This window comes from Bufo gargarizans, chromosome 1 (genome assembly GCF_014858855.1).
Source record: "Bufo gargarizans isolate SCDJY-AF-19 chromosome 1, ASM1485885v1, whole genome shotgun sequence".
Classification (NCBI taxonomy): Eukaryota; Metazoa; Chordata; class Amphibia; order Anura; family Bufonidae; genus Bufo; species Bufo gargarizans.
The window spans coordinates 584,963,879-585,108,057 of NC_058080.1; the positions used below are offsets into that span (position 1 = coordinate 584,963,879).

General features: G+C 43.5%; 2 protein-coding genes across 2 annotated transcripts; one reads left to right on the forward strand and one right to left on the reverse strand.

Moving 5' to 3' along the window:
• Window positions 1-9,150: 9,150 nt before the first annotated feature.
• SPRING1 (SREBF pathway regulator in golgi 1) lies at window positions 9,151-19,321 on the reverse strand. The gene is made up of 5 exons (XM_044290728.1): window positions 18,876-19,321; window positions 16,207-16,363; window positions 14,053-14,204; window positions 13,437-13,550; window positions 9,151-10,735 (listed from the first exon to the last, which is right to left on the reverse strand). The coding sequence occupies exons 1-5, from the start codon at window positions 18,984-18,986 to the stop codon at window positions 10,652-10,654; spliced, it is 618 nt and encodes a 205-aa protein (XP_044146663.1). The 5' UTR covers window positions 18,987-19,321; the 3' UTR covers window positions 9,151-10,651.
• Window positions 19,322-19,508: 187 nt separating this feature from the next.
• Window positions 19,509-115,481, forward strand: RNFT2 (ring finger protein, transmembrane 2). Its single transcript, XM_044275814.1, has 10 exons — window positions 19,509-19,670; window positions 20,937-21,137; window positions 29,432-29,934; window positions 36,629-36,705; window positions 37,834-37,934; window positions 53,191-53,344; window positions 86,608-86,757; window positions 88,710-88,775; window positions 111,999-112,100; window positions 114,862-115,481. The coding sequence occupies exons 2-10, from the start codon at window positions 21,064-21,066 to the stop codon at window positions 114,994-114,996; spliced, it is 1,362 nt and encodes a 453-aa protein (XP_044131749.1). The 5' UTR covers window positions 19,509-19,670; window positions 20,937-21,063; the 3' UTR covers window positions 114,997-115,481.
• The last annotated feature ends 28,698 nt before the right edge of the window (window positions 115,482-144,179 follow it).

Here is a 144,179-nt window from a genome sequence, read left to right on the forward strand (position 1 = left end):
CATGATCAAGGGAACGTGGTCTTAAAGGGGTTGTCTCTCTTAGTCGGATTTATCATGTAGAGAAAGTAAATACAAGCCACTTACTAATATATTGTTATTATCCATATTGCTTCCACTGCTAGTTTCCATGGTTACGACCACCCTGCAATCCATCAGTGGTGGTCGTGCGTGCTCACTATAGGATAAAGCACTAGCCTATGTGTGCTCCCATGGTCCCGGCCACCAGAGAGGCTGATGCTTTTGCCTATAGTGTGCAAGCCTGACCACCACTGCTGGATTGCAGGGTGGTCTGTAACCATGGAAATGAGCAGTGTATAATGTGATGGAAAAATGAATCCAGCCAGCAAAGGAAGCAATATGAATAAATACAGTATATTAGTAAGTTGCTCATATTAACTTTCTCTACATGATAAATGCCACTTACTGAAGTGAGACAACCCCTTTAAGACCCTTGTTTACATAGATTGGCGAAAATGTAATTGAATGTCTCAGGACCCCTTTTTTTTATTTTTATTTTTTTATGATCAGTGGGTGTGCCAGCAGTCAGACCCCCAGCAATCTGATATTTATCACCTATCCTGTAGATAGGCAATAGGTCATTATGGTAGGACAACCCTTTTAAATTTACTGTAGATTTTGTGCAATCTGAGGAGGAAAAATGTTAATGATTTGACAGTGATCATTTTTCTAAATACATTTTATTACCTAATTCTCACCCTTTTTTTTAGAAAATAAGTCCCCTCTTACCTGATGTTGTCTTTGGTCTCCCCTGGTTACGGCCACCTCTCCTGTCGGATCCCGCCGGGCCGAGCAGAAGACTGAAGATTCTCTCCCGTCCGGGCCGCTCAATGTCCTGAACGCGCACGCCGGCTGATGACTTCTTCCTGGCCAGTATAGTACAGAGCCGCGAACGCGCACGCCGGCTCTGTACTATACAGGCCAGGAAAAGGTCACCATGACACATGCGCGGCGGTGTGTGCGTTCAGGACATTGCGCAGCCCGGCCGAGAGAAAATCTTCAGTCTTCTGCGCAAGCGCGGCCCGGCCGGGAGAAGAATCCAGGAAGTGAACGTTGCGCTCAAGGAAGGTGAGTATAAAAAGGGAAGATAAGAATACCCCTTTAAGATTTGATAAATTTCATGCCAGACATTTATGCTTAAAGGGGTGGTCTCACTTCAGTAAATGGCATTTATCATGTAGAGAAAGTTAATACAAGGCACTTACTAATGTATTGTTATTATCCATATTGCTTCCTTTCCATCACATTATACACAGCACGTATCCGTGGTTACAGTCACTCTGCAATCCAGCAGCAGGGGTGGCCGTGCTAACACACTATAGGGAAATGCTGGAAGTGTACTTAGGCCGACACCTTTACCTATAGTCTGCAAGCACGGCCACCAATGCTGGATTGCAGAGTGGTCAAAACCAAGAATACGAGCAGTGTATAATGTGATGGAAAAGAGCCAATATGGAGAATCAGAATACATTAGTAAGTGCCTTGTATTAACTTTCTCTACATGATAAATGCCATTTGTTGAAGTGAGGCAGCCCCTTTAAGTGTGCCATACTTAATAGGGCTGGGCAAAAAATGTCTTGGTGCATGCATTGCATGTTTCCTATGTGTGATAGGAACTGCATCTGTCTTGTTTCTGACTGACTTAGGCCTCTTGCATCCGTTCTGTGCATTGGGGCCGGGACGGATCGAGACCCATTCAACTTGAATGGGTCCGTGATCCGTCCGCACCACAAAAAAAATAGAACAAGTTCTATTTTTTTGCAGTGCGGAGGCACGGACGGAAACACTTCGGAAGCACTCCGTAGTGCTTCCATGGAGTTCAGATCCGTGCTTCTGTTCCACATCTCAGTGATTGCGGACCCATTCAAGTGAATAGGTCCATATCCGTCATGCGGAGTGCACACGGGCCGGTGCCTGTGTATTGCAGACCCGCCGTATGCAGGCCGCAATACGGCCATGGGCACACAACATTTGTGTGCAAGAGGCCTTAAGAGCAGGATATCCATATTGTGTAAGGCTACTTTCACTCTTGCAGTAGCAGGGTCCGGCAGGCTATTCCAGTGGGGGAACAGCCTGCCAGATCCGTGCTTACACTAGTCCATCGTGCCGCCAGAGGTCCGCTCCAGCTCCATTCACTATAATAAGGGCGGTCCTGAGTTCCGGCCGCAGCACGGCAAACATGCAGAGAGGCGGTCGGACAAAAACTACAGCGGACTTCGGCGGCACGGTGGGCTAGCGTTAGCACGAAGGCGGCAGGCTGTTACCCCGCCGGAATAGCCTGCCGGACCACTAACTGCAAGTGTGAAAGTAGCCTAAATTCTGCCACATGTATGTTTGTGCACTTTGCTGTGTGTCTACCATCATACTTCATCTTTAATGTTTCTGTTATCACTGTAAGGGCTCAGGAACACGATTGTCGGATGTTTTGCAGTCTGCAAATTGCGGATCTGCAAAACATGGATACTGGGTGTGCGCATTCCACATTATGCGGAACAGAACCGCCAGCCTCTAATAGAACAGTCCTATCCTTGTCTGCAATGCAGACAATAATAGGACATGTTCTATAATTTTGCGTAAAGGCCATGCGGACATACAGACATGGAGTCATTTCAGTTGTTTGCAGCCCCATTGAAGTGAATGGTTTCACATACAGGCCACAAAAAATAAAAATTGGTACGGACACGAAAAAAAATAAGTCTGTGTGCAGGAGCTCTAAGGTGGGCCCCCAGAATCAGTTACACTGGTGGGCCCTAGGTACCCCAGTCCGACACTGTGCCTGGCTGCATTGTGCTATCTGTAAAGTCTGGTGAAAGAGGGATGAAGGTGTAGGGGGTTGTTTTCCAGAGGTTGGCCTAGGTCCCTTAGTTCCACTGAATGGAAAGCTTAGGCTAGGTCTACACAATGACAAGTGTCGCGCGACACATAGGGCACAACTACACTGCAACGTATGCCGCGCAACAATTTTTATCATGATAGTCTATAGTGTTGCAGTGCGACATGCTGCGACTGCGACAGTCGCACAAAAATCCATTTCAAATTTTTTGCGACTGTCGCGTTGCAGTATGTCGCAGTGCGACACCATAGACCAGTGATGGCGAACCTATGGCACGGGTGCCAAAGGCGGCACTCAGAGCCCTCTCTGTGGGCACCCGCGCCTTGGAAAAAGTCTATGGCGTACCAATATGCCTTAGACCAGGCATGCTCAACCTGCGGCCCTCCAGCTGTTGTAAAACTACAACTCCCATAATGCTTTGCCGTAGGCTGATAGCTGTAGGCTGTTTGGGAATGCTGGGAGTTGTAGTTTTGCAACAGCTGGAGGGCCGCAGGTTGAGCATGCCGGCCTTAGACTTTTCCTGCCATTCATCAGCACAGGACGCACTATGAACAGCACAGGCAGCACACTGAATGTAGGCTATTAAGCTATTATAGCTAAATGATAAAGTACATGGAAGATATACTATATTGGTATTTAGGTTAAATTGCTGTGTCGGCACTTTGCGATAAATAAGTGGGTATTTTGTTGCAGTTTGGGCACTTGGTCTCTAAAAGGTTCACCATCACTGCCATAGACTATCATTATAAAAAAAGTGATATTGGTCGAGTAGATCTAGCCTTAATGTTTCAGCACACCAAGACATTTTGGACAATTCTTTTTTTTTTTTTTTCCAGCTTACTGGGGACAGGTTGGTGGAGCCCCTTTTCTGCCCCAGTGCACAAAGCAAGGTTTATAAAGGCTTGATGGGGTGAGTTTGGTGTGGAAGAAGTTGACTGGCCCTCTAAGAGGTCTGACCTCAATACCTTTAGGATGCAGTAAAACAGATTGAGAGCAAGGTCCTTTCTTCCAACATCAGTGTCTGACCTCACAAATGCTATTCTGGATGCATGGGCAAAAATCCCCTAAGGCCTCGTTCACACTTCAGTGTCAGTGATTTCCATCAGTGATTTGTGAGCCAAAACCAGGTGCAGCTCTAAACATAGAACAGGAGCAGATCTTTCCCTTCTACCTAATGTCTATGGAGGTTCCACTTCTGGTTTTGGCTCACAAATCACTGATGGAAATCACTGACCAAACACTGAAGTGTGAACTAGGCCTAAGGGTCCATTCACACGTCCGCAACAGCGGCAATGTTCGTTCCGCATTTTGCGGACCGCACATTGCCGGCACTAATAGAATATGCCTATTCTTGTCCGCAATTGCGGACAAGAATAGGACATGTTCTATTTTTTTCGGGAACGGAATTGCGGACCCGGAAGTGCGGGTCCGCAATTCCTTTGCCCGGGAAGCACATCGTGCTGCCCCATAGAAATGAATGGGTCCGCAATTCCGTTCCACAAAATGCGGAACGAAATTGCGGACGTGTGAATGGATCCTTAGATTCACTCCAAAATCCTGTAGAAAGGCTTCCCAGAATAGCTGTTTTAGCTGCAAAAGAGGACCAAATCAATATTAATGCCTATGTATTTAGAAGAGGTTGTCATAAAAGCGTCTGTCGGTGTAATGTGTAGGTGTACCGGTACTCTTGTCCATATAGCGTAGTTCTGTTCCGTCGGCAGACCATGTCCGCCACTGACCCAGTTCTCTGAGCGGCAAAGGAGCCACGTCACTTACCGAATATCATCTGTACCCACTTGTCCTTCCCTGCCCACCAGCAGTAGGCCTGACTGCCAGCATCCCACATAGTCTCCTCTGATGTAGGCCATGGCCCCTCACTTCTTGCCTAGGCATTCCAGCTCTGCCTCTAGGGTGCGCACATGCTCTCTGGCTCTTACAGGACCAGTGCACGAGCACCCAGGTCTTTCCCACCCAATGGCTCATCATATCTGGGTATATAAGGCACCTTCCCCTAGGGGAGGGTGCCTGAGCTTTAGTTTGTTTAACATGCTAGTACCAACTGAAGATGTGCCCTTCCGTTTGTCCATGTACTGACCTCTGCCTGTCTACCAATTCTGACCCTCCATTGCCTGACCTGACTTTAGCCTGCATACCATATTGACCCTTGCTGCCTGCCCTGACTTCGGACTAGTTTCACGGATTCACACATACTCTGACTGCCTGACCTTGGACTGTTTTCTGACTACGAGTATTGCCTGACCCTTCGGTGCTTTGCACTGGTGACTCTAACCCGATTGGTCAGCTGCCAACCACACAAGGACTTTTCCAAGAGGTAGCGTCCTGGTAGCTCCCCTGCAACGGTCCAGATCCCTGTATACGGGTTGAAAACCAGGGGACTGCCAGGATAACATCCTTAGCTCTAGCCTAAATTCAAATCTAATGTAATATCTGTCAACTTTGTATGTATTGGTCTAATTTTATGTATCCCATCCTGTACCATGTGACTATTTGGTTTGAGGACAGGATTAAGGCATTATGCTCATCAGGGCCTATACTCCATTGTATAATGTGATACAGTTTCTGTGCTTCTGTGCTAAATGAATTTCTTCTTTGAATGTCCTTACAACATCTTAGATATTTCTTGATAAACTTATGAAGACTTTACTCATTCTGTTGTGTTTATACAGTGCATCACACTATCTGTTCATATTTCTGCAATTATCAACAGGATATGCCATAAATGTCTGATAGATGCAGGTCTCACATCACCATACATGTCCCAATGGGCAGCCACTGTGGAGAGGTGGCCAAGCATGGGCAGCCAGCTTTCTATTCACCTTGGCCGTGGGAGTGGGGGTCAGGGTTTACACCATCAATGTCTAAATTGGGAGGACCGCTTCAGGAGAACCCGAGGAGGAGTATGAAAGTTGCAGTAATTCAAATACATAATGCATAGGCTTAAACTTCATTCGGGGCCTCTGGTGCATATTCTGTCAAAAAGACCAGACAAAAAAGCCTTGCATGCAGCACTTTTTTGGCTGGTAAAAAGACAGGTTTGTGAATGGAAACTGAACAGATCCCATCGTGGTCAGCGGAGTCTGTTCAGCGCCTTCCCTGTCAAGCTGGGTTGACATCACATTTTTGTCATACATTTAATGTACACAAACAAAAAAAATGTAGATAGGAGTAAAGATGCCTCAGACAGATGACATACTGTGGCATCTGTCACCATGTAAAAAAAATATAAATGTTGGCCTCTACATTTTTTTTGCTGCACTTTGCAGGATAGAAAAACGTGGTACACTACGCTTTCCCATCCTGCAGTGTCCTGCAAGGTATGAGAAAAACCCACCATCTAATGGAGCAGAACAACAGAAATAAATAGTGGTGATGAACGTGGCCTAAGAGGTGGGAACTATTACTGGTCTAAATAACATCAGGCAACTATACCCAAGAGATAAACTCCAGTCCAATATAGTGGATCTTCCCCGTACTGCATCACTTGGCTATAATAGCCTGCTGTGCATTCACTACACGCTGTACTATATACACATCAGTGTCAAGGAGAAATCCACGGCACACCAAAGGTCCTTTTCAGAAGATGCTTTCAATACATAATGTTTAGTTTTACATCATTTTGTTCCATCCAGAGAAAGTGTCAATGTAACAGGCCACAAAAGAAACCCCAACGTGTCTCTGGATGGAACAAAATGATGTAAAACTAAACGTTATGTATTAAAAGCATCTTCTGAAAAGGACCTTTGGTGTGCTGTGGATTTCTCCTTGAAATAGTTTGGCGTACGTCCTCTACGAGCACCCACCGCCAAGGGTGTGCAGATCTCATCCTTCTCCAGTACACAGTGTGTGATATATGATGTATGTGGTAAAGTGTGTGATGATCATACATTACACATAGATACATTACACTCTGCTGCTGTCCCTTGTTCTGAGGGTCCATCTTGACGTCCAGGCTTTAGTCTTCAGTTCCAATACTTCGATATTTGCCAGGGTCCTCGGGCAGAGCACCCGGCATTCCTTGTTCTAGTAACCCACGGAAGCTAGTCCCTCCTTCTTAAGGCTCCCGCCAGCTTCCCCTGCTGCAGGGGCCTGTATCGCTCCGGGGCCCGCCAAACCTAACCAATAACAAAGCTCCTAGATGTAAAGAGCTTTGTTATTGGTTATGCCGACACAGGTAGCAAGCATCGCTGCGCTGTCTGGGCCGTTCACAGTGCTCACTGCACTGGTGAATTTCAGGGAAAAGTCTAAGGCGTATTGGCATGCCTTAAGACTTTTTCCAGGGAGTGAAATGGCCTGAACAGGCGTCTATGACGCTTGTACAGGCGTCTATGACTTCTGGGCACAGAATGTCATCATAGCATCAACACTTTGAAGGTCCTTGCTTTACAAAGGCATCCACAAAACAACATCATGAATTAGGTTGTCTGGACTGAAGAAAGTGATTTTCCTTTGAAAAGGTAAATCATGTAATGATTCCAGTATTTCACATTTTAAATTTTAACTGGAAACTATTTAGCCTAAAAAATTGCCCATTAAAAAATCTAAAAGTGTTGGCTGAAGCTTCAAGAACAGCTTAGGAGCACAACAGAAATGTAAGCTGCTGAACCAAATAATCATTAGCATGCTATTTTACCATTTTCCAAAATCATCAAGGGCATCCATTTGCAGTAATTAAAAATATGCAAAAACGGCAAACACATCTTATTCAGAACATTATGGTAATCTGATTTTAATGGAGGCCAACATGTTACGTTTTCGTAGAGACTGTATGATGGATTGCAGGTGGACATTCTTGAAGATGACATGTACATCGACTCCCATCTGTCTGATGGCCCAAGAATTCCAAAGGCATTGCCAAGTTAGTGTAACAGAACATTATCATTTTCCAGGAAATATTACATTATAAACAATGACAAGCAGACGTGGGAGAATGCAGGAAGGATGAACCTGAAAATCTGTCCCTGTCATTAATCAACTGCGTGGAACTTGGCAGGAATAGGAGGACAGGAAGAATGAAGCCATTGTGCTTTGAAGCAAATTAATCAGTCTTCTATGAGAGGAAAATTTCAGGCACCGCACCATGTGTGCCCATGTGATAGATAAATATAATGATGGCAGCCCTAAAGATGCCGTTAGTTCAGGAAGTCTCTAAAAACAAGAGGTGTAAAACTTGCCTCCCCTAGTGTCACAGCTTATAGGAATTTATCATCTCCCCAATCTGGTGGTCATACAGAATATACTGAAAAGGGATATTCCATTTTTACTAAATAATCGTTATCACAATTAGAATGACAAATAATGCCACCAGCCAAAATATGTTACTTAATGGCTATGGGCACCTTTGGGGCAATTGTTTTATGATTGCATTTGATTCAATTTACACTAAAATCCTTTTTGTTTTCAGCAGTTTTTGTGATACGTGGGGTTAAAAATCATTCTATTTGACCCTCCTGAGAGCTCTCAGCTGACGGCTCCTGTAAAGCCTCATCTCTAAACTTCTGACCTCATAAACACTCATTTTAGCCATATTCTTATCCGTTTGATAAGAGTTTAGTTATTATGAATGTTTATGAGATCAGGTAACCAGAGAGAAGGCTTCACATGAGCAGTCAGCTGAGGGAACTCAGGAGTGGCAGTCTGCAAATACATGGAGTTAAAAAAATCAGTCTGCTTAATTTTTTTTATAAAGACCAATTAAAAAAATGATTAAGATGCAATTATAAAAATATTGCCCTGAAGGGGTCAATGGCCTTTAAATTCTGTGTGGTTTTCAAGATCTCTGCTTGCCCTCATGCTGCAGGAACTGTCCTGGCCTTGTGATAAAGGGCCAATTACAGTTACAGTAAATGTAGGAAGCTATGCATCTGTGCGGCCTCAAAAGGTGTCATGCATATCAAGAAAAATGTGCCAATGTTGCCTACAGCTGATAATCATATCTCTTACTTTTCTAAGGTTACTTTCACATTAGCGTTTTCAATTCCGCTATTGAGATCCGTCATAGGATCTCGATAGTGGAAGAAAACGCTTCAGTTTTGTCCCCATTCATTGTCAATGGGGACAAAACTGAAGTGAACGAAACGGAAGGCTCCAAAATGCATTCCGTTCTGTTTGGTTGCGCTCCCAGCACAATGTAAGTCAATGGGGACGGATCCATTTTCTCTGACACAATAGAAAACAGATCCGTCCCCCATTGACCCCTCAAATCTGGTCGTAAATGAGCCCCTATATCTTTTCAGCAGAGAGCTGCACGCTACACTACGGGTATGTCAGAAGCCGACAGACTAGTTTCACTTACTTTTATTAATAATATAGCACAATGAAATATTTACATGAATCAATTCTACAAATATTAAATACACAGAAATTCAGTTACGCCATTAACGGAATAAAAAAAAGAGATAAAAATATGTCCTAAGAAAATAATATTGGGACATGTTGAGGCAGAATGATCACGGTGTCCCAGAGGCTGGGAAGCTTATATATTTAGTACTTTTTTTTTTTTTTAAAGGATGAATTCACATGTGGCAGATTTGCGCTTGCAGCAGAAACAATCCCATTCACATGTATGGAAGTGATTAGCAACCACAGAAACTTCTGCAACTAAATCTGCTGCGTGTGAATATACCCTTAAGTAATTTGTTTTTAAAGGGGGCGTTGCAGGAGTGCATGGGGATTTGATCGTGTCATTAGGTATCGAGTTTAAGGGTAAAACGTGCCACCCTTGCATTGTGCTGGGCATCATCACTGTATGGCTGTATGACTTCTTTTTTTTCCCCAACACAAAAGGAAGGATGGCCTAGCAGGAGGGACAATGGGGGACAGTTTTACAAATGGTGCACACACACGCAAGTTCCTCCCTGCTGCGTCCCCTCTTCTGCGTTTCGGCTTTGACGGAGAGCCTTTTGGCGTTATACAGTTGTTTGCCCGCTCTGCCAGCTGTCTCTCCTGCAGTAAGATTGGATGGGAGATGTGGCCAAAAGTAACTCCGAAGGTACAATTTAGATCATTGCATATTTTCATCAAGGCTCACAAGTTTTCATTCTGAAGTGCTAATTTCCACTCAAAAAACCAACATTGTCCATTATGAGGTCTCATGCACACGACCGTGCCGGTATTCCGGCCTGCAAACAACGCATGCACAAAATATGGATACCTTGCGTGTCTTTTTTCTCACTCCTATCAATAGAAAGGGCTGTGCTTGTCTGCAAAAACAGATCAGCATAGGACATGTTCTATAATTTGCAGAACAGAAAAACAGGTCTGTGTGTATGGCCCCGCAGAAATAAACGAGTCAGTGTGCCATCTGCAAAAAAACGGTATTAAGCGTAGAAAATGGTATCGATGTAAGACGGTTCAGAAGCGGCCTTACATTTAGAACTGGCACTGGAGGAACCGAAGTCATCTAGAGGCCTAACTTCATCGATCCACCACCAGTGCAGGGGCTTTATTAAGTTTTAAATGATCCCCTAAATTCTGACACGGTACTGGTCTCAAATTCCCAAACCACTGAGCGCATTGAGCACTATGTTGTCACCATTTGTATAAAAGTGCCCGATAGTCTCCCTACTAGAGGTTTTCTGCTGACCCAATGCTGCACTCCATGCACACCAACTAGAACGTGAAAATATTATTTCAAGATTTAGTTCTTAAATTACAACTGACGTCACTGTAGATACTACATGTGGTACCCGTAAGTCTTCAGTAAAGGTCCAGAACACCAGACCCATGGTATTGCATGGTCATATGATATATTTGTCCCCCAGGTAGTGATCACAGACTGGTTCACATGGGTAGAAGTTCTGGAGGGTTTTCTCCATAGCAGAACTTGGCCACTGGATTCCGGTAGGTGTTTTCATGCTGTACACTCTGAGGGGGAAGAGAAAAAGGGAGAAAATGGTACAGTATTACGGTATATTGTTAAAATCAACAGTGTAATTCATACAATGGAAATTCCCACATGTATTCTATGCCTAAGTCCGCATCCCCCAAGCTGCCTTAAATGGAAACGCCACAGAAAACGGTCACAGATTTTTTAGAAGCAGACTTGAAATCCACATCTCAGGGAAAAAAATAAGTGGCACATGGCTTCTTGATTTTAAAGATTCCCACTGAAGGGGGCTAATCCGCGGCCTACGAAACTGCAAATCCACAGCAAAAATCAGAAGGCCAGCCTAGGATTTCTGCTGCGGATTTTGCTTGAAATCAGCTTTGGATTTTTCAAGTTGAAAATACCCTGTGCATTAAGATTGGAGACGGAACATTCCTGACACGGATACACAGGTCACACGGCAATGACCGGGAGCACGCAATAAATCATGCGATCAAGTGAACCATTATACAGACTAAATGGGACCTCACAGCACATCGTTGAATAAAAACACCAAGTGAACCATTAGCTCTTATTTAAAAGTCCCTAATTACAGGCATTTGGCAAGAAATGTATGAACAACATCTACTATGTCCGGGCATGGAAGGTGTCACCTGTGTGCGTCACACACTGGACAGTCACATACATGATCCTACGGACTGGTACTAGAATGCCGTTTCACAATGATTTCTCTTTAGGAAACATTTTGCATGGAGAAAAAAAATAATAAAAAAAGTCTCCATTTTGCATTAAAAGAGTTTTCTGAGATTTTAATAATGATGACCTATCCTTGGATGGAGGTCCGCCACCCAGGAACCCCCGCCAATGAGCTGTTTGAGAAGGCACCAGTGCTGCTGTGAGTGCCCCTGCCCTCTCTCTGCTCACCAAGCACAGCGCCGTACATTGTATAGCGGCTGTGCTTGGTATCGTGCTCAGCGCCACTCACTTCATGGGGCTGAGCTGCGCCTAGGCCATGTGACTGATGAACATGTCGTCATTGGCCTTGAAAAAAGTGTGAGAAGGCCGCGGCAGTGAGAGCTGCGAGCGCTGGTGCCCTCTCAAACAGCTGATCGGCGGGAGTCGGACCCCCACCGATCAGATGCTGATGACCTATCCAGGGGATAGATCATAAGTAATACAATCTCAGAAAATCTTTTAAAGATTCTTTTTTTACTTTTGTAATAGCTTGGTATGGAAAGAAAATGTTACTATAACTGCATTTTGATGCAATAGAGTCAATTCCCCCGAGCAATGCAGGGATCTAACAGAAGGAGCAGCTCTGTCTCTACAGCAGGGACCAGCAACCTCCGGCACTCCGGGTGTTCTGAAACTACAACTCCCAGAATCCTCCTTTCACTTCTCTGAGAGTTTTTTACTTATTGCCGATTTCTGCTGTACAGTAGCTTTGTGCAGACTCTCGGCCCGGCGATCACATGGCTGCTGGGACCGGAGCAGGAAGCAGTACTGCAGCTTCCTGATCTCTGTTCACAGGACTCCTTCAGCGCCGTGTATAGTGATGAGGAAGGCAAGGAGGCCCCAGCCTCCTCTATGGGGAGCCCTGCTGTCAGTGCTCCCACAGCTGCATGATCAGCGCTCCGCTTCAGTCTCTGCATGGATGTTTTAAAACGTCTGCGCAGAGATATATGCTGACTGCCCCGGACGTATATAGTCGACAGGCATTCAGCAAGCCGTTAACCTATATTTATATAATGCCTGCTGGAAACACATTCAAATGTAAAGGCGAGGTTTACTCAGGGTTGTCCGATGCAGCCATTTTAAACATGTTCAAGTCATTTAACTATTCAGATGCTGTGATCAATAGTGACCGCGGCATCTGAGCTGTCCGGAGGAGAATGCTCCCTCAAAGTGAAATAAAAGTTCTGGGTGTCAGAGAATATAGTCACACAAAAAAAAAAATGTTCTCATTTTCCAATGCATGCTATGGTAAATTCAATAACACCATTAAAAGATACAACTTGTTCTGCATAAAACAAGTCCAAATTGTTTTACGAGGCTAAAGGGTTAAAAAAGGACAGGCTGAGAAGCGATGTTAATTATGCTGAGAAGCAGTTATTAGATAAAAGCATAATATTAAGGATGTGCAATCCAGTTTCACTCTTATATTTTACAGAATTTGGAGGGGATTCTGCGGAATCTGCCCCGGCCCCCCCCCCCCCCGCACTTTTAGTGGGAGGCTGCAGTTTATGGCTGCAACCACCCCAAGAGAGGAAATGCCCTTTCTTGGTAAGATTGCGGCGACAAACTGTGGCAGCATCAATGACAGCCACCCAATTGCTTTTTGGACGAAATCTGCCAACTTCTTCCTGCATAAAACACTGTGTGAGCAGACCCCCTAATCGGCTGGACAACTCCTTACCTACTAAAACTCGGATTGAATCATAGAAGGAGAACTATAAAAGGAAAATATAAGGAAAGTATGTCAACAGTTTTGGCCCAAATTTGGCCTTGCTTGAAGGAACCTCCATACGGTAAGAAATGGAGTGAACAGAGGTCCATAATGCAGACCTCAGAGTGACGCCATACAGGATCCATGCACATAGTTTGTTCAGATACAGTTAATAAAGGTATTGGCAACACGTGTAACACATGGCGAACGAGTGCAGATCGGGTTGTGTCCGGGTTCAGGTCTTCCCCAGGGGCTTTTTGTTCAGCCCCACCATTTTGGATTAGATCCTTTACCTGTGAAGATGTCCGACACTTGGCCAAGCACAGCTCGAAGTGGTCTTCTACTGCCATGAATAAATTCTGAAACCCCATCGCAGCTCTTTTTAAAAAACGTTCCAATATATGTTGCTGAGTAATGGAGAAAACAAAGGGATATTACTTTTACAATCAGAAACGATTCCAAGCACTTACATTAATAGTCAGATTACAGCCAGGTCCATAAATATCGGGACATGGACACAATTGTAACATTTTTGGCTCTATACACCACCACAATGGATTTGAAATGAAACAAACAAGATGTGCTTTAACTGCAGACTGTCAGCTTTAATTTGAGGGTATTTACATCCAAATCAGGTGAACGGTGTAGGAATTACAACAGTTTGCATATGTGCCTCCCACTTGTTAAGGGACCAAAAGTAATGGGACAATTGGCAGATAAAAGGTCCATAAATCTATAGCAGGTGCTGGTCCCACCTTTGGGCCCCGCACCTATCTCAAGACCAGGTGCAATTGTGTGCGGCCGGGAATGGAGAGGTGGCCACGCATGTGCGGCTCTCGCCATTCACTTCTATGGGAGTACCGAATACAGACGTCATAATAGATAATAAAAAGTGAGATTTGAACAGACCTTGTTGGGCTGTAAGCAGCAAGACACGCAGTACTCGTAGACACTGCAGCATCCATTAGGTAGACAGCTCTCACAGTTATATTGTCTGGTACTGGCCACATTGATATTGCAGCATCCATTTGCAAGCAGTTCTTTACGTTCACATACATAACCTGTAAAAACAGATGGGCATAAATGAGACAAATGTTATATAAAAAGGTACAGAATCTGAGACTCAGCTATTCTAGAGAGCTGCATATGCGAGTCGAGATCATAGGGGCCCTGCATTCCAACCTACAGCAATCACATATTCTTTCTAGCATATGTTTTGGATATGTGACAGGATAAAGGAACAGTGTTTGAGGTAGTCTACAGGTCCTGTCCTATTCATGGTAAGAGCAGCGAGGGAGTAGGAAAGCTATGTGCGCCTCCGCTCCATTTAGGCAGTAATGGTCCGTTTGAAAAGGCGAACTGAGCAGCCAATTATCAGGACTGGACCATTCATCCCTAATAACTGCCTGCTGGTCTGAGGAGGAGACAGCGGCATTTACCTGCAGAAATCACCTCCACTGTATGGGGACATACTGATCCATTGTTTCTGGGCAGCAGATGCCTCTTTACACAGGGCAATCTGCTGCCCAAAAACAATGGTCTTTGGGTGACCACATCAGCCCCACGAAAAAGCGTTTTTCATTGACTGGCAGCACCATTACACAGGGCAATTATTAGGAAAGCCCAGGCCTTATAATGGCTCTGATTTAAGACCCCTTTACATGGGGTCTGACAAGGTATGTGGAATGATTCTGGCTTTGAGCAGCAAAGTGGAGATATGCTTGAAGACATTAGAGAGGACGATGGCTGTCTGCTCCTTGGGCAAACTGCTGCGAGTAAATACAACCATTGTGGGTTCTGTTCTGGATCCTGTGCAGCAGGCTCAGTTCTCACTAATTCAGGGAGGACCAACAACTCCCAGCATGCCCACACTGCCTAGAGCAGGGCATGGTGGGAGCTGTAGAGCCGCAGGATGCCCATCCCTGCACTAGTTATTATATACAAGTCTAGGTGGCCAGATAGTTCATTCCTTACCTTTTACAGGAAGTGCCTGAAAAAGCAAAGCAAAGAAATTAAAAATAAATGTTTGCTACATTTGACCGGAGTGCAGAGTGTTGTTGGTCTGCCAATAAGTGCTCCTCTATGCCAGGAGACAGCAGATGATACAGCCCCTAGCCCGCATCTTTGCACATATATTCCAGGCTGCTTCTCCTCCTTCACAATGAAATATGTCACTGCAGTCTGATAGTGTGTCCTGTAGTCCTGAGAGCCCTTAAAGGGTTTGTCTCACCTCAGCCATTGGTGGCATATTGCTAGGATAGTTGCCGAGCCCCCACAGTGAACGAGAGTGCACCGCGCATGCGCAGCCACCCTCCCTTCATTTCTATGGGAGTTCTGAAAATGTCCTGAGCCCGCTCGCTTCGCTGTTTTCTGGACTCCCATCGAAAGAATGGGAGAGCAGCCCAAGTATGCGCGGTGAACTCTCATTCACTTGGAGCGCCAAGTTCTAGCGATAAGAGCAGGTCCCAGAGGTGGCATTGATGGCTTATCCTATGTGTGAGGTGACACAACCCCTTTAAACACTCAGTTAAAGAGAACCCAACACCACAAAGTGCAGTGCAATCTATCAATCAGCTATGTAACATGCAGCTTGTATATAGTTTGGTGGGAAAAGAATCAACAAAACTTGGAATTTATGCATTTCAAGCACTGCTCTTTCTGAGCTCAGCTGCCATGTGGGCAGTGGCAAACACACATATACAGAATAGGCGTAACTCGCGGATAAGACGCCAGCGCCTTGGGCAACTGAGCTCAGAAAAAACAGACATATAAATGTATAAAATACCTATTTTGCAGATGTTTTTCCCCCCACAAAAATACATATTAATCTGCTCAGCTCCTTCTGCTCTACAACAGGCTGCCTGCAGATTGCTTGGCATTTCATGGCGATAGGTTCTCTTTAACTTGAATTCTTACCATGATTCTTTGGGGAAGTTGCTCCTGATGTGCAGTGTTTAGTACCTACCTGCTCCATGAAAATACAACCCGTGACCTTGGGGTAGATACCACAGGACATAGTCAGAGGTGCTGTTGTGGAGGCACAATACGCTGTCATGTACTTACCTAGATCATCTGTAATGAGGAGTTTGCCCTGCACAGAGTTGCGGCACTGGTTACTGAGCCGGCTGCTGTTCCCAAGGTTAAACTGAATTTTCCACTGAACGTTTTGCCCTTGATCTCTGGTCTGAAGAAGAGTTCTGTCTCTGATGGTCTTCTCTTCCTGATGAAGGCATAAAGGATTGAAGATATCACAATCAGTAAGGTATGGATGACACCTCTGTTTCTCATTCAAACCCAGCCCTTATAACAAGACCCTACTCTATTACATAACGCCTATTTATCTGCATGGGAGCCAAACCATTCCACAGCTCACAGGTGGACACCAGAAGTCAACTGGCTGCCAGCAGGTGCCCATTTAGAAAAGTCTTTTACAGATGGGGCAGCTTATTTAAAGACACAGATTTTAGATATCTGTTGCTTGGGATGTTAATGGCACTCTGCAGCAAATCAGCAGGTACTGAACAGGGACTGACCTTAGACAGGTTTGGGCTTTTTAACCTCTTCTGGCAACGGTGCGGAGCAAGGTGAGGATGGCAAGCCTTTTGGCTGATGCTATTTCACAGGAGGTTTCTGGGACTTAGATACTGATGACATATCCTCAGCACAGGTTATCAATATCAGATCAGTGGGTGTCCGACACCCCCACCAATCAGCTGTTTCGCGCAGCCTACGGCACCAGGAACTATACAATGAACAGAATCAGAAGCACAAGGTTTTGAACTCTCTCCAGAAAGGGCCCCCGAAAGTGAAGGAGAGTGCACCACGCATGCACGCCATTCGTTTCTATAGGACTGCCGAAAACAGCTGCCTCCAGCAGAAGTTAATGGAACGGTGGCTGCGCTTGCCATATATTTCGCTCTCAGCTATTTTCGCCAATCCCATAGAAATGAATGGAGGGTGGCAGCGCATATGCAGCCGTTCTCCGCTCACTTTTGGGATCCTGTTCTGGAGATAGGAGGTGTAGATCCCTATCCACAATACAACTTTTTTACACAGCAGTTTTCAAAATTAAGTAACTTATTACTCAGGTTGTATGCTGCTGAAGCCAGTGATTGCTGCAGCAGTATATGGGACATCATATAACATATAATAATATGTCACAGCTGTAGCCCGGGGAAGAAGACAAAGTGGCATCGCTGAAGCGGAGGAGGCTCGGGGAAGTAAGGGACGTTTTTTGTTATTTAATCTTCACATGGGCATTGGTACCCTTGGTATCCCAGGCTCTAGTCACTGGAATGCTGGAACCCTTTATATTGTATGTCAGAAGGACTGCAAAGTCCTTGCATCCAACCTGACTGGGTATCATTCAGCATCCAGTGGTCTAGATAATGATTCATCTCATCAGGACTATTCTCTGGTGCCAAAATAAGTATTGATATAAATGTCGCTAGATCTTTTACATCTAATTTATTCTAGACGCGTTTCTCCAGCCGCTGCTAGATCATCAGGAGTACAAAACATGCTCAGCGACCATACCAGTGCCAGACGCGCGACCACTCAGTATCAGTAGTGGTTACGCTCCTGCTCTATTAGTTAAGAACACGATAGTACATGCGGCCTCTCACCATCAGAGGGGACCATGCTTATCTCGTATAGGCTCATGTCAGCAGAGCGATCGTGACCTCACACCACTAGAGGGGGCCACAGTTGAGGTTCATGTTAGCAGAGCGATCGTGACCTCACACCACCAGAGGGGGCCACATTTGTCTCTTGTTAGGTGCTTTTGTAACGCTCTTAATTTGATTCAATGTGTCCAGGAGATGGTTACAAATTACAACATATCTAATGAACATCAGCGGACACAGTTAGTTGATTCTATACAAACAGAAATTGGTCGCTGAGCCTGTCTTGTACTCCTAGCAGCGGCTGGAGAAACGCGTCTAGAGTGAAGATGTAAAAGATCTAGCAACATTTATATCAATACTTATTAGGACTATTCTCTGGTGCCTACATAAGATGAATCATTATCTGGACCACTGGATGCTGAATGATACCCAGTCAGGTTGGATGCAAGGACTTTGCAGTCCTTCTGACATACAATATAATATTATAATATAAACTATAATAAGACAACGTGGACAACGCTAGGGCTACATGGCGCTGAAAAGTCACCCACAATTTTTATAATGATCATCAATAGTGATGCAATGTGACTGCAACAGTTGCAAAAAATGCATCCATTTTGTGTGACTGTCACGTCATAGTTGCAGCATGTGATGCTGCGAAACCACTGACCATTATTTAAAAAAAAATGTTGCACAACTTTTCAGCAGTAAGTGTAGTCCTAGCTTTGCTGAAAACACTAAAAACAACTGTCCTCACTATAAGGTCCTTATAGTGAGAATGAAATACAGATAAGGCTATGTTCACGGTAGTGTTGAGAATCCGGTAGCCTGATCCGGTGGGCTGTTCCAGCAGAAATGACGGCTTTTGGCTGGACGAAAACCACTGCAGGAAAAGTGGTCAGATCACCACTGTATCTCATTATAGTCAATAGAGATCTGGCAGTACGTGGTCGTATCTGGCAATACCAGGTACGGTAAGCTCTGGTAGCCTGATCATACCACTGGAATTAATATGCAACTGTGAACAGGGCCTAAAATGGGTGTTCGGACAAACCCCACTCCGCCCTCCAAAAGATTTTCAAGTGTTGGCAATTATGAAGTACTCACCTGCTTGAAGGTGCTGGTGAGAAAATAGATCAGAGAGAGGCCAAATACTATGCCCAGCACCCATCTCTTGCGCAGGATCTTCCTCCACACCATAGACAGCACCTGGACCATCCCTAATCACCTGAGCTATGGCGGATCTGCCTATAGAAACTATACTGTACCCTACCGGTATACAGGCGGGTCAGTCTACAGACACGTCACACTGCCAAGAAATGTGCAAGCTCCCCGCACAATCCATACCACCGAGCACACACATAATGATGTGTCCGTCACTCTCATGCTGTAGGGGGCGCCATTGTACAGCTTCCAGCACTCAGCCTCCCTTCACTACCATCTATGACTATGCACTAAGGCTCTCTGACCCGCGATGTGTATTTACGGTCAGCTTCCCCAATCTACGCTACAGGAACCATGTTATTGTCAGTCTGTACTATGCCCCGGAAGTGTTCCACGCGGCGGCTCCACTTCCTGTGCAAGCGTCTTGTTCCCACGGCGACAAGCCAGGAACCCCTCGGCACTGTCACGTGACCTGCCTCAATGACCCGGAAACCAATAACAGGGCGCAGCCGGCTTTCTCCCACTGTGATGACGTCACCCGCTGTGCACTGCCCTGGACCAGGTGAGAGGCTGCAAGATGCGGTGTGGCTGGCCTGTGAGAGGCTGACCGCTAGGCGGGTGCATGGTTACTGTTATGGCTGTTATTAGAGGGATGCACAGGTGGCTGATCTCTCACTGTGTCCTGTGGGTTCTTCTGACCCTTCCAATTCAAGGGATGCACAGGCACCCTGACACCAGGTGAGGAGGGATGCTACTCCAGGCTGGAGGGGACTGTTGCCGTGGCAACCATCAGACTGGGCTTGTAAAGTGATAGTCACCTCAGCAGCTGTCCCATCGGCTCCGCTCCCCAATGTGAGACCCCCTAGGAGAGTATGCCTGCACATCCCCTGTAAACCTCTCTGCAAGGAAGGGGGCACGAGTGGCATGTCACTGCTGGGTCACATGGGTGCCAGTGAATTCCAATAGGGCCTGATGAGTTTCCTTGGGGTTCTGGTAGTTTTCATGGCTAAAAGTTCTACTAAAAAGCAGTGGAAAAGGAAATGCAGCAGTGTGAACAGGGCCTGAATATTCCATGCAGGCATATAGGTGTGCCGGAGATGGCTGCACTGTATACATGGGAGTCATTAGGGCATGATTATCACCATCCACAGGGTAAGACCCCCCCACTTGTGTACTGAGGAGAGATGGAGTTGAAAGGGGTTCTCCGGCATTTTGTCCAATGAGTGTGTGGATGGAAGATGTTTTACACAGTACTTGGCCCCCTCGCTGCTCCTCTGCGGTCTCTCCCGCCTGGGTCCTGACGCTTCTTTTCCTGTTCAGCTGCATTGGCTATATTTGACTATAATGCAGCTGAACAGGAAAAGAAGTGGCAGCACCCCGAGCGATAGAGCCCAGCATCGGGGGAGTAGTATGGAAAACTACTTCCCTCCACAGGTTAGCACTGTCAAAATGCCCACGGAGCGCCTTTAAATGGCGATATGGTCACACAATGTCTTGTGCGACTGGATGCCATAACAAAGTAGTAAACCAAGAAGACAGCCCATAATACAATATTAAAATATCAAAATCCAGCATACATGTCTGTGGGGGTTTGGGAGATCGCAGGTGGCTGCATGGACATCTATCTTATGTATATGACCTTTACACTGAGAGCATTTTTTTTTTTTTTTTTTTTTTTTTTTTTTTTTTTATTATATTAAAGGGATTGTCCAGATTTACAAAATCATGGCTGAGTTCTTCTGAAAACAGTGGCACAGCTGTCTGCAGGTTGTGTGTGGCATCACAACTCGGACCCTTTCACTTTAATGGAGAAAAGCTGCAGTACCAACCGCACCCATGAACAGGTGTAGTGCAGTTTCTGGAACAAGGCGGCCATGTTTTTCTAATCCTGGAGAGCCCCTTTAACTCCCCTGCACTGATTTGCTATACCTGCTGTAATCGTGTGTTCTCTGGTTCTTAGAGACCGGGCACTTACTGTTTTCTATTGTCATTTCATCTTTACAGAGGCCCAGTCTTGGGTTCTCTAACATCAGCCTCCAAAGTCCACTATATGAAGACTACCGATGTTCTCAAGACCTTCCAGCAAAAAGAGTGCTGCTCGATCGCTGTCCCCATAGACGATACACTTTAAATGTATTGTTTGAAGGTCCTGAGGACAATGCAGAGACGACACAGCAGCCTGACGGATAACCCTCCTCCAGAAAGGTAAAATAAAGTCACGCCAGACAACGGCCCAGAGTTACAAGCGTGTCAGCGCCTAGAATCCAAAAATTGGTGCAAGTAGGGTTTCTTCCGATTATCATCCAGCTTGAGCCCCTGTGATAGATCTGGTGCAGGTCCGAGCTTAAACCATCTACAGGGTTAGTAAATCTGCCCCAGCCTGTTTTACTATAGCAAGAACATGGATCCAGTATGATGTCTGCCTGCTTAATATTTGTGGTTGTGCAACAAAGCATATTCTACATTTTTCAAACCAGCACCTGTATCTGAACACTTTTGTAATGGAAAATGTAGTATAGCCACTGAGATATTCAATAAAATATATCTGTATAGCGCCACCTGCTGTTTGTTCTTTTCCTTATTTTTTTGTCCACCTCATGGAGGTGGCCGCATGTGCTCAGTTTAAGGCCTCTTGCACACAAACGTGTGCGCCCCGTGGTCGTGCTGCGGGCCACAATGCACGAACACAGTCCGTGGGGCATTCGCAACGGATCGCGGACCCATTCACTGTAATGGGTCCGCGATCCGGCCGTTCCTCAAAAAGATAGGACATGTTCTATCTTTGTGCGGAACGGAAGTACGGGACGAAACCCCACGGAAGCACTCCGTAGTGCTTCTGTAGGGTTCCATTCCGCATCTCCGGATTTGCGGACCCATTCAAGTGAATGGGTACGCATCCGTGATACGGAATGGTACCAGTGTATTGTGGATCCGCAATACGGCAACGGGGCGCACACGTTCGTGTGCAAGAGGCCTAAATCTTTGACTGCCACCAGCGCCAGCCCTATCTTCTGTTTGAAGCAGTCAATTACAGGGAAAGAGATATAGCAGAACGGACATAACTATCACCACCCCAGTCCCTGACTAGGTACATGTGCCCTAACTATCACTACCCCAGTCCCTGACTAGGTACATGTGCCCTAACTATCACTACCCCAGTCCCTGACTAGGTACATGTGCCCTAACTATCACTACCCCAGTCCCTGACTAGGTACATGTGCCCTAACTATCACTACCCCAGTCCCTGACTAGGTACATGTGCCCTAACTATCACTACCCCAGTCCCTGACTAGGTACATGTGCCCTAACTATCACTACCCCAGTCCCTGACTAGGTACATGTGCCCTAACTATCACTACCCCAGTCCCTGACTAGGTACATGTGCCCTAACTATCACTACCCCAGTCCCTGACTAGGTACATGTGCCCTAACTATCACTACCCCAGTCCCTGACTAGGTACATGTGCCCTAACTATCACTACCCCAGTCCCTGACTAGGTACATGTGCCCTAACTATCACTACCCCAGTCCCTGACTAGGTACATGTGCCCTAACTATCACTACCCCAGTCCCTGACTAGGTACATGTGCCCTAACTATCACTACCCCAGTCCCTGACTAGGTACATGTGCCCTAACTATCACTACCCCAGTCCCTGACTAGGTACATGTGCCCTAACTATCACTACCCCAGTCCCTGACTAGGTACATGTGCCCTAACTATCACTACCCCAGTCCCTGACTAGGTACATGTGCCCTAACTATCACTACCCCAGTCCCTGACTAGGTACATGTGCCCTAACTATCACTACCCCAGTCCCTGACTAGGTACATGTGCCCTAACTATCACTACCCCAGTCCCTGACTAGGTACATGTGCCCTAACTATCACTACCCCAGTCCCTGACTAGGTACATGTGCCCTAACTATCACTACCCCAGTCCCTGACTAGGTACATGTGCCCTAACTATCACTACCCCAGTCCCTGACTAGGTACATGTGCCCTAACTATCACTACCCCAGTCCCTGACTAGGTACATGTGCCCTTACTATCACTACCCCAGTCCCTGACTAGGTACATGTGCCCTAACTATCACTACCCCAGTCCCTGACTATGTACATGTGTCCTAACTATCACTACCCCAGTCCCTGACTATGTACATGTGCCCTTACTATTACTACCCCAGTCCCTGACTAGGTACATGTGCCCTAACTATCACCACCCCAGTCCCTGACTAGGTACATGTGCCCTAACTATCACTACCCCAGTCCCTGACTAGGTACATGTGCCCTAACTATCACTACCCCAGTCCCTGACTAGGTACATGTGCCCTAACTATCACTACCCCAGTCCCTGACTAGGTACATGTGCCCTAACTATCACTACCCCAGTCCCTGACTAGGTACATGTGCCCTAACTATCACTGCCCTTCTGCTTATCTGATTTGTTGCCCACACTAACCATATTCTACAAAGAGACCTCTTTCCCCAATTAAGTATATTACAAAAATGTCTATCCTCCCCATCCCTTCACTATATTAAAAATAAACTGCAATGATAGTTACATTTTAAATGGGGTATTCCAGCTTTTAGATATTGATGGCCAATCCTCTAGATAGGTTATCATTATGAGATTGTTGGGGGTCTGACACCCACATCCCCAGCGATCATCTGTTTTTACAGCACGAGAAACTAAACAGTGGACAGATCTGGAAGCAGAAGACTTTGTCCACTGTGTAGTGGCCATGTTGGCATACCGCAGCAGGGCAGGGCCCTCACTCCTCGATTTTTAACTATTCATTAGTTTGACACTGACTGTGACGTCTGATTTTGTTTGTACATGAACCCTGCTCGGTTGAATAGGAGCTGAGCTGCTGTACACTGGTACGGCCACTACACGATGTACAGAACCTTCTGCCTCTGGCTCCTGAAAATGGCTGATTTGTGGAGGTGCTGGTTGTCATTACCCTTACAACCTGATATTGATGCCCTATCTGTAGGATAGGTCATAAATATCATATAGTTTGAATACTCCTTTAAATATTAATTAGCTGTCCTCAGTATAGGTCATCAGTAGTCAATTGGTAGGGGTGGTGTTTGGGCAAGAAGGGATGTCCCGATACTATTTTTTTTTAGACCGAGTATGAGTACCGATACTCACCGATACCAGTTACCGATACCAATTATAACAATTAAATTAACACATTTATTTTGTGACCACTGACCAACCAAAAATCCAAAAAACAGCCCCCAGCCTCTGGTCAGCACCCCAGCCTCTGGTCAGCACCCCAGCCTCTCCCTCTTATCAGCCCCCTCTGGTAACTCAACCCCCCCTAGTGTTAGTGGCCACAGGGTCCCCCTCCTCCCCCCCATCATTGGTGGCAGTGGGCAGTGCGCCCCCTCCCTCCCCAGTATTAATCATTGGTGGCAGTGGCCGCAGGGTCCCCCTCCTCCCCCCCCCCCCCATCATTGGTGGCAGTGGGCAGTTCCGATCGGAGTCCCAGCAGTGTAATGCTGGGGCTCCGATCGGTTACCATGGCAGCCAGGACGCTACACAAGTCCTAGCTGCCATGGTATGTCAGTGAGCAGCATTATACTCACGTGCGCGGTGGCCGCCGGGCGCTCCTTCTTCTGTCTGTGCGTCGAAGAAAGAAGGAGCGCCCGGCGTCCACGGCGCACGTGAGTATAATGCTGCTCACTAACATACAATGATTAATACTGGGGAGGGGAGCGCACTGCCTACTGCCACCAATGCAGAGACTGAAGAACATTACTGGCACCCGACCTCTGAGAGAACGCTGTGATCCGCGCAATTAACCCCTCAGGTGCCACACCTGAGGGGTTAATTGCGCGGATCACAGCGTCCTCTCAGAGGTCAGGTGCCGGTAATGCGAGTTACAGAATTCCTTCCCGCACGCCGAACTGCTGAGAGCGCCGCCGCAAGCGGCCAGCAGGTATCGGCAGTGGTATCGGGGACATTTGCCCGAGTACAAGTACTCTGCAAATGTCCAGTATCGTTCCCGATACCGATACTCGTATCGGTATCGGGACATCCCTAATGCCAAGCATAGTGTTGTACGTTGCATAGTGGCTGTGCTTCACGTTGCAGCTCAATCCAATTGACCTGAATTGGAATGATCTGCAGAAAGGTCATGTGAGTGATGGATGTGACATCAAAGGCTGATGAAGTAGCACTGCGGCCTTCTCTCAGCTTTCCCTAGGTTGAGTGACAACACGTTCATCGGTTACATGGCGTAGGTGCAGCTCAGCCGCATAGAAGTGAATGTGGCTGAGCGTGATACCGAGCACAGCCGCTATACAATGTAGGGTGCTGTCCTTGGTAGGCAGCGAGAAGGCTGCAGAGCTCACAGGAGCGCTGGTGCCTTCTCAAACAATTGATTGGCGGGGGTCCCGGGTGTCGGACCCTCAGTGATCAGATACTGATGACCTAACCAGAGGATAGGTCATCAGTATTAAAATCTCGGAAAACCCATTTAAGCTACTGTATAGCAAGCACCTGCACTGGCATTCTGTGTGCTGTGGGGACTCGCTCTGGTAGACAGTATTAGCGGACGAAGTATAGAGGCAACAACAAGTTCTTTGGATCAAACAGTTCAGTGTTTTATTCACACTTTAGGCAAGTGACAAAACAAGCAAAAAGTCACCTTGCGGTGTTGGTGGTAATTCACACCATGCGGCAATTCTGCCTCAAAGAGTCCTTGACCATAGCAGCACCAACCTGTTTCTTTTTTTTTTTTTTTGTTTCAATCGTTTTTATTGGCATTTCAGTGTAATACACAATACAATAAAGACGCAGTACAGTTCTTTCAATGTCAGTTGGGTTGTACATAAACAACATAATACAATGACATAACTTTTGTCAAAGGTAACTACAAAAATCCAATAGACGACATCCATGTTTGAAGCCTGCTTAGCCCATAAACAGAAAACCACGTGCCTTTCAAGCCGTAGGCCCCTACTGTAGAAGCATGCGAAAAGAGAATCCACCACCTCTCCTTCATATCTGACAGACTTTATAATCTAAGTTTATCTCTTATTGGTTGTCCAACGCTTCATAGATCTATGATTGTTAATTAAATTCCCAGGTAGGTTTCAAGGAATGTTTCCCTTCTTCCCTTCCTAACACTTTTTGCAATATGGAGATGTCATCCAAGCTTGCCACACTTTCAGAAATTTTTGAAATGTGCCATTTCCCAAAGCTATAATTCTTTCATAGGCAAAAGTAGTATTAATTGCTGACACTAGGTCTCCCAATTTTGGGATATCTCGAGATTTCCATCTCTGCAAAAGCAGCAGTTTAGCCTGGACACAGAAAACACAAACCAATTTCCTGTTTTCTACATGGAGATCCGCCACTCCAATCAGTAGTAGGACGAGTTGTGGCGTCCACACCAACTTCTGCGGGAGTATTAGGCCCAGCATCTTTCCACATGCTTCCCAGTACTTTGATATCAATGGGCATTGCCAGAGGATGTGAAGAAGTGTCCCTCTTCCTCCACATCCCCTCCAACACTCACCAGACGCCCCGTCATACATGTGTTGCAATCTTTCGGGAGTATAATACCAGTGCAGAATTGTTTTTAGAGCTGATTCCACGTGAGAGGAGCATTGTAGATGAGAATGGATCACTCTGATTGATCTCTGCCAATCGTTCTCAGCTATATTAATATTCAATGACCTCTCCCACTTGTGCATGGGGTGAGACTTTTTAAATTGGATTGGCTGAAGTAATGCCTCATACAATGTCTTAATCCCTTTAAAATTACCAGAGACATAGAGCATGCCTATTCGATTGCATTTCAAGTCGGCAGGGCGCAGCGATTGTAGCAAATGCCTAATTTGTAAGTATTTAAAAAAAATCAGACTTAGGAATCAATAGTTGTTCCTGCAAGGATTGGAAGGTTTTCAGTGTTCCATTCTCATACAATGGTTCAATTGTACCCTTAGTCCCCAAATCCCACCCTGAAAAATCTGCATGTGGCAGTAAGGCTCTTATGAGAGAAAATGACAGTGAGACCACTGTAGGCCGGTGTCCTTCATTATCTTTACTATGGAATTGTTGCCAAGCTGAAACAGAGGCCGCAATTATCGGGTTCATATCCTTAGGGACCTGAATGCTCCAAAAAGGTAAGTGGAATAAATCTGGCAAACTAAACGGAGCCGCCTGTGCTTGTTCTATTTGCACCCAAGGAATCTCCAGTAATTCTCGTTTCCAGCTTCTAAGCATGGAAACCAAAGTGGCTAAATAATATGCTTTCATGTCTGGAACCGCGAGGCCTCCCTTATCTCAGGGTCTCTGAATGATATTTCTAGCCACCCTCGGTTTCTTATTTTTCCATATGTATTTGGATATTATATGTTGCACTTTGCTGAAAAATCTTTTTGGCAGCAGAATGGGAACCGTACGAAATAAGTATAGAAAGCGGGGGAGGATAAACATTTTGAAAGCTGCAATCCTTCCTAACCATGAAGTTTCATGCTTGTGGAAATTATCCAGGTCTTTACCTACCTCTGTTAGTAGGGAATCATAATTAAGATTATACAATTTGGACATCGAGGGAGTCATATTGGTACCCAGATATTTAATACTGTCTGTACACCAGTCAAAGTCCCATTTCTCTTTAAAGGACCTAGTTAAAGTATCCGGAATATGAATCGGCAATGCCTGTGTCTTGGAGGAATTTAGATGATAATAAGATATGTTACCATATATTTCAATTTGGCTCATAACCGCCGCTAAGGACGTTTCTGGATTTGATGGCGTCAATAAAACGTCATCTGCGTAGAGTGAGATTACATGCTCCTGGCCTCCAATACTAACCCCCGGGGTGAGGGGGTCCCTTCTAATAGCTTGAGCTAATGGTTCCATGGCTATAATAAAAATCAAAGGGGACAGTGGACATCCTTGTCTTGTGCCGTTTGTTAAACTAAAAGTTCCTGACAAAGCCCCATTGACATACACCCTAGCCGTGGGGTTACTATATAAGGCCTCTATTGCGGACATGATTGGGCCACTAAATCCCATGGTTGAGATCACCGAGAATGCGAATGACCATCTAATCCTGTCAAACGCCTTCTCGGCGTCTAAAGCCAGAACCAGCATAGGGCTTTTCTGCTGTTTGACTTGATGGAAGATGCCCAACATTCTCCTGGTGTTATAATAGGACTGGCGGGTTGAGACAAAACCAGTTTGGTCGGTGTGTATTATGGAAGGGAGTATTGCGGCTAACCTAAGAGCCAGAAGTTTAGCATAAATTTTGATGTCTTGGTTTAATAAAGATATGGGCCTAAAATTTTGGGGTTTATCAGCTGGTTTACCCGGTTTTAGGTAATGTGATGATAGTGGCTTGTAAATTTTCTTCAGGGAAATTTCCAGAGGTCAAGGCTGATTGACAAAAATCCCGTAAAAAGGGGCTTAAGATGTGTACGAACTTTTTATAGTAATGACTTGCAAACCCGTCTGGGCCAGGGGCTTTATCTTGGGGCAAGGATGTTATCACTTTTTCAACCTCCTCAATTGTTATGTGGCTATTGAGGGTGCTGAGTTGCTCAATGGTTAGAGTGGGTAGGTTAAGAGTGTTAAGGTATCTCCCTATCTCGGTGGTCAAGTCTGGGGGAGATGAGATTGAGTCTTTCAGATTATGAAGATCATGGTAATAAGTCTGAAACCCTTTTGCTATATCTAACGGGGAATACATTTTTGCTTGCGTATTAGGATGTAAGAGATACGGTATTCTACTTTTTGTCCGTTTTGCCTTAAGGCTGGCCGCTAGAAGCTTCCCTGCTTTATTCCCCTGGGAGTAATAGCGCGCTTTAGATTTTCGGAGCCCCTTTTCAAAGGATTCTAACATATGATTCCTCAGGTCCTGTCTAATCTGTTTTAAGGCCTCCATGTTGGAGGGTGAGGGATTGTTCTTATTTCTATCCTCCAGTTATTTCAAGTTATTAAGCAGCACCAACCTGTTTCAAGCCAAACAGGTAGCAAGCCTTCATCCAGACACAAGGCTCCCAGATCCCAACACAGAGACCTGGCTTCTGAGCCCAGCTGCCTATTTAAGGACAGCCAGGTGCTGCCAAAACCCGGACCAGCATTTAAAATCTGGTCCGGTATTTGACCTCACCTGGCTGTAAATCAGCCCAGCAGCAGATGCTGGGAGGAAAATACCTGTTTTCCCAGACCAAACCTCTCACTGTGTCACAGTGCATATAATGTGATATTACTGTCCAAACAAATCCATAGGAACCATTATATCATTTGCATGGACATTAATTTCAGTACATGCAAGCCAAGTGTATTTGTGTAGTTGGTAGAGAAGCAGCAACGGCAGGAGTTTTAAGGTATTTAAAGGGAGTTTTCACATAAGTAGTGCTTTTCTGTAAGAAGTCTGTAAGGGCACAAGTGACTGCTATGTTAGGACAGACCAGTGACAACAGACGGAAGTTGGATTTCACTGTTTCTTATGTTTCTCCCACCACTTTAGGAGTCGAGGTCAGAACCTTAGTGCTGATACAAGTTTGGAGGATGGAGTATTCAATGGATTAAAACAAGACCCTCCTTCCTCTCAGCATTTGTTCTCCAGTTTAGCTGGTCTCCAGCCTGGTCCCATCACTGTGCAGTCTGGTTTAGTTCTGGGCTCTACAGCAGGAGGAGCTGATGTTTTCATCCAGATGCCACCTCCAATTAGAGAAGAAGCCAGTGGGCGCTCAGAGACCAGCACCTTTTCTCACCATCACCATCATCCCCACCACAGGCAGCAGCCACAGCCACCAGTCCACCATCAGCAGCATAATTTCCAGCACTCACATTCCAGGCCTTCACTGCTGCATGCAGCTACAACTGAACGTCACCGGGAGGAGAACAATGAAGAAGCTGGCACTCCAGCACCAGCATTGTCTGAGCTCCGGGCCATAGTTTCCTGGTTACAGAAGGGACTGCCATTCATTCTTATTTTACTTGCTAAAGTCTGCTTCCAGCATAAACTTGGTGAGTTACCTCTGTTAACATATTATCATTTCCTTTATAGGTTCTTTTATAGTGTACCACCAGTAATAATACCCAAGGAGTCTGTCAGCAGTTTATAGAATGCTAGACTACTGCCAGCAGTGCAAAGAGGGTGGGGACAGCAGGACGAGATTCGTTTTGTGGAACTTTCATCAGGTGTAGGGTGAATATAAAGTTTTATTCTTGCAGATTCTGCTCTTGCTAATGCCTGGGAGGTGGAGCTTCACTGTGAAGTGCTCTCTGCATTGGGCTGCTTAACAGCCCGTTCCCTGTACTCTGAGTGAGGGCTGTAGTATGTAACCAGGAGGCCACTACAGCTGTCACTCAGAGCAGAGGGGTAGTGCTGTGAAGCAGCTCAATGCAGAGAGCACTTCACTGTGAACCCCCGCCTCCCGATCGCTTGATGGAGCAAAATCTGGCAGAATAAAACTTCATATTCACACTACTTCTGATGATAAAAACTCCACAAAAGGTATGTTTGTACTGCTCTCCCCATAGCTCTACCTAGTGCTGTCAGCAGTTTAGCATAGTTGTATTTGCTCAAAACACTACCTTTAAAATACTGTTCCACAGAACTTCCCTAGATAGCTTAAATTCATAATGATTGAAATTCTGATATTGCATCTCAGACCCTGTCTATGCTCAGTGAGAAATAGGAGGCTGTCATATTCAGTACTGGACGTCTGCACTGTGGTTCCTGTTATATTCAATAGGTTTGCAACAGAGACATCCATACTAAATACATATGACTAAAGGCACATTTAGACTTTCAGATGAGCAGCAGATTGTCGGAAAGGAAGCGTTCCTTCACGCCAGTCGCCTGCTTGTTAAGTGGAGGAGAACGCTAGTGTCTTCTTGCAGCAATCTCCTCCACAGTGTGAGGACAAGCAATTGGTGCTGCTATCGCTCGTCCCCATACAAAATCATTGCTCCTGGGCAGCAGAGTGCAGTTTAGACAGCATGATCTGCTGCCCGGGAACGGTGATTGAGGTGCCTGCACCTCCTATCATTTCACCCGATGAACGAGCGTTGGATAGGCAGATTATCAGGAAGAGTGTTTGTAGAAAAGTGTATTCCTGATAATTAGTCCCAATATTGGGCCGTCTAAATCCAGCTTTAGTGGGAAGAGCCCTCCCTCCGTCTCCTTTTTCTCAATTTTCTACAGTGTCGTCATGAGCAGGTATGTGCTGTAATATTAAAGGAGAAGGGACCGGCTACAGAGATTAGGTTCCTGGTCTCAACATACTACTTTATTATTGTGACTGGAAAATGTCCTAATTATGTAAATTATGGGGCACATTTATTAAGACCCAGAAGCTGGTTGTAATAAAGGCCCATAGCTGGGCTGCTTGCAGCGTTCAGCTGTCCGCCTGGCCGTGCGGAGGCGTGCGGATCCGTCCAGACTTACAATGTAAGTCAATGGGAACGGATCCGCTTGAAGATGACACCATATGGCTCAATCTTCAAGCGGATCCGTCCCCCATTGACTTTACATTGAAAGTCTGAACGGATCCGCTCAGGCTACTTTCGCACTTAGAAATTTTTCTAAGTTATTAATGCAGACGGATCTGTACTGAACGGAGCTTCCGTCTGCATTAATATGATCGGATCCGTTCAGAACGGATCCGATCAAGCGCAAGTGTGAAAGTAGCCTTAATCGTATCCAGCACCAGTTCTAAATATCTTTCTGTCTCACATTTAGACCTTTTTCTACACCTAAAAGAGGCGTAGAAAATGGTAAATCAGACCGGCCGGCAACCACGCCCACTTATTTAGACCTGGCATAGGCGGGGTAAAATTGCAGATAGTGGCGAAGGCTAACCGTTGTGCCGCCATCAGTGGCGTACCGCCAATAGAGGCAGGGTACGCCACTGCTATGGGGCCCGCGGCACCGGGGGGCCCGGAGCGCTCGGAAGGCCCCGCCCCCTGCAACTGCGCTCACTGCAGGGCCGGTTTGCACACTTATAATTGTCTCCCAGCGCCGCCGATAATAATACACGCCCCCCCGTCTGACTTCTCATTGACTCACTGTGCGCTCCCTAGGACCCAGCCGCGCTCCCTCGCTCCTGCACTGCTTCACATACTGGGCCAATCAGCATTAGCAGTGTGTTAAGATCCTGCTCAGTGGCGTACCGCCAATAGAGGCAGGGTACGCCACTGCTATGGGGCCCGCGGCACCGGGGGGCCCGGAGCGCTCGGAAGGCCCCGCCCCCTGCAACTGCGCTCACTGCAGGGCCGGTTTGCACACTTATAATTGTCTCCCAGCGCCGCCGATAATAATACACGCCCCCCCGTCTGACTTCTCATTGACTCACTGTGCGCTCCCTAGGACCCAGCCGCGCTCCCTCGCTCCTGCACTGCTTCACATACTGGGCCAATCAGCATTAGCAGTGTGTTAAGATCCTGCTGCTGATTGGCCCAGCCAGTGCAGGCAGCAGGCGCGCACCCAGCATGGAAGAACTTTAGAGTGAGTTGTGCTGCCCGGCCGCGACAGACGCCAGTGCCACCGAAAAGCCAAAACCATCATCTCACAGCCAGTCCGGACCTGTGCCACTGCCAGCTGTCGTCCACACAGTAGGACTATCTTTACAACCGGGATCATTAATGAAAAAAATGTCTGTAGTGTACTAATAACAGTCTGTACTAATAACAGTCTCCTAGCACTGGCGTAACTAGAAATGACTGGGCAGTGGGCCCCACAGAAAATTTTTGAAGGGCCCCCCCCAGCTGTTTGACACCTCTGACCGGCAGAGACACTTGACTTCTTCCCTAATACAGTCCAAATTCTAATTATCGTCCAAAAGACAAGTCATGGAAATATATGTATACTGTAGTAGGATATTTTGACAGTAAAGGTAAGAATAAAGGTCTTCTGGTTAGTACAGTATACTTTCTATATTTCCATGACTTGTCTATTGGACGATAATTGGACTGTATTAGGGAAGTCAAGTGTCTCTGCTGGTCAGAGGTGCCGGACAGCTGGGAGGGGAGCAATTCAAAAATTTCCTGTGGGGCCCAGTCATTTCTAATTACGCTAGTGCTAATAGAGACTGTATAAAACGTTCCAGTTCCAGAACTTCATGTATAGGACTTTCTGAGGGCAGCAGCAAGCAGAGTTCCTGTGGGGGTGGGCGGTACTGTAGGCTCATAGAGGACTCAGAAATGTGCCCCCCCCCCTCGCCCCCCCATGAACTCTGCTTGCTGTTAAAGGGAACCTGTCACCTCAAAAACACAAATAAAACCGCCAGCATTAGTCGTCCCCAGTCTGTTCATAATTAGAGATGAGCAAATTTCATATTTTAAAATTCGTTCACGCTTCGTTTGGTGGTAAATAGTGAATTGCATTATGGATTCCGTTACCACGGACCATAATGCAATTCCATGACGGAATGCATAACTGAATGCCTTTATAGGCAGCTTTATAGGCATTCCATTATTCATTCTGTCATAATAGAAGTCTAGGGCCTGCATAACGGATCCGTCCGGTTTGCGTTATGCTGGAGTCCTCAGTAGGTCATGTATACATTTCTTTATTGGCAAATGGGGGTGTGGCAGGGGAGGAGCCAGGGCAGGAGGTGGGATGGGCCAAGGTAGTGGGCGGGGTTAAGGGGCCCAATTCAGATTCTTGCTATGGGGCCCAATGATTTCTATGTACGCCCCTGATCCTGCTGCTGATTGGCCCAGCCAGTGCAGGCAGCAGGCGCGCACCCAGCATGGAAGAACTTTAGAGTGAGTTGTGCTGCCCGGCCGCGACAGACGCCAGTGCCACCGAAAAGCCAAAACCATCATCTCACAGCCAGTCCGGACCTGTGCCACTGCCAGCTGTCGTCCACACAGTAGGACTATCTTTACAACCGGGATCATTAATGAAAAAAATGTCTGTAGTGTACTAATAACAGTCTGTACTAATAACAGTCTCCTAGCACTGGCGTAACTAGAAATGACTGGGCAGTGGGCCCCACAGAAAATTTTTGAAGGGCCCCCCCCAGCTGTTTGACACCTCTGACCGGCAGAGACACTTGACTTCTTCCCTAATACAGTCCAAATTCTAATTATCGTCCAAAAGACAAGTCATGGAAATATATGTATACTGTAGTAGGATATTTTGACAGTAAAGGTAAGAATAAAGGTCTTCTGGTTAGTACAGTATACTTTCTATATTTCCATGACTTGTCTATTGGACGATAATTGGACTGTATTAGGGAAGTCAAGTGTCTCTGCTGGTCAGAGGTGCCGGACAGCTGGGAGGGGAGCAATTCAAAAATTTCCTGTGGGGCCCAGTCATTTCTAATTACGCTAGTGCTAATAGAGACTGTATAAAACGTTCCAGTTCCAGAACTTCATGTATAGGACTTTCTGAGGGCAGCAGCAAGCAGAGTTCCTGTGGGGGTGGGCGGTACTGTAGGCTCATAGAGGACTCAGAAATGTGCCCCCCCCCCTCGCCCCCCCATGAACTCTGCTTGCTGTTAAAGGGAACCTGTCACCTCAAAAACACAAATAAAACCGCCAGCATTAGTCGTCCCCAGTCTGTTCATAATTAGAGATGAGCAAATTTCATATTTTAAAATTCGTTCACGCTTCGTTTGGTGGTAAATAGTGAATTGCATTATGGATTCCGTTACCACGGACCATAATGCAATTCCATGACGGAATGCATAACTGAATGCCTTTATAGGCAGCTTTATAGGCATTCCATTATTCATTCTGTCATAATAGAAGTCTAGGGCCTGCATAACGGATCCGTCCGGTTTGCGTTATGCTGGAGTCCTCAGTAGGTCATGTATACATTTCTTTATTGGCAAATGGGGGTGTGGCAGGGGAGGAGCCAGGGCAGGAGGTGGGATGGGCCAAGGTAGTGGGCGGGGTTAAGGGGCCCAATTCAGATTCTTGCTATGGGGCCCAATGATTTCTATGTACGCCCCTGGCCGCCATCTACAACTAAGGGTACTGTCACACTTGCGTTTTTCTTTTCCGGCATAGAGTTCCGTCACAGGGGCTCTATACCGGAAAAGAACTGATCAGTTTTATCCCCATGCATTCTGAATGGAGAGCAATCCGTTCAGGATGCATCAGGATGTCTTCAGTTCGGTCTTTTTGACTGATCAGGCAAAAGATAAAAACCACAGTTGGCATACAGGCAGTTCCGGCGAAGTGTGAAAGTAGCCTAATTTAAGTGTATTTCAGATTAATAAATGACACCCTATGTTGAAAAAAAAAAAAAAGACGAATGTAAAATACTGAGTTAGACCAGCAACTTCAAACAATACGAAAAACGGGATTCAGGTGCAATCTACCATGGCTGCAATGTTGAAGCAAACACACCGCCATGCGCAAAGACACATCCAAACACTGGGAACATGAATAAATGTAAACTGCAGCACTGCTATACTATAAAATTAGATCTTTGTGCATATTTTTTTTTATTAAAATTGTGTTGGTCCCATCTCCCAGCAATAAGGTGGCTTCCAGCAGGTGGAATCTACACTGTCGGACTGACCTCTCCTGGGCTATTGGCCTACAACATCTCACAATGCAAAAAAGAAAGACCAGCCCCTCCAAACAATGTGAAAAAAGGGGTTCAGGTGCACGCTACCATGGCTGCAATGTAAAGGCAAACAAGGAGCAGTCTTTGCACATGGCAGTGTGCTGCTACTTGTAGTCCTTGCTGTAAAATACCCTTTACACACAGTAATACTTTCTGCTCTCGGACACGGGCACCCCCCATATGTCGTACACTGCTTTGGTAATAATCTGGCAGAAATCTGATAATATTGTAAAAGAGAAACCTCCATCTCCATGGATTGTTGGTCATGATAAAATCCAACGTGTACGCATCCAACATGTCCTATTCTTGTCCATTTTGCGGACAAGATAATTCTAGTGAAGGGAGTGAAAACCCTTTTTTTTTTTTTTTTTTTTTTTTTCAGATTCCTGTTTTGCGCACCACAAAATAGATATGGTCGTGGGCATGAGACCTTACGGTGACAATACTCATTAGATTACCATCTAATGTGTTTGGGGGCCTCCAAACTGTCCCTGATGGCAGATTTAGGAGAAAAGAATGATCAGGCTGTTGGATTTCAACATGCCTTATCCTTTAGTTTTTAGGGGAGATGTGTGGCATTGGCTCACTCCACGTGCTCAGTGTGTACATTGGGAGGTTCGGCCAGCAGGTATCTGAAATGTATGGCTAGCTTTAGAGCAAGTATATTACTTCTCAGTCTTGTACATTTTATATTAATTTGTGCTTTTGGGCCTCATGCACATGACCGTTGTTTTGGTCCGCATCCGAGCCGCAGTTTTTGCGGCTCTGATATGGGGCCGCAAAAGTTGCGGACAGCCCTCCGTGTGCTGTCCAAATCCGCTGCTCCGTTCTGTAGCCCCTCAAAAATAATATAACATGTCCTATTCTTGTCCGTTTTGCGGACAAGAATAGGTATTTCTACAATGGGCCGTCCGTTCCATCCCGCAAATTGCGGAAGGCACACGAGTGGCTTCCGTCTTTTGCGGATCCGCGGTTTGCGGACTGCAAAAAAGGGAACGGTCGTGTGTATGAGGCCTTAAGCAAATGATAAACTGCTTGGAGGACAATTCCCCTATATTTTATTCTGTGCTTTCCATTTCTTTGTGTATAAGAGATGCCTATGTACTAACACTGTGATTATGTACCTTCCAGGCATTGCTGTGTGCATTGGGATGGCCACTACTTTTGCTTACGCTAATTCCTCTGTCAAACACCAGGTGTCTCTAAAGGTAAGGACATCTGCCGGGACCAAGTTGTGGTAAAGCCAGAGAACATTCCCTTCTGATGCTGATATAATACATTCATATGAGCGTTTGGTTAAATTAAAGCGAGGTTCATTTCCTTTCGTTTGCTATTGTTCTCGTTTTAGACGTCGGTCTTAATAAGCCCCTGCACTGGCGGTGGATCTGCCGCAGTTATGTAGAGCCGCCAGTCTCTACATAACTTTTTTTCGTATCCACCGCTGATTCTAAATGTAAGACAACTTCCGAGCTGTCTTACATTTAGATCATTTTCTACTCCTACAACAGGCGTAGAAAACAGTAAGTGATACGGGCCTACCGGCGCCCACCCACTTGTTTAGACCTGGCGTGAGTGGGGAAATGTCGCAGATTGCGGTGCAAAGGACCTTTGTGCCACAATCTGCACCAGAAATCTGCCTAATTTAGGTGTATTTCAGTTTAATAAATGACCCCCACAGTGTGAAAAATAGACATTCGGGTTCTCTTTGTCAAATACTGATCTGTCTTTAAAGGGTCACTGAGTGTTCACAAAATGTTTCATATATCTACAAACCCTCAATGGCCTAGTAGATCGATCTCTGTTGTTTAAGGCTACTTTCACACTGGCGTTTCTGGATCAGCCCAAAACAGATCAGTTCAGCCTCATTGCATTCTGAATGGATAAGGATCCGTTCAGAATGCATCAGTTTGGCTCAGTTTGGTCTCCGTTGCGCTTTTGAGGCGGACACTAAAACGCAGCTTCCAGCGTTTTGTTGTCCTCTTGACAATGCAGAGCCAAACGGATCCGTCCTGACTTGCAGTGTAAGTCAATGGGGACAGATCCGTTTTCACTGACACAATAAGGTGCAATTGAAAACTGATCCGTCCCTTATTGACTTTTAATGTAAGTCAAGACAGATTTGACTTTGCATTATTCTTGAAAAAAAAAGTCTAACAGATCTGTTCTGAACGGATACAAGCGTTTGCATTATCGGTGCGGATCCGTCTGTGCAGATACAAGACGGATCCGCACCGAACGCAGGTGTGAAAGTAGCCTAATAGTAATTCTGCTTCCTGATTTCAGCCATGCTGACGCGTCTATGAGAACTAATGGTTATCCTTTCTGTCATCCGCCAGGAGAAGCGATCTGTTTTTACCGTATTTTGGATCGTGGCGTTTTTAATGGGGAACACTGTTTACCTGCTTTATAGTTTCCGCTCTCAGCAGCTGTACTACAGGTGAGTTTATCCATATCTATGATGGCGTGGTAGTCAATGTATAATAAAGCGCAGTGCTTATGCACGCTACCATTTGAGCTCAGCACATCGGTCAGCCATAGCATTAAAACCAGGTGAAGTGAATAACGCTGATTATCTTGAGACAGTGGCACCAGTCCAAGGGTGGGATATATTGGGCAGCAGGTGAATGTTCATGAAGTTGATGTGTTGGACAAAATGGTCAGACGTTAGGATGTGGGCGATGTTGATGAGGACAAACTTGGGGAGCTTTGTGGAGTGTTTCCAGGATGCAGAGGTTAGTACCTACTAAAAGTGGTCCAAAGAAGGATTCAATGACGTGGTCACAGGTGACCAAGGTTCATTTCTGTGCAGAAAAACTACAAATAAATTGCTGAAAAAGTTAAAAACCTGTGATACGGTATGTCATAGAGACATTTCAGAACGTTTGATTGGTGGGGATCTGAGTACTGAGACCTCCACCGATCACCAGAATGAGGAGAGAGAAGCCCTCACATAGAACGCTCTCTCCTCACTGCAGGAGATGGGTTCACTAGAAAGTCTATGGGCCCATCTCGATTCCTCTCAAGGAGAGAGAGCGCGATATGCGAGTTTCTCTCGCCTCGTTCTAGAGATCTGTGAGGGTCTCAGCACTCCAACCTCCACTGTTTAAAACTGTCTCTTTGACATATCAAAAGTGTTAGTGTTCTGAAAATTGCTGTACAAAAGTTGCATGGGGCCATTTTATGACTTTTTGCACTTTTGTGCCCCTAAATTTAGGCGCTTGTGACGTTTTTACGCTATCCTCTCCACTTGGGAGTGGTAGAGGCCAGGCCAATTCACTAACATTCACAACATTTGACCATTTACATTAAACAGGGACTGGAGTAGATTTCAATCTAGGCGCATGGATTGCTGAAGGATGCGCCTAATTCATGAATTGGGCGCAGCCTCCGGTGGCACAGGGGATATCAAGGTCTGGCATAAAACGCTGCTCTTTAAAGGGGTATTCCGGTTACATTAGGTTATCCCAGCGGTAGGACGCCCTTCGATCTAATAGTTATCCCCTATCCTCTGGATAGGAGATATCTTAATGTAACCAGAATACCCCTTTAATAAAGAGTTTAATGTGTTGACTTGGCCTCCTTCTCCAGATCTCTATCAGTCGAGCTTCTGTGGGTGTGCTGGAAAAAAAGTTCAATCCATGGAGGCCTTACTGCACAACTTATAGGACTTAACAGAACTGCTGCCAACATCTTTGTGCCAGATACTAAAGCCCTCTAAAGGTATATTATAGTAAGTCATGCGTTGATAGGTCAGAGCCTTTTTTGGGCACTCAAGGAACCTACACAATATAGTGCTATGTTTAATGTTATGGCTGACGGATGTGTATATGGATATATATACCCGCTGAGTGAACTTTTGGTGTAAATCGTGCCAATATGTGGCACAATTTGGCGTTTCTAGGCTTAGAGAAGTGACCGTCATAGGAAAGAGGTGTGGTCTGAGGTGCAATGTTTCGCACAAAAATTGCGCCACAAAATTGTATAAAATTCTGTTGCCGACTAAGCCAACCAATAGTTGGCATAGCGTCCTAGAAAAGTGTCTATCCCTGCTTCCAGTCTAAGCCCATTTGATAGATCTGCTGCAGGTCTAGATATCCTGTCTGAGCATACACCATCTATAGGATTAGTAAACCCGCCCCAGTGTATATGTGTGTACTGCATGTGCGCACAATAGGGAGCTTTGATTTAAACAGTTCCATTTAGTTTTGCCAGCTAAAGAAAAATTGGTAGAAAGTGTGTAAAGAAATATTAATGCATCAGCATGATGAAATACAGTAACTCTTAAAGGGATTCTGTCACCAGATTTCACCCTATTAAGCTGACATTAGCGATGTCCTAATGTCAGCTAAACCTAACTAGCCTATTCCTACTTTTATCTTTGCCCCCGTTACGCTAGAAATCTAACTTTTATAATATGCTAATTAGCCTCTAGGAGCGGGGGTGGGGGGGGGGCGCGTTGTTCCTGCTCCTAGAGGCTCCGTTCTCCCACCTTTGTCCCCCCCTCCAAGTCCTGATTGACAGGGCCAGGCAGCGCTCGCATCTGTCTGCCAGCCCTGTGCTCTGGTGAAATCTCGCGCCATTCAGTAATACTGAACGGCGCAGGCGCGGTGAGGGAAAGACGCTCACAGGCTGCCAGCTTCCTCACCGCACCTGCGCCGAATACTGAACGGTGCGAGATTTCACCAGAGCACAGGGCTGGCAGACAGATGCGAGCGCTGCCTGGCCCTGTCAATCAGGACTTGGTGGGAGAACGGAGCCTCTAGGAGCAGGAACGCCTGCAAGCAAGTGAGCTTGGCTATTTTTGGAAGTACCAAAGAAATGAATGGAGAGATCAGTGTGCAAGCGTGGCCACCGATCCATTCACCTCAATGGGACTGCAGGAGATAACAGAGCCAGCGGAGGGTGGCTGTGCATGTGCGGCTGCTCTCCGCTCACTTTGGGGGTTCTGTTCTGGAGATAGAGTAGGTGAGGGTCTCAGAGGTGGAATCGGTGGCATGTCCTAGCGATATGCCACCAATGTCTCAGTTAAGGCAACCCCTTTAAACTTCTGAATGGATGGGATCACATACAGCTTTGCAGCCCATTACTGGCCTCAGTGATGACGTGTTCCCAAGTGGCACATGATCCATCTGTGATGTTCCACCACAGTGCATATGACCACCGTCCATCCCGAGGTTTACAGGATGGGGACTGGTAGACCGCTGAAGGGAGTATGAACGGATCATCAGGGAGTAAGAGTTTATTCACAGGTACAACACAGTGCAGGGGTCTGTTAAACAAGTCGACAACCCCTCTGAAACTTGGAAATTCTGCTGTCAATTTCGGGTCATTCATGCAGCAGGAAATATCTGCAATGTCTGAGCGTGACCGTGTTACCTTACTGATCTATGCTAAGGTGCAAAATGTATTTTTCTGTATTTTATGTTTAATGTTTTTATTTAATTTCTCACTTTTATGTTTTAGGTTATCACTTAGCCATGTGTGGCGTGTGAGTATTTTCTGTTTTGTTTTTCTGTTTTTGTATTTTTTTTTATTATTTATCTTCTTTTTTTCAGTTCTGTTTTATTTCTGTTTTACAGACTTCTCAAGCATGTCCTAGATAGGGTAACTATAGTATGGTGAAGAATGAGCTGGGAGTCAGAGATTATTGAAGTACGATTAAGGACATGCCTGTCGCGTCACGTTGGACTGATTGTTCAGTGCTCAGTGAAGGTCATTTCTCTACCAGTGCTATCTTGTAATTGGGACAAGGTGTCAGGATGCTCGCTAGGGGAGCGAGCAAAGCAAAGTCAGTGACAGCAAGGCGATTATTCTTTGTCTGCATCGGCTTTATAATGTAAACTGTATGTAACCTTAAAGTTGACACAGAGAACTTGCATCTACAGAACAAATACTGACCAGTAATACTCGCCTTACTCGTCCCCTGTCACCCCTCCTGAGTGTCCTGCTGGTCTCTGGGTACCCAGCATTCGTGTTGGTGCATTGACACGACATGTGACTACTGCAGCCAATCATCTATGTGGAGAAAGACTGGGGTCTGTAAGGTGTCGGCACAGGAGTAGAAGGGGATTGGTAAGTTATTACTCCTTTTGTTGTTTTATTCCATTGGGATGGACAATGCCTTCCACCTCTATAACCTATATTTTTGATATCTAAAAAGAAATGATTTGTTTCCCTGTGATCACAGAAATAATCCAAATCGCTGAGCTACGTCAGTGTAAATGGGAAACCAATACAAAGAAATAGTGTTAATAAACGCAATATTCTCTAGTTATGAAAGGATAGAACTTTGTGGCTTTTGACTCATGACTTTGTGTCATTAAAGGGATTCGGTCACCTGGATTTTGTCTATAGAGCTGCGAACATGTGCTGCTAGCACGTCCACAATATACATTCTCCATAACACTGAGTGCTTTTATTTAGGCAAAAAAACACTATTTTAGATATATGTAAATGAGGCAAGTAAGGAGCCCAAGGGGCTGTTACTAACTTTTCCGGAGCCCAGCCATGCCCACTGTAAAAGGAGCCCAGCACCGCCCCGCATTCTCCGTATCTCCTCCTTGCTCCCCGAGGTCACCAAGTTAGAGCGCCGTAATCTCGCACATGCGCAAGTACGCGTCATGTCAGTGCCGGCATAGTGTTCCTTCCCTGTGCTGTAGTGTTCCTTCCCCTTGGGCTCCTTACTAGCCTCATTTACATATATCTAAAATCGTTTTTTCTTTCCTAAATAAAAGCACTCAGAGCTATGGGGAATGTATATTGCGGACGTGCTACCAGCGATCTAGCAGCGCATGTTCGCAGCTCTATAGGCAAAATCCAGGTGACAGGTTCCCTTTAACTCCTGTGACTATAAAGGAGGTCATATACCTTAGAAAGCTGTTGGCCAAATGGTATACAACTTCCCCCACACACCCCTCTCCATACACACTGGCAATGTGTTCTCAATGGGAGAGGGAAGTGATGGGGAGGGCTGTATTACACCTAGAGATGTAGCAGACTGTCTGAAGGGAAGCGTTCCCTCTCAGCAATCGCCTGCTCATCAGTAGAAGGAACCGCTGCTATTACATGCAGTGATCTCCTCCTCCCTAATGTCATTGCTCGTTCAGTGGAGGTGAAGCGATGCATTTACATGCTGCGATCTCCTTCACAGTATGAGAACGAGGGATGGCTATTGCGATCTGTTATCCCCAAACAGCTGCATTGTTTCTGGCCAGCAGATCGCTGTTTAGACCGCGCGATCTGCTGCCCAGAAATGATGACTGATGTGCCTGCGCGAAACAACAGGATCACCCGATGAACAAGCATTTAGCTCATTCATCGTGTGATCGGGAGCACCATTACATGGACAGGTTGTTGTGAACGAGAGTTCGCAGGAACTTTCATTCCCAATAATCCTATAAAAGAATATCCCAATAATCTTATCAATAATCTGACCGTCGACATCCACCTTTTAAGCTACTGCCACACACCTCCAGTGTCCACTTATCTCGCCTGACCCTTCCTCCCTCCCCCCGACAGTCTACCACAAGGGGAGAGTCAAGATACTCCCATACGCAAAAGATGGTGTGCTGAAATTGGTAGATTTGACTGACATTCAGGCAATTGTGTAGGTCCACTTTCAAGCCACCTGCACACGTTGCGGAATACATGCAGTTTTTCAAAGTGGATTCCCGTGCCAAAAAAAACCACAGCGTATTACAATACCTGCAAAGTATATGGGATTACACAAATCAAATGTATATTGTGCGGATTTTTTGTGTGCAGAAATTGACCTGCCGTGTGGATTTCAGAATAAATGGCATGTCAATTATGTTTGCGGTTTTAGCTGCAGGTCGCACCCTTTTCAGTGGAAGGGTGAGATCTGCTGCAAAACCACATCAATTCCGCAACAAAATCTGCAATTAGACCTTGTGGATTGTGGTGCCGATATGCTGCAGAGACGCACATAAATCCACGCGGATCTTCTGTATGTCCACCCATACCCGTGTGCAGGTGGCCTAAGGGTGTCCGTAATTGTCCGATTTCTGTGCATCTGAATTGGGTTGTTTCTGTGCCTGGATTTTTGCAAAGCCCTATTCAGATGAATGGAAGAGACGTAGAAATGTCTGCCAAAATTCTGCTTTGTATGAATATACTCTAAGGCCCCTTTGACATGGACTGCACGCATATACCCACATCAGTAGTTTTACGTGGATCAGGTTTGACACCACGAAAGAATGCGCTATTTTGTCTGTGATTATGGATCTCTCACGCTGCATTATAGTCTGAGTCCGTGAAAACCACAGACACAACAGGATGTCATCCGTGTTTAGTCCACGGTTTCCACGGATCGTTGCTAGAACATTCTCTAGAAATTAATTTTCAGCCTAGCAGAGAGGAAAAGAAAACAGACGCACGGATCCTTCACGAATGCTGACCATGTCACTGGTGTGATCACTGACATTGACTAATGCAGGTGGGCTGAATTTTCCAGCAGTGTCATGGTCCTTATTCGCTTGTCACAGGTCCAATGCTGCAGCAATACTAATTAGGGACGTGAGACGGCGATGATGTGTCGCTCTAAGTAATACACTGCCTGTCCAAAAAAAAAAGTCGCCACCTGGATTTAACTAAGCAAATAGTTATGAGCCTCCTATTCGATAATTACTGCATGGGCGATTATCTGTCAGCGGGCAATAAGTTATTTAACCCCAACTGGTGCAATGAGTTGCTTCTCATTTCTTAAACAACCATGTCGAAAGACACATCTCGTGGTCGTGGAAAAGATGTTAGTCTGTTTGAGAAGGGTCAAATCATTGGCATGCATCAAGCAGAGAAAACATCTAAGGAGATTGCAGAAACTACTAAAATTGGGTTAAGAACTGTCCAACGCATTATTAATAACTGGAAGGATAGTGGGGACCCATCGTATTCGAGGAAGAAATGTGGCCGGAAAAAAGTCCTGAATGATTGTGATCGGCGTTTGGTGAAATCAAATCTAAGAAAAACACCACAGCGCTCAGGGCTATGTTTGATCGTGAAAGTAAGAGCATTTCCACCCGCATGATGAATGGACGGTGACATCTGGGAAGCTTTTACCATTCACTGTTATGAGAGTTATCAGTTGGCTGTCTCCTTGACTCCCAAAGTGTGGCCACCTCTCCATTCATTCTCCGCCTGGATGTGGCAGCCAGCAGCTACTTCACCAGATAAGTTGGGTGACCTCTCTTCTAGAGATTGGTTCTTTTATCACGCGCACACACCAGATTTGTTCCACAATTTGCAACTTTTCAGTTTTCTTACTACTTTTAAAAAGTGAGCTGAGCTTAGTAGGATAGGGCTGGGCCTCTCACATAGATTTGAATTTCTGCTGCGTGGACTAGTGGAAAATGTGGCAAATTTATTAAGAGACCTAAGGCTACTTTCACACTAGCATTCGGGGCTCCACTTGTGAGTTCCGTTTGAAGGGGCTCACAAGCGGACCCGAACGCTTCCGTCCAGCCCCAATGCATTCTGAGTGGACGCGGATCCGCTCAGAATGCATCAGTCTGGCGGCGTTCAGCCTCCGCTCCGCTCAGCAGGCGGACACCTGAACGCTGCTTGCAGCGTTCGGGTGTCCGCCTGGCCGCGCGGAGGCATGCGGATCCGTCCAGACTTACAATGTAAGTCAATGGGGACTGATCTGTTTGAAGATGACACATTGTGGCTCAATCTTCAAACGGATCCGTCCCCCATTGACTTTCAATGTAAAAGTCTGGACGGATCCGTTCAGGCTAATTTCACACTTAGACATTTGACAATATAATGCAGACGGATCCGTTCTGAACGGAGCCACCGTCTGCATTAATATGAGCGGATCCGTTCAGAACGGATCCGCTCGAACGCTAGTGTGAAAGTAGCCTAAGACTCTTAATAAATTTGGCGTCTTTTACACCGACTGACTTTTCGCTAAGACTTGCATAAGTGCAGCAATTGTCATCATTATGGAGCAATGTAAGAAGCCAGTTATTACACTGTATGCAAGAGATCTATAAAGCTGTCTAATAGAAAAGTGTGTTCTCCACAGCATCCAATCACAAAGGAGCTTCCATTTTTCTAAAGCACTTTAGGAATTGAAAGCTGTGCTGTGATTGGTTGTTGTGGGCAATATACACTTAAAAAAAAAAAAGTCAGGAATTTCCATGCCTGTCGCTAATTTTCTAAGACAGTCCCAACAAATTCAAGCTTTCCCAGGCACCCATAAGTGAGCATTCCTGGAGCGCGGTTTACATGTTGCCAATTGCCAACAACAGCATAGGTAAATCTCTGTGTGTATGTTACTTTACTGAAAAAAAGGTGCACAGTGTGACCGTATAATTGCCAATATATGAAACAAGATACATGTCTCATAAAGGGTTTTATATAAAGCCAACAGGGGGTTATTTATCAAAATTAATCCAAGGGAAAAGTGCCGTAGTTGTCCATCAGATTATCTCTATCTTTTACTAATTCCAAGCGGCAATTTATTTTCATCCACAGTGGTGCTTGAAAGTTTGTGAACGCTTCCGAATTTTTATATTTCTGCATAAATTTGACCTAAAACTAACATCAGATTTTTACACAACTCCCAAACGTAGATAAAGATAACCAAAGCCACCTTTTGAAAAGAATGGGCGGTAGAAAATACGTGGAAACCGGTGGAACGTTGGCTTTGGAGTCCACAATAAAATTCAGTGGGAAAGCAATGCCATGTGAACAGGCCCTAAATATATTTGGATGATGCTATGTATACTCTCCAACATTGGTTACTTTTTAGCAATGTTGGTGGATTGAGGTGCACTTACCAGTGCATGTGGTTTTCAATATTGCAGTGGTTTTTACTGGTGAATAAAAAGAACAACGCAGCAGCACTCTGCAAACAAAAATAAAGTACAGTAATGCCATAATAATAGAAAACATTCTGGTGTAAATGCTACTCTTATTTTGCAAAGTAGAGACTCTCGGCAAATACATTTTGTACAAAATTATTTGAGCCCATCTGCCAAACGTCAAGGCAATCTCTTATCAGACGGAAACCTAACACTAAAATCCTACCTGTTGTGTGCCATAATGGCCACCATAAAATTCAGGGAGTGCAGGTTCCACATGCTTGCTGGGTCCACTCTGCTTTATACCATTTTTGGTGCCATAACAGCCTCCATTAAATCGAGGGATGCAGGTACCACCATGCATGCCGAGCCCACTCTATACCTATCCTGGTGGCAAATGGCTTCCAATACATACAATGAGAGCAGGCTACAGCTTTATACTTACGCTAATTAAAATCAGTCTATGGGGTGAAATATATTAACCGCCTCTGGACCGCCTAACGCAGGATTGTGTTCTGGAGGCGGTCTATTCATTCCTCCTTGACGTGCTGGCGCGTCATCTCGCGAGACTTCCTGGGAACGCGCGCACGTTCACAGGAACTGGAGGTAAACGAGCTGATCTACAACCTGCCAGCGGCGATCGTTTGCTGGCAGGCTGTAGGTGCGTTTTTTTATTTTTTTTCCAACCCCTGAAAGGCATATTAGACGCTGTTTTGTTAACAGCGTCTAATATACCTGGTCCTCTGGTGGTCCCTTTTGCTTGGATCGACCACCAGAGGACACAGGCAGCTCTGTAAAGTAGCACCACTACACTTCACCCCCCCCCCCCCCCCCCACCCTGTCACTTAATAACCCCTGATCACCCCATATTAGACTCCCTGTGATTGATCACCCCCCTGTAAGGCTCCATTCAGACGTCCGTATGTGTTTTGCGGATCCGCAAAACACATACGGACGTCTGAATGGAGCCTTACAGGGGGGTGATCAATGACAGAGGGGGGAGTTCACCCCATATAGACTCCTTGATCACCCCCCCCCCCATCATTGATCACCCCCGTGTAAGGCTCCATTCAGACGTCCGTATGTGTTTTGCGGATCCGCAAAACACTGACACCGCGGATCCGCAAAACACAAACACCGGCAATGTACTTTCCGCATTTTGCGGATCTGCACATTGCCAGAACTATATAGAAAATGCCTTTTCTTGTCCACAATTGCTGACAAGAATAGGACATGTTCTATAGGCTCTACAAAAAACGCAGTGTTCGCCCCCGATCAAGCCTGATCTTGTGCGCACACTTGCGTTCAGTCCGCCCCACCGCAGTGACAGAAATTATCTGATTTCTGATAACTGCAAAAACACCGTAAAATCGCTGCGGCGCTATAAATAGATTTTTATAAATTCTTTATTTTCATTTTTCTTTGTATAGTCATGTAACAAAGAAGCATTAGGATGGTACATAAATGAGAGAAGATAACAAAACATAATAATGCTAGCATACAGATTCAGATACACTAGTCATTACAAGATAATCATGTACATAGGTTTATAACCTTTGTCTTATCAATATAGCTTCTTTTATGTAGCTAGGGAGATGTAGAAGAACACGAGAGAATGTTCCTTAGGATCGTCTACAACTCTCTCTAGACTGATCTCGTACATTTCGCAATACTATGAATGCATATAATAGAAGAAAGTAAAAAAGATCACTTTTGAGGGGCATGGCGAGTTCATAAATCTTATATTTTTTGGCACAAGTTAGCGGAAATTTATTTTTTTTGCTTTTTCTTACAAAGTCTCATATTCAACTAACTTGTGACAAAAAAATAAAATCTCACATGAACTCACCATACCCCTCACGGAATCCAAATGCGTAAACATTTTTAGACATTTATATTCCAGACTTCTTCTCATGCTTTAGGGCCCCTAAAATGCCAGGGCAGTATAAATACCCCACATGTGACCCCATTTTGAAAAGTAGACGCCCCAAGGTATTCGCTGAGGGGGATATTGAGTCCATGAAAGATTGAACTTTTTGTGACAAGTTAGCGGAAAGGGAGACTTTTTGTGAGAAAAATAAAATAAAAAAATCAATTTCCGCTAACTGGTGCCAAAAAAATAAAAAAAAAGTTCTATGAACTCGCCATGCCCCTCACGGAATACCTTGGGGTGTCTTCTTTCCAAAATGGGGTCACTTGTGGGTTATTTATACTGCCCTGGCATTTTAGGGGCCCGAAAGCGTGAGAAGAAGTCTGGAATCCAAATGCCTAAAAATGCCCTCCTAAAAGGTACTCTTTGGAATTTGGGCCCCTTTGCACACCTAGGCTGCAAAAAAGTGTCACACATGTGGTATCGCCGTACTCGGGAAAAGTTGGGCAATGTGTTTTGGGGTGTCTTTTTTAACATATACCCATGCTGGGTGAGAGAAATATCTCTCTAAAATGACAACTTTGTATAAAAAAAATGGGAAAAGTTGACTTTCAGAGAGCTATTTCTCTCACCCAGCATGGGTATATGTAAAAATACACCCCAAAACACATTGCCCTACTTCTCCTGAGTACGGCAATACCACATGTGTGACACTTTTTTGCAGCCTAGGTGCGCAAAGGGGGCCAAATTTCAAAGAGTATCTTTACGATTTCACAGGGCATTTTTTACGGATTTGGATTCCAGACTTCTTCTCACGCTTTAGGTCCCCTAAAATGCCAGGGCAGTATAAATACCCCACAAGTGACCCCATTTTGGAAAGAAGACACCCCAAGGTATTTCGTGATGGGCATAGTGAGTTTATGGAAGTTTTTATTTTTTGTCACAATAATGAGACTTTGTAAGGAAAAAAATAAAAATAAATCATAATTTTCCGCTAACTTGTGACAAAAAATAAAAAGTTCTATTAACTCGCTATGCCCATCAGCGAATACCTTAGGGTGTCTACTTTCCGAAATGGGGTCATTTGTGGGGTGTTTCTACTGTCTGGGCATTGTAGAACCTCAGGAAACATGACAGGTGCTCAGAAAGTCAGAGCTGCTTCAAGATGCGGAAATTCACATTTTTGTACCATAGTTTGTAAATGCTATAACTTTTGCGCAAACCAATAAATATACACTTATTGCATTTTTTTTATCAAAGACATGTAGAACAATAAATTTTGAGAAAAATTTATATAGAAATGTAGTTTTATTTGAACAATTTTACAACTGAAAATGAAAAGTCATTTTTTTGCAAACAAATTCAGTAAATTTCGATTAATAACAAAAAAAGTAAAAATGTCAGCAGCAATGAAATACCACCAAATGAAAGCTCTATTAGTGAGAAAAAAAGGAGGTAAAATTCATTTGGGTGGTAAGTTGTATGACCGTGCAATAAACCGTGAAAGTAGTGTAGTGCAGAATTGTAAAAAGTGGTCTGGTCATTAAGGGGATTTAAGCTAGGGGGGGCTGAGGTGGTTAAAGAGCCTCTGTCTACATGATCAACCCTTTTAAGCCAGGCATACTGCCGAATAGGGTTTACAATGTTGATTAAAAAGATACCTTTCTTTTGTCTGTATGTTAAACAGAGATATCTGCATTTTTATCCAGGTGCAAATGAGCATGTTGGAGCACCAGGGAGCAGGGTTGAATCCTTGGAACACTGTAAAACCACTGTGCTCTGCTCACTCCCCCTCCCCTTGTTTGACACGGCTAGACATCAGCATGCTGAGGGTAGAGCCGTGTCTTTGCATGTACATATCATATACACTACTTACTATAGCCTTACTATACTAGTTTATTCACAGACCCAATATATGATTATAAAGAAACAAGTAATATGTATTAGATTTCTAAGAGTAAAAACCACTCTCCTCAATATGATAAGGCTGTAGCCTGGAGGTAAGTGGTCAGCCTTGCATGTAGATGTCCCAGGTTCAAATCCTAGGAGAGACGTCTAGATTTTTTCTTCTATTTTTTTCTCTCCCATAATTAAAGGCTATAAGTTTGCTATATTGAGAATAGAGGTTTTCTATACTTGGCAAAAACATATTGCTGATGGCTGTATAATTATATATTGTTTCTGTGAATAAACCCCCAAAAAAATTATAAGCTTTCTAAGCATAGAAAACCTCTATTCTAAATATAATAAGGTTATAGCATTTTATTATGGGTTAAAGGGGTTGTCCGGGTTCACAGCTGAACCCGGACATACCTCCATTATCACCCTGGCAGCCCCCCTGACTTGAACATCGGAGCAGTTCATGCTCCGATGCTCTCCTTTGCCCTGCGCTAAATCGTGCAGGGCAAAGGCATTTTTTGGAGATTCGGTGATGTGACTTTTACTGATGGGCGGGATTTAGCACTGCCCTAGCCAGTTAAAAGGCTAGGGCAGCGCTAAAGCCTGCCAATCAGAGCCGGTGACATCACGAACACACTGCTGGGCGGAAGTTTCCACCCGGCAGTGTGTTCTTGAAAACAAGAGACCTTGCCCTGTGCGATTTAGCGCAGGGCAATTGAGTGCATCGGAGCATGAGATGCTCCGATGCTAGCCTCAGGGGGGCTGCCTGGGTGAAAATAAGGGTATGTCTGGGTTCAGCTCTGAACCCAGACAACCCCTTTTAAATGAGGGAGAAAAAAAAATTACTAAAGAAAAAAAAATCTAAAAGTCTATCCTGGTATATCTACATGCAAGACTGACCACTTAGATCCAGGCTACAGCCCTATCATATTGAGTGGTTTTCTATACTTCTAAAGCTAATACATATTACTGATGTCTTTGTAATCCTATTCTGTGCCTGTAACCAGTAATATATATTCGCTTTCTAAGCATAGAAAACCTCTATTCTCAACATGGTAAGGCCATAGTAAGTAGTGTATATAATATGTACATGCTAGGAGGACACAGCTATGCCCTTAGCATGCTGATATCTAGCCATGTCAATCAACAGGAGGGTGAGTGTGCAGAGCACAGGGGTTTAAAAAAAAAAAAAAAAAAAAAAAAAAAGCAATGCTCCAACATGGTGGTTATTTGCATATCAATAACATGCAGATATCTCTGCAGCTGTTAAACATACAGAAAAATATGCTGGAGCAATATAAGTAAAGATTATTATAAGTCTAAGCTAAACTTGCTTTAGCCACTCTGAACCACCCCCATGATTTGAACTGCAGCTTTGCCAGTTTAAATTGGTTGATGTGTATAAGCTCAAGTCCATACATCCATTACAACAAAGACAAAATTATTGTAATGCACACAAAAACTAAACTTCCCAGTGAAAAAAATCATCATTATTATTGGGCAACAAACTCGCATATACAGAGCCAAATAAATTTTAGTAGGAGGGTAGCCTGTAGGTCTGTTTGCAGGCAAAATGGCTAGATTGCTGTGTGTGTGGGGGGAGTCAGGAGAGATAGCAGTCCGCTGAACGGTTATTTTTCTGACGCTTATTGAAGGTGTATGGGCCCTTTATGTTCTATTGAGATCTGCATCATGGTTTTCATTATAAATGGACGAATCCCTGCCGAGTGCTTGACATTTTGTATATTTTTTACCTTCTGTAGAAATGTCCTACCCTTGTCCGCAAAACGGATAAGAGTAGGACATGTTCTATCTTTTTTGCGGGGCCACGGAACAGATGTGCGGTTGCAGATTCATTGAAAGGAATGGGTCCGCATCCAATCCGCAAAAAATGCAGATCAGATGTGGACGAAAATCTTGGTCGTGAGCATGAGTCCTTAGAATGAGTCTCGTCGGGATTCCACCATGGTGTTGGTTGTGTTAATAGGAAGAATAGCGCTGCTTGCTGCACTGGAATCGGCATTGGCGATGTGAACCTATGCTTACTTGTGTATTGTATATCCAATGTACAGATTCTTATACTGCCCTGTGTGTATAGGACTGAACACATCATTTGACAGTTGTGTTCAGCACTAACAGTTATAATGCAGTGTATTTTGTGTTCTTTGTGAGGGGCAAGGATAAGATTGGCCATTATTAGCTTATTGAGCTTCCATTATGTTTTGTTCTGCTTCACAGACAGTTTATTTAGCTGTCTCCTTATCGTTTCTGATCCCTCTAGTTTAACATCAGAGCCATGGAAGAGATGAAGGCAATTTCATTGTCTCATCTGACAGGTTATTGTACCGTATAGTGTGCACTATACCCGAGACTAAATCTTGTCAAATAGGAGAGTTTAATCTTTACAACAATGCTGATTACAGGTATCGAAGTAATGGGCAATTTACAGAGGCAACAAGTCCCCTGGGCCCAGCAATCTAGTGTTGTATTGCTCTAATTGGTTTATTTGTGGCTGGTGTCAAGCATTGGAAACCAAGCCATTTAGGGACGTGCAACTTCTACCGTCTTTAGAAACTTACCTGACTCTATGGGCTCCTTTTGAAAGATTAATTGTTTCAAAAGTTTTAGCTTTATTTTCTTAAAGGACTTGTCCTGGAACAACTAACTTTTCACTGCTGTCCGCAGCCTGCCTCTGCTATTGAACAATTCATACTTATCTGCTCTATTTTGCTTCAGTCCTGCTCACTGGTCCATGTCCTGTTTACTTCTTCCTGGACATGGTCACCTGCTCTGCTCAGTAGTGATGTGTCTCCTATTGACATGTCACCGCTATAGCCAGTCATTGGCTGCAGCGGATCAGGTGACCATGCTCGAGAGGAAGTAAACAGGCCTGCGGACTAGAAGATGGACACGCAGGAGCCAGTGATCAGGACCAGACCGGCATAAAGCAGGTAAGAATGAATCGTTCTATAGTGTAGGCAGGCTGCAGGCTTCAGTTAAGTTAGGTATTCCTGGACAACCCCTTTTAAGAAAAAGGCTTCTTAGAATGTGTCATGCAAATTTCTTATTTTTATTTTATTTTTTTGTTCATTCTGCAGTTTTATCTTTCTGAAGCCAAACTTGGAGACCATGGATTTCTTTGAGCTCATGTGGATCGTGGGGATCTCAGACTTTGTTCTGAAATACATCACAGTGTCTCTGAAGTGTCTTATCCTCGCTCTTCCTAGGATTGTGATTGCTGTGAAATCCAAGGTAATTAAAATGGCTATACTCATGAGATTAGGCTCATTCGGCCGTCAGGATTCTCTCCTGAACCAATCAGACATATGCATGCTCAGTTCAATTGACATGTACAGTTGCAAGAAAAAGTATGCGAACCCTTTCGAATGATATGGATTTCTGCACAAATTGGTCATAAAATGCGATCTAATCTTCATCCAAGTCACAAGACAATCACAGTCTGCTTAAACTAATAACACACAAAGAATTAAATGTTACCATGTTTTTATTGAACACACCATGTAAACATTCACAGTGCAGGTGGAAAATGTATGTGAACCCCTAGACTAATGACATATCCAAGAGCCAATTGGAGTGAGGTGTCAGCCAACTGGAGTCCAATCAATGAGATTGGAGGTGTTGGTTACAGCTGCCCTGCCCTATAAAAAAAACACACACCAGTTCTGGGTTTGCTTTTCACAAGAAGCATTGCCTGATGTGAATGATGCCTCGCACAAAAGAGCTCTCAGAAGACCTACGATTAAGAATTGTTGACTTGCATAAAGCTGGAAAGGGTCATAAAGTTGGAAAGGGTTATAAAAGTATCTTCAAAAGCCTTGCTGTTAATCAGTCCACGGTAAGACAAATTGTCTATAAATGGAGAAGGTTCTGCACTGCTGCTACTCTCCCTAGGAGTGGCCGTCCTGTAAAGATGACTGCAAGAGCACAGCGCAGACTGCTCAATGAGGTGAAGAATAATCCTAGAGTGTCAGCTAAAGACTTACAAAAGTCTGTTATATGCTAACATCCCTGTTAGCGAATCTACGATACGTAAAACACTAAACAAGAATGGATTTCATGGGAGGATACCACAGAGGAAGACACTGCTGTCCAAAAAAACATTGCTGCACATTTACAGTTTGCACAAGAGCACCTGGATGTTCCACAGCAGTACTGGCAAAATATTCTGTGGACAGATGAAACCAAAGTTGAGTTGTTTGGAAGAAACACTCAACACTATGTGTGGAGAAAAAGAGACACAGCACACCAACATCAAAACCTTATCCCAACTGTGAAGTATGGTGGTGGGGGCATCATGGTTTGGGGCTGCTTTGCTGCGTTAGGGCCTGGACGGATTGCTATCATCGAAGGAAAAATGAATTCCCAAGTTTATCAAGACATTTTGCAGGAGAACTTAAGGCCATCTGTCCACCAGCTGAAGCTCAATAGAAGATGGGTGTTGCAACAGGACAACGACTCAAAGCATAGAAGTAAATCAACAACAGAATGGCTTAAACAGAAGAAAATACGCCTTCTGTAGTGGCCCAGTCAGAGTCCTGACCTCAACGCGATTGAGATGCTGTGGCTTGACCTCAAGAAAGTGATTCACACCAGACATCCCAAGAATATTGCTGAACTGAAACAGTTTTGTAAAGAGGAATGGTCAAGAATTACTCCTGACTGTTGTGCACGTCTGATCTGCAACAACAGGAAACGTTTGGTTGAAGTTATTGCTGCCAAAGGAGGTTCAACCAGTTATAAAAATTTAAGGGTTCACATACTTTTTCCACCTGCACTGTGAATGTTTACATGGTGTGTTCAATAAAACATGGTAACATTTAATTCTTTGTGTGTTATTAGTTTAAGCAGACTGTGATTGTCTATTGTTGTGACTTAGATGAAGATCAGATCACATTTTATGACCAATTTGTGCAGAAATCCATATCATTCCAAAGGGTTCACATACTTTTTCTTGCAACTGTATATATAGTGAATAGCGAGAGAGGAGAAAGCCGTCGCCAGACTCCAACAAAAGGATGGGGCAGTTGAAATCCAGTGTGCCTAATCCTTACAATTGGGAACATGCCATACAAATTATTGGCAACAAAAATTGTCGGGTTCAACTGACATGGATGTACTGTGTATGAAAGGTACCAGACGTAATCTGTACTGAGGGTAATCTTACCAGTGTCTGTATTTGTGAGTTATAACCTCCCTTCTGCTTCTCAGCTGTGTCATGTGACCAGCAATCAGACTCTCCAAACAACACAGCATCTTATGTGTGGACAGGAAGTCAGTTTCTCTATGTATTCCTATGGAAGCCTCAATGTCAGTCTCATAGGAATGAATAGAGAAGTAACTGACTTCCTGTCCTGTGTCTGTTGGAGATCAGAGAGTTGGTCACATGACACAGCTGAGTATCAGAAGGGAGGTTATAACACACAAATACAGTCACTGGTAAGAAGATTACCTTCACTACAGATTACTTAATGCAGACTACTCAGTTATTGATAATACAACCGTCTGCATCCGTTATGAATGAGTCCGGTTGTATTATCTTTAAAATGGCAATGACGGATCCGGCACTCATTGACTTACAATGATTTTAATGCCTGATCTATTGTGCCTGAGAAAACGGATCTTGCACCACTGACTTGTATTGTTTGTGCACATCCCATTGTGGACAGAAAAATGCTGCTCGCGGTTTTCTGTCCGATACGAGAACACAACCAAACGGAGCGGAAGGCATTCTGGTGCACATTCTGTTCCCTTCAGTTCAGTTTTGTCCACATTGACAATGAATGGGGACAAAATTGAAGCGTTTTTCTCCGGTATTGAGATCCTTTGCCAGATCTCAATACCAGAAAAGAAAGGCGCAGATGTGAAAGTAGCCTTACAGGTCACAGAATTAAAAAAAAATTGTGGGAGTGCTACTTTAAAACTTCTTTAAAACTTACCATCTCCAACACATGAATTTACACAAATCACATCCCTTTTCATTGCAATTATGGTAAAGGATGCATTTTTGATTGGAGAGCGATTTTTCAAATTTAGGAGTCCACACTTTATTTTTCTGGTGCAGTTTAACTGGTATTCCCACTTTAGACTTTTATGGCCTATCCACAAAATTTCTCTACTGTTCTGGAGAAGGGTCTCAGATGAAAGACCCTTCCAATAAGACATTTATAACACATCCCGTGACTATTGGAAATACTCCTTTAATAAAACTGATTGCTGATTGGTTACTAATGGCAAAAAGGTCTCCTGCTTTATATTATTTCACAACAATGTAAATTCAGGTGTTAACCCGACCGTATATAAGCCTTAGATATTTTGTAGTATCCAGCAGTAATCAGAATATCTACTGAATCAGTGAGTGTTTTTTTTTTTTTTTTTTTTTTGTTTTGTTTTTTTAATACATCCTATCTCTTTCTATTGCTGTAATATGCACATTCTACTAATCTATGGAGCAGGTAGTGTACAGTCACGTGGTCTGGATTTCTGATGCAGTTTTTGAAGGAAAAATCAGAAGTGGATCATAAAAGGAGAGGAAGTATTAAGGACAGATACCACTTCTCTTTATTTGAATCCACTCTTGATTTTTGCCTATAAAAACTACCTGTGTGGCCTTACCCTTAGGGCTCATTCACACAGTTTTTTTTTTTGTTTGTTTTTTTCCCGTGTCCGTTCCTGTTTTTTTTTTTTTGCGGCCCATATGTGGAATAATTCACTTCAATGAGTCCACAAAAAACGGAAATGACTCGGTGTGCATTTCGTTTCCATATGTCCACATGGCGATTCCTCAAAAAATATAGAACATGTCCTATTCTTGTCCATTTTGCGGACAAGGATAGGCATTGTTACAATGGATCTGCAAAAAACAGATGCAGTAAGGACGTCACACGGACGACATCCATATTTTTTGCGGATCCATGTTTTGCAGACCGCAAAATACATACGGTCATGTAGATGAGCCCTTAGGGTGATGGCTGCCATGTGGATGATAAGACAACTGCGGGGTTATGTTAAGTAATTAGCTCTGTTTCTGTAAGTTGCATGTACATGAACTGTTTTTGCGTTAATGTTTTTTTGCTCCAGTTTTTATAGGGCTATGTTATAGGATTTAGAAAATCTGCCTACAAAATTCAGAGCGGAATCTGTACTTTTTTTTTTTTTTTTTCTGTATGTGCAGTTTTTGATGCTTTAGTTACCCAATTGGTCTTTACTTCAACACAAAACTGCATTTTTAGTTGGTGTTTTTTTTAGCAAAAAAAATTCTGAAAAACACAAAAAATGCACGGACACGTATGGAGCGTTTTTTTCTATGCTTTTCATAAATTTCAATGAAAGATTTAGTGGGGATTTTGTCCCAAGATAGGGCGTGCTGCTTCTTTTTTCCACGTGGAAATAAATGGGAGGTTGCTTTGAGATGTTTTTTGTAACTGATTTTAAGTGCCAAAAAAAATGTGTGTGAGCTGGCTCCAATTGCTTCCCCCAAAAATGTTTCAGGGTTGCAAAATTGCTGTTCTGTTGTTAGGAATGCAGAAATCACTGGAAAAAATAAGCCCAGAAAAGGAAGGAACCGATTCCATGTATCATTTTAGTATGCTGTAGCATAAAATGTAGTGACTCTCTTATAATATTTTAAAAATACAAAAAGTGGAACTGTTGCCCAGACTAGAAAAGTAAAGTTTTTTTTTTTTTTTTTTTTTTTCATTGAAAACCAGATTGTGTAGACATTATCCAAACATGAAGGCCTGTCTACAATGGGCAATTATCGTGATTTCGTAGCAATTGTAATGGGAAAGTAAAAAGGAAGGCAAAGATCACAGAATAAAACTCATTTATTGATGATCGTTTTTGTTTATGATGTCGGAAAAATTATAGTTCCAGGTGGCACGGTCAGCAAGTTCAAATGCCCCAATACATAATCATGTATGTTCAGCTGAAGAAGCCGAGAACAGCAGGTTCAGCCAACACTGTAATGTGTATGGGGAGCTCTCCTCTCACAGATGTCTGCAGAGGGAAGGATCAGGCAAAGCAATTTTTTCCCCGGGTTCTTGTGTTGTCCCAGGAGACGAGCCTCCACCAGAAGTGTCTAGCAGTGACGTTTTCCACTCTCCCAATTAACCACACATGCATGCCCAGCTAAACTCAACGTATAAGTGTATTGGGGAGTCAGGAGAAATAGCGGTCAGCTAAACGAGCGCTTGACTTATAACTGTTCAAAGTGTACTGCACTGCTGTCATGCTTTGGTGTGGGAGGGAAACGCCACACCGAGCATAGGAGGGGGGGGGGGGGGGTTGGGGGCAGGGAATCAGGCCTGAGAAAAAGGGAAAGAAAATGGACACCTAGTGAAAACCCTAACCAAAATCCTGACTGACTACCAGTATGAACAGACCCCAAAGGTAGGTGAATTCATATGCAGGAATACCTAGAGTCCTATCAAGCCCTATAGGACCCTGGTACTAATGGCAGGGATGAGACTACCTGTTACTCCAAAAGGAAGGACAAACAGGAGTCTCCTACAGGCCTAATACAAGCAATAGGGAAATGCAACACACAGAACCCATACAAAAGGGAAAGGAAAGACTTAACTTCAAAGGAGCAATGGAAGCACCAGGAACTCAGCCGAGATTCAACCACAATCTATCCAAAGGTCCAAACAGAAGCTAAAACTGCTCAGCATTGTGGGCAAAGCAACTATAAATAGAGAAGGTTAAATGACCTTAATAGCCACACCTGGGGAAAGAACGTGTGACAAACACCAGAAACAACACAGCCGCCATTTGATCCAAACAAAAAACATGTCAGATCAAACCACTTGTTGCCAGTCTCGCCTATCTCCTGCCACCTGTCGCGGGAACGTCCGTGACAACTGCACTTTAAATGCTGCTACTATAGACATATAATTTAAAGGAGTTTTTCAGAGAGAGTTTACTGATGACCTGTCCTCTGGATAGCTGCAAAGAAAAGGGGGTTAGTCAGCACATCCCAATGCGCAGGTACATGCTGCCATGGCTAGAAACATAGAGAAAAGGACAATGCAGCAGCACTCTGCAAACCAGATAAAGTACAATAATGCCATAGTCACAAAAATATTATAGTGCTAATGCTATGCTTATTTATAAAGTGAGATGCTTGGCAAATGCATTTTGTACAAAACAATCTGAGCCCGTCTGCCAAACGTCAAGGTGATCTCTGTAAGATGGGTCCTAACACTAAATACTACCTGTTATGCGCTATAATGGCCGTCATGAAGTTCAGGAAGTGTTGGTTCCACATGCATGCTGGGTCCACTCTGCCTTTTACCATTTTTGGTGCCATAATGGCTCCAATTACTTCCAAGGGATGCAGGTACCAACATGCACGCCGAGCCCACTCCATACCTTTCCTTGTGCCCGACGGCTTCCAATGATTGTAGTGAGAGCAGGCCACAGCTTTATACTGAAACTAATTAAAATCAGCCTATGGGGCAGACAGGCTAATCAGGAGTGCACGACTCGCTGGAGTGCCACATCTCCAGCATCGTAAATCTGCAAAGAATAGGGGATTTACAGAGCTGGAGGTGTGGCACTCCAGCGAGTCCCCTGCTTTTTTGAGAGCTGTTGCTAGACAGTAATGATGAAAATGTCCAACAGAACCTTCTCCTTGGCGTATAAATGGGCTATAAATGAATTTTCACTTAGACTATATATCCTTTAAACATTGAGTTTATTAAAAGTATACCTTGAGAATATAGAACTACACTTTAAATAACCTAGATGTGGCCCAACTTTTAAACTGCTACATTTTAATTCCTAGGTGCATTGATTAGAAAAAAACGTAGGGCAGCTCTCACCTGCAATAGTAGAATCACCAGAGGTGCACGGATGCCGCTCCTGGGTGCGGCGTATACAATAAGAAAGAAGAAAATCCAGGTCTCTCCGGTGAAAAAATGAAAAACTTTATTCCAGCGAGTTAAAATCCATACAGGTGTGCAAGAAACAGTCAACGTGTTTCAGACCTCAGAGAAATACGGGTCCTTCCTCATGACAAACGTCATGGTGCATTGATTAGCTGTAAATGCATTTTCAACTGGAAATATATGAACCCTTAAAGGGCTTTTTCAAGACTTTTATACGGATGACCTATCCATATAGGTCATCAGTATTTGACTGGTGATGGTTCATCAGTATCTGACCGCTGATCAGCTGTTTGAGAAGACCCCGACACTTAAAGTAGAGTCGCAGCCTTCTTGCAGCTTAGCCTAGGCCAGTATAGCAAACCTATGGGACAGGTGCCAGAGGCGGCACTCGGAGCCCTCTCTGTGGGCACCCGCACCCTGGAAAAAGTCTATGGTGTACCAATATCCGCGATACCTAGCACAGCTCTGCTATACAATGTACTTGGTGAGCTTAGAGAAAGCCAAAGCGCTATTGCGAATGCTAGTGTCTTCTCAAACAGCTGATTGGCAGGTGTCCGACCCCCATCAATCAGATACTGTAAAACCCCTTTAATGACTGCCCTTGTTATGTGATGGCCAGTGGTATAGGTACTCAGCAGCCACATCTTTTGGTATCCTTACTGTAGAGGAGGGTGAGCTCTTCAATGTGAGCTCCTGCTCTAAACATGTGCTGTTACTAAAAGCTCTTTATTTCAGAGCAGGCTTGTTTTACTCTCTGTTCCATGACCACAGTCTTTCACCCAACCACCTTGATTGGGTCACTCAATTTCTCGCTGACCCAATTCAGTGACAGGGAGACTCCTCTGCAGTCAGCCCTGGGGGTCTAGAAAGGGGCTATCTGAACACTCAGCTGGCTCGTAGCGCACCCTATGTGTTGCCTTAACAGCAGCCTGTGACAGCCACACAAAAGAGATGTGGGCAATTATTGGGAGCGATTGTTCATACAAATATTCGTTCCCAATAATAGGCCCGATCTTCCACCCATGTAAATGGGAAAAGGTAGCCGTCTTACCCAGTCTCTGGGGGGCACAAACTGTGTAGGAAGACATCAGTATCCTAGATGGCACAGGGTATGTCGGAGCCAGTGTTGCGCCTCCTGACTAATGGAAATTGCATTTATGGTTTTTGCTCTGTTTTACATAGTAAGCAGAAGGTGTACTTCGAATGTAGTAAGTAAAAGCATCGAACACTATGAGTAGATAGAATAGCTACATTACCTCATTGCATGGAATAATCAATAAACCGCTCTTGCTCTGGTCTATTAGGTTGGACATTAGTATTACTGTAGCTGACCACCATGTAATGCAAGCTGCCATGGCTCCTTTTATAAGCCAGTTACTGTAAGTGGTCTGTTATTGAATGGCCAACAGAGAGCCCTAGGTGAGCAATGCAGAATTAAGGAGCCATCATGTCCAATATGTAGACGTCACCTGGTTCTCGTATGTAGCTGGTAAAATGCTTATCCATTGGCATTAAGAGAGATGTATAAAAGCTCTACGGCACCTTTCCTGAGACGCTGCTGGTAATAATAGCTGAACAGTACTGTCCTCAGCCTCCCAGGGGCTTGTATAGAAGCCATGACTGCAGATGTTGGGTTTTATACATAAATGCTTTTATATGAAAAGTATTAAAGGGCATCGGTCAGCAGATTTGTACCTACGAAACTGGCTGACCTATTGCATGTGCTCTTGGCAGCTGAAGGCATCTGTGTTGGTCCTATGTTCATATGTGCCCACATTGCTGAGAAAAATTATGTTTTAATATATGCAAATCAACCTCTAGGAGCAACGGGGGCGTTGCCGTTACACCTAGAGGCTCTGCAACTGCTGCATCCTCTCCGCTTTGATTGACCAGGCATGATGATATTTTTAATGCATGGCCCTGTCAAAGTGCAGAGGGAGCAGGTGTAAGAGAAATTGCAACGTGACGGTCCCCAGGGGAGAACGTGTGAGGTTCACGGCGGGCCGACGGGCGCAACAGTTCATTGGTACTCACAGTTAGCAGATGCCTCCCTGGGCCAGTAGTGCAGTGAAGGGGAAAACTGCACCAAATTCTCCGGGGCACCCTCTATCACAGGGGACACCGGCCAGGTGGTGATCGAGGTGCCCTTGATGGTGATTGGATTTTCTGGGTGCTTGTGCGGCTGGGCCCCTGAATTGTGGTAATGTCGTGATGCCAGCACCAAGGTGGTGAAAAATGATGAGTGGTCGTAGTATGGAGATAGTTGGATTCAAACCCTGCCTCATTCTTCTAAGAACTTTACTGTAACCAGGGTCTTGACAGCAATTTACATCCAGTTATAAACAGTCTCTTATGACTATGTAGACTAGACGGTAGAATAAAGGTTTCACCTCTGCCTGCTTTCCTAGCTTGGTATTGAGACAATGAATTGGCTCCTCTGGGCTGTGGAGCCCAAGAGAGAGCTGAGAGGAGGGGTCCTCTCCTTGCCCCTCACTCCATCTCCTCCAACTCCCACACTCTAACTCCCCCGGACTAGGCCTGAACTGTGGTAGATATACTGTGGTGCTATCCCGATCTAGTGGTGGAATATGTGTACTGCACCTAACCGCCTGTTAACAGGGTTCAGCGAGGTCTTACAGGTTCCCTTTAAGAGCCATCAGGTGGGGTACGTCTATGACTGAATATGATATGTATTTACACTGTTCACATCTTTCATCCTATGCACAAAGATCGTAGAGAACAACTTGTGCCAACGTCAGTATATAGAATAAAACCAAATGTGCCTTGAGTCCCCAAAAATTCCATGAGCCAAAGATCCATTAGGCCAATACAAAAATGTCTCCCCTGTTTTTGTCACGTAGTGATGTGGGAGGGAACACCACACCAACAACAGGAGGGAAGGGAAAAGGAACTAGGCCTCAAAGCTAGGGAAAGGGACACCACCTATGGAAACCCTAATCCTAGCCCTGACTCGAACGAACCTTGAGCGGTAGGAATGTTCATACACTGGAACCTGAGACCCTGGAAACCCTAAATTGCCCTGGAGTAGTGTCTGGGCTTGAGACTGCCTGTTCCTTCCAATATGAAAGAACCAGCGTCTCCCTGAGGCCTAGTAACAAAAGATAGAGGGAAAACAACAAAACATAAAAGGGAAGTAACACTTAACTTCTGAAGTAAATGGACGAGCAGGAACTCAGAAGAGGACCACACACCATCACTTCCAATACCAGACTGGAGCTATCAACCACATAGCATGATGGGTAAAGCCAGACTAAATAGGGGAGTTGGAATGACCACTGAGCTACACCTGAGACAAGAGGTGTGGTCATTACCAGCAACCACGCTGAAACCAGTGAAATCAAAGAGGCTGTCAGATTACATCACATGCAGCCAGTCTCTTAGCTCTTCTGACACCTGTCACGTTAGAGACTGTGATAGTTTTACAGGAGACCTAATCGGTGGCATCATTAATAATGTTTCCTCTTGCTGATTGAGGTGCTGGTGCTGTACCCCATGGCAGGAACTGTTAAGGGGGTGCTGAGAAGTGCATGCCAGAGAATTTACTGCAGACTGGTTTCCCGCTTTCTTTAGCCTGATGCTTGGGAAGTTTGTTAGCACAATGGGTTTAAAACTGAATTAATATACCCTGTTCTCTGACCTAAATATACATGTTCCTAACAAGTTTTGCAGAGTTACTAAAGTAGGTCAGCTTAGTGCTTTAACCATAATTAATGCTTACATGTACTGTATATTGTATGTCTTAGTCACTTTCTGACTGCCGTTTGTGTGAATTAGAAAAACTAGAACCCTGAGATAACCATTATAGGTCATTGATATCCACCCGGAGCTGCTGCAGAATGGACCCAGATGGATCTTTTATGTGCATCATAGAGTCTGTAAAAAATTTAATCCGGGACACATGCCTGGGATAAACACATGTCTATCCTGAGATGAATATGAAATAATATAAGGGCAGACTAGATGGACCATGTGGTCTTTTTCTGCTGTCAAACTTCTATGAGATTTATCAAAAGTCACTAGATCCCAGCAAGACTATTTGGATCTAATATCTAGTCTCTATCTGTGGCTTTCCATGTGGTAGATCTCAATTACATCTATGGAGGCTGGACCTGAACAAGGTAATGTACATGCTGTTCTTTTATATAATACATAGGGTCCGATAAGCTTGTGTTTAAGATATCATTTTAAAGATGACCAGTCACCACAAAATGAAGTGCAGTCTGCCGGCAGCATGCTATAGAGCAGGAATAGATGAAAAATCTCCAAAAAAATGAGCGAAGAGCACCATACAACCAATGAAAAGACAAAAATATATCTTTATAATATACTTTAAATTTAAATATTTCATAGCAAACATTTACCAACACATAAGAGGGTCTAATAATGGACCGGATGTCACAAATATCCATTAGCAAACGTAGTAAGATGTGCTATTCAATACAAAAGAGTAACCCCAACTAATATACTATTACACAATACAGAAGGTCCCAGATATGCATAATACAAATAGAAAGTAAAAAAATACTGACCACTGTGGTTACGCTCCATCCCAACGCCATTTTGCAGTCACTTCTTCCAGGGGTAGATCCAATATCTGATTCACCCACAATATAAACCTAGAATAGCCAATCCAGGGACATCCAATCACCTGAACAAAATTAAATGGGTTTTCCAGGATTTTGATACTGATCATCAGTATAGGTCATCAGTATCTGATCGATAGGGGTCCGACCCCTGGGACTCCCGCCAATCAGCTGTTTGAGAAGGCACTGGCACTTGTGAGCACTGCGGCCTTCTTGCAGCTTACCAAGCACATTGCCGTACATTGTATAGCGGTTGAGCTTGGTATTGCACTCAGCCCCATTCACTTGAATGAGGCTGAGCTGCTCCTAGGCCACGTGGCACATGAACGTGTCGTCACTCGGCCTAGAAAAGGCAGAGAGAAGGCTTCGGCGCTCACAGAAGTGCCAACGCCTTCTCAAACAACTGATCATCAGTATAAAAATCTCGGAAAACCCCTTTTAATATTATTAATTCTCGGTACTGTGGTTGGTATTTATTAGAAAACAGTTGGTTGGTAAGAAGAATTGATTAAAGATAAACCCCCAGAAGAGGCAACTGCGAAACAGCATTGGGGTGGAGCATAACCACAGCGGTCGGTAAGTTTTCCTGTCTATTTGTACTCTGCATATCTGGGACTCTTTGTATTGTGGAATAGTCTATTGGGATTACCATTTTGTATTGAATAGCATGTTTTACCAGTTATTTGCAATGGCTAATGCGTATTTGTGACAACCGTTCCACTATGGCATTCTCTTATGTGTGAGTGGATTTTTGCTATACAATATTTTAATTGAAGTTTTAAATTGGCATATAATAAAGATGTTTTTTTTTATCTTTTCATTGGTTGTATGGTGTTATATCAAATTGAGGTTTGAAATGGTCTTTAACACCTACATTTAGCTCACCTACCTAGCTCACATAGAACCCATTAAGTGTAGAGATATTATTCTGACTTCAGATGTACAGGGGGCCGCCTTATTTGTGTTTGATAAAATTCCTTTTTATAAGGCCGCTGTTAGGGTTTGATCAGTGCTTATTCACTGATTTTCATCAGTGATTGTGAACCTTCCCTGTATAAGTGTGTATACATAGATAGCTGTCAGTCACTGATAGCTGTACACAGGGAGGTGTTATCAGTGATTGTTAGAATTCTCTCTGTAACTGTGTATACATAGATAGCTGTCAGTCACTGATAGCTGTACACAGGGAGGTGTTATCAGTGATTGTTAGAATTCTCTCTGTAACTGTGTATACATAGATAGCTGTCAGTCACTGATAGCTGTACACAGGGAGGTGTTATCAGTGATTGTTAGAATTCTCTCTGTAACTGTGTATACATAGATAGCTGTCAGTCACTGATTGCTGTACACAGGGGGGTGTTATCAGTGATTGATAGCATTCTCTGTGTAAGTGTGTATACATATAGCTGTCAGTCACTAATAGATGTACACAGGGGGGTGTTATTAGTGATAGTATTGTGTGTATACAGAAATAGCTGTCAGTCACTGATACCGTTACACATGGGAGGTGTTATCAGTGATAGCATTCACTGTGTAAGTGTGTGTATACAGAGATAGCTGTCAGTCAGTGATGGCTGTACACATGGAGATGTTATCAGTGATTGACAGCATTCACTGTGTAAGTGTGTATACAGAGATGGCTGTCAGTCACTGATAGCTGTGCATGAGGTGGTGATATGAATGATTGATAACTTTTTATGTGTATACATAGCTGTCAGTCATTGATAGCTGTACACAGGTGTGGTCTTAAGGTCAGAAAGATGAGGTGTAAATGAATAAATTACAAGTTATAGTAAATCTTTTCCCACAAAACTATGTGTCCATCTGCTTAGCTCCTCCTGCTCCATAACCTGCCCCCTGCAGATTGCACTGGTCACAGGTTCTCTTTAAATGTTGGTATTTTGAGACTCTTAGGTGCTATGGTCAAATGAATGTATTCCTATGGATAAAGAAGTAATATAGATATACCTGTAGTGTCCTTCAGTAACAAGTTTTCTTTCGTGTGCTTACATTTTGCTAAGTTTTGTTAATTTTATGTAGGTTGTGCTTTAACATGGTACTAACCTTTTGTCTTGTAAGTAGGCCCGGCCCCTCTGAAGTTCAGTCATTGTAAGTTCTCATTGGTTCACAATTCCCAGCTTATCATTGGCAGACAAGTGCCACCGGCAGATCAATTAACTTTTGGCACATAAGGAATGCAGCCAGGCGGCTCTTCATTTGTCCCTGGCCCTGCTCCAAGCTAAGCTCCCCCTCCTTTCTCCCTTTCTTTAGCATTTTTTTTGTTTTTGGAGAGAATTAATATGCTAAAGCTGAACAGACAGGAATGATCTCTCCTGAGATAAATTGCTTCATCGGAAAAGGTTGAGAGTCGCTCCGCAACCCCCACCACCATCTACCGACAAATGGGAGCAGTCATTAATCCTTGTCATCTTGCTGGTGGATGATAGGAAGGAAAGGCACCCCAGATTCTCACTGAGGCTTTGTCTCACATGAAGGATTCATCTCTTTTCAGATGAAATCAGCGTCGGACTGAGAAACTATAACGGGAGGCTTTTATTAACTCTCCACGGTGCGCCATATCAGATAACTAAACTACTGCCATTTCACAAGGCAGGACTGTTGTACTGTACATCAAACTTTTGACAGATTTGTAGACTATTTTTTTATTAATTATGTGATTTATAAATATAATATATTATATTAATAGTAAGCTGTGCGCACACCACTATTTTTGCTGTGGTTTACCTTGCTTCAAGGCTAAATGTCGTTGCCACAGATGTAGCAGAGCTAAGCTTGGCTAAACTTCAAATAGTGATCATTTGTATAATCGCTGAGCCTCTTGTATGGGGCGATGATTTCATGTCTTGAAAATTGCTAGACAATATTTCCTCCAAGTCTGCAACAATTTAGAATTTTTAGCAAAAATGTATTACTATGAACACACCAGAAATGACCCACTTCTTTTTTTTTTTTTTTTTAACTCTGGAGACATCATCTGATTTTTTTTTTTTTTTTTTTTTTTTTTTTTTTTTTTGTAGTCTTCTGACAATTTGATTTTGTCCTGGTTAAGGACAATAGAAACGAATGCATGCTTTTATAGGAGTTGTTTAATGATCCATGGACTTCCACAAAATAGATGTCCTTCAGGTGAAAAAAAATCATCTTTTTCAGCCCAGTTTCTTTTTACATACAATGCTTTGCAGAATATCTGTGCCTTGTAAAAGTGTAGAAGACCTAAGTATAAACGCCAGTGCAAGGAGGTGGAGGTGATGCCGACATGTAATAGACTAATAGTCTTTTTGCAGTACGATGGGTGACTACAAGAAGGGAGCGTGGAGCTCAAGAACAGTCACCTGCTGTCAGCGCTAACAAACTGAACAGTCTAGTCAGTTCTGGAGTTTCTGATGACTCTGTGTTATGTCATTCCTCTGTTATTCCTACTTGAAGTAGTTTGCAATTAAGATCCAGATGGGTGTTACCAGTTGGGTGTACCACAGGGTCTGCCTCTATCCAGTATGCACTGCCAGTGGCAGTCTGTGTACATCCTCCAATACCTGGTAAAAGACAAAAGAAAATTCATTCATAAGCTTCAAGTAGGAATAATAGAGTAATAGTACAACATAGAGTAATAAGAATAGAGGCTCCAGAATTGTTATTAGATGGGGAAAGTAGTTACTACAACAGACACCTCAGGAGAGGTGGCAGGTCCTCTTTAAAGTGGCTATTTGGGAATCTAAACACATGAATATAAAATACTGTTGGAAAGAAGACTAACTCATAATATTTGTAGGTGTTTCATAGTTTCACCCACCGATCTACCCTACACAACTGGCTATACGTATGCTACTTCCGGTTGGTGGGGGTTTATGGGCCGTCGGACATCCTATTGCGCATGCACGGTTTCCAGTGACCACATATGCATAGTCGACATGTATTGCTAGAACCGGCCCTTATACAGTGCAAGTCATCATAACTGATGGTGAGTACATTGCAGGTGGTAACCAGCTGGGATAGATCACTTGTCAGATGCACGGCGTGGGATCTAAACAAGGTCATGTAGGGCTGAACAGGGTGATGAAATTGATATTAGTACTCGTAAACTGGGCTACTGTATATTAAAAATTTAATATATTTTGAGCACAGTGGTAGGAAAAAAAAATACAAGGAAACCCCTTCAAACATTTATTTAGGCGGCTTAAGTTTTTCCCACAGGATGGGCCATAAATTATAGATGTGAATCCTACTCTTAAAAAAAGGAGGGACACCTATGCCACAACCAGGAATTAACAGAGAGGTGGCCATGCAGTCTATGGGAGACATCTGAGCAGCTGTTTCTGTGAGTGTAGAGAGCCTGTTCTGGTGATGGGTGGGACAGAAATGTCTAAGATAGAAAGACCCCTTTAGTATTTGGCTGTCACACAATTGTCATTATTCTAGCAGTGATCATATGTGCTGTCAAAGGGAATCTGACACCTTGATTTTGGACTATTAACTGAGGTAACACATGTGTAGTCCACATTGACATTTTTTCCTACTGCCCCCTGTTCCCCTCCTGTCAGCATTTTAAAGCTGCACTAAATTACACAGTCAGGACTGCTGTGCCATGGTACCATAATGGAGAGGGATTGTGCGCATGCACAGCAGCCCCGACTGTGTATTTCAGAACATCCTTAAATGCTGGCAGAGGGGAAACGGGGGGCAGTAGGAAAATAAAAAAAAAATACTGATCTGGACTCCTGATCTACAATATTACTAATGTATTTCTGTAGATAATAGCCCAAGATCCTGGTGACACATTCCCTTTAAGTAAATTCACCTAACTGAACTGGATTTATTGCAGAATTGATTTTCGTTCACGTTCTACATTACATTCAAACGTGGTGCCTCTGCAGAGAATGCCACCTCTCTATAGTCTAGTGCTGTGCGTTTCCCTGGTTAAAACGACATACGGCAACGTGTAGTTGCTGAGCTGAGCCATTACCCAGCGTGTCCTTTGCCTATTTAAGCTCATTTTTTCAGTTACTATCTGCGTGTATTTTGTCTTGTGGGACCTATTTAAGTTTATGACTGTGCATTTGTTCTCCACCCAGGTACTTGATAACTTTTCAAAATCCCATTGTTCCCATGTTCTATTTTTCGGCATGGAGGACAATGTGGAATGACAACCTTATCTGCAGCTGGTAACCCACATGCGGACATTGATCTTTTCAGCTGGCCGCGGGTTCATGGTGCTCAGTGCCCCAGCTCATTGGAACACAGAGGGGTTTTTTCACACCATGAGGAAATGGCTCATTGAATTACTAAGCAGACAATTTAGTAGCGAAATAATAGAGGTACATTCATTTTAGCCACACAAACACATCTGGTCGGCACTCGATCACAATACCAACTTATTGGGTGCCACTAGCTGAGAGCTGAGTACAGTCACAGATGCTGTTTGATGATTAAAGGTTGAACGCTTCCAGGTTTCTGCATGGTGATTTTGGTGTCCCCTTAGCCAACGTTTTGATTAATAAGTAGTCTTCAGCGGGCTGCCAGCTGACCACATTACGTTTACACAGCAATTGTTTCCACTGCTACATCTTCATTTGCACTGATGGGGGATGATGACGAGCAGTCTTTCAAATCATTTGTTAGCTTTTCTTGCAAAATGAATTAAATCGCGGCTGGCTAGTACTTTTCTGGCAATTGCTTATTATCTGATTTATATGGTCTAGTTGTCAACAAGGAAGGTATATTTTATATTCTACAATATTATGTAGTGGTAAGGAAGTAGTCCAGGATCATGAAGACCTTAATATCGTCTTCCAAAAACAGTGCTCCACCTGTTTACGTGTGTGGTATTACAGCTCAGCCTCTACTTTAATGAAGCTGAGATGCAATACCATATATAAGCCATGAACATGTGTGGGGTTTTGCTCTGGTAGACAGGATTAGTGGACGCAGTATAGAGGCAACAAACAGTTCAGTGTTTTATTCAACACTTTAGGTAAGTGACAAAACAAGCAGTCATGATCAAACAAAAAGTCACCTTGCGGTGTTGGTAGTAAATTCACACCATGCGGCAATTCTGCCTCAGTCCTTGACCATAGCAGCACCAACCTTTTCACGCCAAACAGGTAGCAAGCCTTCATCCAGACACAAGGCTCCCAGATCCCAACACAGATAAGACTTATGAGCCCAGCTACCTATTTAAGGACAGCCAGGTGCTGCCAAAACCCGGTCCGGCACTTAAAATCCGGTCCGGTATTTGACCTCATCTGGCTGTAAATCAGCCCAGCAGCACATGCTGGGAGGAAAATACCATTTTTTTCCGACAAAACCTCTCACTGTGTCACACATGCTTTTATGATCATGGACAACTTCTGTAAAGGGGTTATGCCACAAAAACTCTTACTATGCAATGAACAGGGTATTTCAAATGAATTATTTCAATATGCTGTATTTTTTTGGACTTTAAACGCATCAGACCATAAGACGCACCTAGGATATAGAGTAGGAAAATAAAATAAGAAAATATTTTTTTTTTCGGACCTCTGTATCAGACTCCCATCAGAACTCTATTCCTTCTTAGATCTTAGATCAGACCCCTATTCTTTCTCAGACCTCAGATCAGACCCCCCAAGCTCTATCAGACCTCCATCAGACCCTCATTCCTTCTTAGACCTCAGATCTGACACTCTTTACTCCTTGTATCCGACCCCCATTTGTCCTCAGATCAAACCCCCAAGCTCAAAAAGACCTCTGTATTAGACCCCCTTTCCTACTCAGATTAGACCCCCAAGCTTCATCAAACAAGCAAAAATATACATTAACTTACCTCTCCTGCTCCAGGCCTTTCTGACACATACCGCTCCCTAGTCTTCTGGGCCCTGCACTGCACTATGACCTGCCGTTGCACAGCGTCAAGTCATAGTGCATTCCTACGTGCACTACATCCTGACACTGTACGTAGTAAGGATACGTGCAGTGTGGCACCTGGAAGAAGACTAGCGAATGTTGAGTACATCCAGCACTACGCTTATCGCTCCCTGCGCCTCCTGTATACTAATAACCGCTTCCATAATGGAAGCATTCACACAAGACGCATTGCAATTTTTCCCCCTGCTTCTGGGTGGGAAAAAAGTGTTCCTTATAGTCCAAAAGATACCGTACATGCAATAAAAATATTAGTTTTTTTTTAAAATACATATTACATTACAGCCTCCTGCTCTTTCTCCTATGGCCTAAATCCTTCACCTTCTCCTGTATTCAGTGGTGGACCGACATGTTCTGTAGCTTCCCTGTTTCCTTCCTCTTCTCAGTGCTGGTGTAGTGATCTCCTAGGGAAGCAGGTGAAGTGGCCCAGACACCTTTAATTAATTTGTCCGTACTTTTAAATTGAGAGACGTATACAGCTATATCTCTCCCTAGACAGTGGAGAAGAAAATGGGGGGCGGGGACGCATTACATACCATAGTGCCATTTATTAGTGGAATCGCTGGGGCTGTGTGTGAGGGATTATTTTCTAACGTTCAGAAAGTTCTTGATGATCACATGTGACAAGCTGCTGCCCACCCACAGAAAGAGAAGTGACCAGAGCAGCAGAGGGGTGAGTAAAGAAGAAGCTAAGAAGGGTGAATATTACATTGTAGAGTAGTATTTATTTATTTTTTGTAAATTCTATATTTGGATTTAAATAGAGAGGGTAGGATGGTACAGAATGGAAGAGAAGGGGGAAGGGGAGGGGAACTAAGAACAATTGAAAAACTCTAAGTTTTGTCCACTGAAGAACATACAACCATCGAGCTAGCAATATACACTGAACAAAAATATAAACGCAACACTTTCGATTTTGCATGAGCTGAACTCAAAGATCTGAAACATTTTCTACATACACAAAAGACCCATTACTCTCAAATATTGTTCACAAATCTGTCTAAATCTGTGTTAGTGAGCACTTCTTCTTTGCTGAGATAATCCATCCCACCTCACAGATGTGGCATATCAAGGTGCTGATTAGACAGCATGAATATTACACAGATGTGCCTTAGACTGCCCACAATAAAAGACCACTCTGAAGTGTGCACAGTTTTCCCGGGGGGAAGGGGGGGGGGGGGGTCAGAAAACCAGTCAGTATCTGGTGTGGCCACCATTGGCCTCACGCAGTGCAACACATCTCCGTTGCATAGAGTTGATCAGGGGGTTGATGGTTGATTGTGGCTTGTGGAATTTTGGTCCACTCCTCTTCAATAGCTGTGCGAAGTTGCTGAATATTGGCAGGAACTGGAACACGCTGTCGTATGTGCCGATCCAGAGCATCCCAAACGTGCTCAATGGGTGACATGTCCGGTGAGTATGCTGGCCATGCAAGAACTGGGATGTTTTCAGCTTCCAGGAATTGTGACAGATCCTTGCAATATGGGGCAGTGCCTTATCATTCTGCAACATGAGGTGATGGTTGTGGATGAATGGCACAACAATGGGCCTCAGGCTCTCATCACGGTATCTCTGTGCATTAAAAATGCCATCAATAAAATGCACCTGTGTTCGTTGTCCATAACATACACCTGCCCATACCATAACCCCACCTCCACCATGGGCCACTCGATCCACAACGTTGACATCAGCAAGCCGCTCACCCACACAATGCCACACACGCTGTCTGCCATGAACGCCTCTCCAACGCGCCCACTCAAGTCGGTTACAACGACAAACTTCAGTCAGGTCCAGACCCTGATGAGGACGACGAGCATGCAGATGAGCTTCCCTGAGACGGTTTCTGACAGTTTGTGCAGAAATTCTTTGGTTATGCAAACCGATTGTTGCTGCAGCTGTCCGGGTGGCTGGTCTCAGACAATCATGGAGGTGAACATGCTGGATGTGGAGGTCCTGGGCTGGTGGTGTTACATGTGGTCTGCGGTTGTGAGGCCGGTTGGATGTACTGCCAAATTCTCTGAAACGCCTTTGGAGACGGCTTATGGTAGAGAAATGAACATTCATTGCACGGGCAACAGCTCTGGTAGACATTCCTGCAGTGAGCATGCCAATTGCACGCTCCCTCAAACGTTGCGACATCTGTGGCATTGTGCTGTGTGATCAAACTGCACATTTCAGAGTGGTCTTTTATTGTGGGCAGTCTAAGGCACACCTGTGCAATATTCATGCCGTCTAATCCTGTGAGGTAGGATGGATTATCTCGTCACTAACACAGATTTAGATTTGTGAACAATATTTGAGAGTAATGGGTCTTTTGTGCGTGTAGAAAATGTTTCAGATTTTTTAGTTCAGCTCATGCAAAATGGGAGCAAAACCGAAAGTGTTACGTTTATATTTTTGTTCAGTGTATTAAGAAATATGCAAAATTTAACAAAATAAAAGAACGTGGGTAATTATTTTGTTTTTGTTTTTTATTTTGTGGGATGACCCCTTTTTAACTACCGTATTTATCGGCGTATAACACGCACCTTCATTTTAAGAGGGAAATTTCAGTTCTGTTAATACCGTAAGTTGTTAATTCGTTAAGTTGTTACGCCGTACATAAAACCCCACTCCAGTTTACTTCACGACTTTACTTGTACCTGACGGGTACAAGTTCTCCTGCCTCAGACAGCAAACTCTCGCGAGTCTGCAAACTCTCGCAGTGCAGAGTGTTACCGTGGTTACGCTCCGACGGCCGCGAGAATCAGACGTGAGGAAGGCGCGGGTTGCCTGGGCTTGCCGTTGCCTACTGATTGCCGTTACTCACACTCCACACGCTGCTACTGATCCACTCGCTGCTGTGCGGTATGTACATTATATCGGCGGTGTATACGGTACTTGTTAATACTGTAAAAACATGGCTTCTTAACATTATATCTGCGTATAACACGCATACATCATTTGCCCCCTATTTTCAAGGGGGAAAAAGTGCGTGTTATACGCCGATAAATACGGTATGTAATTTACAAATGTAGAACCTGAAATTGTGAACGTAATTGAACTCATCCTGCTCACTTGGTTTCTATCTATACAATTATGTTTGGGTACAGGGCTGCAGTTATCGACTATTTTTGTAATCGAGTATTCTATTGATTGATCCAATGATTAATCGAGTACTCTAATAACCAAAAACTAATTAGAAGAACGGTTTTATTTATAAAAACTCATCACCCTCCCTAGTGCCATGAGTTGCCCCCTCAGTGCCATCAGCTTCCCCCTCAGTGCCATCAGCTTCCCCCTTCAGTGCCATCAGCTTCCCCCTTCAGTGCCATCAGCTTCCCCCTTCAGTGCCATCAGCTTCCCCCTTCAGTGCCATCAGCTTCCCCCTTCAGTGCCATCAGCTTCCCCCTCCAGTGCCATCAGCTTCCCCCTCCAGTGCCACCAGCTTGCCCACCCAGTGCCACCAGCTTGCCCCTCAGTGCCACCAACTGCCCCCCCCCCCGTGCCACCAACTTGCCCCCCAGTGCCACCAACTCCCCCTCCTAGCTTCGTCCCCAGCTCCAGTACTTACCTTTCCTGTAGGGGTGCTGCTTCACAGCTCCTCCATCTTTTACTCCACGAGCTGCACTGTCGTTCTGACGTCACACAGCATCGGGTTATAGTGCACACTTACATGCACTATGTCCTGACACTGTGTCAGGAGGACAGTGTAGCGCTGTGCGGGCTGGCGGGTGATCACGGAGCGGTGAGTAATAGCAATCGCTTCACTCCCGCTCCGTGGTCACATGACACAAACGAATCCTCGATGCAAAAAAATTGCATCAAGGATTTTTTAGTGTTGAATTACTCTATTCAATCGAGTAATTGTTTCAGCCCTATTTGGGTATGTTCAATTGGCGAAATTTTTACACAGATTTTGATGCATATTTGCATATTGAGTTCAGTGGGTTTCCATTAAAGGGGACTGATCCTCATGCAGGTCCACTACATATCTAACTGCAATTCAGGGCAGGATCAGCCTCCAGATTTCTGCCATAGATTCAACGTCTGATTTTCCAGTCTAAAAAAATCCATTGTGTGAACATGCCCTAAATAGACACATTAGCGAAATATTGGTGGACACAATCGATTTCTTTAGGCTCTGCTGACAATCTATCAGTATGCTTTTTACCTTGTTCCTATCAGGGAAGGTGATGCCCGAAGTGATTGGCTGACCTCACCATCCACATTTATGGGGTCAGGGCACTATTCTCTCATCTGTCGGGTGTGTAGCCTGTGCTTCTATTTTGATCTATATAAAAGGACTTCTATCACATATCTATACAAAATTTAAGTTTTGTTGAACATAAGTTGCATGAGGAGGAAATAACACAGTGCAAATATAACTATTATATAAAAGATCTTTTAAAGTATAACTGCCATTTTTTATGTGTAGGGCATTTGATAATACTTGCTTTCAATATACTTTATTGTACAAAAAGATGACCAGCTCACAAGAAGTCAATTACATCAAATTTAATCCCAACCTGTAAAATTATGCCAGATATTGGCCAATCATACATAAAAATATGCACTGACATGGACACACCAAATAGCAGTATAAAATCAAAAGGCAATTATGAATCTAAGATAGCCATAAAACTAAAATGATAATGGTCACGGTCCCTCCTAGCTCTCGCAGCTTACTCTATATTATTTGGACTGCAGCCCTAATTTTCCTAATTGATGTATTTTCAGCAGGATGGTGGAATGTTCTATGGGGCATATGTGAGTGTCTGGTATCTCAATACACACTGATAGGTGCGTTAAATGATTAACAGTGATGGAGTGTAAGTCCACTTACGTGTCCAGTCGCTTCGGCGCCTTTGTAGTGTAACGGGTAGTTTTCTTTTTTATATAGCGCTTATGCGCTTCTTACCCGATGTTGATAGTGTCTACACGGTAACGTCTGTTGGCATACAGTCCAGGTATCAGCCACTCCACGAATGGTTTCCGGTTGCTAATGACACTGCGTGCCTGCGCAGTGCGGCTTTCCTGGACGCTGACTGTTCCACGTGTGATCTCCGGCCGTTGGCAGCACTGGTCACCTGCGCAATACAAAGTTCCGGACGCTCACAGCCCTGAAGTTGTTTCACTTTGGAAATCTAGCTTCACACTTTTCAATTCCCGGTCATAGAAATGTTACACCAATTGTAACAGGGGTGCAGTCACTTTTCTAGCCAGACGCGTTTCAAAACCGCATGTGGCAGTATATTGAATGAACTTTATTGATTTAATATTTTTTTTATGTAAAAACTGATCCAGAAGTGGTAGCTGCAAATACAGTGAAGGAGTTTAAGCATGCATGGGATAGGCATAAGGCTATCCTTCATATAAGATAGGGCCAGTGACTATTCATAGGATTCAGATATATTGGGCAGACTAGATGGGCCAAATGGTTCTTATCTGCCGACACATTCTATGTTTCTATGTATTTGACTTCGAGCAGTGATTTGCCCATCTTCAGTGTTCAGTACAGTACTAAATACCAAAGACGTTCCTCACTCACTGCGCTGCCGTCACAGCCTCCCTCATATATCCCCTAAAGCTGGCCATTAGGGTTGAGCAAATCCGGTTCGGATTGCTGCATCCAAACCTGATTCTTTTAAAAACTTCATTTAGAATATCGGCTCAGTCCTACTGTAAAATGTATTGCCTCTGCAGAGGTCTTTCCGAAGTTTTCAGCAAATACTGCGAGACCTACATAGTTTTGCCTCTATCACATGTCACTTCATTTATTCGCATAAATTACAAAATACGAAGCCAAACTCCACTTCGTGCCTCATTATCAAAGCCAATTTAAAAAATGTTGAAAAAATGTTTATTAATTGACCTATACATTTAACAAAAATGGCAGTTATACTTTAAGGACACAGCCTAGATTGGATCTTAAAGGGGTATTCCAGTTATAGCAAGTTATCCCTTGTTCACAGGATGGGGGATAAGTATTATATTGGTGTGGGTCCTACCACTGGAACACCCTCTGATCACGAGAAATGGAACCGAATACCCCATGATGCACTCCCACCAGCCCCACCCCCGAATGAATTGAACGGTAGGCCGACCATATGTACTGATGCTTCAGTCATCATTATGAAGGTTCCATAGATAGCCAAGCCCTGTACTTGGCTATCTCCGGAATCTCATAAAAATGTATGGAGCCACAGTTTGAGGTACATAGGACACTCATTTTTATTCCTTGTTTGCCAGGAGGTGAACAGAAGGAGCAGTTCTGCCATGTCTTTTGTCTGTTGTTCTTTACAGCATTCAGTGTATGGGATAAATAACATACTTATTTTTATGGTACAAATTTTTTTTTTTTTTTTTTTTTTTTTTATTAAAGGCCATCAGCACCCCATATTTACATGGGTTGTCAGTGGGCTTCCAGACAGAGCTTCTTTCTCCGTAACACCACCTGGATGCCGCTATTGACCATTGCATCACAGGGGCGAAATCGCCGCAATAATTGTCATCGCCGATCCTTACCTTTCCAGCAGAATGCCAGCAGTGTAGGTGTAGGCACAGCTCTGTACAGCGCATTTACGGTGCTATGCAGGATGTCTATACCATGGGAGGGGTTTGTGTTGGGTATATAGGTGTGCATTACGTGTATGCGGTTTTATGTGTAGAGCAGAGTAAACTGTGTAGTTAATAAGAAATGGCATTTCAAATAAAACAGAAGCTATAAATATAAGATTCTTCTGCCCTTCGATGAATGAACCAAATGCCTTGTGATGCCTCCATTAGTGCCTTAGATTAGTACTGTCTAGTAGATTAAATTATTTCATTTTTGCGGAACGGACATAGGTATACGGAATGCATATGGAGTCATTTCCGTTTTATTTGCAGCCCCATTGAAGTGGGGCCATTAAAAATAACGGAATGGACACGGAAAAAAAAATACGTTTGTGTGCAAGAGCCCTATATCAAACACGCTTCACTAGCAAAGGGTGATTTATCATCACAGACATCCTTTGCTTAAAGAAGCCACCGCCAACCAGACAATCCAAAAATAAGTGTATTACTGAAAACCGTGTAGCTTCACAGCATGCCTTATACGGCTTCACAGCATGCCTTATACACACGTGGACAGAATTGTTGGTGCCCTTCCATTAAACCAAGAAGAACCCACAATAGTCACTGAAATATTTCTGAATTCTTTGTCTTCTATGACAAATTCTAATATCCTCATTTTATGTAGCGTTCCTGTAAGACTTTTTGCGAGTTACTGTTGGTAATCAGTGCTGCCATTCAGCGCATGAACCATCCACCGCTCATAGGACTATGCTTCCAATATTCTTCATACGTGCTGACGCGGAGTGTTTTTTATGGAGTGCCTCTGTGTCTATTTTCATGGATAATTCATATGGCCATCACTAAGAACCGCCACTAGAGTATATCTCATTTATTCTTGAATTATTAAAAAGTGAAGTAAACTTTGTTTTGACCGTTTGCAGCATTTTTTCTCTGCACATTATGGAGATGACTAAAAGCTTTAATTGAATGGGAAGTCTTATCTGTTTTCCATCATAGCACAACCCTGTCCTGGAAGTGATAACGTCATTGCTAGGTAGGTAATTATTAGGAACGTGGGGGGTAAAAACAGTCGCCCAGGCCGTATTAAGCATTTGTATACTGCGGCATTTTTACACGTGTGGAAGGCTGTCATCTTCTTTTCAGTCCTTTTGCTTTAAATGGAAATGTAGTTCTTATTCTGGTTCTGCCGACAATAGGAAAAAATATTGATTCGTACACGAAAATGTGCTGCAGTCAGCCCAACAGAGGGAGAGCGTGAGTCGAGAGACTTGTGTCTATATGGAGAAAATTACCTAATGCTGCTGCTTTGCGATGGCAACCGGAGTGCTTCGTTGATTGGTGCATTGCAAATTTCAACCCTATAACTTTCGTGGTGGCTGTGATTGATGTGAGCGGGGATTAGTTTTACCACTGGCGATGCAGCATCCCATACCATTACATTTCCTAATGCATTTACTTTTTCTCCATACCTGCCCTCATATACCCTGCAATCTATCATTATCCGTACAGATCGAGGATTCCCTCTTTACTTCTCTGCCTGCAGTGCCTAATCTCACATATTCTTTTATTCCATTAACTGGAATGCACGTGATATCCCCTGCTGTGGGTTATTTCTACCGTGCGTTGGCACATGGCTCAAACCGAATAGATGTATGGAGAGCTGTACATATTTGCTGTGTGCGTAGCATTGCAGATTTAAACTGTTTCCTGAAAAGAGAAGGCGTAGAGCTGGTCGTACAGAAATAAGACAGGTCCTGAGCTTTCTTCCTGTTTTGTGAAACTAAGCTGCTACACGGTCACAGAACCTCAGCCATCACAGTGCCCCTAGGGGTTTTTACAAACCCTAAATGGCATACTGTATAAACAGATGTTGTTTCCGCTACTATTTTACCTGTGTCGACAACAGATTTTACTTTAGTTTTAAGATTTCATTCATGAACAAAGCAGCTCTGGATGAACAGGTCTGTCGTACTTAAGGAAGTAAAACTGGAAGAAGCCAGTGTGGATGGTCGGTTAATTTTATATATTTGTTTTAATATTGTGACACAGTGAGAGGTTTTGTCTGGGAAAACAGGTATTTTCCTCCCAGCATGTGCTGCTGGGCTGATTCACAGCCAGATGAGGTCAAATACCGGACCGGATTTTAAGTGCCAGGCCAGGTTTTGGCAGCACCTGGCTGTCCTTAAATAGGCAGCTGGGCTCAGAAACTGTGTCTCTGTGTTGGGATCTGGGAGCCTTGTGTCTGGATGAAGGCTTGCTACCTGTTTGGCGTTAAAACAGGTTGGTGCTGCTATGCTCAAGGACTCTTTGAGGCAGAAATGCCGCATGGTGTGAATTACCACCAACACCGCAAGGTGACTTTTTGCTTGTTTATGACTGCTTGTTTTGTCACTTGCCTAAAGTGTGAATAAAACAGTGAACTGTTTGATCTAAAGAACTTGTTGTTGCCTCTATACTGCGTCCGCTAATCCGGTCTACCAGAGCGAAACCCCACTACATATATTATATATATAATATTACAGCTAGAAAGTACATTCATTATGTTTCTCTAACTGCTACCTATTGAAGACACGTAGAACTGTAAGCGCAATCTGTGGGACCTCCTGCAGAAATACATGTTATACACTCTAAGGAGGGCTTAAAGGTTTTTTTCATGACTTAAAGCATCACTGAACTTTGAAAAAACGTTTGATATGTCATAACGACATGTCAGATGATTTATTCAGTGGGGGTCTGGGTGCACTCGCATAGTGCACTCTCTGTCCTCGCTGCAGGAGACAGAATTGAGATGGGCCCATAGACTTTCTATTAAGTCCATCTCACTTCCATCTCCTGTAGCAAGAAGAGAGAGCATGCTATGTGAGCTCTTGTCGCTCCTTGCTCTTGGGATGAGTGGGGGTTTCAGCACTCAGACCTCCATCAATCAAAATGTTTGATATGTCACTCTGACATATTCATTTTCTTTTTCAAACTTCAGTGATACTTTAAAGGGGTTCTCCACAATCGACCTGTCCTAGATTGCGAACAGAACTGGCTGCCTCCACTTGCAGAGCTGCCTAGGAGGGTGCGGACCTCATTACACACTATGTTCTGGCTCTTGCATATACTACATATCGATGAGTTTTCCTGTCGGCCTGCTCAACAGTGATGGCATATTGTATGCAGGATCACATCATTACCATCTATTGTAGAGCAGTGTAGTGGCAGCTCTTCAACTGGTGGCAACCAGTCCTCCCCACATTCCATGATAGGTTGCTATCCGTTATTTTAATTCATTCTCAGAGAACCCCTTTAAATACTGAGGACCTATTCTCACGACTCCTGCTCCCTAGCTGTTGAAAGAGGCCACAGCACTCGGACGTCACTCCCTTTGGTCATATGACCTTTGTTCAGCTTGGTCCCCATTCAAGTCAAGCTGCAGTACCAAGTACAACCGCCATATAATGGTCATCGGTGATAGGTCATCAGTATTTAATACCTAGAAATCCCCTTTAAGGGTCTATTCACATGATTGTATGTTCAGTCCACATCCAATCCACATTTTTTGCAGATCTCATACTTTTCCCCACTTACACCAGGTCTACAAAAGGGAGTGTGTTGTGGGCAGGAAAGGGGATGTTCTGGCAGGGAAGGGGACGGCATAGAAAATTATCTAAATTTAACCCAAGGAAGCTGGTGTAGATTTTGACCAGTGGTGGATGCGCCGAAGTTATGTAGAGGCCGGCGCCTCTTCATTTCTTCAGCAGATCCAGTGCACAGGGTTATTAATTTCACCCAGGTAACCCCCCCCTGACTTGAGCATCGGAGCGGTTCATGCTCCGATGCTCTCCCTTGTCCTGTGCAGGATTGCGCAGGGCAAGTGCTCTTTTATTTACTATAACACACTGCCGGGAGCTTCCGCCCAGCAGTGTGTTGGGTGATGTCACTGGCTCTGATGGGCAGGCTTTAGCACTGCCCTAGCCGTTTTACAGGCTAGGGCAGCGCTAAAGCCAGCCCATCAGTACCGGTGATGTCACCGGGCTCACTGCTGGGCGGAAGCCTCCGCCTGGCAGCCCAAAGGAAAGCCCGGTACGTCACTGGAACTCTACAAAATGCCTTTGCCCTGCGCGATTCAGCGCAGGGCAAAGGAGAGCATCGTAGCATGGACTGCTCCGATGCTCTTGTCAGGGGGACTGCCTGGGTGAAATTCTAGGTATGTCCGGGTTCAGCTCTGAACCCGGACAACGCCTTTAAGAGTGGCGTCTAAAACGCTGGTCTTAATAAATGACTCTCTAAGTCTTTATGCACCAAATACAAGACTCCTTTCCTGCACAGCAAGGAAAAGAAACATTCCCAATATTTCCTTTGGGAATGTTTTCTTTCTTCCTTGTGATGGGATCTACTCTTGGTTTTGATGAAAAAACGATGGGAAGGAGAAGATATCTGTAGAAGGCTAGTCTGAACACTGCCGTATGAGATCACAACTGGCATAAGAATCCTATTTTCCAGGTTTACAGCCCACAGCGTAATATCCCTTGGTAGCATTATGATAAGTTGTGGCAGTTTAAGCAGGTTTCCATAATAATTGCTTCTCTTTATCTCTGGCTTTTCATATTTTGGATTTAAGGCTTAGACACTGAGATAGTGAATTTCTAATCTACTGGAAGTTAAGTGTAGGATCACCCATGAGGAACACGTACACAATTCCCTAATCTTGTGTTTGTGATCAGAAACCTTCAGTTTCAATGATTTACACAAAGGACAGTACATAATTGTAACTGATCACCAGGCTGCCGTCATATATAGCACAGAATCTGAAATCCCTGCATCTGCATGTATTGACCCCACTGATAAAGAGAGGAATTGTGGTCATAACGTCATCATTGTGTTGCTATTTACAGGTGAATCTACACCGAATTAGGCATTGTGCACCTGGCCGTATGTGTTTGGCGGTCCGCAAAATGCAGATAACCAGCCGTGTTGTGTTCTCATTTTTTGCGGACCCGTCAACTTCCATGTGCATGTGGACTGCATTTTGTGGCCAAGTGTAGCACATGTTCAGTCTTTTTGTTCACATGGTTTCTGCGTCTGTATGTCTGTTCTGCAAAAATATAGAACATGTCTGCAAAATGCAGACCACGGACCCACTGAAGTCAGTAGGTCTGAAAAAAAAAATTCTGGCAACACACTGCAGCTGTATTTTGCAGATCCACGGTTTGTACAGCAGGCACTTGGCTGCAATGACAGGGAACGGCGATCACGCAGAACCCCGTCATTTAGCCCCTCGGATGCCACAATCAACAGTAATTGCAGCATCTGTGAGGTAAAGCAGAAGGAAGCGGCTCCCTCTGTCTTACGATCGGAGCCCCTGCAGTGAAATTGCGGGGGTCCGATCGGTTACCATGGCTGCCTGGGCGCTTCTGAATCTTCCCATGGTAAGTTTCCTGCTGAGCTGTGTAGCCTAATAGATCTCTATTAGGCCTCATGCACACGGCTGTTGCCCGGCCGTGGCCGTATTGCAGCCCATCACTTGAATGGGTCTGCAATCCGGAGCTGCGGTGTGGAACGGAGGCACGGAACCCCACGGAAGCACTACAGAGTGCTTCCGTGGTGTTTCTGTCCGTGCCTTTGCAACACAAAAAAATAGAACATGTTCTATTTTTTTGCAGTCTGGGTAGATCAGGGACCCATTCAAGTTGAATGGGTCTCAATCCGTCCCGGCCGCCGCACAGACTTTGCCCGTGCATTGGGGACCGCAAGTTGCGGCCCCCAATGCTCGGAACAGCCGCACAACAGCCGTGTGCATGAGGCCTTAGGGTGAATGGGACAAGGGATCAAAGGATTCCAGGTTCTAGCCCCCCCTAAGGGGGCTAAATGTTACAAGTAAAAAAAAATATATATATTAAAAGTTTAAATCATCCCCTTTTCCAATTTTGCATCTAAAAATATATCGGAAACAGACTAAGGCAGCGCTCACCTGTATGTCCTTGTCTTGAGCCCGGACATAGCGTCTGGATCAGTTAAACCTCAGAGAAAACTTAATTGGTCCAGCTCTAATGTTCAAGGTATAAATCTTTATTCAAGCGGTTTTAAAATATTCCAATACACAGATACACTTTTGTTACGCGTTTCAGACCATGATCATGGTCTGAAACACGGAACACAAGTGTACCTGTGTATTGGAATATTTTAAAACCGCTTGAATAAAGATTTATACCTTGAGCATCTAAAAATATATGAACAATAAAAACATATCAGGTATCACTGCATCTAAACTATTAAAATATATATTTTTTCAATTCCTGTGCAGTGAACGCCATAATGGGAAAAAAATAAATAAAAATACACTATTCGGCATTTTTTAGACACCTTGTCCCTTTTGTCCCCTGCTTTTTCCAGTGCTGTGCTTCAGTCTTCCCTGCCACTGTTTGTTTTCCTGGCTGTGCGCATAGGTCACCACTCCAGCCGATTACTGGCCTCAGCAGTGAGGCTTTGTATGTTGCTGAGGCCAATGATTGGTTGTATGGTGGGTGGCCTGTGTGCACTGAACATCAGGAATATGATGTCAGGAGGGAGGACTGGAGCATGGTGGTGAAAGAAGCAGGGGAGAAATTTGTATGGATTCTTTAGTTATTTTTAGACCTTTTACAGAGGCTGCCCGAATATTAGTTTAAATTGGACAACCCTTTTAAAGAGAACCTGTCAATGTTCGGGATGTGTTTCTTTTAGTAACTACTTGCATCCCAAGTAATAACAATCCTGGAGAAGTCTATAAATGTATTGCCAACAGTCAGTCCGAGTCCGACCCTGTCAGCACTGATTGGATTGTCAGACTGTGTCGGGACAAACTACAACTGGTAACACCCAGCTGAACCCTATTGCAGCCTGTTGGAAGTTCATTCATAAACTTCTGGAAGGAATACTAGAAGAATGGCGCACCATAGAGTCATAAGAATAGATGCTCTACAATAGTTAATACAAGTAGTTACTAAAACAGACATGTCCGGAGAGGTGACAGAACCACTTCAGACCATTTAAAGGGGTTGCCTGAGTTATTTATTTTAAAAAAGACATAGACACTACTAGAATGATACAAAAACATTATACCTACTGTCCTCAAACCTCTCCGTTCAGCATTGCTGCTCCTATCCTTCCCTTCACTGCCATCATGACGTAGTGTTTTGGCTGCAGCGATGACGTTCACATATACCACATAAGACAGCTGAGGCCAGTGATTGGCTGCAGCTGTCACATATGGTATACAGGCACATCACCCTACAGTCAGGGCAACCAAGCACAGCTGGAGTGACAGAGCGGCAGCGATGGAACAAGAAGGGATTAGATGGTGATTATCATTTTTTATTTTTATTTTTTGTATATATTATTACTCTAATCGGGTCCCTGCTTTTAATAAAATATAACAGTAAATAAATAGCCCAGTCACCCTTTTAAATGGATGCAGCAGCTTATTTCTGTATTTGTAACCTTTGATTTCAGGTAATATTTGTGCTGTGAGGCTTGTAACAAAGTTACCTGCTGGTGCTTGGATTCAGTAACAAAGGCTGAATAGGCAGGGGGTATTATTGTGTTGATCGCACACCTATGGAGTAAAAAGTAAATGAAGACCATGCCGGCGAGATGCTTTAAGCAGATGAGAATGTTCGCTCGCTCATAGCCCACTGGAAGGGGTATGAGATCATAAGAATGCCAGAGCTGTGAGCAATGAGGCTTATTCCTAGCAGCGGGACTGTAAAATCCAAGACATGCGGCATGATCTCACCTCGCTCCTTCCCTCAGCCTCTAAACACAGTCACAAACACACACACTCCGCCTCTTACAAAGACCCGAGGGGATACTACGAGGGAGAAGGCTCTAATCCATGTCTGAGTCGTTAATCAGTGCAGCACACTCTCCGCTCGTTTCATCTGCAGCACAGCAGTATATGCCCATCCACTGCCCGATGCCATAGCACATGTCCCTGCATCGGAGAGATTGAGGTGGTCTTTGGTGCCAGTTTTGTAAGATCTTAATGAGCTGATGTCGGCGTGTGTACCAGACACACATGCTCTTCAGTAATTGGTGCCATCATTAGTTCACAAGCCAGAGGCCAGTATTAGGATATAGCCTGTAGGTCTGTGGAGTCACAGCCCTTATGAATAATTATAGATATTAAGCAATTCCAATCTTCAGTCTGGAGATCTTTTCTATTTGCAGCCCTTTTATTCACACGTATTTGATCATATAGGGGCTTGTACGCACAATTTTACACGTATAGCTAGCATGGCACATGAAGAGTCTTACAGTGTGTGGTATGCCGTGATTAAGGGGCTTTATTGAAGCAGTAATCTAATAGGCATTATGGGGAACGGTATTAATGGTATTGATTTTTATTTTGCATTTCTTTAGATTAATTGTTCTGGACCTCTGAGCATTGCAGTTCCTTATTATATATTCTCCAGAGTCCCAATACCCAATAAAGTCACCGAAGTCTCTGTGTTGGAGTCTGCCTTGTCTCTCTATCATTAAGTGTTTAACTGTGTCTCTGCAGGGCAAGTTTTACCTGCTGATTGAAGAGCTGAGCCAACTTGTTCGCTCCCTTGTGCCCATACAGCTGTGGTATAAATACATCATAGGCGAAGATCCTTCAAGCACATATTTCTTAGGAAGCATCCTAATAATCCTGTACAGTCTGTGTAAGGTAAGTAGGACATAAGCCAATTCTTGTCATGGAGTGCACAAGAAAAACTAAAATAAGATCATAACGTGATCATCATATAATGGATCTGTCCCCAGCTTAAAGGCTTATGTATACCTTTGGGGGCATTGTTTTTTTATTAGTGCATTGTACTCATTATGGGCTAAAAAAAATTATAAATTATTGGTATTTAGTAAAAATATGGAGTCCTTTTCTCTCTACAGAGCTGAGATGCTCTGCTAGCAGGATCAACATTTTCTCTCTGCTCAATCAGGCAGGGAGCTGACTGGCTCCTTAACTCTACTCCTCCTGACTGGCTCCTCATCTCTACTGCCAATGGATGTAGCTCAGTGGTAGAGCGCATGAGCCAGGGGATGTAGCTCAGTGGTAGAGCGAATCCTTATCTCTACTCATCAAAACTCAGTCCTTATCTTACTGAAAAGAATGTGGCTTAAATAAGTGTTTATGACATCTTTAGTAATTTAGAGAGAAGGGTTTTTAGATGACCGGCACAAAGTGAAAATAGGATGCACACAGCTAGAAAAACAGTTAACCCTTTGTGACAGAACGGCACAATATTTTTTAATAAAGACCAATTAAAAAAACAATTTTTAGCCACAAATGAGTAAAATGTAATCTTAAAAAAAAAAAATTGTCCCCAAAGGTGTACAAAACCCTTGTTAGATTTTTCTGCTCCAGTGACAGAAGAGAAAAATAGAGAACTCTACGACAATGTGAACACACGCAAAAATTCATTGAGACCTGCCCATAACCAGCCTTTTACACTTGTCACATCAGATTGGTGAAGTCCTTTGCTTCATCTTTAGGCCAGTTTCAAAGGAGCTTAAAGGGGTGGTTGACCCCTGGTGACCTTTTCTGCAGACCCCTTAGCATGGCAAGACCCACAGTAGGAATCATACTTATCTGATCCCTGCTTCTGGCTCCGCTGTTGCTCCTGAGTTTCCCCGTGTCAACATCCAATGTCACCCATTTGACACATGACCCAGTAATATGACGCATTGGTGACACACCACCGCTGCAGAGGCAGAGATCAGGTAAGTATGATTCCCAACATGGGTCCAGCCACGCTGGGGGGTCTGCAGAAGAGGTCCCCAGAAGTGAAAAACCCCTTTAACATAGGCCCAATCTGTAAGGCTAAAAATGATTAAAATGTTTTATCTTTTAAATTTTCTTTATTATTTGGGATTGAAATTTTCTTTAACTGCTTTCCGACCGGCTGTTGACTATATACCTCTGCGAGGTTGGCACATATCTCTGCGTGGACGTTTCTAAACATACTTGCAGAGATCGTGGCTGTGGGAGCAGGGAGCCCGCTGTGAGTGACAGCAGTGCCCTCCATAGAAAACGCAAGGACAGTTTTTCACTGACCCTTAATGAACTCTGTGTATAGAGATCAGAATGAGGCATAGCGCTTCTTGCTCCATTCCCAGCAGTCATCTGATTCCTGGGGGCTGGGTATCTTCATGAGTTGCTGGGTCTTAGCAAACCCAGATCAGCTGTGCAGTAAGACTGTACAGCCCTGTACAACCTCTCTGGGACTGCATTAATTCTGTAACTGGGGCCCCTATGTCAGTCCCAGTTACAGGAGAAAGTGAAATTAGCAATAAATGAAAATGGTCTTGCATGACCTTATCAGGGACACAAGGCGTAAAGTAAAAAAAAATAGACAGTATTAAAAAATTTATGATAAAAAAAGGCCACCACATGCCACACGGCGGCTTCTAGCCCTGCCTCTGGCAACCATAACCCATACATCCCATACAGTATATCAAAATTACAGAAAGGGAAAATAATTAAAAATATATTTTTAGTTGCTTTTTGTGCTATTCAAAAAAAAAATTTGCAACTGTTCACCCATTTGTTTCTTGGTTATAAAAAATAAAATAAAAAGAATAATGCGTGTTAACATTTTTTTATATCTTTTTCTCTTCTAGTCTTTTGACGTTTGTGGTCGTATTGGAGGATTAAGGAAAGCCTTAAGAATTCTTTGTCATGCACAGGTAATATATAGTTTGAATAAGATTTTGAGTTTTGCCTGGACTCTGACTTTTCTCTCCTCTACTTCAGTCTTAAAGGGGTTTTCTCAAGATTTAAACTCCTCTACAGGATAGGGAATAAGTGTCAGTGGGAGACTGAAGCAAAAGCAGTATTTGCCCCTACCCCAATCGTTGCCATCTTAGCTTCCCAATATTGTACTTCACAGCACTCGCACTGAAGACAGAATATCATATTTCTAGGAAATTGCACATCATTCATTCTACATATATATTGACGTTTTCTCCTAAATAATTGGAATTTATTCTTTACAATAACGCGCCTCATCACTGAGCTTCATGTGCTGTGGTTGAAACAAGCTCATATTATAGCATTTAGGTCACATTTTATTGCCAGCTATAGAAGGTGTTATGTCACATTTTCACACTGAAATGACTGGGTGGAGTTGTGATAGACAAGTTGTGCTATACATTTGCATTTTTAAAGAAGCGAATAGTCAATGTTTTAACAGCAACTAATCAGATATTTCCATCACTTATCTTTGAGCAATATTAATTTTTGGTTTTATGGCTGTACAGAAAATAGATACAGTTGGTTTGGCTTTGTTGACTACTACTAGATATACATAAGAGACTATACTACTAGATATACAACATACTGTACTATAGTATTATACAACATATTGTACATATAACGTGGCATTGCACTGCAACATGTGACATGCTGCGACTTTGACGCGACAGTTGCAAAAAATCCATCCATGTCGCAGTCGCAGCATGTCACATGTCGCAGTGCAACACCATAGACTATCATTATAAAAATTGTTGCACGACATTGGTGCGACATCAATGTCGTGCGACACATGTAGCAGCGTAATTGTGCCCTATGTGTCGTGCGACGTATTGTCGTAGTGTAGCCCTAGCCTAAAGCTGACCTACAGCAGTGAAGAAAAATGGCTAGGTTGTTATGGAAACCTGGAGTAAAACTGTGTGTATGTGGAGACTAAGGGCCTGCGAGCTTCTATTGGCTGATAAGGGACATGTGACCATGTGTATGGCAGTTGGGATATGAAGAGAGAGACTCGCAGGCTTGTATTGGCTAATGCAGGTCATTTTTTGGGAATATCTTAGGAACGGTACGTCCTAGAGAGCTGTGACCCCTAGAGGGATGTGTATACCAAGTTTCATGAAATCGATGGTTGCGGTTTTGAGTGATCGCGGAACATACACACATATACGTCTATCTATATATATATATATATATATATATATATATATATATATATATATATATATATATATATATATAAAATATATAGTACAGACCAAAAGTTTGGACACACCTTCTCATTCAAAGAGTTTTCTTTATTTTCATGACTGAAAATTGTAGATTCACACTGAAGGCATCAAAACTATGAATTAACACATGTGGAATTATATACATAACAAAAAAGTGTGAAACAACTGAAAATATGTCATATTCTAGGTTCTTCAAAGTAGCCACCTTTTGCTTTGATTACTGCTTTGCACACTCTTGGCATTCTCTTGATGAGCTTCAAGAGGCAGTCACCTGAAATGGTTTTCACTTCACAGGTGTGCCCTGTCAGGTTTAATAAGTGGGATTTCTTGCCTTCTAAATGGGGTTGGGACCATCAGATGCGTTGTGGAGAAGTCAGGTGGATACACAGCTGATAGTCCTACTGAATAGACTGTTAGAATTTGTATTATTGAAAGAAAAAAGCAGCTAAGTAAAGAAAAACGAGTGGCCATCATTACTTTAAGAAATGAAGGTCAGTCAGTCCGAAAAATTTGGAGTCACAAAAACCATCAAGCGCTACAAAGAAACTGGCTCACATGCGGACCGCCCGAGGAAAGGAAGACCAAGAGTCACCTCTGCTGCGGAAGATAAGTTCATCGGAGTCACCAGCCTCAGAAATCGCAGGTTAACAGCAGCTCAGATTAGAGACCAGGTCAATGCCACACAGAGTTCTAGCAGCAGACACATCTCTAAAACAACTGTTAAGAGGAGACTGTGTGAATCAGGTCTTCATGGTAGAATATCTGCTAGGAAACAAGCAGAAGATACTTGTTTGGGCTAAAGAACACAAGGAATGGACATTAGACCAGTGGAAATCTGTGCTTTGGTCTGACGAGTCCAAATTTGAGATCTTTGGTTCCAACCACCGTGTCTTTGTGCGACGCAGAAAAGGTGAACGGATGGACTCTACATGCCTGGTTCCCACCGTGAAGCATGGAGGAGGAGGTGTGATGGTGTGGGGGTGCTTTGCTGGTGACACTGTTGGGGATTTATTCAAAATTGAAGGCATACTGAACCAGCATGGCTACCACAGCATCTTGCAGCGGCATGCTATTCCATCCGGTTTGCGATTAGTTGGACCATCATTTATTTTTCAACAGAACAATGACCCCCAAACACACCTCCAGGCTGTGTAAGGGCTATTTGACCATGAAGGAGAGTGATGGGGTGCTGCGCCAGATGACCTGGCCTCCACAGTCACCGGACCTGAACCCAATCGAGATGGTTTGGGGTGAGCTGGACCGCAGAGTGAAGGCAAAAGGGCCAACAAGTGCTAAGCATCTCTGGGAACTCCTTCAAGACTATTGGAAGACCATTTCAGGTGACTATCTCTTGAACCTTATCAAGAGAATGCCAAGAGTGTGCAAAGCAGTAATCACAGTTTTTGTGACTGCACTTGGGGACACTTTCAAAGTTTTCCCAATTTTTCGGACTGACTGACCTTCATTTCTTAAAGTAATGATGGCCACTCGTTTTTCTTTACTTAGCTGCTTTTCTCTTTCAATAATACAAATTCTAACAGTCTATTCAGTAGGACTATCAGCTGTGTATCCACCTGACTTCTCCACAACGCAACTGATGGTCCCAACCCCTTTTATAAGGCAAGAAATCCCACTTATTAAACCAGACAGGGCACACCTGTGAAGTGAAAACCATTTCAGGTGACTACCTCTTGAAGCTCATCAAGAGAATGCCAAGAGTGTGCAAAGCAGTAATCAAAGCAAAAGGTGGCTACTTTGAAGAACCTAGAATATTACATATTTTCAGATGTTTCACACTTTTTTGTTATGTATATAATTCCACATGTGTTAATTCATAGTTTTGATGCCTTCAGTGTGAATCTACAATTTTCATAGTCATGAAAATAAAGAAAACTCTTTGAATGAGAAGGTGTCCAAAATTTTGGTCTGTACTGTATATATAAAGAACTAGATATAGAACATACTGTACTATTGTACATATAACGTGGTTGTGTGTGTGTGTGTGTATATATATATATATATATAATGTTGCTCCTCATTACAGTAGGCATCTGCTTATTTTTTGGTTTTGCAACAATTACTCGTTTTCCATAAAGTATGGACTCAAGTTACAATGGTTTAAACATACATTGATCATCCTGGAACCAATTATTATTATACCTTGAGGGACAACTGTACACGTATTTTTCGCTTTATAAGACGTGCTTTTAAAACAAGAAAAACGGGGGGAATGGCATGTACGTCTTAGAAAGCGAATACTAGTATGCAGTAGGTGTGGGGAGTGGTGAGTAAAGTGGTGGCTGTACTCACAGCTGGTTTTCTCCGGACTGCACTGTCCTGACTGCGTACAGTGTTAGGACCTAGTGGCACTATGACCTGACCCTGTGCAACATCAGGTATGTATCTGTGCAGCGCGGGCCAAGAGAAGAATGGAGCTGCATAAAGAGAGGCTGAATGTGCAGAGTGGCAGTGCTTTCCAGAGAGGTAAGTTTTTATATAGTTGTTTTTGGTCTAATGTGAGGTCCGATTGGGGGTCTAATTTGAGGTATGATGAAAAATTTATTTATTTTTATTTATTTTTTAGATTTTCCGCCTCTAAAACCTAGGTTCGTTTTATAAAGTGAAAAATATGGTATATACCAGGGATCAGCAACCTTCGGCACTCCAGCTGTTGTGAAACTACAATTCCCCACTTGCTCCATTCATTTCTATGAGAGTTTTTACAAGAGCAGGGCAAGTATGCATACTGGGAGTTGTAGTTTCACAACAGCTGGAGTGCCGGAGGTTGCCTACCCCTGGTATATATACTCCTCAACATTAAAACTTCAACTCTAAGATGGAAAAGTTGTGGAATTTTGGAAATCACAGGATTATTAGACATGGTTAAGGATATACAAATGATAAAAAAAATTGGAAACAAAATATTGAATTTATTCAGTATAATGTATGAGCGCTACACCTAGAAGTACCCACACTTGCACAATGGCATGCTATCAATAAAGTTATTAATGGTTGTCTGAGGAATGTTCTGCCACACTCAATGCACTTGGGCACACAAATCCTGAAAATCCACTCCCTTTGCAATTGCCGACCAATGATTTCCCAGATGTGCTTGATTGGAGACCGGAGGCGCTGCAGCCATGGTAGCATGTTTAGGCCACACGGGCTTCTCAAAGTATGATGAGCCTGATGTTTTCCTATTGAGAAACTGCTCCTGGGACACTTTCGAGAAATGTTCATACCACTGGTTCCATGATCAAATCAATGTCAAGCAAAGCTTTTACTGTACCAGTGAATGAAGACTTGAGGGTCCGGCTACTGTACGTTATGCCACCCTGCACTATAATCCCAGGAGTATGACAGGTGTGACATTCCCTTGTGTCCTCTTTATAGAGTTGACCACATGATCTCCAGACCAATCTCTGGCTATCATTGCATCCAAGACAAAAGCAAGACTGATTAATGAAAAGGATAGACCTACATTTCAGCCTCCATTGCTGTCTTGGAGGTCAATTTAACACCTGGCTTGTAGCCCACTGCCGTGCAAACACCTTCAGATGGTTTGTGTAAACACTGCTCGCTGCCCTAGGCTTGGAATATGATATCCAATTTCACTTGCTATACAGAATGGATCAGTACATGCCATTCTTCTAATTAGATGATCTGTCCATGCAGAGGTTCGTCTCTGTGCACCTCTTGTTATTTCCAGTTAATTATTGTTATTCCACCACCAGGACACACAGCGTTGAACATTGCGGACATTTCGGCCTAGGAACGTAGCAATCTGTTCGAGTGATAAACCAAGGTCTCTCAGTTCAAGGATTCTGTGCCTCTCAGTTTGCGACAAGTGGCAATAACTGACACATCAATGAACAGGAAGCATCACGCATGATCAGATTTTTGAGGTTTCAAGTGGCTAAAAAAAACTTTGCTTTCAATCTGGCCTTTGTGCTTATCCCACATGCTACAAATTGGGGCTAGGTGGATCAAAATTCAACATCTGCTGATCTTACCAACAACTGCTACTTCCTCGATTTGCGTAACCTTACAGTTTGTCCCTCTTGGTTTTGCATATGTATATATAGACACACATTTTCTTATTTACTTCAAACAGTATATTATCTCCTGACATATCATTAAAGGGAGTCTTTCACCTAATCTGAGCGTTTTAGACCGCTCAGATCAGGTTATAGACTCTTTAACCCTCATTACGATCATACCTTTGTCTTATGTGTCCCTCGCCCAGATAATGAAAATAACACTTTTTAAACTTATGCAAATTACCTTCTGAAGGTGCCCAGGGGCAGCATTACTGGGCGATGTGCCCAGAAAAACACACCTCCAGCCGGCAGACGTCACGAGCGGCACCAGAGGACGGCGGGCTGGGAACTGGCCCGCACCTGCGCACTGCTCTGCCCATTATGGGCAGAGGAACATCCTTTCATATTGCGCATGCGCCGGCCGGCTGTCTTTAGTTGGCCGGCGCATGCGCAATATAAAAAGCTGTTCATCTGCCCATAATGGGAAGAGCAGTGCGCAGGTGCGGGCCAGTTCCCAGCCCGCTGTCCTCTGGTGCCGCTCGTGACGTCCGCCGGCTGGAGGTGTGTTTTTCTGGGCACATCGCCCAGTAACGCCGCCCCTGGGCACCTTCAGAAGGTAATTTGCATAAGTTTAAAAAGTGTTATTTTCATTATCTGGGCGAGGGACACATAAGACAAAGGTATGATCGTAATGAGGGTTAAAGAGTCTATAACCTGATCTGAGCGGTCTAAAACGCTCAGATTAGGTGAAAGACTCCCTTTAAAGGTTGTCCCATGACAAATGCGTACTATTCACAGAAAAGGGGAAAAGTGCTTGATCGATGCAGGTGCTTCTTCTGGTAGCCCTACTGATCATAAGAATGGGGGCCCAGGGTTACTGCATTTTAATAAAGCGTTGGTCATGCTTGCATGCTGCCATTCAGTACAACTCTGAGACTGCTGGAGATAGCCAAGCGCTTATTGAAGTTTTCCCCTCTAAAGGGCTTGTTGCAAGCCATTAGGACTTCAGCCCATTAGTTCTAGGGATTCAAGGGTGCCCCCATGGTTAGCTCCCCATTGATCATGAAGTACTGTTTTATCCCAGTGATCTTATGGTGGGAGAATACCTCTTAAGACAGCCAGGGACACTTTGGAATCTCTGCTCTTCAGAGGATTTCTTACCATAAGTTTTTACTAATCCATTTACATTGTAATGTGGGGGGGTGGGAGAAGTAGTAGACAGGATGTAGGTGGTAGTCATGGTGTTTACAATAGCACAGTTCCCTCCCTCAATCCTAGGTCTGGTGCAGTGATGACGGGTCACACTTGGGATGGTGGGAGTATTAGTTCTCCCAAGTTACACCCTGTGTAGCGTCTCCTGGCTTGTGGAAGGTGGAAATTTTTCCACTTCTCAATGTCCTCTAGATGCAGCCATTTATTTATTTTAATACGGTTCCTCAAATAGCAATTTCCTTGCTATGCAGTTCCCAACTGGTGGATGTACAAATGTCTTAATGGAGGAGAACTCCTAATCACAAGCAGGATGACAGCTGCAAAAGATACTAGACCAGGCTGGAAGTCTAGGGCCATGTTATGTCACGGATGGTGTAACAGAAAACAAGAAGTTACAAATAAGGATCCGACTGGCTTGATCCAAAACTAAGGAACAAAAGGGTGACCCCTATTTAAGCCCTGAAACTCTCCCTGTCTTCTCAGCCCATGCAAAGATCTCTATGATAGAAAATTGCATGCCCTCGTGCCTCAACTGTATGACACCTGAACACCCTATAATAGTGAGGGGACACGACCACCGGCTCCCTACACTTAATACGGAGGGAGTCAGGGTCACCTAGGATCAAGCAAACAGAAAAACACAAATCAATGAACAGACTTATCTGTAGAAGGCTCAGTTGTAGCATCCAGCAGGTACACACTCCAGGAAGTTGTATAAACCGCAAAGTGATGCAGTATGGGAAGGGATTTAAAGGGATGCAATCAGTGCAACTACATGACAGCTGAGAGAGGCTAACGAGATGACCAAACAAAAGAACCTCAAGCAGGAGGTTCTGAAGAACGTCTGTCAGAGCTTCTCAGATGTCTGGTGGTGACAGTACCCCTCCTTCTACAAGTGGACTCCGGACACTCGGAGCCCACCTTCTCAGGATGGGACCTATGGAAAGCCCTGATGAGACGAGTGGCCTTAATATCCGTCACTGGGACCCACATCCTCTCCTCAGGACCATAACCCTCCCAATGAACGAGGTACTGGAGAGAACCAGAGAACCACGGACAACACGAGAATCCACAATCCTAGAGACCTGAAATTCAAGATTACCATCAACCACAATCGGAGGAGGAGGCAAAGACGAGGGTACAATGGGTTGGACATAAGGTTTTAGTAAGGACTTATGAAAAACATTATGGATCTTCCAAGTCTGAGGAAGATCAAGATGGTAGGCAGCAGGATTGACGACGGACAAGATTTTGTAAGGCCCAATAAACTTAGGACCCGACTTCCAGGAGGGAACCTTCAAATTCATATTCTTAGTAGACAATCACACCAGATCACCAACATTCAGGTCCGGACCAGGCACACATCTCTTATTCGCCACACGCTTATATCTCTCACTCATGCTCTTTAGATTATCCTGAATCTTTTGCCAAATAGATGACAAAGACGAGGAGAATCTGTCCTCATCAGGTAAACCAAAAGACCCCTCTCCAGAGAATGTCCCAAACTGCGGATGAAACCCATATGCACCAAAAAATGGTGACTTATCAGAGGACTCCTGATGACGGTTATTTAAAGAAAACTCGGCAAGGGACAAAAAAACACCAATCCTCCTGATTCTCCGCCACAAAACAGCGCAGATATGTCTCCAGATTCTGATTGACGTGCTCCGTCTGGCCATTCGACTGCGGGTGGAAAGCAGAAGAGAATGACAACCGAACCCCCAAGCGAGAACAGAAAGCCTTCCAGAATCTGGAAACAAACTGCGTGCCCCTATCAGAGACTATGTCTGAAGGAATACCATGCAATTTGATCAATAAATGCCTGCGCCAGCATCTTACATTGGGCAAGCCAGGAAAAGGAATGAAATGCACCATTTTGCTAAAACGGTCCACCACCACCAGAATCAGTCTTCCCCGAGGAACGAGGCAGGTCCGTAATGAAGTCCATGGACAGATGTGTCCAAGGACGGGAAGGAATGGGTAACGGAAGGAGAGGACCTGATGGCCGTGAATGAGGGACTTTGGCACGAGCGCAGGTCTTGCAGGCTGCCACAAAACCCTCAACCGACTTATGAAGCGCCGGGCACCAGAATCTCCGAGCGATGAGATCCACTGTGGCTCTACCCCCCGGGTACCCAGCAAGGACAGTATCGTGGTGCTCCTTAAAAACCTTGTGTCTTAAAGTGAGAGGCACAAACAACCTCCCAGGAGGACAAAGATCAGGAGCCTCTGCCTGGGCTGCCTGAACCTCTGCCTCCAATTCAGGATAAAGAGCAGAGACCACCACATCTTCAGCCAAAATGGGACCCGGGTCTTCAAAATTCCCACCTCCCGGAAAACAACGTGACAGGGCATCCGCCTTCACATTCTTAACCCCAGGATGGAACGTGACAACAAAATTAAACCTTGAAAAGAACAAAGACCATCTGGCCTGTCTCGGGTTCAGACGCTTGGCTGACTCCAAGTAGGCCAGATTCTTATGGTCGGTAAACACGGTAATAGGGTGTCTGGCTCCCTCTAGCCAATGGCGCCATTCCTTAAAAGCTAACTTGATGGCCAACAACTCCCTATCACCCACATCGTAATTTCTCTCTGCGGAGGAGAGTTTCTTCGAGAAAAAGGCACACGGTCGCCATTTGGCAGCAGGAGAGGGACCCTGAGACAAGACCGCACCCACACCCACCTCATATGCGTCCACCTCAACTATGAAGGGCAGAGAGATATCAGGTTGTACCAAGATGGGAGCGGAAGCAAAACTCTCCTTGATACTAGAAAAGGCCTTATGCGCCTCTACCGACCAGGAGGAAAAATCTACCCCCTTTCTAGTCATATCAGTGAGTGGTTTAACAGAGGAATAATTCAAAATAAACTTCCTGTAATAATTGGCAAAACCCAAAAAACGCATCAGTGCCTTCTGATTCTCAGGAAGTTCCCACTCAAGCACAGCGCGGACCTTCTTGGGGTCCATGCGAAAACCAGAAGCGGAGAGAAGAAACCCCAGAAATTGAATTTCTGGAACCGCAAACACGCATTTTTACAGTTTAGCGTACAATTTATTCTCCCGCAGGATGAGAAAGACCTGACGTAGGTGGTCCTTATGAGTTTTGAAAAAATCAAAATGTCATCTAGATACACTAATGCAAATTTCCCCATTAAATGATGACAAATGCTGTTCACAAAATGCTGAAAGACAGCTGGAGCATTCATCAAACCAAAAGGCATAACCAAATTCTCAAAATGGCCCTCAGGGGTATTGAAGGCAGTCTTCCATTCGTCTCCTTCTCTGACCCTGACCAGGTTGTATGCCCCTCTTAGATCCAACTTGGAAAAAACTTTAGCCCCAACAATCTGGTTAAACAGGTCCGGGATCAGAGGAAGCTGATAAGGGTCACGAATTGTGATACTGTTCAGCTCCCTGAAATCCAGACATGGTCTTAAAGAACCATCTTTTTTCTTAACAAAGAAAAAAACAGCGGCAACAGGTGACTTCGAGGGTCGTATGTGTCCCTTTCTCAAACTCTCAGAGATATAAGCACGCATAGTGACCCTTTCAGGTTGGGAGAGATTGTATAAACAAGATTTAGGTAGCTTGGCGCCTGGGATGAGATTAATAGGTCAATCGTACTCCCTGTGAGGGGGAATCTCCTGAACACCACTCTCAGAAAACACATCTGAAAATTCTGAGAGAAAAGATGGTACAGTCTTAGTAGAAACCTCTGAAACAGATGTCGTGAGGCAATTCTCTCTGCAAAAGTCACTCCAACCATTAATTTGCCTCGCTTGCCAATCGATGGTGGGGTTATGTTTAGTGAGCCAGGGTAGCCCCAAAACTAGAGGAGTAGGCAACTCGCTTAGGACGAAACATGACACATCCTCAACATGAGTATCACTCACAATCAAACGGATATTGTGAACTATGCCCTTTAACGATTTCTGAGAAAGTGGAACGGAATCAATAGCAAAAACAGGTATGTCCTTTCCCAAAGTGCATACCTGGAAACCATGTGTTATAGCAAATTGATTATCGATGAGATTGACAGCTGCTTCACTATCTACAAAAATCTCACAAAAAATGTTCTTGCTCTTTAGCGCCACCCTTGCAGGTAGAACAAAACGGGAACTACATGCAAACGGAAAACCTTCAATTTCCGCATCAACCTTGCCAATAGTAACAGATGGAAGGTTTTTAGTGGATTTTTTTCTTTTTGTTTCTTTATTATTTTTGTTTTCTTATAAAAAAAAAACTGCCTGAATCTTCTAGAGGGACAAACATTTGCCAAATGATTTATACCTCCACAACAGAAACAAACCCTCCTTTGAGAGCTGAATCTTCTATTGTCAGAGGCAAGCAAACCCAGCTGCATGGGCTCCTGCTCAGAGGGGATTGAGAGAGACTGAGACCCCTGCGCACTGAATGAGACCGCCGCACTGTCCTTGGACTGAGTATGACAGGAAGGAGTGAACTCTCCTCTCTCTCTAAGACGCCTGTCAATACGAACGGCCCGAGACATTGCAGTGTCCAAGGAAGTAGGTCTCTCATGAAAGGCAAATGCATCTTTCAATCCCTCTGAAAGACCATGGCAAAATTGACTAAGGAGTGCAGCATCATTCCAACCAGTATCAGCTGCCCATCTCCGAAATTCTGAACAGTATATCTCTGCGGACTGTTTACCCTGGCATAAAAGACTTAGTCTAGACTCAGCCAGAGCAATACGATCCGGATCATCATATATCTGACCCAGGGCTAAAAAAAATCAATCCACTGAACGGAGGGGCCGTGCCCCCACCGGCAGCGAAAAGGCCCAAGACTGAGCGTTATCCCTGAGCAGCGAGATGATGATCCCCACCCTCTGCTCCTCATCACCAGAGGAATGGGGAAGTAGGCGAAAATGGAGTTTGCAAGCCTCTCTAAAAGAAACAAAATTATCACTACCCCCGGAGATCGTATCCGGGAGCGAGATCTTAGGCTCAGATCAAACTCCATGAACGCATGCTGAACCGGTCACCTGAAACTGAGATACAGTTTTACGGAGATCTGCTACCTCCAATGAAAGACCCTGCATGTGTTCAGTCAAAAGTGAAACCGGATCCATGCTTGAGACGGTTTTGGCGGTTTATAATGTCACGGATGGTGTAACAGAAAACAAGAAGTTACAAATAAGGATCCGACTGGCTTGATCCGAAACTAAGGTACAAAAGGGTGACCCCTATTTAAGCCCTGAAACTCTCCCTGTCTTCTCAGCCCATGCAAAGATCTCTATGATAGAAAATTGCATGCCCTCGTGCCTCAACTGTATGACACCTGAACACCCTATAATAGTGAGGGGACACTACCACCGGCTCCCTACACTTAATACGGAGGGAGTCAGGGTCACCTAGGATCAAGCAAACAGGAAAACACAAATCAATGAACAGACTTATCTGTAGAAGGCTCAGTTGTAGCATCCAGCATTTACACACTCCAGGAAGTTGTATAAACCGCAAAGTGATGCAGTATGGGAAGGGATTTAAAGGGATGCAATCAGTGCAACTACATGACAGCTGAGAGAGGCTAACGAGATGACAAAACGAAAGCAAAACAAAAGAACCTCAAGCAGGAGGTTCTGAAGAACGTCTGTCAGAGCTTCTCAGATGTCTGGTGATGACATGTTATGAGGCTCATAACTGAAGTGTTCTTCTCAGAAACTATACCCTGTACTCCTCTCAGGTCAGCTGCATAAATGGCACGGCAATTCCAGAAGGGCTTAAAGGCTATGTACACATTTGGAGTTATTTTTCTTATGATTGTAATTTACTTATTTTTTGCTAAAAATCATATTTTCAACTGGCCTTTATTAAAAATATTGGGCTGTTCAGTCACAAAAGGTTAAGAGTTTTCCTAACTGTGTGACTGGTACTTTCACTTTTACTTTGTGTCGGTCATCTAATTACCCTTATTTCTGACCTACTGAGAGGTCATAAACACTTATTTAAGCCACATCCTTATCAGCAAGATAAGAACTGAGCTATAAAGGGTTTTCTAATGTCAGAGAGCAGATATAAGGAATCCGTCTGCTTCTCAGATGACGGAAAGGACAAAAAATCCACAGGCAGCTAGTAGAGCATGTCAGCTCTGTACAGAAAAAAGGATTCCATATTGTTAATAAAGACCAATTGAAAAAAATATTTTTAGCTCAAAATAACTATAATGCAATAAATTTAAAAAAATGGCCACCTAAGGTGTACATAGCCTTTAAGGTCTTTTCACATGGACTGATTATCAAACCCTTGTTTCCAATATTCTGCTTGTGTGAAAGGTGCCAGCAATTATCCGATGAACACCCGTTCATTGGGTGATCCTATGCAGTAGATTGTTCAGTCAAAACAACAATCTGCTGCGCTGTAAAAATGATTTTCTGTGTGGACAAGTGATCGCTATATCGATCGCTTGTCCTCACACAGTGGAGGTGATTGCTACATGTAAATGCAGCTCTCATCTCTACTGATCTTGACAGGTATCGGGAACATCTGCTTAGTTCCCAGTAATCTGCCAGATCATTTATGCATGTAAAAGGTACCTAAGACCTAGTCCAAGACCGTGACTTGTGCCTTCTTCTCACAGATACATGCACCCACTGGCAAGGAGGCACAAGCATAGATACTGCTTCCTTCCTGACTTTTTATTTTATTTTATGCACTTGTATATAATGCTTCTATATTCCGCAGCCCTATATTAGCATTATGCTCTCCCCAATGGGGCTCACAAGCTAAGTTTCCTATTAGTATGTTGGAGTGTGGGAGGAAACTGGAGTACCAAGAGGATATAACATACAAACTCCATAAAGGTTTCTAACCTAGGACCCCAGTGCTGCAAGGTACCAGTAGTAACCACTGAGCCACCGTGCTGCCCATCTCAGAGATTCAGTAGAAATCTGCTTCAGCCACCGCAATACACGCCCAAGATGTACAAACCGGATTCCCAAAAAGTTGGGACACTAAATAAATTGTGAATAAAAACTGAATGGAATGATGTGGAGATGGCAAATGTCAATATTTTATTTGTAATAGAACGTAGATGACAGATCAAACGTTTAATCCGAGTAAATTTATAATTTTAAAGGAAAAATACGTTGATTCAAATTTTCACGGTGTCAACAAATCCCCAAAAAGTGTCACGAGGGTGTCAAGAGCCACGTCTGACTCCGTTATACCCGGGGTCAGGAAGTCGCAGCGGGTGGCTGCGCGCTCTATGTCTAAAGATCACGTTGTTTCTTAGTGATTGTTTTCTGTGTTTGCCTTGCAATCCTTTTTGTCTCACTCAGGGATCCGTAGCTTCTCCTCCTCAGCTGTTTCTTGTCTGCCACTCCCAACCTCCTTATATTCTCCTCTCACACTTCTCTAGTTGCCAGTTATAGAGCTTCCTGCCTGGACTTCTATACTGACCCACTGGAGCTGTGAATCCTGGTTGTTGTTCCAGAGTGCTACCCTCCGGATCCCTGTTGGGCTTTTTGTTGTCTCCTGTTGTCGCCCACCTGGGATTATATGTTTAGTCTGTATTGTCTGTCCTCCCCTTGGTGTTTTCCTTTAGAGCTAGTGGTGCGGACTAGTGTTCCCACCGCCCTGTTCACTATCTAGGGCTCATCTTAGGGAAAGCCAGGGTTTTAGGCACGTGATCGGCGTACGGGTGAGGAACCTGTCTAGGGACGTCAGGGCAGCCAGGTGCCAGCCGCAAGGTGAGTCAGGGGTCACCACCTTCCCTCTCACTTGGGCAGGGCCTTCCTCTTTCCCTCCCTCTGTGTCACGTATGTGATAGTCACGCCGATCGTGATATTATAACTGGCCCTTATTTTTTGGGAGAAAAAAAATAATAATTTTTCTCTCTACTTAGAATCCAATATGGATCCTATTGCTGCTTTGGCAAAACAGCTTCAAGGCCTGTCTTTGGAGGTGGCAGGATTGAAGGCGTCTGTCCTCCAACAACAGCAGCAAATGCAGCAGACCGCAAGCCCAGCGGTTGCTATGGGTAACCAGGTTGTTACAGAACCCAAGGTTGTTCTTCCTGACAGATTTTCTGGGGGAAGGGACAAATTTGTGACGTTCCGTGAGGCCTGCAAATTATATTTTAAGCTGCGCCCTTACTCCTCAGGTAATGAAGAACAGCGGGTGGGGATTATTTCCCTGCTTCAGGGGGACCCGCAATCCTGGGCATTCTCGTTACCCCCTGGTTCCCAGGCTCTCCGGTCAGTGGAGGGATTTTTTGGGGCTTTGGGTCTCATATATGATGACCCTGACCGAGTCGCCCTGGCTGAGTCGAAGTTACGGAGACTCCTACAGGGAGATCGGCCAGCAGAGGAATATTGCTCAGAGTTCCGTAGGTGGGCTACGGATACTCAGTGGAACGACCCGGCTCTCAGGAGTCAGTTCTGCTCTGGGTTATCTGAAAGGGTTAAGGATGCGCTGTTGCTGTATGAGACCCCCCTTTCCCTTGATGCTGTTATGTCCCTCTCTATCAGAATAGATAGACGTCTTAGGGAGAGATCGAAAATTCCTGAGCAATTGGTAACCTCTCCCAAGCAGCAGTTAGTCTGTACTGACTTAGATGAGCCTATGCAGCTAGGAGGAACTTCTCGTCAGGTCCGTCCTCCTGAGGTTCGCCGTAGGTGGGGGGCTTGTTTTTTCTGTGGGGGGAGGGGTCATTTCATTAATGTCTGTCCCTCCTTTCTCAAAAACAAAAGACCGTCGGAAAACTACTAACCCCAGGCTGTGCGGAGGATGTCAGCCGGGGGGTATACGTTTCCTCCATACGAACCTCTCAATTTGTGTTGCCAGCGGTTATTGTTTTTGGTGTTAAGACGGAGTCTATTTCTTTTTTTCTAGACAGTGGAGCAGGGGTAAATTTGATAGATGCCCATTTTGCCCGCACTATGGGTTTGTCTCTCTGTACGCTGCAGAGACCTATTCCCATATTCGCTATTGATTCTGCTCCTCTGTCTCAGAGAAACCTCACTCACATTGTCCATAACTTACACCTTCGGGTAGTGGACCACCATAATGAGTGTCTTTCATGTTACGTTCTGGAGGGCCTTCCCTCTCCTGTGGTATTGGGTCTTCCCTGGTTGGTAGCGCACAATCCAGTGGTGGATTGGCAGGCCAGGGAGATATTGGAGTGGAGTGAGCATTGCAGAGAGAATTGCTTAAATAACAATTGCTTAATCGCCTCCATAGCTTCCCTACCTACATTTATTTCGGACTTTGAGGACGTTTTTTCTGAAAAGGGTTGTCAGAAGCTACCACCTCATCGTCCTTATGATTGCCCGGTTAACCTGATTCCCGGTGCAAAATTACCCAAGTCCAGGTTGTATAATCTTTCGGGTCCCGAGAGACAAGCCATGAAAGATTATATCTCCGAGCGTCTGGCTAAGGGACACATCAGACCCTCTTCTTCACCCGTGGCTGCAGGGTTTTTCTTTGTTAAAAAGAAAGATGGGGGCCTGCGTCCTTGCCTAGATTTCCGTGAGCTAAACCGGATAACCATCCGAGACCCATACCCTCTTCCTCTCATTCCTTACCTTTTTAATCAGATTGTGGGTGCTAGGTGGTTCTCCAAACTTGATCTTAGGGGGGCCTACAATCTGATTCGTATCAAGGAAGGGGATGAGTGGAAGACAGCTTTTAACACCCCTGAGGGGCATTATGAAAATTTAGTCATGCCTTTCGGTCTGACCAATGCCCCTGCTGTCTTCCAACATTTCGTTAATGATATTTTTAGTCATCTCATCGGCAGGTTTGTAGTCATATACCTAGATGATATCTTAATTTATTCGGCTGATCTGAAAACACATGAAGTACATGTCAGGCAAGTACTGCAGGTCCTACGGATGAATAAATTATATGCGAAAATTGAAAAATGTGTCTTCGCCGTTCAGGAAATACAGTTCCTGGGATATCTATTATCTGCTTCAGGTTTCCGTATGTATCCTAGGAAGGTCCAGGCAATTTTAGATTGGGATCTTCCTGAGAACCTTAAAGCTCTACAACGGTTTTTGGGTTTCGCAAATTTCTATAGAAAGTTCATTAAAAATTATTCAGTGATCGTTAAACCCCTTACTGACATGACTAGGAAGGGGACTGATTTTTCTAAATGGTCTGACGCCGCTAAAATTGCATTTTCCTCTGTAAAAGAGAGGTTTACCTCGGCACCTGTACTAATTCAACCTGATGTCTCCCAGCCTTTTATTGTTGAAATAGATGCGTCAGAGGTGGGAGTGGGGGCTGTATTGTCTCAGGGTCCGTCTCCTGGCAAATGGCGTCCTTGCGCTTTCTTTTCCAAAAAGTTATCTACAGCAGAAAAGAACTATGATATTGGAAATAGGGAACTGTTGGCGATTAAACTGGCGTTTGAAGAGTGGCGTCACTTCTTAGAGGGAGCAATCCACCCCGTCACGGTGATTACGGATCACAAAAACCTTCTGTACCTAGAATCGGCTAAGCGTCTCACCCCTAGACAAGCTAGGTGGTCGCTATTCTTTACCAGATTTAACTTTGTAATCACCTATCGTCCTGGGGCAAAAAATACCAAGGCAGACGCATTATCTCGTAGTTTCCCTGGAGGGGGTAATGTTAGTGATCCGGTACCTATTTTACAAAGAGGAGTGGTTGTCTCTGCTGTACACTCTGTTCTAGAGGGAAAGGTGTTAGAGGCCCAGGGGGACGCCCCGGCCTCTTGCCCCTCAGAGAAATTGTTTGTACCGTTAAACCTGCGTCTTGAATTATTAAAGGAACATCATAATTCGGCACTTGCTGGGCACCCGGGTAGTAAAGCAACCTTGGAGCTATTGTCTCGTCGTTTTTGGTGGCCAAGGTTGCGTCAGGATGTAATGGATTTCGTGTCTACTTGTTCTACTTGTGCACGCGCGAAAGTCTCTCATACACGTCCAGCAGGGTCTTTATTGCCACTTTTCATCCCCAATAGGCCATGGACACATCTGTCAATGGATTTCATCACTGACTTACCGTTGTCTGCGGGTAAAACAGTTATCTTGGTGGTAGTAGTAGACAGGTTTAGCAAAATGGTACACTTTATTGCGCTACCCGCACTTCCTAATGCTAAGACTCTTGCTCAGGTGTTTATCAGTGAAATCGTGAAGCTTCACGGGGTCCCTTCCGATGTGGTTTTGGATCGGGGAACCCAGTTTATTTCTAAGTTTTGGAAAGCTTTTTGTTCCCGTTTGGGGGTACACTTGTCCTTCTTCCTCAGCTTTCCATCCTCAGTCGAATGGACAGACTGAGCGTACCAACCAAAACCTAGAAACATATTTAAGGTGTTTTGTGTCTGAAAACCAAGAGGTGTGGTCATCATATTTACCGTTAGCCGAGTATGCCATAAATAATCGCTGTCAGGAATCCACTGGCAAGTCACCATTTCTTGGTGCATACGGTTTTCATCCCCAATTTTGTACTTTCAAAGAGGGGGGGTCTTCTGGGGTTCCCGAAGAGGAACGGTTTTCTTCATCTCTTTCATCGGTATGGCAGAAGGTGCAAGCTAACTTGAAAAATATGAGTGGTAAATATAAATGCATGGCCGATAAGAAACGGTCGCCAGGTCCGGACCTAGGAGTGAATGACTATGTGTGGTTGTCTACTAGGAATATTAAGTTGAAGGTTCCCTCTTGGAAACTGGGCCCTAGGTTCATTGGTCCTTATAAAATAGTAGCCGTCATTAACCCTGTGGCTTTTCGCCTGGAGCTACCTCAGACTTTTAAGATCCATAACGTCTTCCATAAGTCGTTACTCAAGAAGTATTTTCCACCTCTAGAACCATCACCGCTGCCACCTCCTCCTGTTATTGTGGATGGTAATCTGGAGTTTCAAATATCCAGAATTGTTGATTCTCGTCGGGTCCGCCGCTCTCTTCAGTATCTGGTGCATTGGAGGGGTTACGGTCCCGAGGAAAGAATGTGGGTTCCAGCGTCAGAGGTAAACGCCAACAGGTTAATTCAGGCTTTCCATGCCTCTCATCCTGAGAGACCTGGTCCTGAGTGTCCGGAGGCCCCTCGTGAAAGGGGGGGGTACTGTCACGAGGGTGTCAAGAGCCACAGTCTGACTCCGTTATACCCGGGGTCAGGAAGTCGCAGCGGGTGGCTGCGCGCTCTATGTCTAAAGATCACGTTGTTTCTTAGTGATTGTTTTCTGTGTTTGCCTTGCAATCCTTTTTGTCTCACTCAGGGATCCGTAGCTTCTCCTCCTCAGCTGTTTCTTGTCTGCCACTCCCAACCTCCTTATATTCTCCTCTCACACTTCTCTAGTTGCCAGTTATAGAGCTTCCTGCCTGGACTTCTATACTGACCCACTGGAGCTGTGAATCCTGGTTGTTGTTCCAGAGTGCTACCCTCCGGATCCCTGTTGGGCTTTTTGTTGTCTCCTGTTGTCGCCCACCTGGGATTATATGTTTAGTCTGTATTGTCTGTCCTCCCCTTGGTGTTTTCCTTTAGAGCTAGTGGTGCGGACTAGTGTTCCCACCGCCCTGTTCACTATCTAGGGCTCATCTTAGGGAAAGCCAGGGTTTTAGGCACGTGATCGGCGTACGGGTGAGGAACCCGTCTAGGGACGTCAGGGCAGCCAGGTGCCAGCCGCAAGGTGAGTCAGGGGTCACCACCTTCCCTCTCACTTGGGCAGGGCCTTCCTCTTTCCCTCCCTCTGTGTCACGTATGTGATAGTCACGCCGATCGTGATAAAAAGTTGGGACAAGTAGCAATAAGAGGCTGGAAAAAGTAAATTTGAGCATAACGAAGAGCTGGAAGACCAATTAACACTAATTAGGTCAATTGGCAGCATGATTGGGTATAAAAAGAGCTTCTCAGAGTGGCAGTGTCTCTCAGAAGCCAAGATGGGTAGAGGATCACCAATTCCCACAATGTTGCGCAGAAAGATAGTGGAGCAATATCAGAAAGGTGTTACCCAGTGAAAAATTGCAAAGATTTTGCATCTATCATCATCAACTGTGCATAACATCATCCGAAGATTCAGAGAATCTGGAACAATCTCTGTGCGTAAGGGTCAAGGCCGTAAAACCATACTGGATGCCCGTGATCTCCGGGCCCTTAAACGACACTGCACCACAAACAGGAATGCTACTGTAAAGGAAATCACAGAATGGGCTCAGGAATACTTCCAGAAACCATTGTCAGTGAACACAATCCAACGTGCCATCCGCCGTTGCCAGCTGAAACTCTACAGTGCAAAGAAGAAGCCATTTCTAAGCAAGATCCACAAGCTCAGGCGTTTTCACTGGGCCAGGGATCATTTAAAATGGAGTGTGGCAAAATGGAAGACTGTTCTGTGGTCAGACAAGTCACGATTCGAAGTTCTTTTTGGAAATCTGGGACGCCATGTCATACGGACCAAAGAGGACAAGGACAACCCAAGTTGTTATCAACGCTCAGTTCAGAAGCCTGCATCTCTGATGGTATGGGGTTGCATGAGTGTGTGTGGCATGGGCAGCTTGCATGTTTGGAAAGGCACCATCAATGCAGAAAAATATATATTCAGGTTCTAGAACAACATATGCTCCCATCCAGACGTCATCTCTTTCAGGGAAGACCCTGCATTTTTCAACAAGATAATGCCAGACCACATTCTGCATCAATCACAACATCATGGCTGTGTAGGAGAAGGATCCGGGTACTGAAATGGCCAGTCTGCAGTCCAGATCTTTCACCTATAGAGAACATTTGGCGCATCATAAAGAGGAAGGTGCAACAAAGAAGGCCCAAGACGATTGAACAATTAGAGGCCTGTATTAGACAAGAATGGGAGAGCATTCCTATTTCTAAACTTGAGAAACTGGTCTCCTCAGTCCCCAGACGTCTGAGTGTTGTAAGAAGAAGGGGAGATGCCACACAGTGGTGAAAATGGCCTTGTCCCAACTTTTTGGGGATTTGTTGACACCATGAAATTCTGATTCAACATATTTTTCCCTTAAAATGGTACATTTTCTCAGTTTAAACTTTTGTTCCGTGATTTATGTTCTATTCTGAATAAAATATTAGAAGTTGGCACCTCCACATCATTGCATTCAGTTTTTATTCACGATTTGTATAGTGTCCCAACTTTTTTGGAATCCGGTTTGTATGTAAAGACATAGTAAAGGCAAACAGTAGGGTATTCTCTTGTAAATGTAGACGTGTGGTAAGTCATATTGATAACACTAAATATTAACCAGTAATCCACTAGTAATGTCCTAGTTGGATACTACAATAAAACTGTATTTGCCATTAAACCCTGGCTGCATCTCTTGCTGTAATTACAAAGTCCACTTTGCTACATCTGACAAACGTCACTCTGCTGTACTTTATGTAGGGTTTATCAATGACGTAAAGACTGAGTTTAATCCTGTGTGATTCTACAGTAATGAAGCTTTTTCTGTATGTGGTTAGACACTAATATCACAAGAACTCGGGCTTGATTCACATACAGTGGATATAAAAAGTCTACACACCCCTGTTAAAATGTCAAGTTTCTGTGCTGTAAAAAAATGAGACAAAGATAAATCATTTCAGGACGTTTTCCACCTTTAATGTGACCTATAAACTGTACCACTCAATTGAAAAACAAAGTGAATTCTTTTAGGTAGAGAGAAGAAAAAATATAAAAATAAAATAATATGGTTGCATAAGTGTGCACACCCTTAAACTAATACTTTGTTGAAGCACCTTTTGATTTTATTACAGCACTCAGTCTTTTTGGGTATGAGTCTATCAGCATAGCACATTTTGACTTGGCAAGATTTGCCCACTCTTCTTTGCAAAAACACTCCAAATCTGTCAGATTGCGAGGGCATCTCCTGTGCACAGCCCTCTTCAGATCACCCAACAGATTCTCAATCGGATTCAGGTCTGGGCTCTGGCTGGGCCATTCCAAAACTTTAATCTTCTTCTGGTGAAGCCATTCCTTGGTTGATTTGGATGTATGCTTTGGGTCGTTGTCATGCTGAAAGATGACGTTCCTCTTCATGTTCAGCTTTCTAGCAGAAGCCTGAAGGTTTTGGAACTGTTCATAATTCCCTCTAGCTTAACTAAGGCCCCAGTTCCAGCTGAAGGAAAAAAAAAACAGTCCCAAAGCATGATGCTGCCACCACCATGTGTCACTGTGGGTATGGTGTTCTTTTGGTGATGTACAGTGTTGTTTTGCGCCAAACATATCTTTTGGAATTATGGCCAAAAAGTTCAACCTTGGTTTCATCAGACCATAACACCTTTTCCCACATGCTTTTGGGAGACTTTATATGCGTTTTTGCAAAATGTAGCCTGGCTTGGATGTTTTTCTTTGTAAGAAAAGGCTTTCGTATTGCCACTCTACCCCATAGCCCAGACATGTGAAGAATAAGGGAGATTGTTGTCACATGTACCACACAGCCAGTACTTGTCAGATATTCGTGCAGCTCCTTTAATGTTGCTGTAGGCCTCTTGGTAGCCTCCCAGATCAGTTTTCTTCTAGTCTTTGCATAAATTTTGGAGGGAGGTCCAGTTCTTGGTAATGTCACTGTTGTGCCATATTTTCTCCACTTGATGATGACTGTCTTCACTGTGTTCCATGGTATATCTAATGCCTTGGAAATTCTTTGTACCCTTCTCCTGACTGATACCTTTTAACAATGAGAACCCTCTGATGCTTTTGAAGCTCTCTGTGGACCATGGCTTTTGCTGTGGGAAGCGACTAAGAAAATTTCAGGAAAGAATATCTAGAGCAAGTTGAACTTTATTTGGGGTTAATCAGAGGCACTTTAAATGATGGCAGGTGTATGCTGACTCCTATTTAACATGATTTTGAATCGGTGTTTGGTCAGTGATTTCCATCAGTGATTGTGAGCCAAAACCAGAAGTGGAGCCTCCACAGACATAAGGTATAAGGGAAAGATCTGCACCTGTTCTGTGGTTAGATCTGCACCTGGTTTTGGCTCAAAATCACTGATAGAAATAACTGACCAAACACTGACTGTGTGAATGAAGCCTAATTCTGAACACAGCTACATCCCCAGTTATAAGAGGGTGTGCATACTAATGCAACCACATTATTTTAGTTTTTTTGTTTTCTTCCCTTCACTTAAAAGATTTCAGTTTGTTTTTCAATTGAGTGGTACAGTTTATAGGTCACATTAAAGTTGGAAAAAGTTCTGAAATGATTTATCTTTGTCTCATTTTTTACAGCACAGAAACCTGACATTTTTACAGGGGTGTGTAGACTTTATTTGTTTTGTATATCAGTTATATCTACACAGTTGTCTTCTACTTGAGCCGGATGATATTTTCTTCACTGGATTTTTGTGTTCTGCGCAAGAAAACATTTTGTGCCGTCGGTTGCCAAAACATCTTCCATGGGGAAGCATGGATCCAGTTTGGGCATCAGTTTCCCTCCAGGGTTTTAACTACACCAGAGGGACATAAAACCAGATCACCAGACTTAAGTGAAGGGGACAAAGTAGTTGATTTCATAAGGATGATAGGCTATTATCTTTTGTACTATGCAGTGCTGACTTGGCGTATTGTAGCTTGTGGTCAAGAGGGTTTAGTATGTAATGGAATCCCTGTAATATTATGGAGGATGTGCATTTCATAGTAAGCATATTTGCTAATGACAATGTATTAATGTGAATATTCATTAACTTTTGTCTGCATGTTCTTTTACCAATCTCTCTTTACAGAAGTATGGTGTACGTGCCAGCAGCCAGCAGTGCAGTGAAGCAGGGGATATATGCGCCATTTGTCAGGCAGATTTTAAAGATCCCATTATCTTAATATGTCAGGTAATACTCTCAAGATAATCTACATCGAGAGCTATTGGACCCCGCTTTGTGCCATAAAGGCTATGTACACCTTCGGAGGCAATTTTTTTGAGGATTACAGGTTACTTATTTTTGGCTAAAAATTATTTTCCAATTGGCCTTTATTAAAAATATTGAAATGGTCTGTCACTAAGGATTAACTGTTTTTCTAACTGTGTGACTGGTATTTTCACTTTGTGCCGGTCATCTAATAAACTTTATCTCTAAACTACTGAGAGGTCATAATAAGATAAGAACTGAGCTATAATATGAGTGTTTATAATGTCAGAGTAGAGATAAGGAGTCTGTCTGCTCCTGGTCTGACGGAAAATACATAAAATCCAAAGGGTGCTTCTAGAGCATGTCAGCTCTGTACAGAAAAAAGGACGCCATATATGTAATAAAGACCAATTTAAAAAATTATTTTTAGCTCATAATAAGTACAATGCAATCATTTAAAAAAATTGCCCCCAAAGGTGTACATAATCACACTCATTTCAGACTGCCATTTCCTGAACTGTTTTTCATAGTTGGTCCATGAAGATTGATATTCTGGAACAAAATGTCTTAAGTTAAAGAGGAACTATTATCTGGCATATGATCACAGTAATGAGCAAACAGCCAAAAAAGAATCATCTCAGCCCAGATCAAGGCAGAGCTCGATTTAAAGAGGACCTTTCATCTGGCAAAACATTGTGAACTAAGTATCATGATATATACAGCGGCGCCCAGGGATCTCACTGCACTTACTATTATCCCTGGGCGCCGCTCCGTTCTCCCGCTATGCCCTCCGGTATCTTCGGTCACTTGGTTATGTTAGGCGGAGACTTAGGGGACTTGGTTATAGTAGGAGGAGTCTGCCCTTGTTCTCCTGGGCGTCTTCTTCTCCCAGGCTGTAGCGCTGGCCAATAGCAGCGCAGAGCTCACAGCCTGGGAGTTTTTTTTCTCCCAGGCTGTGAGCTCTGTGCTGCGATTGGCCAGCGCTACAGCCTATGAGAAAGAGACGCCCAGTCTCCTCCTACTATAACCAAGTGACCGAACATACCGGAGGGCATAGCAGGAGAACGGAGCGGCGCCCAGGAATAATAGTAAGTGCAGTGAGATCCCTGGGCGCCGCTGTATATATCATGATACTTAGTTCACAATGTTTTGCCAGATGAAAGGTCCTCTTTAAATCGAGCTCTGCCTTGATCTGGGCTGAGATGATTCTTTTTTGGCTGTTTGCTCATTACTGTGATCATTGCTCCTTCACCCTTAGAGCATTTACACTGCTAATGACTGGCAGATTTCTGATTAGCCGAGGGGATTTGGGGGCGACTAATGATAACCATTCAGTCAGGTAGATTCATTCAAACGATTTATCACTTTTTGTTTGTTCGCAGCAGATTATTATTACATTTAATGATTATTTCCCAAATTCAGACTGTTATACCAAATGATACTCGCTCAATCTAATAGGTTTTTTTACTCCCGGCTTTTTGTATATGAGGACAGTGAGATAGTATAATATGATATCTTTAGTGGGTCTCAGAGGCAGCATATGCCAAAATGATAGTATTAAGCTGATCACACACATTGGATGCTGATTTTGGTGGGACTGTCACGGCTGTGTCATGGTTTGGTGGTAGTGGACCGTGAAACTTGTGCCGTGCATGCTTGTTGCCAGTGGCAACATGTTGTTTTAGTCTGGTGTTCCTTCCCATTTTGGTGTGTACAGGGTTAAGGTGTGTGCAAAGTAGAGCTGGGTGTGGCCTCATGGCTCTTCTTATGTTGGAGTTGTGAGCTTGAGGTCAGTTGTTTGTCTGCCTTTGTAGGAGAAGGAACTTTGCTCCTCTCTGGATGTTTCACCTGTCCATGTGGGCCTCCTTGTGGAACATCAAGGTCTTTAGCGATGTCACCACGATGTCTTCCCTTTATTCTCTCTGTTCTGTACCCTTCCTTACATTTTGGTGTGGGTTTATGTTTTGGATGTGTTGTAATGTCTTTTTTGGTGTTCCATGTCTGGTATGTTTGGTGTTGTTATCCAGCATGGTTACTAGACATCTCCCGTGTCTATTTTACCTCCAGAAGGGGGTGTTGGGGTTCCCCGGAGGGGGAATCGCAAATCAGCGTGCAGCTCTGCTGGGGCCGACATGCATCCTGTCCGCATGGGAGTCCGTTCTTCATCGTTGCCGCTGCAGGAACGTGCAAGTTGTTTCTGGGCTCTTACCTGCAGATGCAGTAGCTGTGCACTGCCTGCCTTTCCCTGCATCTAGCCCGGGTGAAACTTCTGTTCATCCGTGTCTGGGATGAACAGCTCATCTCAGCCCTTTCCCTATTTTGAGGGATTATCAGGGCGACTCGGGGTCCTAGGTTTCCTGGGTATGAGCCATCCTAATATCCAGGTCTGCTCATACAGTGAGGAGTTAGGGCGAGGATTGGGGATGCAATAGGAGGTGATCTTATCCCTTATCCCGACCCCAGGCCTAGTTGTATTCTTGTATACCCACCTTATTGTGACAGGGACTGAGTGACCATTTGATTTGTAGGGGGGTCTCACAACTCTCCCCGATGGAAGATTTTAGTGGTGATAAGAATAGGGGTTGTTCGATTTTAATAAGCCTGATCCTTCAATTCTCAGGTAAGTCACCGCCAAAGGTGTGATTATATGATTATATTCTTTATTGTTACCTAGACTACTCAAAGTTTGTAAATTCTCTTTTATGAAGATTTTTGTTTTGTTTTTCTTCTTCCTATCTCGTAGCACGTGTTTTGTGAAGAGTGCCTGTGTCTGTGGTTTGACAGAGAGAAAACTTGTCCCCTCTGCCGTTCTGTAGCTGTGGAAACGCTTCGCTTATGGAAGGATGGCTCCACATCTGCTCACTTCCAGGTGTACTGACTGACACAGTCGAATGGAGCAAGCTACTACATCACAACCAGTGTTGGCCAAGCAGCATCATCCTCCCAGCACCTTGAATACAACTTGTGTGATCCTCAGTCTAACTTCTTATGTCTCTTAGGTTTCCCATATATACCTCTATTGTCATCCCAATGCAACACATAGAGGTGTCCCATGCAGATGATGCTTAATCATTAATGGCTTAATGAATGTGTTTAATATGAAGGGATTAAAATACTGAATCTTGAACATGATGTATAAACATTCCTGATTAAGACAAACATCTAGACAGTGTCCGTGCTTGCTTTATCCTATAATGAACATGTTCTGACCAAATTACTAGAACAACATTTTTGCAAAATAAATGGAGTATGAATATGATCCATGCAATCTAGGATTGGAAAACTACTAAACTGAAGCAAACAATTTAGTAGAGTGTGGAAAATATTCACTGTCAAAACCCATGATCACAAATAAAAAAAGTTTCAGAAGTCCAAATGGCAGATGTTTCAAGTGGTTTTCTTTGACTTTTTTGGTTTTTCTGTGTCTGCGTGAGCTCCCGTCCAGACCTACGTAGCACTAATAGGATCGCATCATATTATATTGATTTATAATGCTATGTGAGACATTATTCACACAGTCAGTGTTCGGTCAGTAATTTCCACCAGTGATTTTGAGCCAAAACTAGGTGCAGATCTTTTCCTTAGACCTTATCACTGTGTAGGCTCCAATCCTGGTTTGGCTCACAATCACTGATGGAAATCACTGACTTGTGAAAGGCCTCTAACTCTAAGGCTGGTTTCACACGGGTGTTGTGGGAAAAGATGCGGGTGCGTTGCGGGAACATGCGCGATTTTTCCACACAAGTGCAAAACATTGTAATGCGTTTTGCTCGCACGTGAGAAAAATCTGCATATTTGGTACACTAACTCGAACTTCTTCACAGAAGTTCGGGTTTGGGTTAGGTGTTGTGTAGATTGTATTATTTTCCCTTATAACATGGTTATAGGGAAAATAATAGCATTCTTAATACAGAATGCACAGTACAATAGGGCTGCAAGGGTTAAAAAAAAAAAAAATGTACTCACCTTAATCCACTTCTTCGCGCAGCCTGGCTTCTCTTCTGTCTTCATCTGTGAGGAAAATAACCTTTGATGATGTCACTGCGCTCATCACATGGTCCATCACCATGGTGATAGATCATGTGACGAGCGCTGTGACGTCACCACAGGTCCTTTTCCTACTGCACAACAAAGACGAAGACAGAAGAGAAGCCGGGCTGCGCGAACAAGTGGATTAAGGTGAGTTACATTTTATTTTAATTTTTTTAACCCCTCCAGCCCTATTGTACTATGCATTCTGTATTAAGAATGCTATTATTTTCCCTTATAACCATGTTATAAGAGAAAATAATAATGATCGGGTCCCCATCCCGATCGTCTCCTAGCAACCGTGCGTGAAAATCGCACCACATCCGCACTTGTTTGCGGATGCTTGCAATTTTCACGCTGCCCCATTCACTTCTATGGGGCCTGCGTTGGTGAAAATTTCACAAAATAGAGCATGCTGCGATTTTCACGCAACGCTCAAGTGATGCGTGAAAATCACCGCTCATGTGCACAGCCCCATAGAAGTGAATGGGTCCAGATTTAGTGAGGGTGCAATGCGTTCACCTCATGCATTGCAACTGCACTGAAATCTCGCCCGTGTGAAAGAGGCCTAAGAGTTCTGGAATGTATTGTATAACACTGACATAATGCTGTCAGTGTTATTCAATACATTGCAGAACTCTAAGGGTTACATAGCATCATAAATCAATATAATGCTATGCGATCCTATCAGTGCTACGTAGGTCAGGACAGGACCGCTTGCAGACACACACTGCGAATTCAGCACATTGAACTCACTTGTGTGAAACCAGCCTTAGACTCCCTGCAGCCAAGCTAATCTGCTAAATGAAAGGGTGGAGGTGCACCTTTAAGTATCATATCTACATAATTGTTTACTAATACACCGTATTGCATATATGGCTGTGAAATTGTATGAGCAACAGAAGAGAAGTGATCAAAAAAAGCTTAAAAAATGCTCACTAAACAATTTAGCATTAAAGGGGTTGTCTCATCTTAGACAATCGGTGCGAGGGCATATCACTAGGATATGCCCACATTATCTTATAGCGGTGTATATTATAGCGCTCCCAGCGGTGGGACCCGCATCTATCTCCTAAACGTAACCCCGCAAAGTGGTGGCTGGAGGACTCGGGTCCTGCTGCCACCACCAAGCACTCTCCCCATAGAAGTGAATCGTGGCCACTGCTCCCATTCATTTCTAGAGGCCGACGGAAATAGCCCCGCCAGCGCTTGGCGGCCCCATAGAAATGAATGGAGGAAGGCTGTGCATTGGGTTCTGTTCTCGATGTAGTCCCGCTGGAACCCGCACCTAGTGATATGCCTCTATTGTCTGAGATGATACAACCCCTTTAAAGACATTTCCTGGAGTAAAATATTGATGACCTACCCTCAGGATAGGTCATGAATATATTATCAGTGGGGCTGGCTTCCGGCACACCCTCCAATCACCTGTTTAAGGAAACCTCTTCCTAGACCAGTGACATCATGTTTATCGGTCACATAGCCTATGTGCAGTTCTATTCAAGTGAAAATGTGCTATATTTGATGGCTAGATGAACCCCATACATGAAGGGATCATTTTTAACGACCGTTTCTTAGAAAGGCATCAGTGAAAAAAATTTAAAACAGACAGTTTTTTTCTGTTTTTAACAGCCATTTTTTTCACAGTTCTGTCAATGCAGCCCTAGCATGGTCAAAACTGCTGATATTCTCTTTAAGGAATTCATACCCCCCTTCTTCAGCTTCCATACTAGACATATAGGTAAACAGAACGTTTTTATGAATTGCTCTGCTGACATCTTTTAATGCCACCTGGAGTAAAGTGTTATCATACCACATATTGTAGAACAAATTTTTACATTTAGGACATGTTTGGACCTTAAGTGGGTTGCCTGCAAGAAAGCAATACCGACGTGTTATTTTTAAAGATAGTGGCAAACTTAAATTTTTTTTGAAGCATTTAAACCTTGTTAAATGAACATAAAGTACTTGTAGCTATGACTAAACATTGAAAGGGATCAGCATATATAGCACTTGTCACGACCCCTGTCTGAGGTTATAGTTATTGGTCCAATGCCTGTTTTTAAAGGGCCAAACATTGACTTTTAGGTTACTCATCCAATAAGTGTGACTAGAGAGGCAGCCTTTATCCTCTTTAATGAGGCCTTATTCACATATCAGTGATTTTCATCAGTTATTGTGAGCCAACCACAAGTGGCGCCTCCCCGGAGATAAGGTATAATGGAAAGATTTTCACAAATTCTGTGTTTTTTGACCCGCTCGTGGGACTTGACCAAAGCAACCTACACATTCAAGGTACTGCTGTTTGAGTGTTAATCCAAGGATCAGTCAGGGATCCCTCTAGGCTCATAGACAAGCTTGTATATTTCTAAATCAGAGTTGACTGATTGTATCCATTGTTGTTTGGTGGGAGTCGTGGTGGTCTTCCAATTTAGAAGGATGGTTCTCCTTGCATAGTACACAAGTAACCTGTATAATCGTCTACCATATTTAGTGTGGATAATCTTGTTAACTAGTCCCAAAAACCTATTAGCGTGCAAGCATCTGGAAAACCAATTTTAGTATTTTTTTATAAGCATGCACTTCCGCCCAGAAGCTCTGTATAACCAGGCACTGCCACACCATGTGAACAAAGCAGCCACTCTCGTGCCCACATCTTGTACATTGGGGACTGGGTAGTTTATGCATCTTAAACCATACCCTATGTACCCATTTCAACTGTATAAGTTGGTCTCTGGCGCTAACAACTGTGGACCTCCATGTGTGGCTTAGTTCTCTCACATAAGAGTCCTCCAAATCCACTACGTTATTGTGTTTCCATTTGAACAACCAATAAATAGATGCCAATAGAATAATATGTGTGTCAAACTAAGAGAAAACCCATTGTATCTCACACAAATAGTATAACTCAATCTTTATCAATTAAAAGAGGATAATACATACATAATAGAAAAAAATGTGATTTCATATAGTAGTAGTAGTGCAGGAGGATACTGTGACAAGTACAAAAAAACACCATCCGTCCTCACAATGTAAATACCTATGGTAAAGTTAGGCTAGGTCACAAAATTGCACACCTAAAATACTGCGATATAATTGTAAAAATACATATATACCCACACAGGTGATAAGCAATTATATACCTGACCTCATGTCAACATATCATCATGTTCATTGCAATACTGTTGCATAAAAGTCAGCATGGGATCTCAACTAATTACAATGTATCAACAATATACTGACATAAGTGCAACCCAAATGCAAAGGACAATGAGTGAAAGAGAGGACATAATAACAGCCAATACTAACCAGGAGAGGAAAGAGGATGATGGCACCAACCCGATGTGCGTTTCGCCTCGCTTCTTCAGGAGCCGTGTCACCTGTGTGGGTATATATGCATTTTTACAATCATATCGCAGTATTTTAGGTGTGCAATTTTGTGACCTAGCCTAACTTTATCATAGGTATTTACATTGTGAGGACAGATGGTGTTTTTTTTGTACTTGTCACAGTATCCTCCTGCACTACTACTACTATATGAAATCGCATTTTTTTGTATTATATATGTGTTATACTTTATGTGGGAGATTCAATGGGTTTTCCCGTGTTTCCATTTGGTAAAGGACTTGTCAAGCGGAGAACCTTGCTCTTCCTTTAATGTCACATACAAAGTGGACACCATCTTAGCTAATTGAACTCGTTTCACCACCGCCTCTATAGGGTCACACTCCAGTCTCAGCAGGCCTCTACCAAATTGCACAAAGCAGACATGCCTGAGCTGGAAGTATCTATACAAGACAGTGTTGAGGTAGATTAAATTCATGTTTCAGACTATTAAAAGACCTGAATAGGCCCTTGTCATAAAGTTGTGTAAGTTATTGCAAGCCTTTCTGGGGACAAAACTCAAGGTCTGCTAGAGAGAACATTTCAGGCAAATCCTTATTCCTCCATAACGGCAAACATAGCGACCACCTCTCCCCCCCCCATCCTTGATCGTATGTATCTTCACCCACTTAACCCAGATCGCCACCGTAGCAGGCATAAAATAGCGTGCTGCATAAGCTCCCTTTCTATACACTAGGTTCATGAGGGCCTCATAGGAATCCACTATAGCAGCTTTCAACACCACTGCTGGATTGCTTGCATCTGCTTTAATCCATCACGCCACATACAGTCAGGTCCATAAATATTGGGACATCGACACAATTCTAACATTTTTGGCTCTATACACCACCATGATAGATTTGAAATGAAACAACCAAGATGTGCTTTAACTGCAGACTGTCAGCTTTAATTTGAGGGTATTTACATCCAAATCAGGTGAACGGTGTAGGAATTACAACAGTTTGCATATGTGCCTCCCACATGTTAAGGGACCAAAAGTAATGGGTCAGAACAATAATCATAAATCAAACTTTCACTTTTTAATACTTGGTTGCAAATCCTTTGCGGTCAATTACAGCCTGAAGTCTGGAACGCGTAGACATCACCAGCCGCTGGGTTTAATCCCTGGTGATGCTCTGTCAGGCCTCTACTGCAACTGTCTTCAGTCCCTGCTTGTTCTTGGGGCGTTTTCCCTTCAGTTTTGTCTTCAGCAAGTGAAATGCATGCTCAATCGGATTCAGGTCGACTTGGCCATTGCATAACATTCCACTTTTTTTCCTTAACCCCTTAAGGACCAGGCTCATTTTCACCTTAAGGACCAGGCCATTTTTTGCAAATCTGACCAGTGTCACTTTAAGTGCTGATAACTTTAAAACGCTTTTACTTATACAGGCCATTCTGAGATTGTTTTTTCGTCACATATTGTACTTCATGACACTGGTAAAATAAAGTCAAAAAAATTAATTTTTTTGCATAATAAAATACCTAATTTACCAAAAATTTGGAAAAATTAGCAAATTTCAAAGTTTCAGTTTCTCTACTTCTGTAATACATAGTAATACCCCCAAAAATTGTGATGACTTAACATTCTCCATATGTCTACTTCATGTTTGAATTATTTTGGGAATGATATTTTATTTTTTGGGGATGTTACAAGGCTTAGAAGTTTAGAAGCAAATCTTGAAATTTTTCAGAAATTTACAAAAACCCAATTTTTAGGGACCACTACAGCTCTGAAGTCACTTTGCAAGGCTTACATAATAGAAACCGCCCAAAAATGACCCCATTCTATAAACTACACCCCTCAAGGTATTCAAAACTGATTTTACAAACTCTGTTAACCCTTTAGGTGTTGCACAAGAGTTATTGGCAAATGGGGATGAAATTTGAGAATTTCATTTTTTTGCCTAATTTTCAATTTTAACCCATTTTTTCCACTAACAAAGCAAGGGTTAACAGCCAAACAAGACTGTATCTTTATTGCCCTGACTCTGCCGTTTACAGAAACACCCCATATGTGGCCGTAAACTACTGTACGGCCACACAGCGGGGCGTAGAGTGAAAGGTACGCTGTATGGTTTTTGGAAGCCAGATTTTGCTGGACAGTTTTTTTGACACCATGTCCCATTTGAAGCCCCCTGATGCACCCCTAGAGTAGAAACTCCATAAAAGTGACCCCATCTAAGAAACTACACCCCTCAAGGTATTCAAACTGATTTTACAAACTTTGTTAACCCTTTAGGTGTTGCACAAGATTTAATGGAAAATAGAGATACAATTTCAAAATTTCACTTTTTTGGCAGATTTTCCATTTTAATATTTTTTTTCCAGTTACAAAGCAAGGGTTAACAGCCAAACAAAACTCATTATTTATGGCCCTGATTCTGTAGTTTACAGAAACACCTTATATGTGGCTGTAGACCGCTGTACGGGCACACGGCAGGGCGCAGAAGGAAAGGAATGCCATACGGTTTTTGGAAGGCAGATTTTGCTGGACTGGTTTTTTGACACCATGTCCCATTTGAAGCCCCCTGATGCACCCCTAGAGTAGAAACTCCATAAAAGTTACCCCATCTAAGAAACTACACCCCTCAAGGTATTCAAACTGATTTTACAAACTTTGTTAACCCTTTAGGTGTTGCACAAGATTTAATGGAAAATAGAGATACAATTTCAAAATTTCACTTTTTTGGCAGATTTTCCATTTTAATATTTTTTTTCCAGTTACAAAGCAAGGGTTAACAGCCAAACAAAACTCATTATTTATGGCCCTGATTCTGTAGTTTACAGAAACACCTCATATGTGGCTGTAGACCGCTGTACGGGCACACGGCAGGGCGCAGAAGGAAAGGAATGCCATACGGTTTTTGGAAGGCAGATTTTGCTGGACTGGTTTTTTGACACCATGTCCCATTTGAAGCCCCCTGATGCACCCCTAGAGTAGAAACTCCATAAAAGTGACCCCATCTAAGAAACTACACCCCTCAAGGTATTCAAACTGATTTTACAAACTTTGTTAACCCTTTAGGTGTTGCACAAGATTTAATGGAAAATAGAGATACAATTTCAAAATTTCACTTTTTTGGCAGATTTTCCATTTTAATATTTTTTTTCCAGTTACAAAGCAAGGGTTAACAGCCAAACAAAACTCATTATTTATGGCCCTGATTCTGTAGTTTACAGAAACACCTCATATGTGGCTGTAGACCGCTGTACGGGCACACGGCAGGGCGCAGAAGGAAAGGAATGCCATACGGTTTTTGGAAGGCAGATTTTGCTGGACTGGTTTTTTGACACCATGTCCCATTTGAAGCCCCCTGATGCACCCCTAGAGTAGAAACTCCATAAAAGTGACCCCATCTAAGAAACTACACCCCTCAAGGTATTCAAACTGATTTTACAAACTTTGTTAACCCTTTAGGTGTTGCACAAGATTTAATGGAAAATAGAGATACAATTTCAAAATTTCACTTTTTTGGCAGATTTTCCATTTTAATATTTTTTTTCCAGTTACAAAGCAAGGGTTAACAGCCAAACAAAACTCATTATTTATGGCCCTGATTCTGTAGTTTACAGAAACACCTCATATGTGGTTGTAGACCTCTGTACGGGCACACGGCAGGGAGCAGAAGGAAAGGAATGCCATACGGTTTTTGGAAGGCAGATTTTGCTGGACTGGTTTTTTTGACACCATGTCCTATTTGAAGCCCCCCTGATGCACCCCTAGAGTAGAAACTCCAAAAAAGTGACCCCATTTTAGAAAGTACGGAATAGGGTGGCAGTATTGTTGGTACTAGTTCAGGGTAGATATGATTTTTGGTTGCTCTATATTACACTTTTTGTGCGGCAAGGTAACAAGAAATAGCTTTTTTGGCACTTTTTTTGTTTTGTTATTTACAATATTCATCTGACAGGTTAGATCACGTGGTAATTTTATAGAGCAGGTTGTCACGGACGCAGCGATACCTAATATGTATACAATTTTTTTTATTTATGTAAGTTTTATACAATAACTTCATTTTTAAAACCAAAAAATTGTTTAGTGTCTCCATAGTCTGAGAGCCATAGTTTTTTCAGTTTTTGGGCGATTATCTTGAGTAGGGTCTAATTTTTTGCGGGATGAGATGACAGTTTGATTGGCACTATTTTGGGGTGCATATGACTTTTTGATCGCTTGCTATTACACTTTTTGTGACGTAAGATGGCAAAAAATTGCTTTTTTTGCACAATTTATTATTTTTATTTTTTATGGTGGTCACCTGAGGGGTTAGGTCATATGATATTTATATAGAGCCGGTCGATACGGACGCGGCAATACCTAATATGTATACTTTATTTTTATTTATGTAGGTTTTACACAATGATTTTATTTTTGAAACAAAAAAAATGATGTTTTAGTGTTTCCATAGTCTAAGAGCCATAGTTTTTTCAGTTTTTGGGCGATTATCTTGAGTAGGGTCAAATTTTTTGCGGGATGAGATGACGGTTTGATTGGTACTATTTTGGCGTACATGCGACTTTTTTGATCACTTTTATTACCTTTTTTGGGAAGTAAGGTGGGCAAAATTTCAATTTTCTCATAGTTTTTATTTTTTTATTTTTATGGCGTTCACTGTGCGGGGAAAGTAACATGACCGTTTTATAGATCAGGTCGTTACGGACGCGGCGATACCTAATATGTGTAGTTTATTTTATTTTTTTTAATTTTTATTCAGTGATAAATGATTTTTTTTTTTATCTTAACTTTTTTCACTTATTTTTATTTTTTTTTGACCCAGACCCACTTGGTTCTTGAAGATCCAGTGGGTCTGATGTCTGTAAAATACAGTACAGAACCTATATAGGTATCTGTAACTGTATTTTACTTACACTGAACAGATCTATGCTTTCAGCACAGATCTGTTCAGCACCATGGACAGCAGGACGCCTGAGCAGGCGTCCTGTTGTCATGGGAACCTTCCCCGTCTGCTCAGTTATGGTCAGAACTGCGCAGACGGGGAAGGGTAAGGACGGGGCTCTGGGGGGGCTGTCTGGGGGCTCTCTCCCTCTCCCATCGGGGGGCTGCAAAGGCACAGCAGCCCCCCGATCGGAGAGGGAGGGAGCTCCCTTTTACTGTTAACCTTTTCCATACAGCGGTCCGTACGGACCGCTGTATGGAAAGGGTTAAACGGCTGACATCGCATCAACGATGTCAGCCGTTTATACCAGGGTGCCAGCAATGTGCTGGCACCCTGGTATACCCACTGTACACCAACGATTATTCAATGGGAGGCGGGCGGGGGATCGCGATCCCGCCTGCCGCACCGCCCGCCTCCCGCAACGCCCCCACCGCCTGCGACACCCCCCCTGCACCACCCGCTGCCATCAAATCATGCAGGGGTGCAGGGGGGGGTGTACTATATTGATTTTAGACACTCTGAAGTTTCTGATCCCCGCGGTCAGGGACCGCGGGGATCAGAAACTGCAAAAAGCGCAGCAAACCGCAGGTCTGAATTGACCTGCGGTTTGCTGCGATCGCCGACACGGGGGGGGTCACATGACCCCCCCTGGCGTTTTAACAGGATGCCGGCTGAATGATTTCAGCCGGCATCCTGTTCAAATTAACCCCTGCGGCGCCGGAATGCCGATTTTAAAGTCAGGACGTACCGGTACGTCCTTGGTCCTTAAGGACTCGGGAAATAGGGCGTACCGGTACGTCCTATGTCCTTAAGGGGTTAAAAAACTCTTTAGTTGCTTTTGCAGTATGCTTTGGGTCATTGTCCATCTACACTGTAAAGCGCCGTCCAATGAGTTCTGAAGCATTTGGCTGAATATGAGCAGATAATATTGCCCGAAACACTTCAGAATTCATCCTGCTGCTTTTGTCAGCAGTCACATCATCAATAAATACAAGAGAACCAGTTCCATTGGCAGCCATACATGCCCACACCATGACACTACCACCACCATGCTTCACTGATGAGGTGGTATGCTTAGGATCATGAACAGTTCCTTTCCTTCTCCATACTCTTCTCTTCCCATCACTCTGGTACAAGTTGATCTTGGTCTCATATGTCTATAGAATGTTGTTCCAGAACTGTGAAGGCTTTTTTAGATGTCGTTTGGCAAACTCTAATCTGGCCTTCCTGTTTTTGAGGCTCACCAATTGTTTACATCTTGTGGTGAACCCTCTGTATTCACTCTGACTTTGACACACATACACCTACCACCTGGAGAGTGTTTTAGATCTGGCCAACTGTTGTGAAGGGTGTTTTCCTCACCAGAGAAAGAATCCTTCGGTCATCCACCACAGTTGTTTTCTGTGTCTTTTGGTGTTGCTGAGCTCACCGGTGCGTTCCTTCTTTTTAAGAATGTTGCAAACAGTTGTTTTGGCCACGCCTAATATTTTTGCTATCTCTCTGATGGGTTTGTTTTGTTTTTTCAGCCTTGGATGGCTTGCTTAACTGACGGCAACAGATTCCAAATGCAAATAGCACACTTGAAATGAACTCTGGACCTTTTATCTGCTCATTGTAATTGGGATAATGAGGGAATAACACACACCTGGCCATGGAACTGCTGAGAAGCCAACTGTCCCATTACTTTTGGTCCCTTAACAAGTAGGAGGAACATATGCTAACTGTTGTAATTCCTACACCGTTCACCTGATTTGGATGTAAATACCCTCAAATTAAAGCTGACAGTCTGCAGTTAAAGCAGATCTTGTTTGTTTCATTTCAAATCCATTGTGGTGGTGTATAGAGCCAAAAATGTTAGAATTGTGTCGATGTCCCAATATTTATAGACCTGACTGTAGCTCAGCTGTACTGCCGCATAATAGATCGAGAGATTTGGCAGCGCTAGACCTCCCCATATATACGGTGCCTGAAGGGTATGCCTTGCTATTCTTGGACAGAGTTTGTGCCACAGAAAGGGAGTAAACATCCTAGTATAAAGTGTCATTTCGGTAGCGCTCGCGGTGCCGCCCTATAAAGATATATCAACTTAGGTAGGAGGACCATCTTTATAACATTGACACGGCCTATCAAAGTCAGTGGCAAATTCTCCCATGTCTTGATTTTCCTAGTAATATATTCCACTGTGGGAACTACAATAAGCTGATAGAATTTTGCATCCTCCCTATGAATAACAATTCCCAAATATTTAAACTGTTCTACAACTTGGAGTTTAGACTGTGATGAAATATGAATAGGATCAAAATCATCTATCAAACAAAGACTCGATTTAACCCAGTTCACTCGCAGACCAGAGAAATGACCTAACTCATCTAAGGTGTCCAAGAGGACATTCAGAGAGCTTCCTGGGTTTGCTAGGTATACCAACATGTCGTCTGCATAAAGGGAAAGTTTCTCGGTTTTTCCCGCCACCTCCCAACCTTCTATAGCTGAGTTAGAGGAGATGAGTAAGGACAAGGGCACCATTACCAGAGTAACGGGGGAAAGTGGACAACCCTGCCAAGGGGAAAGGAGTCGATTTACCTTGACCCTAGCTGTTGGGGACCTATAAAGTACAGTTGTGCTCAAAATAATAGCAGTCAGACATCACTAACCTGATCAATGACTGTTTTTGGTAGAAATGATATTTCTACATGGTGAATAATTTGCTAGCAGGTGTAGTAGAGCAATAGAAACCCAACAGTCATGATATGCATGCTGCTGATTCTCTGTAATTCAATCACTTATTGAAAGGGGCATGTTCAAAATAATAGCATTGTGGAGTTCAATAAGTGAGGTCATTCATTCTTTGAAAAACAGGTAGCAATTATTGCCTTTATTTAAGGAAGAAAGGCAGCCAATGTTGTACATGCTGGTTACAGTGCATTTCTCTCTAATAGTCTGAGGAAAATGGGTCGTTCCAAACATTGTTCAAAAGAACAGTGTACCTTGATTAAAAAGTTGATTGGAGAGGGGAAAACATATAAAAAGTGCAGAAAATAATAGGCTGCTCAGCTAAAAAAATGATCGCAAATGCTTTAAAATGGCAACCAAAACCGGAAAGATATGGAAGAAAGCAAAAAACTACCATTTGACTGGATAGAAGAATAGCCAAAATGGCAAGGACTCAGCAAACAATCAGCTCCAGGAAGATCAAAGAAGGTTTAAAGTTACCTGTGAGTACTATTACAATTAGAAGATGCCTATGTGAAGCCAAGCTATCTGACAGAAGCCCCCGTAAAGTCCCACTGTTGAAAAAAAGACATGTGCTGAAGAGGCTACAATTTGCCAAAGAGCACATTGCCTGGCCTAAAGAGAAATGGCGCAACATTTTGGGTGTAGTGGCCGGAGACAGTTTGTCAGATGACCCCCAAACTCTGAATTCAAGCCACAGTAAACTGTGAAGACAGTAAAGCATGGTGGCGCAAGCATCATGATATGAGGATGTTTCTCATACTACGGTGTTGGGCCTATTTATCGCATACCAGGGATCATGGATCAGTTTGAATACATCTAAATACTTGAAGAGGTCATGCTGCCTTATGCTGAAGAGGACTTGCCCTTGAAATGGGTGTTCCAACAAGACAACGACCCGAAACACACCAGTAAATGTGCAACATCTTGAATCCAGACCAACAAGATTGACGTTATAGAGTGGCCAGCCCAATCCCCGATCTTAATCCAATAGAAAACTTGTGGGGTGACATAAAAAAATGCAGTTTCTGAAGCAAAAGAAATAGAGAAGAACTGTGGAATGTAGTCCAATCATCCTGGGCTGGAATACCTGTTCACAGGTGCCAGAAGTTGGTTGACTCCATACAACAAAGATGTACAGCAGTTCTCCGAAACAGTGGTTATACAACTAAATATTTGTTAAGTGATTCAAAGGAAAGCAAAATCTTCAAAAAAAATTTTGTTAATATAGTGAATGTTTGAGTTTGTAAAGAAGAATACAAATTTTTTTTAAAAGGAACAACACAAATGTGATATATTTTTTTTTTTCATGTTTTGATTTGGAATAGAATGTGTAGTGTTCCCAATGCATTTGTGTGCATGGAAATAAAAGCTATTAGAAGGATTTTGAGCTTTATTAACTTTTTTTTAAACACACTGCTATTATTTTGAACACAACTGTAGTTGCAGTCAGCAAAGAAAGTTCCTGGGGAAGCGCATCTGTTCGAGTGTAGCCCACATGAAATCCCACTTTCCAAAATACTAATATTATTGAGTCTGTTACATTTCTCAGCATCATTAGCTCTGGCTTGTAGCATCTTAACTTGCTGCTGCAGTTGTCTAGTATCATTCTTACCCGCTCAGGTCATTTCTTCTACATTACTTAATCTGCGCTCCACCTCGGGGGTCCTTTCACGTATTTTGTCAAAATCGTGCCGCAGACAGCTAAGGTCAGACTGAAGATGGTTGATTTTTGCTGTGAGAACTGTTTGACATGTGGCTATTGCCTTCATAATTTGGGAGGCCTCTGCTGAGGTCTCCAGGGTATGAGCCTCTCCGCTTCCCTGCTCTGGGAGGTGGACAGGATAAGGGAGGAGAACGTAGTGAGAAAATTGGGGAGTAGGGTGCAAGATGGGGAAGATGGGAGGGAGTGGAAGGGTAGGGAATGGTGCTAGAAATGATAGAGGGAAGTGGAAAGAGAATTAAGAATACAGGGCGCCACGGGATGGCAAGAATAGAAGGGGGAAGACCAAAAAAATTTGTGCTGTAGAGAAGGCTGCTCACACTGGAAAGAACAATATGTCCAGACCGGCCTGACTTGCAGGTCGCAGTTAACAGTAAGTGAAGAAGAAAAATTGGAAAACAGTGGAGCGCCAAGAAACTAGAAAAAGGAAATTTTTTGAGAGTCAGATTGCACCTGTAGGCATGCCAAGTATGGTTAGAGAAAACCCCTGAAGAACTTGAACAGAAGTTACCAATTGCCCAGGGGTAGAAGGTATCTGCATGGATGCAGGGCTAGGTAAACCAGAGATATAGGTGATAGTTTGTGGTGCAAGGGGAGAACTATTATCCAATTGAAGTGAATTCTGGGAGTGGAGAGTTAGACTGATTATATAAGAACAATGAAATTACATAGCTAAAAGAACAATAATCCACTATGTCAATTCCAATAAAATATTCACACAATATTTGTGTCTTACCCACTTCCCCGGTGAGGGTGGAGCAAGATAAGCTCAAGACACTTGTCGCCAGACCCTCCCTCGCCGATATCGCCAGTAGAGTGGTTGTTCCCTTGTTGTCCTTCCAATAGATGACCCGGTGGACTCCAGCATAAATACAAGGAGGTTTTTATTTGTTCAAAGAAGAGCTCAACGCGTTTTGGGGTATTGGTAAAACCCCTTCCTCTGGAGCAAAGCATAACTCTCCACTCCCAGGATTCACTTCAATTGGATAATAGTTCTCCCCTTGCACCACAAACTATCACCTATATCTCTGGTTTACCTGGCCCTGCATCCATGCAGATACCTTCTACCCCTGGGCAATTGGTAACTTCTATCCAAGTTTTTCAGGTCTTTCTCTAACCATACTTGGCACACCTACAGGTGCAATCTGACTCTCATAAAAAATGTCCTTTTTCTAGGTTCTTGGCGCTCCACTGTTTTCCATTTTTCTTTCCTTCACTTACTGTTTGACTCATGGCATCCATGTATAGTTTGGCAGCAGGGGGAGCAACACAAGTGGTGGTTTTGCGGCCCATATAAAAAATGCATAGCCTCTTATCCAGAGGAGTATTAGTGTGGGCGCCACTTGCGTTACAGCAGGTAACTTGTATAAGACAGTCTCCAGAATATTAGCAACAGAGATCAGATAGACTGTGGTAAAAATTCATATAGCACAAGAGAGAAGGGAGCTGGAATGTCAGGGAGGTAGCACAGTAGATTTATTATTGGTGGGTCAGGGGGGTTTGTGCCCACTGATTAGAAGAATAAATGTTCTCTAAGGTGCAGGGCTGGTAGCCCAGAGTCTATTATCAGGGGAGAGAGTTCCAGGGATCTTTCTCACAGAACCCTTTCCCCCTCGTGGTATGGTGTTGTAGGGCCGGCTCGCAACTGCCTGCTACTAAGATGGCGCCGGCCACGTCTCTCCCTCAACGCTACTGCTGCCGTTTTCTCCGCTCTGCAGCTGACTGCACCAGCAACCGGCAGATCTTCTGGGGGTACCGCTCTTCAGGTCCGTCTGGAAGGTGCCTGTATATGCCCCCCAGAATCAGCACTTTCTCCACTGTGGTAGCGCTGCTCCTCTCTCCCGCGCCTCTCCTGCACCGCCAGGTTCCTGATCTTGCTTGGCAGTGCTGGTCCCCGCCGCTGTATCCTGCACCCAGGGGGTCCAGGGACTTTGGGGTTTAGTGTAAGCCACAAAATATCGTAGTTTGCTGGGTGTAAGAAGGATATTATTGAGGATTTCAGCGGAGCACTGTATCCTTGCTTCCTCACGCCATGCGAGCTAGGCCCCCAAAGCCCCCACCGAAATAAGAACTTATTTACATTTCCTTTTTCTCAGGGAAAAATGTTAGTGCATTTTGATTAGTAAATATTCCCCATTATGTAATTAAAAATGAATCATTTGTATGAGAAGTAATATTAAGGCTGGGACACGTGACCAACAATTGCTGTGTAGCACTGCAGTTATTGAACTGATTGGGCTCACAACACAACTCCCAAGTTGGACTGCAGACAACTGACACACCTCACACAAACTCCTGTCTCTCTGCCTGGAAAAACGACAAACAGCCAAGTTTTTGTGGGTGAAAGGTCGGTCACAGCTTTATTCTTATTTTAGCTCAATCCTTTAAGAATAACCCAACAATAACTGCCCGGCCCAAAGCCGGTCCCCGGAGTGCGAGAAGCGCTATGCCACACCAAACATTGGTGCGCAAGTCCGCCTTCCCCTCCGCTGTAACTTTTGTAATCCTCCGACCTCCAGCTGTGACTTGAATCAGAACTGAAAAGAAAATACAAAAACATCGGAACAATAACCAAAGGGAGGGAGGGTGGGAAGCTTCCTTCCAGAGGTGCCGGAGACTGAGAGGCAGGACACAGGGATGACCCTCCTTTTTATTGACTCTAAGGGGTGGTGCCTTCACCTATTACCCTGCCCCCCCAAGGGAGGGGGGGGAGCGAGCACTTACCAGCTATGCTACTACAGCAGGACGACAGTGGGATTTAACTCCCAAACTGCCAGCAGTGTCTGCAGTCCGGCGCGCCTGCGTTATACACTGTGGCGCTGGTACGAGGACCAGGAACTCAGAAAAAAAATATTATAATCAGCACTGCTGGGCTTTTTTTTTTTCTTTGCAATACTGGGGTTACAGCATCTTGCCAGTTGTGCTGCAACCCCATTTAGCTTCATGGCTACCGTGCTACGCAGAGATCAGTGGTCATATAGTGAGTGTCATGGCCAGGATTGCTATGTAGCCTCAGCCTTGAAGGGGTTGTGCACTTATTTCCAGACCTCTCAGACTGGTGGCACCCATGTTGTTACTCATTTGTAGCTGATCCTTGGCTCTGGGTCCTGGCTCGTTTGCTCACCGGCCTCCGCTGCTTGTCTCGGTTCCCTTCATGTAAACTTTTTGACGCCGATGCAGTCAATCGCAGGGACCTGAGACAAGCAGCAGATTCTGGGGAGCGAACGACCTGGGACCCAGCGTCCGGGAACAGGTAAGTACTGTATGATCACCAACGTGGGACCTGCCAGTCTGAGACATCTAGAAATGAGTGCACAACCCCTTTAAATGCTAGCACTGGTTCAGAGTAACAGAAATGTGGCATGAAAAACATGGATGAATAAACCAAGTTTACAGATTACAACTTCAGGAGTGCTGCCTCCTTTTTTCATTGCTTGGTTTTCCTTGGAAGGGAGAGTGTGGGCTTCTTGAGGCTTTACACCCAACCTTTGATCCACTGCTCTGTTTTTTAAGAGAGAAGATGCCGTTTCACTGTATGGAGCACCACCATCGTCTGTTTACTATGCAAGTGATCATCAAGGTCATATACAGTGTATAGACAAAGTTCTTGTTGGCCACATAGGTCAAGACACTGCAGTGAAAGCACGGGTTCCCTCTTTCATGTGATCACAGATGCATATTATGTACAGAACCCTTTTAATCATATATTTATAGAACGTACATGCTTATTGTTTTCAACAATTTAAATCCGAACAAATTGCTCACTTGCCACTGCACCGGTGTCATAGGCAGCCATTCTCAGGCTCCTACCAACACATTCTTGTGGCAGTGGGGGACTTGGCAACATTACCTGGTGGCATATCACTCAATACCACAGAATCCAGTGCTGGTTTTGTTTACTAGATGGCAAAGTTCCTTGTGGCAAGTTCAAGCCTACTCGTGAGGGATAAAGGTAAAACATAAGAAATACTTAAAGGGCATCCTTCAGCAGATTTGTACCTATAACACCGGCTGACCTGTTGTATGTGCCCTTGGCTGCTGAAGGCACCTGTGTTGGTCCCATGTTCATATGTGTCGGCATTGCTGAGAATTTATGTTTTAGGCTCCTTTCACACCTGCGTTCAGGTGTCCGCTCGTGAGCTCCGTTTGAAGGGGCTCACGAGCGGCCCTGAACGCAGCCGTCTGGCCCTAATGCATTCTCAGTGGAGGCGGCTCCACTGAGAATGCATCCGTCTGCCAGCGCTCAGCCTCCGTTCCGCTCAGTGAGCGGACACCTGAACGCTGCAAGCAGCGTTCGGGTGTCCGCCTGGCCGTGCGGAGGCGAGCGGATCCGTTCCGACTTACAATGTAAGTCAATGGGGACGGATCCGCTTGAAGATGACACCATATGGCTCAATCTTCAAGCGGATCCGTCCCCCATTGACTTTCAATGGAAAGTCTGAACGGATCCGCTCAGGCTACTTTCACACTTAGAAAATTTTTCAAAGTATTAATGCAGACGGATCCGATCGAACGCAGGTGTGAAAGTAGCCTTAAGTATGCAAATGAGTCTCTAGGAGCAACTGGGGCGTTGCAATTACACCTAAAGGCTCTGCTCTCTCTGCAACTTCTGCACCCTCTCCACTTTGATTGACAGGGGCAAGCAGTGAAAATGTCATCACACATTGCCCTGCCAGTCAAAGTGGAGAGGGCATGGCAGTTGCAGAGAGAGCAGAGTCTCTAGGTGTAACAGCAACATCACCGTTGCTCCCAGAGCTTATTTGGAATATATTAAAACACCATTTTTCTCAGCAATGCGGAGACATATGAACATGGGACCAACACAGATGCCTTCAGCTGCCAAGTGCACATGCAACAGGTCAGCCAGTTACATAGGTACAAATCTGGTAACAGATGCCCTTTAAATTACGTAGCCCAGGATACAATTTGATACACCGGGTTTACAACCACATTTTGTATCGACGATGTCTTATAGTCAAGTACGTACCTGTAGATGGCAATAGCATTTAGCTATTGTAATTTTTCCAATGCAAACCTACATCAAGCTAGAAAGTTCTATTCGCTTCAAGCTGAAAGAGATTGCAAGGCCAGATTGTTCAGTAGGATAAGATGAATACAAACATGATCATCTGGTGCTGAAGAAGCATAGCTGTTCCTTATCACTTCAAAATCTTAGAGAAAAGCAATGGTTTGTTGTATGTTTTGCCGTGTGTTTTGTGACTTGCTGAATAAACATGTTGGCATTATAAAGAAATTTTGGGTGAATGCCGTGCATTTCTATTCTGTATGATTTTGGATTTTGTCCAATGCCTTTGAAAAAAATCAAGTGAATGCCTGATATTTTGCTACAGGCAACAGCTTTTGTACGCTACTTAGACTTCAAGGACATTTATGAATTTGGTTTGAAAGGCTTCTTCTGAAGCAAATATAAATTTGATTTGTAGCCATGACTAAATGGGTTTAATACAGATTTGCTATAGGCAACCAACACTGAATAAGCCACCCAAAGTCAACATTATAGAGGGACAACTTTTTTTTGGGTAGTGATACTTTTCAGTACATAAAATGAAGCATTAAGCAGTGCACCTTTAATGAGCATACATTAGCAGTACATTGTACTAAACAGCCCTTTCATTTTAAAAGGGTTATCCAACTTTCTAATCTTAGCCTATCCTCAGGACGGGCCATCAATACTAGATTGTTGGGGAACCAATTTTCTCTAAGTGCTCTAGTTCAAGTGATAACTGAAGAACGGCCGCTGTGAAAAAAATATTGGATGAACATTGTGCAAAAATCCGGTGGTGGTGAAAGCAGGCCATCAATATTAGAAAGGTGGATAACCCCTTTAAATATGGTAACATAATAGGATGCTACTTTTACAATACATCACTTTCTGCCTTACTATAGTTACTCCAGGCAAGTGCTGTTTTGTGAAGTAGAAATGTTTAGGATCAGTAGTATCTCATTTGTAAAAAAAAGTCAGTCAAAGAGCTTCATCAGTTGAGTTTCCATGGACAAGTGGCCACAAGTGCCTAAGATGAAAGTACATTCTTATCCCAACATGTTTCCCTAGCTGATTCAGTGTTCCCTCAGGGGACTATAGTGTGACAATGTGTAGGATTCACATGGGGGGGCAGGGTTGCAGCCAATAGCTGGCCGTGACTGTGACTTGCTCCCCTAGCATCACTCTCTTTAAAGGAGCTCAGGAGTGTATAAGCCATACCACTGAGAACATGGACAATTTGCATCTCTGCAATAGACATGACCAGAAAAGGGCACCTGGTGTATGCAGAGCCTAAGAACAATATTGTCCTGAAGATGGGCTTTGGTCAAGAGTGATTGCTGAGTTGCAGAGGACACTGAGATATTATACTGTATTACTCTAATTGCCTCTGGAAGTGATATAATGACTGTTCTAAATGCATATACAATTACATGTAGCCCGCAACAGTTGTCACAGTCAAAATCCATTTATTGCATCGTTTTCAGTAAAGAAAGAAGTAATCACAACTTGGTTGTAGACTATTTGTCGACCATTTTCCTGCACCTTACATAAACATCAGCTGTCAAGTGTTTTGCTATTGGAAACAGGCTTTCAGGATTGTTGAACTAACCTTGACCATCTGGCATTTGGATAGACTAGGAATGATTTCAGTTCACTTGTGTAGTAACAATTGTACATTGTGGTGGAGGAGAAATAATGGTCTGAGACTGAGATCATGGTGTGGACTGGGCCTTGGAGAAAAATAAGACTACAGCTGACACTGTTGTTTTAAAGAATTCTCAGCTTCTAACTTTGTAGCGACAGTTTGAGGAAGGCTGTTTTCTCTCATTCACAGGACAGTGATAAATATGTGACTGCTGGAACTCCCACCGATCACAATAGCGGGGGTCTCCGAGTCCTCTGTGTGAATGAAGTGGTGGTGTGCATGTCATGGTAAATCTCATCATGAGATACTTGAAAATATTAGATATGACAATTTCATTCTCTACAAAAGCTTATTAAAAAAATCTTCATCTATTCATTTCTATCAGACTATGCATGTGCACCACAACTCCATTCACACAGGGGACCCAGGCACCACCACCCTTGTGATCGGAGGAGTCCCAGCGCTCAGATCCCCAGTGATGATTATACACTATGACCTATCCTGTGGAAAAGTGAAAAGTTGTTTATGGGAAAAAAACATTTAAAATAAACCCCTATTCTTGCCATACACATTAAAGTGTTTCTCCTATTAAAAGAAATCGTGTCCACATATGTGATATAATTAAAATGTTTGACCATGTCATTATATTGGGAATACATTTTTTAATTGTTTTTATAGACAATGAGAAACTTTTTGATTTTTTTTTTTTTAATGGTCCTTAGAAGCTGTTTACAAACCTGTAGAGCTTTTCTTATCTACTTGCAGGCTACATATGTCATGTTCCAAAGCTCCACTTTTTGCTTTCTGTAAGGGCTTCTATTTGCAATTTTTATGGAGCCTCTCTTCTGCAGAATCAGAGCTGATGAGAATATCAAAGGATTTGGAGGGAAGGGGATGAAAGATAAAATAAGCTTGTACGCGGATGATGTACTGTTGTTTCTAAAAGAATGGGTTTGGGCGGTCCCCTATGTGATCAACAAATTTGGACAGGTCTCAGGTTTCGAGGTTACCTGGACCAAATTAGTTCTCCTCCCCCTAAATAGAGCTCCCCAACAAGGGGTGGCCAAGCTGAGTGTCCTTTTGACCACAGATCCAATAGAATACCTGGAAATCAGGATAAGTACGGCTATCCAGGACTATTGTAAATTAAATATTCTGCCTATTATTAAAAAAATTAAGGGTAAAATTCGAGTGTGGCAAAAACTTAACCTAGCCAAAGAAGACAGAATAGCATTGATAAAAATAATTTTATTACCGCAAATACTATATAAAATTGTGCCATGTCCGATATAGATAGAGGACACTCTATTTAATCAATTTGAACGCCTCTTTAACGATCTTATTTGGGGTCGTTCCAGAGTCCGTATAAAGCAGAAGTACCTCTGGCTTTCCCATGAAGACGGGGGTCTATCTTTGCCCTTCTTGCAGGATTATTATTTAGCTGCCCAGATACAGTGGCTTGCGAGGGGATCAGACCCGATTAATCAATATTTAACTACTGAGTATTCAGAACACCACCATAACATTTTTAGTATATTGGAGACTGGGTACTTGGAAGCAAGAGGTAAGAAATGCCTCCTTTGCCGCACTATGCACTTGGTTTGAATGGAGCTGAAATTTTTTGGGGGGGATTTCTTATGCCACGAAATAATAATCTTAGTGAGTTAACGTTAATTGAAGATTACAGATATTGGGAGATAAAAGGTATTACACTGGTGGATCACATAGTCACCAATGGACTTTTGAAAAAGATGGAGGACTTAAAAGGGGAACAAGCAAGTAGTCCACTCAATATATATAGATATAATCAAATAAAGCATGCTTTTCTATGCACTATATAAAAAATATATCTACAAGTTAAGGCCCATAATTGTATGGACTTTTTTTTACACAGTTAAGGATGGTAAGGTATCCACTGCACAAATTTATAGGAAACTAATAAAAAGTTTAGCTAGCATCACTAAATTTAAGAGTGAAGCAAGGTGGGCACAAGAACCTGGTATGAATATTACTATTAATTGGAAGCAAAAATATTAAGAAATCCTCGTTATCAAGTAATCATAGGTTAGTGCAATTTAACATACTTCATCATATATCCGTCTATGCTTCGCAGGATTTATGATAACCCTAATTTTAATTGCCGGAAATGTAATAATGACTCAGCAGACTTTCTACACATGATTTGGGCATGTCCGGTAATTTGTGTCTTTTGGGGCAAGGTATTTGAGGCACTTGAGCGTATAACTTCACACAGGCCTACACTCAATGTAGAAATTGTAATACTCTGATTTGTCCAACCCTCTACGAAGTCCCGTATGCGTGAGGATCTTCTCTGGTTGAAGTCATTATTATTAGCTAGACTCGTCATTGTTAGAGATTGGGGCTCAGAACGACAGCCCAGTTTCTCGGATTGGTTCTCTCTGGTTGGCAGGGTCAAGAACTATGAGAGGTGCGTCTCACAGAGTCCGCAGCAGATAGAGAAGTGGAAAAAAATATGGTTCTCGTGGACTTAATAAATCGGCGATTGATTATCCTTCCTTTTTTTTTTTTTCCAGAGGGCATTATGGTCACATCAATAATCCAGGGTGGCCGGGGCCCCGAGACAATGAAGGGGGGGTTATATATATATATGTACTATGATATGTAATATTATTATTGCGCATCTGTTTTTTTTCATGTATAATCCACCCTGGAAGGTATTGTTTTTATCCTTTTCTTCCTTTTGTTTCATAAAGAAAATTAATAAAAATGATAAATAAATAAAAAAGACTGAGATCATGGTGTGAACTGGGCCTTGGAGAAAAATAAGACTACAGTTGACACTGTTGTTTTAAAGAATTCTCTGCTTCTAACTTTGTGGCGACAGTTTGAGGAAGGCTGTTTTCTCTCATCCACAGGACAGTGATAAGTATATGACTGCTGGAACTCCCACCGATCACAATAGCGGGGGTCCCCGAGTCCTCTGTGTGAATGGAGTAGTGGTGTGCATGTCATGGTAAATCTCATCATGAGATACTTGAAAAAACTAGATATGAAAATGTCATTTTCTAGAAAAACGTATAAAAAAAATATACCAGTAATTAGATCTTCATTTATTCACTTCTATCAGACTACCAAGCAAAGTGCTCAGCTACTTCTGTCAGCGATGCATGTGCACCACAACGCCATTCACACAGGGGACCCAGGCACCACCACCCTTGTGATCGGAGGAGTCCCAGCGGTCACATCCCCAGTGATTATACACTATGACCTATCCTGTGGAAAAGTGAAAAGTTGTTTATGGGAAAACCCATTTAATATAAACTCCTATTCTCGCCATACACATTAAAGTGTTTCTCCTATCAGAAGAAACCGTGTCCACATATGTGATATAATGAAAATGTTTGACCATGTCATTATATTGGGAATACCTTTTTAAATTGTTTTTATAAACAATAAGAAACTTTTTTAATTTTTTTTTAATGGTCCTTAGAAGCTGTTCACAAACCTGTAGAGTTTTTCTTATCTACTTGCAAGCTACATAGGTCATGTTCCAAAGCTCCACTTTTTGCTTTCTGTAAGGGCTCATGGACACGAACATGTGTGGTCTGTGCCCGGGTCCGCAATCCGCAAGATACGGGTCAGTGCAGGGTGGAGGCATAGAGTGGAAGGCCACGGAAGCACAGCAGAGCACTTCTGTGGGATTTTGGTCCACGCTTCTGCACCACAAAGAAATAGAACATGTTCTTTTTTACGGTTCCGACTGAATCTTGCAGATCGTGAACCCAATCAAGTGAATAGGTCCACAAACGGCGGGCACCCGGCCAGTGTTGGACATTTAGGACTTCTATTTGTTGTCCACAGCACGGGCACAGGGCACACACTTTCATGTGCATGAGCCCTAAATTGCATTGAGTACTACAGAAGTTACTAAACAGAAATAATATGACTATGCTTAACATGACAGGACCTGGTTGGGAGGTCACAATCGTTGGGTTTTGATCAAATTGAGTAATTTCCATGTGTCATCTCAAATGACTGACAAGTTAGCGTTACCTGTCACACAGCAGAACTTGGCTCACTTGTATAAATTGAAAAATTTGATCTTTCAGATGTTTCTAACCATTAGAAAACTACGAATTGATTTATTATATTTTAGAAAAAAAATTTATTTTATTGTATATTTTACACTTATCATAAAACAGGCAGATGAATTGTATCCATTCCAAAAGATACTTTAATATTATCATTGCACACAGAAAAATTAACCAGCCAAATAGTAAAATAAAATCATTGTGTGGTTCACTTGTATGTATAATAAAAACATTTTCTTCCCTTAAAAGAGCTTTCATTATACAGTTCTTTGTACTTGTGACAGCAGAACAAATGTATCCCTTTGTTGTGTTTTTCAGTTTTCATCCCAATTGGATTCTTTTTCTGTCTGGTTGCAATTTAATAAAGTAAAATGTTGTATCTGAAAGCAGTGGAGGTCTGAGGTCCTGATGAGAATGAAAAGCATGTCTCGAGAAAAATTGCATTCTGCCTTCTAAATAATAATTTCATGAAATAAATGGTTTTCAGACTCGTAGCTGTGTACTTTATGTTGCTGTGGAATGTTATTCCATATTGACTGTCTAGATTTTAAGAGTTTGTCCAACCCTCAAAGGAATTTTACTAATGGCCCTGAAAATGCTTAGGATAAAGAAAAAGGGGCACTTACCTATTTACTGGTACTCCGTTCAAGTGCTGAGGGTCCCATCCTTGCTGCTTCTGGTCCCATGTGGACTGGAAGTGTGACATCCCACGTGCACCACTGCACCCATTCACTGCCCTCATCTGTGACCACTGAGGCCAGTGAATGGCTGCAGAAGGAACCCTCTACAGATGAACAGAGCCCCAGTGAAGATATATGTTTGTTTGTTTTTTTCTTTAAAGGGATTTTCCAGGTTTAGAAAAAAAACATGGCTTCTTTATTCCAAAACCAGCACCACCCCTGTTTCATGTTGTGTATGGTATTACAGCCCTGCCCCTTTGACTCTAATGCAGCTGAGCTGCAATACCAGACAGAACCCATACCCTAGGGTGGTGCTATTTTTGGAAGAAAGCAGACATGTTTTTCTAATCCTGGACAATGCCTTTAAGCACTTTCATACATTATCTTAAATCATGGGGTGCTCCCCAAGGCACTGGAGACCTTTCAATCCTGGTCGCATGTTCCCAGAAGTCTGAAAATTTATGTTAGCTGCATTGAAGCGGCATGCTGATAAACCTGGGATATGGAGAGCATTAAAACCTTTTTGTCCTTTAACAAAATAGATTTTTATACCAGAACACATATGACCTAACGAGAACCTATCATTACAGCCACTCCTTGTAGATGTATATTACATATAATGCAGCCAGGAATGTTGTGTTCAAACCACACCTTTTCATTGACACCTATAAATCTACATATTCTCTTCTTACTAAATGAGAGGGCCCTTCCTAGTGTCATATAAGATCTGTACCACCATGTCATCTTCTGCTGCCCTATCCCCTTTTCCACTTTTGCTGTTTCATTAAAACAGTGAGAAACTCTAGCTGTACCCCCACCCCTCCTTCATGCCTGCCTTCATGGTGCACTGTTGCTCTCTATGGGCCTCGGCTATTTCAGGCAAACCTGGAATACCCTTTTATTTTGCTATGTATCTTCATAAAATGAAATAAGTTGTCCATCTTGAAAGTTCTGATAGTTGCCTAAAGATAGAAATAATCATAAACCCTCTATGGTGTAGAACTTTTTTTTTTTTTTTTTTCATTTTAGAGTAATTCGGTTAGGTCAGGGATAAATTGGTTAGATTATATTTATATTGTTGGTGATGTCAAACTACTGTACCGAATGACAAGATGAAAGATGATATTTATAAATTTGTGATACAGTTGGATAGTATGATTAATATAATAGTTGTGGCTAAAGATTTTTCTATGAGTTTGTTGCCGTTAATTCAAATTAAATTCTTTACAGCTTTATTATAAGGGTTATGATTTATTATAAATAGGGCAACGGAAAATACATAGCAACCAGATTCCAGCTTCCCAAAGGCTTCTAAGAATAGGAATCTGGTTGTTCTAGTCAACTACTCCACTTGATCTTTGCCTTACCTATGATTAATCTGCCATATTGTCCATCCCTCTCCTTGTACGGGGAAGGTATGCATATAAGATAGTGCCTAAAAAAATCTAACAGGCAGTAGGCTGAGCACTCGCCCTGCAGGGTGCTAATCTTCAGCCGGCTATAGGTCTCATCATTCTAGGTATTACTGACAAAATAGTTGTATGTATACACTATTAGTGTCACTTTGACATTATTACTAGAGTACGTTAGATTTTACTTTGACTTGTAAATGTGTAAGGAGCAGCATTAAGTGGCATAACTACAGCTTTTGATCGGTGTACATCATAAGACAAGCATACAGAGAGAATGACCAACAGTGATGCAAATGTTTCATTAGGAAAAATGAGCATATCTTTATTAATCAAAAGTAAATGAATAGAGGATTTTAGTTTTACCATGTTGTTCTACAAAAAAGCACCCCCTTGTGCTGGTTCCTACATTGAATGTGTCAACATCTTGGAAGCTTCAATATGTAAAACGTCTTGTAGTCCATTTGTTACATTTCATTTGTGTTTTTTTTTTGTTTTTTTTATTTTTACAAACTATCCAACAGCCCTTGAAAATGTTCAGGAAAATGTAGCACCACAAACACGGTAATTAGCACCAGGCCAAAATCAAACCTGCTTCATTGCCAACTACATAACACTCTCATTGTTACCAACTTATACACAAGCTTGTGGCCTGTTGGCAGCAAATTTGAATTTGTTCTGATTGACAGCGATTCTCTATTCTTCATTTTTATAACAGCCATGATTGATAAAATTCCACAAAATACAAAGCACCAGCCTTGATGTATACAGCTACATTAGGCTCCAGCACCTGCCTTCCTCTGTTACCATTTTCCCCCAGGACCAGCCTAGATTTATAAAGACTCTTTAATCACATTTGATTTACTATTATCAACTCACTAATATAAGGCAGAACAATAAACTTTAGCACAATTGAAAAAAAAATATCACATTTGGTTAATATTATACAGCTGAAACAGTGGTGTTGTGATATTACACTGTATGCTTAGCCTTGGTGTTATATAGACCAAGGTCATCAAACCAGGCACTTACATAACATTGTTAGATTCTTCTTATCAGTAATAGCGGTTCTGTCACCAGATTTCTATACAGCACCAAATGCATGTAATACAGTTACTAGTATATTACTTATACAACACAACAATAGACTCCTTGTGCCATAAAACTGCACTACTCTACATTCTTTGTTGTAACTAGCACAATCTTAAAATTCAGGTTAGATCAAATCTTAAATTAAAGGTATACAGCCAATTAAGAATATGATTAAACAAATATTAAAAATCGATCACCTAAATAATTGTTGGGAAATTTAGAGGAAATTAGCAGAAAATATAATTGTTTCTACTGCCCAATCAACCTTTCTAGTATATTGTTCATTAGCAGACCTCATCGATTAAGATGAAAACATTGGGTTGTTACTTTTCCATTTTACTATTATGCATGAGGTTGTATTGCTGTCTAGTGCTAATAATAAGGATGAAGGTGAAGGAGACTTCTCCATTTCCATGCAAAGGTGTGTCACTGCTATGGACAGTATGCTCAGTAGGTGAGCATGGCCGATCTCAGGAATTCATGTTCAAGATATAAAACTGCACAGGAATTCAAGCATAAAAGAAAAGCAATTTAATAAATGGATATTTGGGTGGTGGTATCTTCCATTGTTGGGTAAGCTACCATTCCCCGTAGGAGAACTGTTACTCCTTAAGGAGAACAGAGTTTGGTAAAGTATGCAAATCTCTGCTCAGCTAAAAATAGTGAACATTGCTGCTTCATAGCTGATCTGTATATATATTTCATAAGTTTATTATATATATATATATATGCACCTTTAGATACTTTGCTTGCTCTAGAAAACTATCTGGTGACAGAGACTGCTTTCTTTACTGTTTTGTGATATACATTCCTACTCATTGATGAGAAGACATAATTACCACATTGGAGGTTACATCATTCCACAAAATGTTGCATTCTAGGCTAAAACCTAAAAAAGATCACTTGTGCTCAACACATGAACTAGTAGTCTAGAGACAGACTTCAGCAATGTGCTAGACAAAGGATCGAGATCTTTTAGCTCCCTCATCCGACTCCTTACGTAAGTGCCTGTTTGACCATTTATTTACACAGTCACCTTTTCAATAAAACATCATCTAAAAACATAATGCTTGATCGTTATATTAAGAATTCACGTCAACAATGTACAAGAGCTTGCGGTAGAAGAGCTGATATGGTTTGCAACCCGTGCCAGTTAGTAGTTCACCCAAAATGAGGCTCAGTGTTTATTATGGTATAAATGGCCCAGATTTCAACCAAGAACCAGAACTTCTGGACCGCTAAGCTGGATAATGATGAGGTTCTAATTTGTAGAACATCTTACAGTAAATCACATTTTACAGCACCTCAAGCTATTAAGGCTGTAGCAGTTAGCAATAAAAAACATGATAAACCTTGAGTAATAGTTTTGCCTTGATTTTTTTTTTTTTTGAAT

Excerpts from the sequence above, each read along its gene's own strand:
- SPRING1 (XM_044290728.1), bottom strand. The coding sequence starts at position 18,986 with ATGGTCCAGGTGCTGTCTATGGTGTGGAGGAAGATCCTGCGCAAGAGA. Across the intron at positions 16,364-18,875 it reads TCACCAGCACCTTCAAGCAG|GAAGAGAAGACCATCAGAGA; the intron begins GTGAGTACTTCA and ends TGCCTTCATCAG. Across the intron at positions 13,551-14,052 it reads GCTGCTTACAGCCCAACAAG|CAACATATATTGGAACGTTT; the intron begins GTCTGTTCAAAT and ends TCCATTACTCAG.
- RNFT2 (XM_044275814.1), top strand. The coding sequence starts at position 21,064 with ATGTATTGTTTGAAGGTCCTGAGGACAATGCAGAGACGACACAGCAGC. Across the intron at positions 86,758-88,709 it reads TCCTGTACAGTCTGTGTAAG|TCTTTTGACGTTTGTGGTCG; the intron begins GTAAGTAGGACA and ends TTTCTCTTCTAG. Across the intron at positions 112,101-114,861 it reads CCATTATCTTAATATGTCAG|CACGTGTTTTGTGAAGAGTG; the intron begins GTAATACTCTCA and ends CCTATCTCGTAG.